We start from the raw sequence: 144,179 nt of genomic DNA, 5'->3' as shown, positions 1-144,179 counted from the left end.
ATGAAGATTGATATTTCTCAAAATATCTTAAAATTACGTGTATAAAATTTAAAGTCATATTTTATATAATTTAATATAAAATTAACAAACTCACGCTCCTTTACTTAACATCCGGAGCACACCAAGACTGAAAATTCTATGCTGGACCTGTCCCCGGCCCCACTCGTGGACCAGGCCAATAGAAGGGTGCCACGTCACATGTGGCAGAAGTGTGCAAATTAAATTTAATTGGGACACGGACCGGGAAATTCACAATTTTAGTTAGATAATGCTAAATGAGAATTGACTACTCAATCTAGATTTTTGGTACTTAACTACTAAGTAAAAAATTGAAAGAGAAAAAATCACATAAATTTAAATCTAAGAATTAGGTGGTAGAATTTAAAAAGAGAGAAATAATTAATTTTTAAAAAAAAATTAAAGGATAGAAAGGAATAGAATGGAGAAGGACTGGCGAACCAACCTTGAAAAGCATGGTAAATGTAGTCCTTTGAGACACAAATGGTAGAGCTCCAAATCTTAAGGAGTCTTAGTGGTGGAATAAAAAGATACACTTAAAAATTAGAAATAAGAAAACTTGGTATAAGGCTGTAGCAATGAAGAAAACTTAAAAAATTATAAAGAAGCGAAAAAAACAGTAAAAAGAACTATCAGTGAACCAATGTCAAAAGCATATGAGAATCTATATAAATGATTTGACATAAAAGATGAGGAAAATGATGTATATAAATTAATTAAAACAGGAGAAAGAAAAATAAGAGATCTAAACCAAGTGAAATGCATAAAAAAAAACAAGGGATCTAAACTAAGTGAAATGCATAGAAGATGAAAATTAAAATGTATTAGTGAATGAATGAGCAATTAAGGAGAGATGGAATGAGTATTTCACAAAATTATTCAATGACGGTGGAGACACAATAGTTAGGTTGGGACATCTTAGTAACTCCGAAGAGAACATAATCTATACATTTTATTGATGCATAAGTTCAAAAGAAATAAGGTAAGCATTAAAAAAAATGAAAAATCATAAGGCGGTAGGATCGTATAATATACTAATAGAAGCATGGAAATGCATGTGAGAAGAAGACATCTCCTGGTTAACGAAATTATTTAACGTGATCCTTAAAAAAGAAAAAAAGATACCAGATGAGTGGAGGAAAAGTACTTTGGTTCTTATATATAAGAACAAATGAGATGCTTAAAAATTGTGAAAATTACAAAGGAATTAAGTTAATGAGTCATACCATGAAACTCTGGGAAAAAGTAATAGAGTATAGGTTCAGAAAAGAAACAGACGTTTCAAAAAATCAGTTTGGTTTCATGCCTAGTAGGTTAACAATGGAAGCTATCTACTGAGGCACCTAATGAAAAGATATCGGGATCATCAGAAGAACATGCATATAGTGTTTATATATCTAAAAAAGACCTATGATAGTGTCCTTAAAGAAGTATTATGCAGGGTTTTAGAGAAGAAATGAGTCCGAATAGCCTATATACAAGCCCTTAAAGACATGTATCATGGTGTAGAGACAAGGGTCAGAACATACGGAGGGAATACTGAACTATTTAAAATTACAATGGGACTATATTAAGATTCTACACTAACTCCATACTTATTTGCTTTAGTAATGGATGAACTTACTGAACACATTCAGACATAGGTGTCATGGTGTATACTATTTGCAGATGACATAGTGTTGGTGGATGAAACAAAAAAGAGAGTGAACACTAAGCTTAAGCTGCGGAGAAACAATTTAGAATATGAGGGATTTAAATTAAGTAGAAGGAAAACAAAATATATGGGATGTAAATTTAGTAAGAATGAAAAAGTAGATGATGTTATAATAAAATTGGAAGACTAAATCATACAAAGAAAAGACCATTTTCGATTTTTGGGATCAGTGATTCAAAAAGATGGAGAAATTTAGGAGGATGTCACACATAGAATTAAGGTAGGTTAGCTAAAATGGAGAAATGCATCGAGGGGTATTATGTGATGGTAAAATCTCATTAAAACTGAAAGAAAAATTTTATAAGATAGCTATAAGACCAGTTTTGTTGTATGACTCAGAATGTTGAGCAGTAAAATATCAGGATGAGCAAAAGACGAGCGTAGCGAAGATGAGGATGCTAAGATGGATGCATGATTATACAAGAAAAGATAAAATTAAAAATAAGGTTATTCATGATAAGGTAGAAGTAGTGACAATCGAGGAGAAGATGAGAGATTAGATTAAGATGATTTGGTCATGTAAGAAGAAGATCAAGAAACGCTTATGTGAGGAGAGTTGATGAAATGAAACAATTAGTTAAAAAAAAGAGATAGAGGCAGACTCAAGAAGACTTTGAGAGAGATATTAAAATTTAATATGAAGTGTATGGATCTAAATGAAGATATGACAAAAGATAGAAATGCATGAAAATCTAGAATTCATGTAGCCGACCCTACATAGTGGGATAAAAATTGGATATGTTGTTGTTGTTGTTAATGCTACTTGCACAATTGTTTAGAGAATTGATTTAACAACTTTACTTCAATTACAATTTTATCCTCTCTTCAATTGCAAATCTACCCCCAATTTGCCATCTACTTTCACATGATGATTCTTTCTCATACTATTTTCTCTCTCTCTCTCTCTCTCTCTCACACACACACACACACACACTTTCTTCTTCCTTCCTTCTCTTTTTTTTTTTCATTCTTGTTCTCACCGCCAACATAGTCACTTCCGTTGTTGTTCGCCATCAACGTAACCACCCCCATCACTATTCGTTTCCATCGTCGTTGAAGCTGCTATTCGCCGCTGCTGTTCCAACCACCATCGACGCCTCCATCTCTCTTCCCCCCTCTTTCTCTTCTCGTTCTCGAAGCTATTCTGCTCCGATGCAGTCGTCGTTCCCCGTTGACACCTCCATCTCCTTCTTTATCTTTCTCTTTTCTCATTCTCACTACCATTCCTCCTTTCCTATAGTCATTCGCCATCATTTCCTGCCATTGAGCAGTTAGAAAGATGCATGTTTATTTTTTATTATATTATACTTAATATTTTAAAGTTTTGACAAAAAAATACTTATTTTTAACCTATCATAAATCATAAAAACACTTAACAGATTGTATGGATTGAATATTTTATTTATAATTTTTAAAAATTTAAACTAACACATATATAAATGTATAATATATTTATTGAAACTAGATTTATATATAATTTCAGGTTAAATATATATATATTTTAAACAAAAGTATATACTAATAGTTTGATACAACTTTTCATATAATTTTTGACTTTTTATTTTAAGTAATATAAATAAATAATAATATAAAAATATATAATTATTTATATATAAGATAATTATAAAATACATAAAATTTTATATTTTGTATGAATGATAAAGAGAAAAAATATAATTATATTGTGAAGAATGTAAGATAATGATAAAACTACAAAATAATTTTTTAAAAATAACAAGCCAAATTAAGCTCTTAAAAGTTTTAACACTTTGCAAGTTAAATTTTTATAAAAGTTATAAAGCCCAATCTGCTCCCAAATAGTGAACTTGTTGTCTTTCTTTACTACTATTTACGGTGGCGGAGCCAAGAAAATTTTTTAGTCCGAACTAAAAATTAGATTTACTAAATTATTGAAATATTTATTTGAAAATATACTAATTTATTAAAAAAATTATCATGAATTTTAACATACTTACCTAAATTATTTACTAACTAATATCATGTAACAATAAAAATTTAAATGAACAATAACAAATAAAGGTACTAACCTTTTCAGGAAGCATCTCAAAACAAAAGAATTCCACTTTCTATCAGTAGCCCAATGAATAATGAACCAAACATCGTTCTTAAAACACTTGACATAGATAAACATAATAATTATATGTATGATAAAATTTAATAATGTTAATGTAAAATAAAATAAAAGAAGAAGTGCATACCTAAAATTGTAGATGACGCTCTTTTAAATTGACAAAATCTTCAAGGATAGAATCTGTAGTAAAAGTTTCAACAATCTCTATTTCAATATACACAACCAAATTATTTGCAAGAAAGTCATCCTCTATCTTGTTTCGAAGCCTTGTTTTCACAATTTTCATTGTTGAGAATGCACGCTCACTGCTTGCTGTTGAAACTGGAAGTGTTAAGACAAGACGAATTAGCTTATCAACCAAATGATAGGAATTTGTCTTTCCTGTCTTTGCTAATCCTTTACACAATTCGGAAATTGAAGACAAATTTTGTAGCTTTGTATGCCTTGGAATGTCTTTATGGAAATGCTTCAATTGACAATTCAAATTAATTCTTTATTTCTCAAAAAAATCAAGAAGATAGTACTTCTCTGCAAGACTACAAATATCATCAACATTAAATGCTTTGTAATCATCATTCGGATCTAATGAAGAGCTAAGTGACAAAAGTTCCATTGTTTGCTCATTAAACTTGCTATCTAACTCTTGTAATTGGAAGTCAATGGTTGAATTGAAGATATCAAAATGATAATTATGCTCAATAGTTATTTGATTATGTTATCGACAACCACGACCTTCAATATATTGAGCATCAAAATCTGGAACATCTATTTCATGAAGCCTAGAGAAATCAACAACATTTTCAAGCATTTTTTTCCAACCATCATCTCACAATTCTTGAATAAGTTCCTTTGTACTTGAAACCAACTGCATAGCATTCAAAATATCTTGAGACTTTTGTTGTAATGCTTGACAAAGAATTTCAGTTGTGCCCATGATCTTCTTCATCAAATGTAAATTAAAAGTAACTCAAAAGAAGTTATCATCTTATAAGCTGCAGTAGCATCTCCTCTTTGAGAGTAATTTGAGCCTTCACTACAAATTTTTTCAAGCACTAAACAAGATTCATTATATCATCGTAGAAGAATGCATATAGAATAAAAACCATCTAGTATCACTAGCTTGCTTTAGTGTGCCTACTTGGTTAGAACCTCTACCAGTTTCAAGCTCACCAATAGCTTGCAAGTGTTCAAATTCAAATATTTGGGCATCTTGAAATTGATCATGACGCTTAGAAGAAACAGTGATAGTATTAATAATAAAATTCAAATTTTGAAAGAATTGATAAATAAAATGAACTTCCTTAGAGGCAGCAACCAAGGCTAATTGTAACTGATGAGCAAAACAATGCACATAATAAGCACAAGGACATTCATTACGAAATAATGCTTGCAATCCATTCCATTCACCACGCATGTTACTAGCACCATCATATCCTTGGCCACGGATATTTTGAATATCAAGGCAATGATGAGAGAGTATTTCACTAATAGCATCTTTAAGTGTCATAGATGATGTGTCTCAAACATGATAAAGATAAAAAAATCTCTCTTTTATGAAACCATCTTTGTTAACAAATCTCAAGACAAGAGGCATTTGTTCCCTTTTGGACTCATCACGTGCTTCATCAACAATAATACAAAACTTAGAGTCCCCAATATCTTTTTGAATTTGATTTCGCACTTTGTTTGCTAGAACATGTAAAATCTCCTTTTGAATTTGAGGTGAAGTATACTTAGCTGTCAATGGAGCATTTTTTAGAACAATATCTTCAACTTTTTCATTGTAAGATGTGAAAAGTTTAATCATTTCAAGAAAATTACCATTATTTCTTGAATCAATAGTTTCATCATGCCCTCTAAAAGCACATCCTTGAAAATCAAGCCAACGAGCAACATCAATGGAAGTCTTAGCACGCAACCTATTTTTTTTAATTTGTTGGGAGCTTTGTGCACACATAACTTTATCAATATGGCAAGACTGGTTCATTAAGTCTGCACATGATTTTACTGCACTAGTATGTTGTGAACAAGGATCATCTCCCATGTGACTTAAAAAAGCACAATCCTTTCCATTATGAACTCTCTTCCAACTATTAAAACATTTGATTGTGAATGCATCCCAACCATGTTGCCCACCCGAGTTTGTAGTGCAAAGATAACATGGTAAACAAAAAGCAGCATCTATATGAGGTGAATACTCATGCCATGAAGAAAATTCTTTGAACCAAGAAGATTGAAAACGTCAAGGATGCTTTTCCTTTGAAAATGGATAACTAGATTTAGAGAGATAAGGTTGATATGGCCTAGCTATTAAATAAGCTCTTCGTATTTCATCAACTTCATTAGCTAAATATTCCCACATTGGCTTACGCTTTCCTGGATCATGTTCAAAAGTTTTATTGTTGACCAAAATAATGTCATCAGTATGTTCAATTCTACGACACTTGGAAGGAGGCTCGTTAGAAGGTTCATCATTTTTAGAAATTAATTTCTTAGAAACATCACTTTTAGAAGCTACTTTCTTCTTAAAGAACACATCTATGCTTTTCTGTTTATCCCTGCCCATTTTTTTCAACCTTCAACTGTTCAACAAATTTATTAGCATTAGAACAAATTAGATAAGAGCCATCCAACATGTAAATAATGCACAGTAGATTAAATTAAGAAGCCAACATTATTACTAGAATCTCTATAATTAATAACAAATCATAAGAAAATTAAATTCATAATTTCACAAACAACATACAAATACAACCTAGCTATAGAATCAATAAGATTTGTACTGGATTCTACTACTACCAATCACACAAGATAAAATTAATAATACTTTGAATTCTATAGCATATTATATTATATGGGATGTATGTAGTGTACCTTATGTTAGCAAAAGCCAAAAGGCAATTCGGTAAAGGAAAAAGGGATAGGAGTTGGAGGTAATAATAATATATCTAGTTTGACATAAAATTTTGCAATGATAATTGCTCCTATAAGCAATTTTTTTTTTTATTATTTTGTTAGACTGTTACATAATCAAAATCAATGGACCATCAAGGCAAAGGGCCAAAGGGCAAAGGCATTAAATAATAAGATCAATCTCATGTATTGGATCCATTGGATTAATAGACTTTTTAGAACTTGCAACATAAACATACAGAAATTCAACCATAATATGGGTGAGTCATTTTTTATAATCGATAAATAAAATACTTATTGTAAGAGAAAAAAACTAAAGGAAGTGATTGATACCTCGCTAGTCGCTAGTGAATACTGATAAGTGAATTAGTCATTAGTTTCTAGTGATCCTCATTCCTCAAGCAATAGCTTTTGTTTAAGGGAGAGATTGAACAACTGTTGTGTTGTGATTCTTATGAATGAATGAAATAGAGAAACTAGCACCTGAGAACTAGAAATGGACAAATAGGATTCGTGAAAGTGATGAAACAGAGAACTGAGAGAAGAGGGAAGACAAAAAGAAAAAAATTGAAGAGAAAGGGACGTTTTGCTTCTCCTTTTTTAATTTATATTAAATATTAATATATATTATACAACATATTATATATAAATTCCATATATATCTCAATGTTTGGGAGAAGAGATTTCCCCCCTAATTGATTTTCCCTATTTCTCCTTGCAGGTGCATCATTGCGCCTGCAATCTGCTAATCTTAGAGCCTCCCTTGTCTTCTCAAGTCTATTCAAACTTTTTTAATTTTCACTCTTTTTTTATTTATTTGTTATCTTTCACTTTATCTTTCTTTTTTCTCTATCACTCACTTTTTACATTTAGCTATAACGATAATATATATATATATATATGTGTGTGTGTGTGTACATATAAAAAGTTTGAATAGACTTGAGAATCACAACACAACAGTTGTAAAAAATTATAATTTTATTTTTATTTAATTTTTAAAATACATGATTTAAATTATTAAATTTATTAATTTTGACAGTTATATCTATCTAGATGGGGCCAAATTATAATTTTAGCCCTAGCCAAATTATAATTATCTATAATAATAGATATAAAAAATAAAAAAATAAAAAAGTCATCTGGGGCCAAGGCCCCAACTAGCCATAAGGTGGCTCCGCCACTGCTCGTGGTCATCGGCACCAGATTACCATTAGGTGGTGCTCAAGCAACCGTACCTACATCACATCCTACTACACATACAAATAGTTGGGGCGCATAAAGATTTTACGTGGTTCGGCTTATAGTTTTACCTACTCCATGGTAATATAGGGGATGCATTCTTTTATTCATTGGGGGATAACATTACAATGGAAAATTAAAGAGAGTCCTGGCCCTCAGCCGGATTGGGGGATGCTTCTGGTGACAGGCTCGGCCTTACGTCTAGTGCTGTCTCTTCTACTGGAGTCCATGACTGGTAAAACCAGAAAGTACCTCTTGAGGTGCATGGTGTTCCAAGTTTTACCCATGATCTCACCTTGTAGCGTTTATAGTACACACATGTTGGGTTCCAACATCTTGTAGATTCTATAGGGCCCTTCCCAATTTAGCCTGAGTTTCCCTTCTTCTTTGAGTGTGTTGGTGATGGCTGTCTTTCTAAGTACCAAATCTCCTTCTTCGAGTTTACGAGGGCGAACCCTTTGATTGTAATAATTCTCTCCTTTAATAACCTGCTAACTGCATGATTGCCTTTTCTCTTAATTCATCTAGTAGGTCTAGATTCTCTCTTATACAATCGAAATTATTCTCCTCCTTAAAAGCCATGACCCTTGGTGAGCTAAGAACCACTTCCACAGGGATAAGAGCGTTCATCCCATACACCAAGTTGAAAGGTGTTTTCCCAATAGGTACTCGACTAGTTGTGCGATATGCCCACACGATGCTAGAGAGTTCATCGGCCCATCTGCCTTTCACTTTCTCCAATATGGTCTTCAGCCCATGTAATATGATCTTGTTTCTTGCTTTGGCTTATTCATTTACCTATGGGTATGCCACAAACTCCATTCTCAAATTGATTCCCCATCGGTGACAAAAAGCTCTGAACGCGTCCGAGTTGAACTGTGTTCCATGATCTGTGTTGAGTATATGGCGCACACTGAAACGACAAATAATATTCTTCCATACCATCCCCTCCACTTTATTTTCAATTATGGTCGCCAAAGGTTCAGCTTCCACCCACTTCATGAAATAATCCGTAGCTATCAGTAAGAATTTCCTTTGAGCAGATGCCACCGGGAACGACCCTAGTATGTCCAAAACCCATTGTGAAAATGGAAGTGGTTGGAATACCAGTTGGATGAGGGCAGGGGGCCTCATCGTGAAGGGAGCATGTTTCTGGCACTTGTCACAAGTCCGAACCTTTCTAGTCTCATCTTACCTTAGTGTGGGATAAAATAAACCAGCTCACAAGATTTTCTAAGGCAACGCCCTTCCCCCGAGGTGTTCACCATAATCTCCCTCATGCACTTCTTCTAAGTCTTATTATGCTTTCCCGGGCCCCAAACATTTCAGTAGCGGCATAGAGTACCCCTTTTTGTACAGCTCTTGCTTGACTATTATGAAACGAGCCGTGTTGGTTTTTAATTTCCTTGCTTCTGTGGGGGTTTCCGAAAGCTCTTAACCAAGAAGATACTTCAATATCGGATTTCTCCAATCTTCGATCCCCGTAACGTAATGCACGACAGTGTCTTGCCCTTTTTCACTTATGCTGGGATGTTGGAGGACTTCCATGTGAATCAGGCGTCGAGAAGTGTCTCAAGCAGAGGCCAATTTTGATAGTGCGTCTGCGTTCTGATTGAGGAACCTTTTGATCTGAATTAGTTAAAAATGCCCAAACTTGTGAGCGAGTTCTTTCACCTTCTGGAGATAGAAGGCCAACACCGGCTCCCTCACTTCATAAGCTCTTTGGAACTATTATACCACCAGTTGAGAATCGTTGTGGGTTGTTAGGCTCTTTACTTCCAATTTCAGTGCCAATTTCATTCCGACTAACAAAGCCTCGTATTTTGTTACGTTGTTTGAACTGGGGAAGGTGAACCAGAGGGAGTACTCCAAGATCTCATTTTTCGAGGAAATCAACACCATCCCTACTCCACATTCTTTGGCATTTGATGCTCCATCGATAAACAACATCCACTATTACTGCAGGCTTCTTCAATTAGTGGCGAGTGAGTACATTCCACTATGAAGTCTGCTAATGCCTGCCCTTTATTGCCTTTTTAGGCTTGAAACTGATATCATACTCACTAAGTTCAATGGCCCATTTGGTTAGCCTCCCTGAGTATTTAAACTTTTGCAGGACCTGCCTTAATGATTGATTTGACAATACTATTATAGCATGTGCCTGAAAATAGGGTCTCAATTTCCTTGCCATTGTCTCCAATACCAGAGCTACCTTTTCAGCGTAGGGATATCGTGACTCTGCCCCTTACAACACTTTACTCACATAATAGAATGGCCTATTAGCTTGCTCCCCTTGCCTGATAAGGATTGCACTTATAACGTGATGCCTGATTCCCAAATATAGACACAACTTCTCTCTGATTTTTGGTTGAGTTAATAGTGCAATCTCCTTTTGGTACTCCTTCAATTCTTGAAAGGCTTTCTAACACTCGACAGTCCACTAAAAATTTCTACCCCCCTTTTAAGGCCTTGAAGAAGGGAAGATTGCTCTCAATAAACTTTAAGAGGAACCTGCCCAAGGCTGCGAGGCGACCTATCAACCTATGAACTTCCTTTATTAAGGAAGCATATTTCATATTGATTACCGCTTGCAGCTTTCCTGGGTTAGCTTCTATCCCCCTATGACTAATCATGTATCTTGAGAATTTTCTTGATTTCACCCCAATGGCGCACTTGTCGGGATTCAAGTGTATATTATTCTCCTTGAACATAGAAAAAACTTTTTCTAGCTGCTTGGCGTGTGACTCACCCTATTTGCTTTTTACTATCATGTCATACACGTAGGCCTCCATCACCTCTCTGAGCAAGTCTTTGAATACCTTGTTAACCATTCTCTGATACATGGCCCATGCGTTCTTTAAACCAAAAGGCATCACATGGTAGTAGTATGTCCCATTTTCTGTGATAAAGGTTATTTTTCAGCATCAGGCGGATACAGATTGATATGATGGTAGCCTGAGAATGCATCTAGAAAACTCAGCACTGTGTATCCGGAGGTATCATCAACCAACCTGTCTATTTTGGGGAGTGGGTAACAGTCTTTTGGGTAAGGCTCGTTAAGATTGGTGAAGTCGATGCATACCCATTGCAACTCCCCGTCTTCTAGGGCATTAAAATATATGCTAGGATTTTTTTTTTCTTTTTCTTTTCCATCATCAACAATAAATCCTCAACATAACCTATATATATGACACTCCCAAACATAGCGAATGAATGATACATTTAAAATATAAGTAGAAACAAGATCAGAACCTGCATGAAACCTCGAAAACATAACATGGGTTTATAAACATCGTTTACCCAACACATCCTTACAAGCATTTATTTAAAATCTAAATAATACGGCCAAATGAAATATATGGCCCTAGTTCCACATGGAACCCATAAAATTTCCGTTGCGATCAGGCCTCGATCACCTTTTTGCCCTTCCGGTTGCTTGCCTCGCCTGGAATGTGGAATATTCCAGGGACATAGTCTAATATTAGAAGATGAAATCTTCTAAATGAAGGTTAGATAAGCATGAATGAATGAATGATGCATGGACATTTATGAACAGATACCCTAGTATAACTTCCCTAGCCCACCAACCCGGCATGGAATCCTAGGCAGAATCCCGATCCTCTACAGGATAAGCCTAACATTGTTCCATCAATTGCCCTTGAGGAATTACGGCTACACTTTGAGAGCGACATCCCAACCCTATGCACGAGTTTCAATATGTCAATAATATCGTGCCATGTGAATATCATAACCTTTCATGCAATAGAATATGAACAAATATGACAGAGAGGATCATAACATACATAAATATCATGCGTAGAAAGGTATTCACGTCGCATATGGGTTATAGGGACAAAACCACTCACCTTTCTAAAAAATGGGGATACCTCGAAAAGCGTGTGACTTGCCTCATTTTTCGTGCCAACTTCGAAATTCGCACCAATTGTTTCACCTCAAATCCCAAGGCACCCTAGGCAAGATATTTATTTAAATCATCAATAAAAACTATCTTTTCTCATTTTTCTTGCCATTTTCTTTATTTTTCTCTAATTAATTTCACTAACAATCCAAAATAAATACCCACATCACTTTTTTTCCAAATCTTTTTTGACAGAAAATCCTAAAATAATTTTCCAAGAATATTAAAAAAAAATCTGAAATTAACAAGGCCCCATGCGCCAGCTCGTGATAGGGCGAGTGAGACTGGCGCTTGAACTTCACGCGCCAGTCATCTTCCCCGACGACGGCACATTGAAAAATTGAGATTTTTGCATCTCAACGAAGCCCAGACCAAGTTGATCACGATGGTACCTGAGATGGTTTGAAAGGAGGTCGAGAAGCCGGTCAACTTCAGGCTTGAAGACTCGGCTAGGCAGTTCGCCTAGGTTTCTTGCGAAGCCTCGGATCTCCTTCGTTTTTGCTTCGTTGCTTGCCAAATTCTCCAAAAATGTTCTCCAACCTATGGGCAAAAAAATCCCTCTATCCTTGCCTCTCAATTCATTTAAAAATGGCCTCGATTTTGAGCTTCAATTCTCTAAACTTTTCAGCCAACACATACTCTATTTATAGGCAAAGTTGAAACTCGAAATGGTCTTAGTCACCTCACCCATTGTCTTAAACGAGCCCTCACCTCCCTTGGACCTACCTAAAAGCATCCATCCGCGCCTGAAAAAGAAAGTTGTAGGCGTTGCTAAATCGACCAGCTTTCTTGGCCGAATTTCTCAAAAATTCGGCCACACCAGTGGCCATTGTCAGCTCATCATCACTCCTTGGCCCTCCCTGACCACCGCCCATGCGAACCCAGAGGATTTTGGCGACCCCTCGTGGCTTGGTCGGATTCCATGGCCAAGATTTTTATTTTTATTTTTTTTGCATTTTTGCCCCACTGCTTTGGTCTTTTCTATTTTGGCCCTCTTTCACAAAAGCTCCTCAACTTTTGAATATTTTCATTAGGTCCCTCAAGTCCTAATATTTCCATTTCTCCCTTGAAACTTTTGAAAAAAATGTCATTTTGACCCCCCTCGGGCAATTTTGGAAAATTACATTTAGGCCTAAATTTCAGTTTTGGCTTTAAACCTCTTGGTTTCTTCCCAAAATTTATGAAGGGTTGTCCCACTCGGTGAACCAAAGCTTCCCAAGGCTTCCATTACCTTCTTGGGAGTTTCCGACGACAATTCAGTTTTTCAGCCCGATCCATAGCTGTACCAAAAATGGTTTCTAATTCGATTTCTTTCAGTCTTAAAAATCATGCCTTGATTTGCTCGTTAAATGTGTTCCTATTTCCTTAGGCATTTGATCTGCTCGTTAACTTGCTAAGTGATCACTTAGGGGTAGTCTCCTAGTGTAATGGGAAACTAAACTAATCCAACCATGAGCACTACTTCTCCAGTAAAACTATATAAAAGGGAGGTTACCGTCTTCAATCAGTTGTGGGAAATATGCATCCTCTCAAAGCATTTCCAGTATAGCAAGTTGACAGAGCTTCTGCTATCCACCAGTATTCTCTCAATGGGGTGCTTGGCAATAATAACATCATGAAAGAGCATCACATCTCCTTGATCTTCGGGTGTGAAAATGATGGGATCCTCATTCTCCCGTTCTCTTGAACTTTTGCTATCGAATCCAGGTGTAGCACCTAGCATGGATATGTTTTCCTGGCAGAAAAAGAATCACTTGCCTAATTCTCTCCTCCCGAGATCACATGTATTATTTCCATAATAGGCTCATTATCATTTTCTCCTACCCTTGGCCCTACTTCCTCTCTCATCTGATTGTTTCTCTCTCCTTCCATTTGATAGGGCTGTTAGTTTTCCTTTCTCCTGGGAGCATCATTCTTAGGGCGAGAGCTCCTCGTGTTATCCCTTCTTGGCCCTTCTCTCTTCTCTCCTACCTTACTAATTCTTAGGCTTATCTAGTACAAATCTGTCCAACTTCCCTTCCCTAATCAACTGCTCAATCTAATTCTGGAGTTCTTGACACTGTTCTGTAGTGTGCCCTGGGGACTCGTGAAATTTGCAGAAAGCATCCATGTTCCTACCCATAGGCTGGTTGGAGTGAGGGGGAAAGTTAATGAGCTGTGTGTGCTCGATGGAGGAAAGGATAGTGGCTTTAGGTTCAAATGGGGGTAAAGCTTTGGAATTGCATCTTTGGGAGTTATTCTCTTCTCTGTATCTTTACTGCCTTGTCCGATCCAGCATCATTTAGCCTTCCTGTTCTTTTACATTCCCATGCGTCCAAAATTTTCATTTGGACAATAAACTATTTTGCCCAAGCAAATAATTCAATCCTAGAATCCGGCTTGAAAAAGGCTAGGGATATTTTTAGTGGGGTGTATAAAGTTTCGTTAAGCAGAGATGATGTCGCTAGTCCTACTGGGAGATCCCTTACTTCTAGTATCATAGCTCTGAATCGCTCGATATATTGCTTCAAGGATTCATTGGGCTTCTGTTACAGGCTCACTAGATACATAACACTCTTTTTCTTCAAGATGTAGGCGGAGAACGCTTCCAGGAATTCTTTCCTCAACTGCTCGAATAACTATATATGCCCTACTGGTAATTCAGTAAACCATTGTTGAGCTTGTCTTGTCAGGGATAATGGGAAAGCTTTGGACTTGGTGACCTCATTCCACCCATGTAACACGGCCACTACGACGAAGTGTTGTAGGTGTTTCTTTGGGTTCTCCCTCCCCAAATATATCGAAAGTTGTGGCAGCTTAAACCCTGGTTGCACTAGTTGCCTTTGGAGTTCTTTTGACAGAAGAAACCCTTTCGTGGGCGCTTCCTTTGGCACCATCGTTACTTGTTTCTGCTCCAGCACCTCTTCTATGAGGCGCTTAATATTATATGCTCTAAGTGTTTCTTGTTCCGCTTCGTTCTTATGAGAAGGTGGGATGTAAAGAGCTCTTGAAGGGGTGTTTTCTACTGTCTCTTCATACATAAGGGCTTTCCCCGCCCTCTTGTCATAGTCCATTCTCTGGTTTTCCATTTGTGGGACTTGGTTATTAGGCCTTGGAGTCCCAATCCCTACCCCTCGTTGTGCAGTCCTCGAAGGGTTGTCTTGAGATCTCTAGTGTTCTCCCCCCGCGCCTGTTTGTCCCATGTGGGGAATGTGGATGTCTGGCATCAATTCATGCAGAAAAGTGGTAATCCCCTATAGTCTTCTCATGTTTTTTTCATTATTCATCCCGAGCTCATCATTATGGTGTTTCATCTCCTCAAAATTCTTCTGCAACTGTTCATAATCTAATAGTGGGATTGTGGGTGGAGCTATCCCAAAGGGTTTTGGAGGTATTGAAGTCGCCACGGGGTTCCTTTTAGGAATCGAGGATTGTCTTAGGGAGTGTTGTTCCTGATTTGCGAGTATTGCGGACCTACCTCCCTTGCCTTACCCCTTGTCTCCCCAATCCAATGGCATGTACCTTTGCTTGTTCCGAAGGTTCCATGCCTCCCAGTCCGACAGTCATGTTGCCTTCGCGAATGGGAATGCTCCATGAGTACACCTCGTTGTTTGGGTGATCTTCCAAAAGTCCAGGCATTGTGGGGTGCACCTCGCTAGAGTCCCCTGTGGTTGTTGTCCTAATACGAGTGCTCATTCGGGTGGGGGAAGGTGGGTTCTCCAAACTAGAGGACCTTGTCCCTCTTGGCATCTTGTGTTAAGATTGACTTTTAGTCGGTTTCCCACAGACAACGCCAAATTATTGTTGTCAAAAATAAAATAATTAAATTTTATGATGTAGGACCCACTTGAGCTCAGTGTCTAGTGGAATAAGATTGATGTAAGAAAAGTTAGCACAAGGTAGTTCACCACAAGGAGGTTTGCTAGAAAGATCTCGCCTCAAGGACTTTGCCTTAAGAATTTCGCGTCAAAGATTTTGCTGCAAGGATCTTCACCTTAAGAATCTTCGTCTTAAGGATCTTCACCTTAAAGATCTCACTGCAAGGATCTTGCCTCAAAGACTTTGCCTTAAGAATCTCACCTCAAGGATTTGGGGACAAGGATCTTCGCCTTAAGAATCTCACTGCAAGGACTTTGCCTTAAGAATCTTGTCTCAAGGATTTTTCCTTAAGGATCTCGCCGCAAGGATATTGCATGCCCTGTTGATACTCAAAAATGGGTTAGAAGGCTCACGGGAATCTTCGCCCACTATGACCCTCCGATGTCTAAGTCAGTACCAAATTAATATAATTATTTGAGAAAATAGTAAAAACGTAGTCCATGTGTCGAAGTTTTATCGAATTCGGAAGTCCATTTCATTATCCTGCAACTGGGTATTTATAGGGCACGATTCTCAAGGATGCTTGGTGTTGATAAGTGTCGCTTGTTGAATAGGAGTCTTGGTTTTGCTAAAATGAGGCTTTTACCGTGAGGTCCACGACTCTGTGGCAAGCCCTTGCTATGAGGTAACCTTCGGCAATGCACTCACCGCGAGGTTCATTGCGGCAAAGCTATTGCTGCAAGGCTTTTTGCTCGAGGCCACTTGCCGCGAGGCTTTTTTCCTGCGGATTAGAGCACACTTCCACGAGCCTTGATGTTTTATTTACTTTAAAAATCCTCATTTTTCTCCCTCCCAATTTTCATGGCACAACAATAATCATAATTAATAATTTATTTACTTTTTTTATCATAATAAAATTTATACCCATTTCATATTTTTTTTTAATTATATCTGTCAGATAAGGGTGTGACCGAATCAATCAAATTACTTAGAGGAACTTGATGTGATTTAATTGAGGGAAGGGGGGAAATGAAGGGTTTAATTGGAATGGGGTTTTAAATCTATTACTTGCTAGGCAACGTTAGTCTCGGAAAACATAAACGATTCGATATTTTCATTTTTTTTTGTTTTTCAATGTGTTCGATTTGACCATCTTTTCGATTGAGTTAGTTGGGTTTTAAAAAAAAAATTGATCTATTCAATATGAATAATTTGATTAATTTTGCCCCTTCCCCCCAATTAAATCATGTCAAATCTCTCTAACTAATTTGATCAATTCGGTTACACTCTTATCTGAAAATACAATTAAAAAAAATATAAAATGAGTATAAATTTTATTACGATTAAAAAAGTAAATAAATTATTAATTATGATTACATCTATAATTATTAAAATAATTGTAATTCTAACTCAATAGGAGTAATAATTTATTTAAATAATAATTTATAATAATATTTAAAAAATATAAAAATATTTATATATGTGTGTGGGGGGAGGGGAGGGGGGGTTGTGGCCTGTAGTGGGGAAGGGGGTGGGGTGTTTCTAGCCCTGTAAGAAGAGTTACGAGGGAATTGGGTGATGGTGGAGCTCGCATCGTACAATATAAGGTCATCGGACGCAGGTAACATATCAGTTCTCATCTTGTTTAATGCAACTAAGTGTCATTTCTAAGGATGCTAAGAGTTAGGTCACTCAAATCTTGTGGATGGCTTTCGAGGGTACTCGGTCAAGCATGGAAACCTCATCGACAATAAGGTTCATTTTGGCATAACTCTTCTAGTGACAAAACCTTATTACCAATGGAGTTGTTGTCGAGAAGAATATGAAATAAAAAAGGAGAGAAAGAAAGGAAGTGAGAAAAAAGAGTACATCATTGCCTTCGAGCCGTTATTTATCAAGAACAAAAGAGAAATATGAGAAAGGAGAAAGACTTTTAAATTAAAAGGGTAGATTTGTTATTTTTGAATATTTAACTAGGGTTAAAGAGCGACTGGGAAAAGAATTTACAACATGGTATTAAACTTCAAGTATACTCTTCTGTTTTATCAAACATTATCAGTGCTACTTGCATTTATCTTAAATAGGGTACCTAACTATTTTTCTATTTTATTTTCGTTGTATATAAATAAATTAGATAATAAAAAATTAAAAAAGAGTAGGCCCTTTTGTTATGAAAAAAAATTGACATTTGATCTCTGATATGAAAAAATAAAAGTCTAAATTTGATAATAAGAAAATATCTAAAAATAATAATAAAAGAACTGAATTTCATAAAAGACTTAAAAATAATAAAAAAGACCTAAAAATATTCAAAAAAAAAAATGATGGGATTAATGGTTGTCACTTCTTATATAAGACATCATTTAACAATTTGTGAACAAAATTTATGGATTCAATGAAATTTTTGTTGTTTTTCATTTGAATTCTTGTTATCACAGTTTTCATTAGATCTTTTTATGAAATTTGGTCCTTTTTTGAATATTTTTAGATCTTTTTATAAAATATAGGTTTTTTTTAATACTTTAGGTTTTTTTATGAAATTTTAAGTATTTTAATGAAATTTAAGTCTTTTTTATGAAATTTTTATATCGTTTTATGAAATATAAGTATTTTATTGAAAATTTTTAGGTTTTTTATGAAATTTTTAGGAGTTTTTAATGAACTTTTATGAATTTTTTTTATCTATTTTTAGGAAATGTAACTTTTTTGAATATTTTTAGGTCTCTTTTATGAAATTTGTGGTCTTTTATTAAATTTGATTTTTTTTAGGACCAAATATCAAATTTTTTAACTATTGAGAGACCAAATAACATATTTATACATTAAATTTAATTTGATGTGTTCCGCTGAGGTAATATTTTTTTGTGACGTGATATCCTATGTAACGTGGATAGCGGTTCCATTTACTCTCAGACACAATGAGGACTTAAAAAAATAATTTTTAATAATTAAAATATCAAATCTTAACGTTTTGCACGTTAATGAACAAATACCATATTTTTTTTAATTATTGAACGGTTGTCATATGTATTAAGCCATGTATGTATGTGTATCCGTATGTGTATACATATATATGTATGTATATTTATATTGTGTATATATGTATTTATTTACAAATATACATACCTGTATAAATATATAAAGATGTTTTGAAGAAAGAAAAACAATTTATTATATAACTTTGGCATAAATAAGAAAATAATTTAGGAATTTTGAATTGATAAGTTATTTTACATCGATTTTCATTATAAGAATACTTTTCTATCTTTTCAGTCAACCAAATATCAAAAAATAAAAAAATATTATAAAAAAAACACTTAACACCAAAGCATAAAGTGTTAATGTTGATTTGGGTAGTTTTCTCTAAAAATAGTTTTATTATTTGCTTGTACTTTTAGTTCATGGCAAATTCTAAATTCCTTCTTCTTCGTCAATGTCTTTGTTATGTGTAAAATAACCTTCTTAATGCAATGCCTTAACAAGCTCTTTAACTCTTTGTGATTTGTACGCCACACACTTAATTCATAGTATAAAGTTAAAATTGTAAAAAGATGCAATAGAAGTTTAGAGTTAAAAAAATTAGAAAATATGTTCCACAACCCATTAAAACTTTGATACTCTCAAAATATTCAAGTTATTACAAAGCGATTCAACAATTTACATATTGGAAAAAGAAAAAAAATAATATTTTATGTAAATTTATTCAAATAGACAACAAGTTTTGAAAGTAAAGATTATTCTTTTCTTTTTATTCACTTAGGGTGTCCGAACTTCATCCAATTAATCCTTAAGGATGAATGACCTTTCCCACTGATGCACCATTGGATAAATTTAGATGCGAATATAATCTATATACAATTAGAACTGGACATTCGATCTAGTTTATGCAAGACTTGTCTTCAACTTTATTGTTGTCTTCCAACTAAATATTGTTTTCAACAATAATTCTGCCCTTTCAGTTATCGCACTAATTCAAATTCCGATATTTCACGTGAAACTTTAAATTGCACTAATTCAAATTCCGATATTTAATGCAAACTTCAAATCTTTTACGGCACCTTGCTCCATGGGGCAAGATTAATCGTCTTATTGTCCATGGTCGAGGATCTCTTCTTGGGGTGGATCTCTTCTTGGGGGTGCAACAGCATTTGCAGCACCTTGCTCATGGTGGGCCTAGCGTCTCTATCTTCCTCCCCGCATTGCACAGCCACTTTGATGAGATTTTCCATCTTGGCCGCATCGTACCCGCCACTTTTACCCGCGTCCACTACCCCTTCAATCCAACTCGCTTCTTCCTGCATCTTCTTCCTCACCCAATCCACCAAGCTTCCTCCTCCTTCCTCATTGCCATTCACGGAGGCTCCTCCTCCAGGGCTCCTTCCCGTTACCATCTCCAACACAACGATTCCGTAGCTGTAGACGTCGACTTTGGAGGTGATGGGCAGGTTGAAAGCCCATTCAGGCGCCATGTAGCCTCTTGTTCCCCTTATCTTGGAGAAGCTGATTGAACGGCAGCCTCCGCCCCTGTAAAGCAGTTTGGACAGCCCGAAATCGGCTACTTTCGCCTCATAATTTGTGTCCAACAGTATGTTTTGGGGCTTCACATCGCAGTGTAAAACCCACTCCAAGCACGCCTCATGTAGATAAGCCAACCCTTTTGCCATTCCCACTGCAATGTTGAACCTCTTCTCCCAATCAAGCGTGTTGGATTGCAGATTCTCTGCCAAGGAACCATGCTCCATGAACTCGGATACCAAAATCCTGTGTTTTCCTTGGGAACAATATCCCCATATCTCTATCAGGTTCATGTGGTTTAATCTTCCGATGGTGTTTATCTCGGCTAGAAACTCGGCTTCTGCTTCGTTCGATTTGTCCAGCCGCTTAATGGCTGCGACCCGATGATCGGGCAATACGCCTCTGTAAACGACGCCATGGCCGCCTCTTCCAATTTCTTCGCTGAACCCTCGCGTTGCCTTCTTCATTTCAGCGTATGTGAATTTCTTGAATGCAGTTGCGGCCAGAAAATAGCCTTCCATGGCTGGATCAGGCTGCTTCCTGGTCTTCCAGAACAAGAAAGAAACCACCGAAAACGAACAAAGCATCTCGACGAGTCCAATTGCAGCCGCCACCCAAACCAAAAACTTAAAGAAATTGTTCCCACTTCTGGTTCTATAAACTCTATCCAATCGTCTTATGTTGTTCCCCGTGCAATTCAACTTGGTCTCTTTAACGGGCATGCTTAAAGGCAAGACATCACTTTCCCGAGAAACATTTAGTTTGACATAGAGTGTTCCTCGTAAATTAGGGGATTGTTTCCCATTAAGCAACTGAGACTTGGCATAGCAGTTGTAATAGCCACTACTTTCATCAAACTTGAACAAGAACCCTTCGCATATTGATGACTCAGAGCATTTCACCTTACAATCCTCTAAGGTAGAGTTCTGAAAGACGGAATATTCATAGCCATAAAACTCTGTATAACTCACCGATGCGAAAATGGTCGTCTTGTGGTCGTCATCTTCGGAAAAACTGTGTTCTAGTTCACATCCATTAGACCAGTCGCTGATATTCTTCATCTTATAGCCTGGCACGCAAGAGCATCTTCTAGCAGAATCATAAGCGTAGCTGCAAATACTGTTGGATCCGCATAGCCCGTGAACCCGGCAAGGATCCGATTGGCTTTGCCACGTAACAGTCCAATTTCCAGTCCTGAAATCTAAGCTATACAATCGGAGGCTGCCATCAACGTCAAGGGTCAATCTTCTTTGCGGCCCCAAACCAAAATCGGCCGATGAGAATTGCAAGTTATCGGACGATATGAAGTGGCCGGCAGAATCAAGCACTGCGATTTTGCTGCTGTTGTAAGTTGTTCTTCCAGCGTCCCAAATCATTAGCCACGGATCGGGCCAGTAGATGCTGGACACTTCAGGGCCGTTGTAGAGAAGGGTGAGAACATTATTATTGTCGAAGAAGAGCTTATAAAAACCGGATGAATGGTTGGTTTGGCTTCTTGAGGAGACGAGGTTTGTGAATCTGGTGAACAGTTGGTTGGGAAGGAGAGTGTTTGTGGGTGAATCGAAGCTTTGCCAAAGTATGTGACTATCCGAAGTTGTGAGAACGAGATTTCCGGTGTTGTGAAGGGTTAACTGCACCACGGAGGCGGAGGCGGTGGCGGTGGACCAGATGGGGCTTTGTCCGGCGTCCGTCAAGACCAGATTGCCGAGCTTCAGTAGAGAAAGCTTTGAGCGTTTACCATTGACGGGCTGGTCTCGGTTGGCCATCCAAACCACCGTCGGACCAGATGATGATCTGGCGAACCATATGGCCAAACTAAAAGCGTTATCTCCGACAGGGTGAAACCCAGCAGCGAAAACACCGTTCGGGGAAATCAAGGTGTCGTTCGGACACTCCACGGAAAGAGATGAACCTCCACTCAACGTGCTCGGCGTCGACGGCCTTGAGGAAGATGGTGCCGCCAAAAATGGAAAGATTAGGAAGAAGGAAATCAAGAAATCCATGCCTAAAATTCCAAGAAAAGGGTCGCGAGGGAGGTTTCAGTAATCAGACATTTTTTAGCAGAAGACTCTGTCTGGTCGTAAAAAGGGATAACGACATGGGAAATTCTATTTGCAGCCATGATTTTACTCTCTACAGCCACCTTTGAATATATCTAAAATACTCTTATTTAAAAATTTATTTGTCCCTCCTTATTAGACCAACTTTCTTCCTCAATAAATCGCTTGTCTTGTCAGTCACCATACGCGACTGCCTATTCAAATCGAAAACGATGCAACCCGTCGAATGCGATAGGACAAAGATAAAAAACGAATAGAAATACAATCATAGAAGAAGAATGGCAATAAATATAAACACATACACAGACACACGTATACATATACACATATATACATACAGACACATATATACAGCCGAAGTTACACAGACACAGATATAGACACTTCTGAATGCATAAACAAACATACACAGATATTTATATATATATACAGACACAGACAGCGGCCATACCCACCGGCAGCAACCATATCCGTCGACGGGAGCCATGAAGGCCGCCCCCGAACCTTTGGGTTCGGGGCCATGAAGGCCGCTCGAATTCTCCTCTTTTACACTTCACGACCTTCCATGTCTTCTATATCAATTTATATATATATATATGCATATACATATTAATATTATATATCGAGGGGGAGATAATATATTATATTATACAATAAATGGCGTTTCGTCAAAACGCGAGCTATGCTATCAATCTCCATGTTTTATTTTTTATTATATAAGCAAAGTCTTAGTGTTTTTTTTTTTTAAATAAGAATTTTGAAAGACTATATTAACAAGACTATATTATCTTACTAAGACTTAACTGATTTTGAAAGACTATATTATCTTACTTAAAAAATAACAAATATTAACTATATTAACAAGATTTAACTGATTTATAAAACAAATTTATGACTTATTTTATTTAAAAATTTATCTAAAAAAATTAAAATTTAACCAAACATTATCTAATAATTTTTTATTCAAAATATTTTAATTTTTTCATACGTGCATGAGAAGAGCTTTGAAGGGTCTCTATCTGGTCTCCACAATTAATTGTTGTTAATTAGGCTAATGATGTTAATCTTCATTTTCCATAGAGTTGAAATTGTGAGGACACTATGAGAAGAGACTTCTTTGACTCGTTCTTGTAAATTTGAGTTCTTAATTTCCTTAATTAATTATTAATTTGGTTTTGTGATTGTCACATATATATATATATATTTATATGGTTGTGGCCAGGTGCATGTTAGCATCAGTGAAATAATGGGCATGGTCGGAGGCTACTAGCGTCTCCGAACCCAGGAGTTGGGAAATGTTGGCCGCGTCGGATAGTCACATTGAAACCCTTCAACGTAAACCCAAAATCCAAATTCATTATTTGGACAATCCGCTGAGACGAGATAATTTCGACGACAAATAAACAACAAGCGACAGAGAGAAGGCAACGAATGTGTGGGTTGCGACAGCCACGTTGAAACCCTTCAAGATAAACCCAAAATCCAAGTTCATTATTATTTGGACAATTCGCTAAGACGAGATAATTTCAGCCACAAACAAATAACAGGCGACAGAGAGAAGGCGACGGATGTGTGGGTTGTGACTGTGCGTAAGGTATGAAATATGTGAGTGAGGGTAATTTTGGAATATAAGTGACTATGAAAAGTAATAAAGATGGTTGCAAAGAGTAATTATATATATTTTTTAATTATGGCTACGAAGAGAAAATATGGCTGCGAATAAAATTTCCCTAATGCTATTTGGCCCTGTTTTTGATGGTAGACTCTGATCATGGGAAGTTTCGGCCGACGATGGTCGTTGGAGGCGTCGGTGGCGACGGTTACATATATACATATATTTATATATATTTGCATATTCTTTTTTTTTCTTTTGTAATTATTTTAATTTATATTATAAATATTAATATTTAATTATAAATTTGTATTGAATTGGTGGTATTTGAATATTGTGAAGGTTAAAATTAAATTGAATTGGATGAAATTTAAATGTTAATAAATTCAATTGGTTTGTATTTGTTTTGTGAATATTTGAATTGAAATTATTAAGTTTATTTAAGAATTGAATGCTATGTAGTTACTGTTTATTTTATTTAAATTTAAATATTTATTAATGTGTATATATATTTTAAAATTATCTCAATATCAAATTTAAATTTATATTTATTAATGTGTATGAAGTTAAATTTAAATTTATTTAATATAAATTTATTTTAAATTTATATTAATCTGAAAATTAAGAGTAAAAACGATTTTTTTGTAAATGATTTAATAATATATAGTAAATAAACACTTAATATATTATACATTTTATTAAAGAGAAAATTCTTTACTCGTACAAAAAAAAAGTAACTTAACATGGCTCAATTCATATTCATATTCACATCCACCCATTGGATTCATCTTTTTTTTTTTTTTCATTTTTAAAAATAATTTCCTAATTCTCTTACTTTAAATCAAGGAAAAGATATTTTTAATTAATTTTTTTGTTCATTTACCAAAACACAAGAAGTATTTGTAAGGAGTATTTTTTTCATTTACTCTACCATCAAGGTGGGGAATGAGTTGGTAGGTCCATTGTTTACAAAAAGTGTCTTTCATCTTATATCTTTTATGATTTAACAATACTCATTATGTATATATATAATTTATGGATCTTAGTACTAAATAAAATTTTTAAAAGAATAAAAATTTTAATTAAGAGAAATGCATAATTTGTTTGATAAATTAAAGTAAAACTAAACTCAAATGAACAAATTTTTGAACAATTAGTATTTCTCGTGGTGTTTCTCCATTTGGTTAAAAAAAATTAAAAAGGTACAACTCAATCTCTATGCATCACATGAAATTATTTGATTATTTTTTAAATTTTATTTAATATAAATTTAAAATATATATAAACATTAATAAATATCTAAATTCAAATAAAATTAACAATAACTACTTACCATTCAATTCTTAACTAAACTTAATAATTTTAATTTAAAAATTCACAAAACAAATACAAACTAATTTAATTTATTAACATTTAAATTTCATCCAATTCAATTTAATTTTAACCTTCACAATATTCAAATACCACCAATTCAATACAAATTCATAATTAAATATCAACATTTACAATATAAATTAAAATAAAAATAAAAGAGAATATGTAAATATATATAAATATATGTATATATGTAACCACCGCCGCCACCAACACCTCCGACGACCACTGCCGACCGAAGCTTCTCACGATCAGAGCCTACCATAAGAAACACCAAGTCAAGAGAGTTAACATATAAAAAAAATAGGATAAATTTAACGGTTAGATTTTAGTAGATCTGAGTTTTAATTTTTGACCAAACTTAAAAATACACTGCCAACCACTGCCGGCTAGCTACCGTAGCTGGCGGTTTCCGCGCGATCAGAGATAACCACCCGATACCCAAGGGCCCATCAACCAACATACCAAAAAACTAGCAAGATCCAACGGTTGAAACTCTATAGATCTAAACTTAAAGTTTCGGCCAAACCCCAAACCAATTTAAACACACTGCCAGTCGCCACTGGCCACCGTGGCCGGTCATTTTTGGTGATCTAAGGCAACCACCCAACACTTTTATGCCCATTGACCAACATACCCAAAAATCAACAAGATCCAATTGCCAAATCTCCATAGATTTAAGCTTAAACTTTTGGCCAAACCTAACACTGACGTATACCTTTGCTGAAAATCATTGCTAATAAAACTAAAGACATACCTCATTGTAGATTGGACTAGCATCGAGCCAAGGGATGTTGGAGACACAGTCACAGGGGGTTGGAGAGAGAGAGATGGCCGAAAGAAGCCCATGGGAGGTTGGAGGCTTGGTCAGATGTGCAGGAGAAAGAGAGAGAGAGAGAGAGAGAGAGAGATGGCCTTAACGAGAGGGATGAAGGAACAAGCCTCTTCAAAGAGGAGCATGGGAGAGTGAGAGAAAGAGAAGGCTATAATGAGAGGAAAATGAGTTAGGTAGAGAATATGTGTAATACCCGGTATTACATGGTATTAGAAAATAAATAATTTCTTGTGATTTTGAAAGGACCCCGGGTGGTCCGGGAAGCCCAAAAGTCGATTTTAAGAAATTAATTAATTAAAATTATCGAATTGGCAGCAGGGAGTGTCTCGGGACTTGGATGTCTAGGGAAGAGGGCAAGAGATTGGTGAGCGTCTCGAGATGAGGATAATGACGCTGGAATCAGTTCGATCTGGAATAATTTTTTAAATAAATTCTATATAAGCTCTAATGGGTGTTAGTATCGAATGGTCGTTGGGGACCTCCAAGAAGCTGAGGGGATCTTAGGGGTGGTTTGGCTTTGCAAGTGGGGCAACCCTGAAGCATTTTCAGGTGGAGTAGAAGTCCCGTGCAGGTGCAGGGACGAAATCGGCCTTATCGAATAAAAGTCAAATATTAATTATTGAAAAATCAAAATTTTGTGTGATTTTGTGATAATTAATTAAGGCTTGGAGGGTCAATTGTAATTAATAAATTCCTTAAGTGGGATTAAAGATATTGGGAAGTGAAATAATTGAGTAATTAGGGCATTAAAAGTGTAAATTATATATATATATATATATATATAGGAATGTGGTGCGTGCATTTGGTCCAAATTTCAAATTTTGAAATCAAAATTAGAGGGAGGGAGAGCAGAGCTCGAGAGAGCTTGGACTGAGGCATTGCGAGAGATAGATGGAGAGAGGTCGTGAGGGAGAGATGGTCGGCCTGAAGCGGCAGTGTCTCTGGCCGGTTGCAGCGGCGTCGATGGAGTTAGCAGCGGGCGGAGCTGGGCGGCTAGGGCGTTACAAAGGCCATAGAAGCCGGTTGCAGTGGTTAGCGAAACAGCCGTGGTGGCCACGGTGTCCAGCGGTGGCGGGCGTAACCAGTGAAGGTGGAGGTTGCATCGGAGGCAGGTGTCAGCTATGGCAGTGCGCAGGGGTTGCGCGCGGTGCTGCTTGCAACGGTGGCTCGCGGTGGCAGCCATCCAATGGAAGCGTGACTGGCGATGGCGACGCAGGAAGCAACGGTGGTCGGTGGGCCAAGTAGCGGCGGTGGCTGGCTGGTTGGGTGCGGTTGCAAGCGAGTCGAACACTCAAAGAAGAAGAAGGAATAGTGACTGCGCGGGAAACAGGGGAAGAAATGGAGAAGAAGAAAGAAAAAAAAAAAGAAATAAAGAAATAAAAAAAGAAAAAATATGGAAAATAAGGAAAAATTTCAAAAAATTCCATAAAAGTTCTGAAAATTATTTCGAGGTTCGTGGAGCATATTGGAAGCTCGAGAATGGGATCTTGGGCATGAGATGGCAGTTAATGAGGCAACGTTGGCGTAGGTGATAGACTGATTTTTCTTTCCAGATTGGATGAGGTAATTAATTATTTCTTTTTAAATTATTTGCTTATGTGAGACGTTGTAGAGTAATTATTTGTTGGATTAAACCTTAGGTCGGGGTTGTTTGGAAATTATTGACAGCTGGTGTATACTGTTGTTGGTGTTATTTGGAGATAGTGTTGATGGGTGATTTTGCAGTGTAAGCAAAAGCGAAGGCATTGGTTAATGTTTGATATTGTGGGGTTTTGTCTATTTGCCTCTAGGTTCAACCGGGAAGGCAATGATCATAGAGGAACTTGAGGTTCAGGCTGGAGTTCGTGCCGAGGAAGAGAAGAGGGTTCGAGCCAGGTAAGGGATGGCCCCATGTGGAGGTGGCCTTGCAAGTTGGTAAATGTGTTTGATAGTGTTTTTATGTTGCATTTGCATGTAATGGTTAACACTCGCATGATGGGAGATCCAGTGGACCAATGACCATATGAAGGACTAGTGTTGTAGGGGCTGATTGGTTGATGTAATACCCCATGTTTAGATAAGATTGCCACATAATTTTAATAAGTTTAGAACACTAAAAAATTGATTTTATAATTTCAGGTACCGAATCAACTGCAGGGAATGTCTCGAAGTGAAATTGTCTAAAGAAAATTACATGGTCTCGACGAGCGTTTCAAGATAGAATTTATGGTATCGAAAGAAATCAGATCGGGAACAGTTTTCAGTACAACTAAAATATAGCTGTTATTTAGGCTGTAAAACCAAATCGTTGAAGGAGACTCCCGAAAAATCAACAGAACCCTAAGGGGGCTTCGGTTTTGCGTAATGAGCAACCCTTTAATGGTTTTGGGATGAATCGACAGCCCGGTAAGGACATTGGGGCAAAATCATCTATATCGAGTAAAATTTAAGTTATTAATTATGGATTTTCGGTATTAAAATGCAAGTTTAATCGGTGTTTGAGGGCATGGTTGCAATAAGAAAATTACCCAAGTAATATTATGATAAAATTGGGTTTTAATATATAATTTCTCTTGATTTAAAGTATAATATATAAATATATATATATATATGTATTTATATGTATGTGTGGCTGTGGGCGTGGATGGCCAAGCCTCTGTGAAGCTGCAATGGCCAATATTGGAAGCTAGATTTGAGGAAGAGAAAAGATTTGAGAAGGAAGCATTAAATGTGATCTGTGTGCGCGTATATGAGGCCATGCCTCTGCAAAAAATTCATGGTCGAGATTCACGCAAATTGGAAGTAAATGACAGCGAGATTTGTGGATTCTTTCTAATATGCGTGGCAGGCAAGCACGCAACAGTGTATATATATATATATATATATATTGGAGAGCAAGCCGTGGCTGCCTATAAATAGGCAAGAGGATCGGTCGATTGAGGAGCACCAAGCAAGGGAGATCGAGAGAAAGCAAGAGAGAGAGAGAGAGAGAGCTGGAAGGAAGATGGGTCGCGGCCATGGCAGCCGCGGCAGTGAGCTGGGTGACGCAGGGCAGCAGCGGGGAGGCCGGTTGTGAAGGCTCACGGTGGCGCGAGGAAGCTCGAGGAGTCGTGCAGTGGCAGCTGATCGGGGCGAGGGCGGCCATGGTAGCCATGGCCGCAACCAGTTGCAGCAAGGCTGCAACCAGCCGCGGCTATCATCGGTCGCAAATGGCTGCCAGCCGCAACGCAGCGGCCGCAGTAGCGGTCGGGGAGGTCAGCGAGGGTGATCGCAGCGGCCGGTGGGAGCGAGGGAGGGCCGGCGGAGCTCGGCCGTGCGCGCGCATGGCTGGTGCGCAAGATGTAGGGGAAGAAGAAAGAAGAAGAAGAAGAAGAAGAGGAGAAGAAGAAGAAGAGAAGAAAAAGAGAAGAAGAAGAAGAAAGAAGGAAAAGAAGGAAGAAGAAGAAGAAGTTGCAGGCGTAGGAGGCGAGGAGGAGGAAGAAGAAGAAGGGAAGAGAGAAAAGAAAAAAAGAAAAAAAATAGAAAAAAAAAAGAAAGAAAAGTAAGAAAAAGAAAAGAAAATTGGGAAAAATGCCAGAAAGTCCTAGAAAAATCCTGAAAATTAGGAAATGAAGATGTAATGATATACCAGAGATTTTGGTGAGAAAAATAGCCCGGGAACGCGTTTCAAGGATAAGGCACGCATACCGAGGAAATCCGAGATGCTAAGTTAAGGTGAGTAAAATTCCTTAGAAAATTCCAGAAATTCAAGAATATTATTTTATGAATTATCTTAGTGAAATATTTGAGAAAATATTTTAGAAATATTTAATATGGATTTATTGAGGAGAAATAGGAAGAAATAGAGAGAAAATTATAGAAAATGCCAGAAATTATGGAAAAATAGTTTTTAACGTTTATTTAAATAATTATGCTGATTAGGATACTCTGAGGCTGAAGTTGAAGAGACTCGTGCAAATTTTGAGGTTGGCACGCAAATCGAGGCAAATCACGAATATCGAGGTAGCCCGATAAGCTTGAAAAGGTAAGTGGTACTTCCTCGAAAATGTTTTCATCATATTGACATGCCCTGATATGTATCCATCACGTAGACTGCATACATGACTATGAAATGCATAAATACACGTTGATATCATTGATCACTCGCATTTGAGGCCGTAGGGTGTACGAACTGGCACCGCTACTTTACCAAGGGTGCACCCATACACCTCGGCTTCGAAAGAGGAGGCCACTAAAATGGTAGGTAGCATGAGGGGTGCAGTTGACACCTACGAGGTAAGACATTGCATACACATATGACATAACATTATGTACCTTTACTTAGATGATTCATCATCTAACTTGGGTTTTGCCCCTAGAATATTCAAACGTTCCAGGTGGAGATTGTAGCAGATTCAAGGATAAATGAGGCATGAAACAGCACTTAGCAGAGTGCATGAAGAATAAAATGTATGTAGCTCATGTATTCTGAATGTTTTGAGAAATGTTAAAGATATAAGATTTGATTTATGATCAACGTTAAGATATCAGGTTTCGATCTTTGCTTTCGCATTTGATGTATATAGTGATTCTCTTACGAGAAAAATGATTGGGAATTCTGGACGGATTCGAGGTATGAGGTGGTTTAGCTTTAGCATTTGAAAAAAAAAAAAATTTATTGTCCCGGAATTGTCCCAATTTATAACGCGCCCGAGAAAATGGGGCGTTACAGTTGATATCAGAGCTTAAGATTATTGAAAGCCCTAAGTGACTCAGGTATAGTTGATAACAGAGTTAAATCCTATTTGAATATTAGGGAATATCAATTTGGAGACTTAAGGGTATCCGGTATTGATGGAACCAGTTAATAGGATCCCCAAGAGGAAGCTTAGAGGAAAGAGACTAAGAGTTCGTAAGACGAAATCCCTATTTAAGAGATTCAGGGGTTGTCGGTTGAAGGCTTAGAGGTTACTGGATTTCAGTGTTGAGTAGTGGAAGTGCATGTCTAGGCAAGTTCTGGCTAAGGAAAGACTTGGTATTTAAGTGTGTCCATTTGTGACCCACCTCTCTTTCCTGGGAACTTACCTGATGCACTATTCACGTATAGACACTATTCCAGTATATGATTATTATTCTTGGTGAATAGTAAAAGCCTGATGGAAGCTAATACAATGATCTAACTATTGAAGTTAGGAATTGATGATATAATTCGAGTGGAAGGTTGACTCGGTAATCATGATTATGGATCCGAGAGATTTAGAGACTGTTGATTTGAGGTCATTAGTCAAAATCATTGCGAGAAATGATAGGATAGCTGGTAGTTATCAAAAAAATGATTAAGTCATAAATGATTAGTCTGATATGACATAGCCTAGATGTTGAGTTAGGATCGAATGATAAGTATTTCGAGGACCATTTAGTATCTCGGAAATAAGATGAGTAGATCAGGGATCCAACGAATTGGGTCAAGTAAGAGGTCGAAGATGGCCAAGTGATGGCATATGAGTTAAGTCAATTGATGAGGTGACAGTGGTACAATCGATGTGACTCACAAAGACGGGATAAGAACCCTAGCAGCTTGACGACACTACGGGTTCGGTGTTCGCAGTGACAGATCTGGATCTAAGGACCCACGTGCAGATGGTTGATGGATGGCTTGTGATAAGGTACGGGAAGCCCGTCGATCGAAGCATCGTAGCAAACTGCCTGGGAGACGATTAGATGCTAAAGATCTGGGACAGCCCAGTAGGGTTTGTACCTTGTAAGGGTCTAAGTCCCAATGGTCTAGGAGCGAGGTGTACCATTAGCTGTGATTGATCGAGGCCGGAGGATCAACCCAAAATGAAATGGATTGAATATGGACTGAATGTCCTATTTAAAAAAAAAAATTTGTATCAAGGTTTGCGGTCATTTTGGGGGTGAGTGACATGACGAACAATGCGAGGCTCGAGGAGTAGAATACCTAAGTATCTAGTCTAACAATGGGGTCATGAATGGTCTTGCATCGATAGTCAGCGGGATCTAAAGATCAGAATGCGAGAGTCAGTGGATTCTCGGTAAATGAGATTTCAGGTAATGGAGCAAGGCTAGTCAAAAACTTTGACGATGAGTAGTGAGATGGCAGCCTCGATTCAAGGTAGAGTTCGGGTATCGAAAAAAGAAAGAGTTACTGGTAGGTCGTATCTACCCTAAAGGAGAATGATAAAGAGACCTAGTCAATGGAGGTTGTAACTACGGTTTAGTATGCGAAATAGACCTGCAAAATTAGGTAAAATTGTCGGTAGTCAACTCGATGAAGAAAACTTGGAAGATTGAGAGCCATAATTGTAGGAAATAGAATTCACGGAAGATGATTGGAACCAGATATCATGGTCTGATTCGAGATTTTCGGAGACAAATCGGTTTGAGACTCTTGAGGAATTTCTTGGAAAAAAAAAATACCATGAGGTATTCTCAGAAGATTTAATAGGATTATTTCTTAATTACCAATAAATAGCTTGAGGTTATTAGATGCTTAGTTATAAGTAGCTTGAATGAGGATGTAAATTATTGAGCTTTGAAAAAGATGATAATTAAGAGTCGAAATCTTTACCCCAAATTTGATGAATTATTAACAGTTGCAAGAGGCTGGGGTAATTGCGATTGATGTGCCACCGAGGGATGAGACATTCCGAAAATTAGAAATGGAATCATGATTTGATGATTTGACCAAAGTACCATTTGCATTGAAGTCACGTGGTAATCATGTCTATCGAGGATATATTGGTGTACTCCTCAGATAGGGAGACACATGAGAAACATTGAGGATAATGTTCGGGAACGTCGCGATAGATGTTGAGACTGAGACTTGCTTGCTAGGTCGTGAGCCAATCAAGAAAGAAATGATGAGAGCATGAGGCTCCATGTCGGGAACGTGAAATCAAGATCGAGGATTGAAAGTTCCGAAAAGTCAGATATCCCAGTAGGTTTCGAGAGACGAACCAAATGTTTTGAGGTTGGTTCAAGCAAAGGTCAGTAACTTGAGTAAGTAACTCCAAAAAGGATCGAGCATGATTAAAATGAGTTGACATAAAACGTTATTACTAGAAGAGTAATTTGAGGATTAAATGATTAATTTGAGGATATAAAATGTTATTTGAGGATCACTTCGAAAAGTTCGAGGAGTTATTTAAGTTATGGGTATATGGATAAATAGGTATTAGTTTGGCAACCAAGTAACAAAGGAACAAGCGATGCAAGGATATTAGTGTTGCTAGACTTGGAAGACAACGTTAAATTTCGGTTAAAGTTTTGGAGACAGATAGAATCTATTAATAAAGATTTCTTGAGAAAATAGTACATGATTAGAAGATGATTGTGGTCAGTTGGCAAAAACTTGAGATTATATCGGGAGATGAATACCTACAAGAATGAGTAAACAATAGAAATCTCGAATAGATTAGCACAAGTAAAGATTAAGCAGTGACTAAGTTTGAGATGACCTAAGGTAAGGCATAGCTAGTTTCAAGGATATGTGATGACGTATATTTTTGATGTTTTTGGATCTAAGGTACGTGAAATAGTTTGATGACCAAAAAAAAAAATAAATAAATAAAATTTGAGGATCGATTCAATAAAAGTCAAGATGTATCGAGATCAGGGACTGTTGTGCTAAGGTTGGAGGATTATCAAAGCATGATTGATTAGAATTGACGTTGAAAAAAATCGATAATCGAGAAGTGACAAGAATAAGGATATCGACTAGATGACTCAGTAAAAAGCAAATTGAAAATTGAGGATGTGGATATGAGAGCCGTGGGTTCATTATAATGATGTAGGTTGGATGGGAATTTAGGTTAAGGCTCATGGCCCAAGAACCGAGTTATGCAGTTGTGATTTGAAAGGTATGCATGACAAGTGTACTTGTCTAGGAATTGATAAGTGTGGTTAGCCCAAGAGTTCTAATTTTGAGGTTTAAAATGTGGCAAATTTCGAGGACAAAATTTTTGTAAGGAGGGGAGAATGTAATACCCCATGTTTAGATAAGATTGCCATATAATTTTAATAAGTTTAGAACACTGAAAATTTGATTTTATAATTTCAGGTACCGAATCAACTGCAGGGAATGCCTCGAAGTGAAATTGTCTAAAGAAAATTACATGGTCTCGACGAGCGTTTCAAGATAGAATTTATGGTATCGAAAAAAATCAGATCGGGAACAATTTTCGGTACAACTAAAATATAGCTGCTATTTAGGCTATAAAACCAAATCGTTGAAGGAGACTCTCGAAAAATCAACGGAACCCTAGGGGGGTTTCGGTTTTGCGTAATGAGCAACCCTTTAATGGTTTTGGGATGAATCGACAGCCCGGTAAGGACATTGGGGTAAAATCATCTATATCGAGTAAAATTTAAGTTATTAATTGTGGATTTTCGGTATTAAAATGCAAGTTTAATCGGTGTTTGAGGGCATGGTTGCAATAAGAAAATTACCCAAGTAATATTATGATAAAGTTGGGTTTTAATATGTAATTTCTCTTGATTTAAAGTATAATATATAATTATATATATATGTATTTATATGTATGTGTGGCTGTGGGCGTGGATAGCCAAGCCCGGTATTACATGGTATTGGAAAATAAATAATTTCCTGTGATTTTGAAAGGACCTCGGGTGGTCCAGGAAGCCTAAAAGTTGGTTTTAAGAAATTAATTAATTAAAATTGTCGAATTGGCGACAGGGAGTGCCTCGGGACTTGGATGTCCAGGGAAGAGGACAAGAGATTGGTGAGCATCTCGAGATGAGGATAATGACGCTGGAATTAGTCCGATCGGGAATAATTTTTGGAATAAATTCTGTATAATCCCTAATGGGTGTCAGTACTGAATGGTCGTTGGGGACCTCCAGGAAGCTGAGCGGACCCTAGGGGTGGTCGGCTTTGCAAGTGGGGCAACCCTAAAGCATTTTCAGGTAGAGTAGAAGTCCCGTGTAGGCGCAGGGACGAAATCGGCCTTATCGAATAAAAGTCGAATATTAATTATTGAAAAATCAAAATTTTGTGTGATTTTGTGATAATTAATTAAGGCTTGGAGGGCCAAGTGCAATTAATAAATTCCTTAAGTGGGATTAAGGATATTAGGAAGTGAAATAATTGAGTAATTGGGGGATTAAAAGTGTAAATTATATATATATATATAGGAATGTGGTGCGTGCATTCGGTCCAAATTTCAAATTTTGAAATCAAAATTAGAGAGAGGGAAAGTAGAGCTCAGGAGAGCTTGGACAGAGGCATTACGAGAGATAGATAGAGAAAGGTTATGAGGGAGAGATGGCCGGCCTGAAGCGGTGGCGTCTCTGGCCGGTTGCAACGGCATCGATGAAGGCAGCAGCAGGCGGAGCTAGGCGGCTAGGGCATTGTAGAGGCCATGGAAGCCGGTTGCAGTGGTTAGCGAAGCAGTTGTAGTGGCGGGCGTAACCGGCGAAGGCGGAGGTTGCAGTGGAGGTAGGTGTCGGCTATGGCAGTGCGCAGGGGTTGCGCGTGGTGCTGCTTGCAGCGGCGGCTTGCGGTGGCAGCCATCCAGTGGAAGTGTGACTGGCGATGGTGGCACAGGAAGCAACGACGGTCGGTGGGCCAAGCAGCGGTGATGGTTGGCTAGTCTAGTGCGGTTGTAGGCGAGCCAAACGCGCGAAGAAGAAGAAGGAATAGTGGTCGCGTGGGAAGCAGGGGAAGAAATGGAGAAGAAGAAAGAAAATAAAAGAAAAAAAAAGAAAAGAAGGAAAAATATGGAAAATAAGGAAAAATAGGAGAAAAATTCCAAAAAATTTCAGAAAAGTTCTAAAAATTATTTCGAGACTCGTGGAGCATATTGAAAGCTCGAGAATGGGATCTTGGGCATGAGATGGCTGTCAATGAGGCAACGTTGGCATAGGTGATTGACCGATTTTTCCTTCCAGATTGGATGAGGTAATTAATTATTTCTTTTTGAATTATTTGCTTATGTGAGACATTGTAGAGTAATTATTTGTTGGATTAAACCTTGGGTCGGGGTTGTTTGGAAATTATTGACGGCTGGTGTATGCCGTGGTTGGTGTTATCTGGAGATAGTGTTGATGGGTGATTTTGCGGTGTAAGCAAAAGTGAAGGCGTTGGTTAATGTTTGATATTGTGAGGTTTTTTCTGTTTGCCTCTAGGTTCGACCGGGAAGGCAATGATCCTAGAGGAACTTGAGGTTTAGGTTGGAGTTCGTGCTGAGGCAGAGAAGAGGGTTCGAGCCAGGTAAGGGATGACCCCATGTGGAGGTAGCCTTACAAGTTGGTAAATTTGTTTGATAGTGTTTTTATGTTTCATTTGCATGTAGTGGTTAATACTCGCGTGATGTGAGATCTAGTGGAACAATGGCCATATGGAGGACTAGTGTTGTGGGGGCTGATTGGTTGATGCCTCAAACCTTGGTGGGTTGTGAGGATGTGTGGGCCTAGCCTCATTTGCATGCATTTGGCATACATAAACATGGTTATGTTTATATTTACATGCATTGCACCCTTACTGAGTCTTTATGATTTATGAGTTTTTACCTCATGTTGTATATGATGCAAGACTAAATGCAAGCAGTGATGGCGCCGGGAGACTATTGTGGCAACTAGCATCGTTGCCCGAGATGTGTGGATGTGTATTCTCCTGTATTTTCTTATATGTTTTCATGTCCTTGAATGTAAGCATTATTGAGCACCAGAGGTATCTAGTTGTTGTAATCATAATGGTGTGATAGAGGATATGCGTCTGCGTGATGTATATGTGGCTTTAAATGTTGAAGCCAAGTTCGGACTGAGTAAAGATTAGCGAGGTATGTTCTCATAAATCCCCAATACTCAGGGAAGTGTTTGTTATGCTAGCTTTGTGTCTGGGTCACCTTTGGCTTGCTATGAGGCGAGCTGAAGAGAGGTGAAGTTCACTCGGGTTTCGGGTCTCGGTTTGCTGAGTTTTTTTGTTTGAGTTGAGATTGATTCCTGAGTGAAGCGAAGGGAAGGATGAAGCCTAGTTCCCACCTAGGGCGTTCCTATCGAAACATAGTCCAATCCTTCAATTGTGGTTCGTCGGGTGAGTAATCCAATCAATTATTTACCAGTGACGCCCGTAAGTGGGAACGAGTCGTTACAATATGAGAGAGAGAGAGAAAAAAGAATTTAAAATTTGAAATTTCGGCTACCCTCTCTTCGTAGAAAATATCGCCATACTTTAGAGGTAATTTCACGATATCTCTGGGGTGCCACTTCGGGGGCTACTATGGTTGGCTAAATAGCATTATCCCGTAATCAGATACTATTTAGCAGAAGACTCCATACGTAGAGAGGAATTCATAATTAACTTAAAATAGATGCATAAAATTGATTTTATCTTTTTAATAGGAAAACAATATTTTTATCTAAAATAAATAAATTAATTAGATTCTATAATCACTTTTATGTAAGATACTTAAAATACCCTTAATGAGATTTTAAAATAAAAAGTTTATATTGCTCTTAATTTTATTTACGAAAATACTCTTTATCTCTTTCACATTACGTCTCTTCCAACATTCATGCTCAAACTTGACCATTCTTCCTACATTCAAATTTGTTAGGATTTATGATTCAAAATGTATTATCATCTTATTTGTTATGTGCATTCTGTTTGCATTTTGATATATGCATTTGGGTTTTATCTTACTTACATTTAATTGAAGTTTAAATGTATATATGATCTGTTGATTATTTTGTGGGCCAATAGCCATTGGACCAAGATCTGTTTTATGATTCAAACCCATTTTTCATGTGGCCCATGCATGTTTTCTCTAGCCCAGTTCCTTACTTGCCACAACAAAAAAATTGATTTTTTGCGACGACATTTTTAAAATTTAGCGGCACTTTTAAAAAATCGTCGCAAAATTTATTAAAACATTTAATTTTGCGGCGGTTTTCAAAAAATCGCTGCTAAATTTATAAAATAATTAAATAATTTAAAATAAAATTGAATTTAACGACGGTTTCTGAAAATTGTCGCTAAATTAAAAAATAATTAAATAATTCAAAATAAAAATTAAATTAACATTTGCAGCGATTTTCAGAAATCGCCACAAAATTAATTTAAATTTTGAATTTCGCAACAATTTTTAGATATTGCTGCTAAATTAAAAAATAATTAAATAACTAAAAATAAAAATTAAGTTAACATTTGCGACGGTTTCTTTTCAGAAACCATCGCAAAATTAATTTAATTTTTGAATTTCGCGGCGGTTTTTAGAAACCGTTGCTAAATTTAAAAATAATTAAATAATTAAAAATAAAAATTAAGTTAACATTTGCCATGGTTCTGAGAAATCATCGCAAAATTAATTAAAATTTTGAATTTAGCGGCAGTTTCTGAAGATCGTCGCTAAATTAAAAATAATTAAATAATTCAAAATAACAATAAAAATAAAAATAAAATTTTTAATTACTTTTAATAAAAGGAAAAGTAATTAAAAATTAAATTTTAATTCATTAAATTTTAAGTTTTAATTAAGAAAATAATTCCTTAAAATAATTAAAGGAAATATAAAATAATTCCTTAATTTTACTTAAGAAAATAATTAAAAATTAAAATAATAAAAGGAAATATAAAATTTGAAAAAGAAATTTAAAATTTAATTTAAATTAATCGTAAAATTAATTAAAAATTTTAATTTAAAAAATTAAAATAAAAAGTAATTTAACAAAATTTTAATATATAAAATTTTAATAATTTTAAAAAATATATAAAATCTTTTTTATTTTTTAATCAATTAATTTATTTTTAATTTATTCCTTTATTCTTTTAAAAAATAATAAATTAATTAGTGTTTTTTAATTTATATTAAAAAATATAAAATATAATTTTAAAAAATAGTTGTTGGATTTGTATATAATTTATATAGACAGATATATATCAAGACGGCTTGGCAGATCATATGGTTACACGCGCACACGCGAATGGGCAAGGTCCAGTGTTCGAATCCTGGGAGGGGAAGATGGAAATTTAATTTCCAGCATGCGGCCACGTGGCGCGCGGATATGCAGCCACGTGGCGCACGGCGCGAGCGAGGGTGCAGGTCGGTGCGTGAACTTGCGCAGGCGCTGGTTGCTGGGTGCGGGCGTGCGCGACCCTTAGGAGAAATTTAATTTTTAATTTCTTTTAATTTTAGTAGCGGTTCTAAGAACCGTCGCTAAAATTAAAAATTTTAATTTTAACGGTTGTTGAAAAATCGCCGCTAATCACTAATTTTGCGGCGGTTTGAAAATCGCCGCAAAAAATGTGATTTGCGGTGGTTATTCCAGCGGTTACCAAAAACCACAGCTAAATGCTCCGCGACGACTGATTTAGCGAGGGTTTTGAAAACCGTCGCTAAATTACATAGCGACGATTTTTAACCGTAGCTAAATGCTATGCGACGACTGATTCAGCGGCGATTTTCAAAATCGCCACTAAATTACATAGCGACAGTTAAAAATCACCGCTAAATGCAAAAAGAACTGCCACTAAATGCCTTTTCTTTTGTAGTATGCAATTATATACGAGCAGCTTCATGCCCTAGCTAGATCAGATCACTCACTCTCTCATTTTCTGAATCCCTAGTTCGGTGCACATGAAGTGAGACTCTCTCTCGCTTGTAAATCCTTCTCTTCTTTGATTGACTTCGGCTTGTGGTAAGATCACTTGGTAAGGCTGTATTGCTTTAATCTTTGTTGTTGAATTGCCTGACGCATGAGAGATTGGATGTAACTGATAGAACAGATTCTTGACACGATCTTGAGATCGGTAGAACAAATCCTATACTTGTTCTTGTATTTTTCTTTTCTATTTTCAGTTCATGTATTTGCAATACATCTTGTTCTTGTTGTCATCTTGTAATCTGATTGTAATCAAAAGCTATTAGTGGATTGATTAGAGGCAGAGCCTCTATCGTGAGTAGAATCTTTTAATTCGAACACGTAAAGCTTTGTGTTCTTGTGTTTCTATTTTACTATGCTTGTTCTTGGCTGGTTTGGCCGATTGAATAGGGTTGCAATATATCAACAAGTGGTATTAGAGCCCTAGGGATTCAAGATCTGGGTCGAACCATCTCAGATCCAGAAAGGTAAACACGAAGATTTTTTTCAGATCTTCGATTGGGTAAAAAATTTCGCATTTGCCCTAATTTCGCGATATATTTTGTTTTGCCCTAATTTCATAATCATTATTGTTTTTTAGTAATTGTGTATGTATGATTCTGATTTGCATAAATTCCTTGTCTCGAGTTATTTAAAGCATGCTCAAATTTGCTTGATTCCTGTATCTTTTCGTTCCCTAACTCTTTCTAAAGTTCTTGATTTTGTTTATCATCTAATAAGTTTTTCATTCTATTTTGACCTAATATTGTATTGACTTCTTGTTTCTGTTTTTAAATCCAAAATTATTTTTTTCTTTAAAATCAGTGTTTAAAATTTGATTTGTCTAAAAGGTTTAGAGTGTGTCTGATAAGACTGCTTATCTTATTCGATTCTTGATTAACCTATTTTTGGCCTGCTCATACACTTTTTCTATATGGCTCCATCTAAATTGGAAGTAGATAAATTTGATGGCCATGGTGATTTTAGCATGTGGCAGAAAAAGATGAAGGCAGTGCTTGTCCAACATCGGTGTGCGAAGACTCTGTTGGAAACAAAGAAGGAGAAGGATAATCAACTCTCCATGATCGCCCAAGAAAGGCAGGACATGGATGAGATGATTTTTTCCTTGATCATCCTCAACCTAGCAGACAATGTCCTGCTCTAGGTAAATGAAGAAGAATCAATTGCAAAGGTATGGTCTAAGTTGGAGTCCTTATATATGACTAAGTCTCTAACTAATAAAATATTTTTGAAAGAACAGTTGTTTGGATTTAAAATGAACCCTGCAAAAATCCTAGAGGAAAATATAGATGAATTTAAAGTGATTACAATAGAATTGGCCAATGCTGATGAGTTTTTTTTTTATTATGAGAATCAAGCTATTATTTTGTTAAACTCTTTGCCAGAAGCTTATAAAGATCTTAAAACAGCAATTAAATATGGTAGATCTTCTTTGACCTTAGAAGATGTGCTGTCAGCTCTTAGATCTAAGGATCTTGAGGTTAAGAGGGACAACAGGTCAAGTTGTATAGAGGGACTGCAGGTTAGCGGTCAAGCGGATAGAAATACCACTAGGGATAAACCTATGATTGGAGGGTCAAGAAAAGGATCCTCAACAACCAAGACTTGCTGGTATTGTAAAAAAAAAGGGTCACTTAAGGAAAGAGTGTTTCAAAAGGAAGAAAAATCTCAAGAAAAATAAGTATAAAGAAGAATCAACCAACCTGCTTGATGGTTATGAGAGTATAAGAGGATTATAGGCTTGGAGTCCAGGCATGAAAAGGCTAGGGCACATTGGTCATATCTGTTAGAGTTATGCATCTTAAGTATGAATGGATTTGTTTAGGTTTGTAACCTAGAGGGCGAAATGAATCATGTTTTATAGTATGGGGTAGAGGTTCCCATAGATGCCTGTGTTATGATTCCCATGGGTTGTAAGTTACTTCATCTGTCTCTTTATTGGGAGTTGTTCTGAGTTCCTGGTTTCTGTTTAGGACTTATTTTTAAATTCTGATGAAGGTCCAGATGTTGATGTGTGCCTGGTCTTGTAATATTTGATGGCCTTGTAGAGTTAGACGTACCTGAACAAACTCATAGTGTAGAGTTTGAAATGGAAATGTGTCATCCTTAAGGTGGAACCTTAGGAAATTTCTATGTCTAATGGAAGGCTGAGTGTTAGCCCTGATGTCCTGTTTATAGGAGTCTTGATAGAAGATCATGTTGCTCGTTGCTTAATGTGCTCCTGTTATAGCTGGGAGAGTTTGCAGAGGTCTCTGGTCAAGTCCACTATTAATCCATTCTTGAATCAAGGTGGAATTTGTTAGGATTTATGATTCAAAATGTATTATCATTTTATTTGTTATGTGCATTCTATTTACATTTTGATATATGCATTTGGGTTTCATCTTACTTACATTTAATTAAAGTTTAAATGTATATATGATTTGTTGATTATTTTGTGGGCCAATAGCCATTGGGCTGAGTCAAGCCCATTTTTCATGTGACCCATGCATGTTTGCCCCAGCCTAGCTCATTGCCTGCTGCTATATAAGGGTTGCTTTATGCCCTAGCTGAATCAGATCGCTCGCTCTCTGATTTTCTGAAACCCTAGTTCGGCGCACATGAAGTGAGACTCTCTCTCGCTTGTAAATCATTCTGTTCTTCGATTGACTTCAGTTTCTGGTAAGATCACTTGGTGAGATTGTATTGCTTTAGTCTCTCTTGTTGAATCGCCTGAGGCGTGAGAGATTGGATGTAACTGATAGATCAGATTCTTGACACGATCTTGAGATTGGTAGAACAAATCCTATACTTGTTCTTGTATTTTTCTTTTTTGTTTTCAGTTCATGTATTTGCAATACGTCTTGTTCTTGTTGTCATTTTGTAATCCGGTTGTAATCGAAAGCTATTAGTGGATTAACTAGAGGCGAAGCCTCTACCGTGAGTAGGATCTTTTGATCCGAACACGTAGAGCTTTGTGCTCTTGTGTTTCTATTTTACTGCGTTTGCTCTTGGTTGGTTTGGTTGATTGAACAGGGTTGCAATATATCAACAAAATTTTTATTTGTTGGGTCATTCAAACTTCTTCATCAATCGCAATTAGGACCTCATTGAAGTTGCATTCATTAAGTTTATTTCTCACCAACAAGCATTCTCAATCAATCTGAATGTATTGATTATGATTGTGTTGTTTTTCAATTATTTTTATTTTTGTGTTCACATTACTTATTAAACTGTGTAAAATGATTGTGGTTATGACTAAAAGACATATTTTGATTAGATATCATTTTAGATTTGACTGATTTGCGTGGAAAAAAAATCTTGAAATTGCACATCATAATCGGGTTTAGTGGGGCCACAAAACCCGATCAGGTTTTTGATAGGGTTTAAATTTTTTTTATTATGTAAATCTAAATTTATATATACTTATATGTATGGTTTTATTTAATAATACTTATCTAAATAATTTGATATATTAGTCAATATATGATTGTTAGTAAAATAATTTAAATTTGATGTTATCATATTACGTAACAAAAATAATTTTGACTTTTTAAAAAATTAAATTAAAAATAGAGCACTTAAAAGCTAGCATTTGTGTCTAAATGTATTATGTTATAATCCTCCAAAGTTTTTCATAAGATTCTTAAAATCTTTGAGTGTAATTTAAAAAAAAAAATTCATAAACTACATATTTAGTTAAAATTAGAAGATGATATTAATAATAAGTTTATTGTTTTATAAGTCAAAAATAATGAATTTAAATTTTACAACTCGTCTCTTGAGAAAAAGAAAATAAAATACAATTTTTAAAAAGTAAATAAGCCTTTTATACTTACTAATAGTTAAGACCGGGTTTAATTGGGGAATTTAATCCGGTATGAGTTATTTGTAACGCCCCACTTTTCAATTAAACAATGAAGCAATATGATTTTCATTCTATGCTAATAACCACCTCAGTAGTTATTGGAAACCCTTAATCAATGGAAGCGTTGGATCGAACCTGAGTATGCTAAATAGCTAGGATTTTCACAAGTTTAAATAAAAGTTCGTCATGCACCCACATATCAAAAAGTTATAGCAGCTTCACAAATACATAAATTTTGCGATACAACTGCGGAACCACACACAAACACCATACATCCTTAAGTATCTTAACTGCTATTTACATTACAATATTGGGATTACACAGGTACACAAATAAATCCACCTGATATGCTTAACATACCTAGAATGTTGAATGTTTCAGGGGTATGAAACACTCGAATTAGATAATTACATCTAAGTGAGTGGTACAAGGAAGGAAACTATGCATACAAGAGCAATATACAGTTATGCCAAGAAATACGCAGAAATAAGTACGAAATCTTCCAAGATCATGTCAATATAAACCTTCCATGTGGTGGCAAGGTCAAGGGGTTGCAATCACCCTCGCAGTCATCATGGTAGCTCACCTCAAGAGCATGAGATCCCCTGTGATATCTTGCAATCATCATGGTAGCTCACTGCAAGAGCATGAGATCCCCCCGTGATGTCTCGACAACCAACCACAGATACAAACACCGAGATACGTATAAAATAGGTAAGATATGCTCAAAAGCAATAAAACATGAGATGTAAGCCATCAACCATGACATGTTGTATGACAAAGCAGAAGGAATATGATATGCAAGCCACAAGCCACGCACGTAAGCTGTTATTATCAAACCCAATGCAACAAAGTAGAAAAGATATGCTCGAAACAAAGGGAACATAAGATGTAAACAACAAACCATCCACAAATGAAACCAAGAGTGATCATGGGAAGGCAAGAAGCACGCACAAGAACCACTCACCTTGACTAATTACCTTTGGAAGCACGGCTTACAACAAGCGAGAATGGATTTTCTCGCAGTTTTCTTACTACTTGGCACGAACTTCGAGAAAGACCCAAAAACTCCGTCAAGGCTCATTCTCCCTCGTTTCTCCCCCGATTTTCTCCCTTCTTTTTGGCAGTGTTTCCTCTCTCAAACTCCCTTTCTTTTTCTCTTTGCTTGGTGCCCAAAATGAATAACCCCAAAGCCCTTATTTATAGGAAACTTCGGCGAACCAAATCACGCCATGTGTCACGTCATCATGGGACTTCAAATCCTATCTCCTAAGTGGCTAATGAATGCTTGCCACATGTCCTTAGGGACAAGGTTTGGAGACTTTTACAAACTTAGAGGCTAAGTAAGCTTTTCTTGGCCAATCATGCGATGCCACCTCAAGGGGTCATTATGAGCTATCATGTGACCTTATCTTATCTTCCAAGTGGCCAATGGTTGATTGCCATGTGTCCTTGAGGATAAGGTTTGGAGACTTTTGGAGGCTAAGCAAAAGACTTGGAGAAGACTTAGAGCAAAGACTTGGACTTAAACTTCAAAACGATCTAAAGCTCTATTTTATTTGAGTTTCAAATCTAAGATATTTTGAAGAGATATTTTAAGGTTTCAACAAACAACACTTTTGCCTGAACTTTTCACATAACTGCACTTAGATCCTTTGCAACTTAGTCCCTGGCCCATTTTTATTACACTTTTTGGTCCCCGAAAAATGGATAAATTACGTTAATACCCCAAAATTTTTAGATAAATTATACTTTTACCCGAACTTCAGTATTTACGATTTTTCCACTGGCTCAGAAACTGAACATTTGTCTCAAAGCTTCTATAATCCCTTGAAATGATCTAGTTCCTCATGTATTAGAACCTAACAATCTTAGGTATTACCTCATCTTTTGATTTTAAAAATTTGGGGTATTACATTATTGACTTGCGTGCGTGTGTGTGTATGTCCCATTGCACCCATGGTGATGGTGAGATTAATTTCTTCTTTTGAATCTTGTAGCAATGGATGTGCATCATTAGTCATCGTGTGGAACGGGGAATGGAATGATAATAAATACGTATGGGGTAATAAGATGTGTTTGGGAGACTACAAGAATATGACTTTTACTAAATTGGTTAAGACTATTTACACAGTGACGGGAATTGATAAAACAATGTACGACATCAACATTCATTTTTGTAATGGAACCCTCAAGCAATCTTTTAACTAGTAAGTCCTTATCAAGGACGACCATGGTGTCAGGTTTATTATGTTCGATAAAAGCAAATATAAAGTGATGCATGTTGATACGATTTGCAAACGTACATAGTCATCCGTGAAATCAATTGCCTTCATATAGTGGTGGTAATTAGGACCTAGGTATTGCCATTCCACTTACATCCGCACGTAGTCCATTGTGAAACAATGATTTTGGTATATCTGGTATAGTTGGTTTGTCAAATGACGCTGTATACACAGATGATGGCGATAATGAAACAGATGGTAATCACACAAATGATGGTGATAATGAACCGGATGATAATTGTGATGATAGTGATGGTGATGATGAAGAGGAGCCAATCTGGAGTACCCAGAAGTAAGATTTTTATGTTCACAATTTGAGGACAACCCTTTACAAGGGAACTGGATCATTCTTGGTGTAGAAAATTATGCAATTGAGGTAACGTAATCCAAAGTGTTGACTAATTACTAAGGTGATATATTTTACCAGGGCGCACTATTTAAAAGTAAACACAAATTGATTTTGACCTTTGAACACTATTGTGTTGATGTGAAGCTGGACTATCGAATCAGACGTTCGTGCACAGTTTGATTTGAGGCTGGTTGCAATGACATAAATTGAAAGTTTCTGCTTGTTGGAAGATGTAGATCCGGTTGTTGATTTTGGCATGTGGTGAAGTTTATGCCGGGTCACACATGTACTCTAGACGTATACGATTCACATTTTCAAAGTATGAATGCTATTGACATCAGAAGTTCGTTCTCAGAAAGAGTGGCGAGTGGTGAATATACACCTAGAATGCTAATGGGGAAGTTGTTGGAGTAGCATGGCATGTAGATAATGCACATTAAAGCTTGGAGGTCATTACAACATGCAAAGAGACACGCTTATGACAATATGGATGAGTCATTTCAGCAGCTACCCTCATATTTTCACATGTTAAAAGAAACAAATCTTAGCAGTATCACGGCAATAGAGACAGATGAAAACAATCATTTCTCATATTCATTTTTTGCACTCGGGGCTTCATTTCAGGGTTTTCGGACTTACATAAAATCAGTTGTTGCCGTTGATGCCACCCATTTGAAAGGTGAACACAAATGGGTGATTTTCATTACTACTTGCAAAGATAGGGAGAAAATGATTTATCCTATCGCTTTTGGATTCGGAGATGGTGAGTCTGACAGGTCATGAATTTGGTTTTTGATGAAATTGAGAGAGGCTATAGGCGTGCAGGATGATTTGGTCATCGTATTTGATCATCACCAAAGCATTGCAAACACGATGAGCCGTGTCTTTTGTTCCATCCCAATTGTGTTTTGTTTCTTCCACCTTAAGCAAAACCCAAAGAGACAGCGTAGACAACGAAAGGATGTGATGGATGCATTCTATCGTGCAACATACAACTACACCCCAGTAGAATGTGATACAAACTTGGTAGAAATTTAGTCGATGCATCCTCAAACACATCTGACATTGGTGGAAGAAAAATTGGAAAAGTGGTCACGTGCATATTGTCAGAGAAGAAGATATTCTATGATCAAATAACTAGGGGAGAACACAGCTCATTACCTCATTTTAAATAATCTTATCTTAACCAAAACATTGTCATTAGATTCTTTCTCAAGTAAATAGATACTACCATCAACTGTTGCTAATATCATCACCTGAATAGCTCAATCACATATCGTTTTTAACCTTAACAAATATCCTAGTTTGCATTCACCATTTGTCCAATGCTTACAAGATATGATGTGTTTTTCATAGAATTTTCTATTGTAGCTCTTCACAAGCGATCACACATATCCTAAAAGGGTCGGTACCATTCCATAAATTTATTCTATAATCATCTCTTTATTCACAAGATCTTTGGTAAAATTTCAGAAAATTGTAAGAATTCTCTATTCTACTTCTATTTCTTTGAACAACTGGGGATATTTCTTCTTAATTGTATCCTCAAGCTCCCATGTGTCTTCCTCTTTTGTGTGATTTCTTCACTGAATCTTTACCAAAGCAATCACTTTATTCCTTAAAACTTGGTCACGACAATTCAAGATTCATTCTGGTGACTCCGGATAGGTTAAATTATCTCTCAGTTCAATCATTTCCATGCGAATTTCATGGGTCGGATCGGGTATATATTTTTGCAATTGGGACACATGGAAGACATCATGAATGTTGGATAAGTTGGCTGGAAGCTCTAAACAGTAAGCCAGAGGCCTAACTCATTCTATAATTGGGTAGGGTCCTATGTATCGTGGCTTCAATTTTCCTTTCTTCTCTCATCGTGTCGCCAAGTGTTGAGGTGATACCTTAATGTACACATGATCCCCAACTTCAAATTTCAAATCCTATCTCCTTCCATCTGCTTACCATTTTTGTCGGCTTTGGGTAACTCGAATCCTTTCTTAGATTAGTCAAATCTTTTCCATGGTTTGATGCACAAGCTCAGGTCCCAATATTTTCCTTTCTCCCACCTCAGTCCAATAGATAGGTGATCGACATTTTCTTTCATATAGAGCCTCATAAGGTGTCATCCCAATACTGTCGTGGTGACTATTATTATATGCAAATTCTACCATCAATAGGTGTTCTTCCCAACTGCCTTCAAAATCCAGAGTGAAAGACCTCAACATATCTTCAAGCGTCTGTATGGTCCTTTCGGATTCCCCGTCGATTTGTGGATGATAGGTCGTACTAAGATTTAATAGTGTTCCCATGCATTCTTGTATTCTTCCCTAAAATCTCGAGGTGAACCTCGAATCTCGATCAAAGACTATGCTTATTGGTGCGCCATGAAGCCTAATTATTTCTCCAATTTACTGCTCTATAAATTTTCATACTGGCCTGTCCATTCGTGTAGGCAAGAAATGTGCTAACTTTGTTAATCTATCCATATTGACGCAAATCGCATTGTTGCTTTTTGACTTTTTGGGAACCTTGTCACAAAATCTATAGTGATGTGTTCCCATTTCCATTCAGGGATATTTAGGGGTTTCATTAACTTTGCTGGTTTCTAATTCTCGATCCTAACCCTTTAACATGTATCGCATTACCTTTCTTGCCAAACTAGACTTCATTCTTGGCCACTAATTGATCTCTCGAAGATCTCTATACATCTTTGTGGCTCCTAGGTGTCCTGTATACCGAGCCCTATGGGCCTCTTCTAGAATCCTTTACCTCAATTCCTGAAGATTAGGCACATATATCCTCTCTCGAAACCTGAGAATTCCATCCCACATCTCAAAGTCAGGATTCTTGGGCTAGCCAAGCTCATCTACCAACCACATATACCTCATGTATCTTAGCTGAACTATCATGCCAACAATAACGATGGACTATCTTTTTGGCACTACACTCATCGTCAGTTGTCTAAAAGCATCTAACAGATTCCACTCACAAGCCATCAACCCGGCTATAACATTAGGCACATTCCTACTCAAAGCGTTAACAACCACATTGGCACACCCCTGGTGATACTGAATGGTGTAATCGTAGTTTTTAAGAAATTCCATCCACCGTTGTTACCTAAGGTTTAACCCTATTTGCAAGAACACATACTTCAGGCTCTTATGGTCTTTGAATACTTCAAATGTCTCATCGTATAGGTAGTGCCTCCATAGCTTTAGAGCATATGTCACAGCTACCAGCTCCAAGTCATGCGTCGGGTAATTCATTTTGTGTCTTTTCAACTGATGTGACCCATAGGCAATCACTTGACCACGTTACATTAACACATAACCTAGTCTTCTTTTCGAGGCATCAGTATACACAACATACCCTCTAGACTCACCTGTCATAGCTAGGAAAGTGTTGAGGTCAGTCTAGCATTACGTTCTTGAAAGTTTTTCTCACATTCAACAGTCCACTCTAATCTAACTCTCTTTTATATAACCCTTGTCAGGGGTGCAACTATCATTGAAAATCCCTCCACGAACCTTCGGTAATAGCTAGCCAACCCTAGAAAACTTCACACCTTAGTTACATTAGTAAGTTGTTTCCAGCCTTGAACAGCCTCAATTTTGGCTAAATCCACCTTAATTCTATTAACCAATATTACATGCCCCAAAAATGTTACTTGAGACAGCCAAAACTCACATTTCAAAAACTTGACATATAACTGGTGTTTCCTAAGAGTCTCCAACACTATCCTCAAATGTTCCTCATGCTCATCTTTACTCGAGGAATACACCAATGTGTCATCAATAAATCCAATCACAAATTTCTCTAGATAGGGTCGAAATGCCCTGTTCATGAGATCCATAAATGCGGTTGGTGCATTGGTAAGCCTAAACGACTTCATTAATTATTCATAATGTCCATACCGACATCAAAATGTCATTTTCGATACATCGTTGGGTTTAATTCCCATTTAATAGTATCTAGATCTCAAATCAATTTTTGTGAACACCCTTACTTCTTGCAATTGATCAAACAATTCATCAATTCGTGGGAGTGGGTATTTATTTTTCACCGTCACCTTATTCAACTGACAATAGTCGATACACATTCTCAAAGTCCCTTTTTTCTTCTTTACGAATAATACTGGTGTGCCCCATTGTGACACACTTGGTCTAATGAACCCTTTGTCAGTCAGCTTCTGTAATTGATTCTTTAAGTCTCCTAACTGTACTGGTTGTAACACCCCCTCTCCTAAAACTAATCGAGAAGAGGTGCTACTGGGGATAATAAAATAAACTGGCTAATAAACTGAAATCCGATGCCATAACTGAACATCTCAATCAACTGGAATAAAAGCTCTGAGTCAATACAGACTGGAAACCATAAGCTCTGTCTAAGGGACAATCTTTCAACTGAAATATAAAATAGATCTAAACTGAGGAAATACTATAAAACTCCAAAATTATCTTCATGCCCTTGCATATAATCACAAAATAAATGCTTTTTAAATGCTATTTAAATACTATTATCTCAATTAAAAATCACCAGTTTGCCATCTTGGCAAATTCTTTAACTCCAAAATTAAAAAGAAATAAATGCTATCATTTTCCTTCAAAATCTCTAAATTGCCACATTAAATAATTAATTGGAAAAATTGCTTAATCAAATACTTCAACAATTAATTAAATAATTCTTGAATAAATACTGGGCCCTCTAACGGGTCGTTACAATTTCTCCCATCCTTAAAAGAATTTGGTCCTCCAAATTCGTACATGGTTACTCAAACAATGAGGGGTAAAGACTCCTCATGTCTTCTTCTTATTCTCACGTCGCCTCTTCTAACGAGTGTCACTTCCATTGCACTTTTCATGAGAGGAATTGATCGATTCCTCAAAATTTTTTCTTTTCGCTCTAGAATACTGGTAGGCATCTCTTCATAAGACACATCTTCTCTAACTTCAAGAGTCTGAAAATCAATCACAAGCTGAGGATCTGGAACATACTTCCTCAACATCGAAACATGAAACACGTTATGCACATGGAACAACTGAGGTGGCAAAGCTAACTCATATGCCAAAGTCCTTATCCATCTCAAAATCTCAAACGGACCAATGTAACGGGGACTAAGCTTCCCTTTTACGCCAAATCTTTGCACACCTTTAATAGGCATGACTCTCAACCAAACATGGTCGCCTACCTCAAACTTGAGGTCTCATCGTCTCTTATCTATATAGCTTTTTTGTTTGTCTTGGGTTGTTTTCATTCTAACTTTGATCACTCGGATCTTTTCTGATGTCTACTCAATAATTTCAAGACATAATAAAACCCTATTACCAATCTCTTCCCAACATATGCAATCAACATAGTCGCCCATACAAAGCCTCATAGGGTGACATTCCAATATTTGAGTGGAAACTATTATTGTAGACAAATTCTACCAAAGGTGGATACTCATCCCAATTACCTTGGAAATCTAGAAAATAAGCTCTCAACATGTTCTCGAGAGTCCTAATAGTTCTCTCTGACTGGCTATTTGTCTGCAGATAAAATACTGTATAAACTTCAACTAAGATCCAATGCCTCATGCAAAGCTCCCCAAAAATGAGAACTAAAATTAGGATCTTGATATGATACAATGCTGGATGGAACACCGTGTCACTTCACGATCTCCTCAATATAAATACTTGCAAATCTATTCAATGGATAACTCTTCTTGATAGGCAGAAAATGGGATGATTTAGTCAAATGATCAACAATCACCCATATAGCATCATAGCCTCTAGTCATCCTGGGTAAAACCATCACAAACTCCATGGCAAAATTATCCCACTTCCACTTTGGAATAGGTAATGGAAATAATAAACTTGTGGGTTTCTGATGTTCTGCTTTAACCTGTTGGCATACTGAACACTGTGAAATATATTTGGTTATATCTTTCTTCATACCACTCCACCAATACCATCACTTAAGGTCGTGGTACATCTTTGCAACACCTGGATGAATAGTGTAACAACTCTTGCGTGCTTCATTCAAAATCTCTTGCTTAAGATTTCCATCATTGAGTATACAAATACATCTCTGAAATAAGAGTATATCATCACTCCGTAGAGTATATCCCAAAGGAGAAAATTTCTCAATGTCTGCCATAATCTGAGCCAACTTCTCGTCTTTTGATTGTTGGTCCTTGATTAAATCAAATAACTTGGGTTGTATTCTCATATAAGCACAACTCACAAACTAATCTTTCCTTTGGGGATGAAATAGTTAAAGCACTTAATTTCTCTAATAACTTCCATTCTTAAACCATCATCATAGCTATAGAAGCTCCTCGTCGACTCAAAGCATCGGCTACTACATTAGCCTTTTCTGGATGGTATAGAATCTCATAGTCAAAGTCCTTAAATAACTCGACCCAATGTCTTTACCTCATGTTCAATTCTTTTAGGGATAGAAGATAATGTAAACTCTTATGATCTGTATAAATCTCAATCTTCTCACCATATAAATAGTGTTGTCATATCTTCAATGCAAATATTACTGCTGCCAACTCCAAATCATGAGTAGGGTAGTTCACCTTGTGTTTCTTCAATTGTCTTGAGGCATAAGCATTAACTCAACCTTATTGCATCAATACGCAACCCAAACCTGAATGGGAAGCATTATTATAGATGGAAAATTTCTCTCCACTTCTTGGTATAGCTAAGACTGGTATGGTGGTCAACTTCTGCTTTAATTCTTGGAAAGTACGTTCACACGCGTCATTCCATTCCAACTTCTCTCATTTCCTTGTTAATTTAGTCATAGGGGAAGATAAATGAACAAATCCCTCAATGAATCACCTATAATATCCTGCAAGACCTAGAAAACTATGTATCTCTGTCACTGTCGTCGGCCTTGGCCAATCCATAACTGCTTTAGTCTTATATGGATCCACTGAAATATCATCTCCAGACACCACATGACCTAAAAATCCAATCTGAGTGAGCCAACTCACACTTGCTGAACTTGGCGTACAATTTCTCTTCTCTGAGCCTCTATAGTACCAAAGTAAGATGCTCTGTAAGCTCCTCTACATTAGGTGAGTAATTAGAACTCGATTCATTCAATCCATGAAAATAGCTGGAGCATTCGTTAACCCAAATGGCATCACCACAAACTCATAGTGTCCATAGCGAGTCTTGAAAGTAGTCGTTTTGAAAATCATCATCTCTAACTCGCACCTGGTGGTATTCTAATCTCAAATCTATCTTTGATAACACTTTAACTTCTCGCAACTGGTCTAATAAGTCATCCACTCGAGGTAAAGGACACTTATTCTTCACTGTCACCTGATTCAGCTGGCAATAATCTATGCGTAACCCTAAAGATCCATCTTTCTTCCTCACAAACTATTCTGGTGCGCCTTATAAGGATGAACTGGGTTGGATAAAACCCTTTTTCTATTAATTCTTCTAACTGGGTCATCAACTCTTTTAGCTCATTAGGTGCCATTCGATATGGAGCCTTAGAGATAGGCTGTGTACCAGGTAATAACTCAATAGTAAACTCTACTCCTTTATGGGGAGGTAATCTTGGTAATTCATCAAGGAAAACATATGAGAAATCTCGTACTACTGGCACCTCAAACAACTTCCTCTTGCTTCGCTCATTTAAGATAACAAAAGCTAGGTAAGGTTCATATCCATCACGCATCAGCTTCTCTACTTTCATCACTAGGATCATAGGAATCATAGCCATAGGCTTGACTCCTCTATATATCTGAACCGGCTGTCAAGGTAGATCAAAGTCAATAATTTTCTATCGATGGTCAACTCTTGCATTATACCGTGACAATCAATCCATGCCAAGGATCAAATCAAAATTCTTAACATCAAGAATTTCTAAGTCTTCCAAATAACTTCTTATCATGTACCTTGATCTCACAATTCTCAAACATTTCTCTTGATAGCATATGCTTACTGAACTACCGTGGCATAATCCACACTTTGAGCTCCTCCAAAAGCATGGCAAATATCAACACACAATCCTCTCTGAAATTTAGCATCCTTCTTAGCTTTAGTGGACACCAACTTTGAGGCCAATCTAGTCAAAACTGTAAACTCTACCTCACCTTAGGCCACTGTCTTGGTACCTTACACCAACTCATCAAACTCAAAAACAAACTTTCTGGTCCTCGACCCATGCTAGATAATAAGAATCATTGAATATTTGCTGAAACTCAACCCATGTGGGTTCTTAATTACCAAACCCTTGGCGGGCGATCTTCCACCATCTCTTGGCATCGCCTCTAAACAAGAATGTGCTAAGTCGCACTCGACGATCGTCCGTACAATCGATAGCATCCAATTCTCAACTGCTGCTGCATTTGTGCCTCCATGAAATGCTGATGGTCGGAAGGCGATGAAATCCTTTAATAGCTAACTCCCTGTATCTGCCTCCACAACTAGAGCTGTTGGAGTGATTGGCTTATTGCCACTACTACCTCCTACTTCTTGGGGAACTAGTGATTCCCTTATCAATCCTACTAACATACCTCGCATCTCAACTATTCACTGCCATAAATCTCGACTAGACTTTCCTGGTGAGCCTAGTGTGGACACTAGAACCTCGTCCAGCATAGAAGCAGCCTGACTGCAAGTACGGGGTCGTCCACCTCTATTACTCATCTTTCTGCATCACCACTTAGGGTTAGAATACTGCTAATTAGGCCAACATGTCTAACTGACGAACACAAGTCCTAACTCTACCCAACATCCTATGTGTGTACTGGAGACTCCTCAAAACACCGCTATGATACCAATACTGTAACACCCCATCTCCTAGAACTAATCGAGAAGAGGTGCTACTGGGGATAATAAAATAAACTAGCTGATAAACTGAAATCCGATGCCATAACTGAACATCTCAATCAATTGGAATAAAAGCTCTGAGTCAATACAGACTGGAAACCATAAACTCTGTCTAAGGGACAATCTTTCAATTGAAATATAAAATAGATCTAAACTGAGGAAATACTATAAAACTCCAAAATTATCTTCATGCCCTTGCATTTAATCCACAAAATAAATGCCTTTTAAATGCTATTTAAATACTATTATCTCAATTAAAAATCACCAGTTTGCCACCTTGGCAAATTCTTTAACTCCAAAATTAAAAAGAAATAAATGCTATTCTTTTCCTTCAAAATCTCTAAATTGCCACATTAAATAATTAATTGGCAAAATTGCTTAATCAAATACTTCAACAATTAATTAAATCATTCTTAAATAAATACTGGGCCCTCTAACAGGTCGTTACACTGGTGCCATTCGGTATGGCAGTATTGATATGGGTCAGGTTTCAGGTATAAATTCAATAGAAAATTCAATCTCTCTGGGTGGTGGTAATCTGGGTAGACCTTTCGGAAACACATCTCCAAATTCTTATACTATCTTTACCTCTTCGACCCTTAGCGTTTCCTTTTCCACCAATCGAGTACTAGCTAAGTACCCATATGCTCCTTTGTTCATCAATCTCATTGCTTTATGTGTCGAAATTATCTTCCTCTTCTCGGGGTCACCCTATCCCTGAAACCTAACTAGTTTTTCTTTGGCATTCTTGAAAGTCACCATTTTCTTCAAACAATCTACATTGGCACCAAACCTAGACAAAAAATCAATCCCTATGATGACATCGAAATCATTCACGTCTAAAAACATCAAATTAGCTTGGAATTTGCTGTCACCTATGTTAACCTTGCAATTCTTAATTTGTCTCGTGGTTTTGATAATCTTTCCCATAGGAGTGGAGATAATCATTAAAAACCCTAAGGATTTAATTTCTATTTCCATTCCCCTAACCAATGCATGTAATATGAAAGAATGTGTAGATCCAATATCTATTAATGCATATACAGGGGTTTCTAGTATGAGAAATGTACCTTGAATGACTGTAGGATTTGCCCCTGCACATTCTTTTGTCAAGTTAAAAACTCATCCCTGGCGGGTTCCAAGAGCTTCCTATTTCTTTTCAAATGGTCCAACTTTCTGCCTCTTCGGACACTCTCATGCAATATGCCCAGGTTGCTCGCAATTAAATCATAAGATTTTTTCCCAGGTTCCTTGCAGGAGATGCTTCTCTCTTTTTGGAGCAATCTCTTCCCAGACTTCCTTCCTCTCCACATACGAAACAATTAATAATCCTTAGCAAACATTATCTCCCCGGGTGGTTCTTCTTACATTAAAGCATCAACGATTACCTTGAAAGTTCTTATTCCCTGTTCTATGCTCCGAACTTCCTTTCATTTCTTTTGACTTCATCAATCCCACTCGTAGCATATTTCTTTTTGTAGTGAGGGCTCAATTTAAGGCTTCCTCATACATATCAATGGCCCAAGTGCTCAGAACCTGTTGTAATTCCACCTGCAACCCAGACAAGAACTTATGCACCGTTTGCCATTCATCTGTCTCATACATGGGCACATACTTAATAAGTTGGGTGAACTTTGTATCGTACTAAGTTATCGTCATCTTGCTCATTTACTTCAACTTCATGAATTCCTAGCTCTTTTCCTCTCTCCAACTTTGAGGAAAATACTTGGCATTAGAAGCTTCTTTAAACATTTCCCATAATACAGTCTGAGCCTAACTTGACTTCAAATCTTGTCATGAATTAGATAACCGCGACCCTTGTCCCAAATTGGACCGCTGTAGGGCTCACTCTATGGTTTATCGCCATCTTCCTGCTTCTTCTTCTAACATGAATATGGCACAATTCACTTTCTCCATGTCGCTACATTCCATGTGCTGGAGTAGCTTCTCAGTTCGCTCTAGCCAATATTCGGTTACACTGGGGTCATCATTTCCCTTACCTTTAAACACGGGTGGTCTTTGTCTTTGGTATTGCTCAACACATTTGTTGTCTGTCTAGTTAGCTCTTCCCTAGTCATATACGTCAAGAGATTCTCCAAGACTCTTTTCATCTTATTCAGTCATCCCTCTGTTAGGTTTCAAATGCTATGGCATACACCAAGAGGGGGGTGAATTGGTATATAAAAATCATTTTTCCTTAAAAAAAATTCATTTGATAAAAGGAAAATGTCATCTATGAAGACCACAACTTCGTTAAACCTCAAGACCTTGAAATGGCACGATGAGGTATCAATTGTATAAAGACAATCTCGTCTTGACAATGAAGAACACAAGATTGAAAAATATGAAATATTTTTCAATGAAAAGTTAAATATATGAATCAAGTGAGGAATATAGAGATGCTTGAAAAGATAAATAAACAAATAACACAAACAAGAGATAGGCACAAGGATTTATAGTGGTTCTTCTTAACCCAAGCCTAATCCACTATCTGAGCTCCTCACTAAGGATTTTGCAAACAATTCACTTAAACCTCCTATCATTTCGGATAGTCCCTCTAGCACTAAGCTTGGAAATAAAACCTCTTGTTTTCAAGCAAGCCCTCTAGCAATACAGGCTAGGAAAAACAAGAAAGATACAAAAGAGAGTTTCTAAGAGTATACACTCTTAGTTACAATGTCTCTCAATAAAGATACAAGGCTTGAATCAAATGAAACAGATTTAGTACAAAGCCTTTTGAGAGAAAAGTTGAAGCACAAATGCAAATCGAGAAGTATGAAATAATCCTTAAACTCACTTTACTTCATTCCCATCCATTAGCCTTCTCAAGTTCATCCATGACTTCTATTTATAAGCATTCCAAGAGCCTTGCCCAAAACTAGCCATTATACTTTCTAAGAAATAGACTTAGTCGACAAATAAAAATGATTAGTCGATAGAATTAGGCAAAATAACAAGCTTGGTCAACAGACAAAATAGGTTCGTCGACCAAGTTATAAAAACAATAGGATACTTAGTCAACTAAGACAAAAATAGGCATGGCATTTAGTCGACCAAGACTATCCTTCTATCGACGGACTTAAAGAGTTAGTCGACCAAGTCATAATATATGCACTATTAGTCGATCAATCTTATAGCTTACTCGACCAAGACAAAATCATGCATACTGTTGGTCGACCGAGCCTATAACTTAGTCCACCAAGTCAAGCTTTCAATATTAATTTTACAATATTGAGCATACTGTTAGTTGACCAATGAAGACAGATGCTACAAAAATGCTTTTAACTTTATTTTTCAATATTTTAAGATTTAAAGCATTATTTTTTTTTTCAATCTCCTAAATCATAAACAATACATATATATATTGAAAAATACTATGACCACAAACATTTGAGATTGCTTAAAGCATCATTTAATTTGGAGGATTAAGATAATAAACATTATCAAAATATAATAGTTTTCATCATCAAAACTATATCAAAGGCAAAACATCACCCTCATTAACCATGGATTCACGGGCTTGCCCGTTGTTCCCTACATGATTGTTGTCATTGTGATTGCAGCAATGTTCATTATTATCACTACCATCATCACCTCTTCTATTAGGAATGCTAGAAACCACATTTCCTCATTGCCTAGTAGCGACCATCTGTAAGAGAAACAAGACGAAATCACATTCCAAGGAGAAAATTTTGTTCAAAAGGAATTTTTTATTTCAACCTCAAACCACCGTTCAAATATAGTACATGACCTCAAAACGTTATTAGGAAGATTCTTCTCTAATACATACATTAAAACAACTAGAAAAATGGGGGGGGGGGGGGTTCATTCTCTAGTTATTTCTTGTTTATTTCTTCTCTCGGGGACTAGGTGACTTCCAGATCCAAGCATTACTCCAAACCAAGTCATCTTTAGATTCCACTACTAGTCTGTTATAGGGCTCAACCGAATCATCTTCTTCATCTAAACTTATCGCAATGATCTCAACATTGTTCTTTATTTCTCCAGTGTCCAAATCCTCTTCTTTATCGGGATTCGCCTCTTCTTTTATAGCTTCCTCAACTAACTATGTGACATGGTAGCGAAGTTGTTCAAAAAAGAAGTAGAATGACTCATAGTCGACTAATTGTTGGATCCATTCTGCAAGAGCCCTCTAATCTCCCTTGAGATGGTTTATTAGGAAATTAACCTAGACATCCATCAGGTTGGGCTGTAGGTAACTACTTGGGAGTATGTCCTCCTCAATACTTTCAAGCACATTAAGATATCCAAACAAAATCAGCAACAACTGGTCCCCTCGCTTCTAACCATTGCGTGCAGTGCGTCACTCAAAATTGATCGAGATAGTTATCTGCCATTCTGTTATTTCAATAATTCCATCGATCAGTATCCGTAACAAAAATTTTCTAAAGCTCAAAATCATAAACCCCTTATCAATGTTCCCTAAGTCTCCAAATATGTTTTTAACTCTGATACAAATTGTAATGACTTGCTCTTCCTTGGTGTGCTGTTATTCTTGGGATTTTTTTTTCCATAATTTCCTCAATATAAAATCCCCATATATAAACACATACAACATTCCATATGATAAGCTAAGGAATGGTAACTTAAAAATTTGCGGAAGCTAAAATCAAAACCTGAAGGATATCATAATTTCAAACAAACACAATCGTACACTATTGTTTTGAACAACCAATAAATTACAATATTCGATAAGGGAAATAACACATAACACTGGGCTTCAAACATGAATTGAAATTAAATTACACTTCGACCATTTTTTTTTCCTTCTTACTGCTCGATTCACCTGGAATGTGAAATATTTCAAGGACAACAGTCCAAATTAGAAGATGAATTTTCGAAGTGAGGATTAACATAAATTTCATGAATGAATCCTGCATGAACATGAATAAGCCAACACCTTCTTGTAGCTTTCACCATCATTCTAGCCCAAGTGTGGAACCCTAGGTAGTCATCCCAATAATTCTCACTCTGGGAAAAATCCGTCCCCAATGCCGGATGATTAGCGGTCAATTTTGTAAAAATTTTATTATAATTTCACCCTTATTTTGATCTTAAAATGGTTTAAATTGAATATTATTATGCATTTTGTGATTTTGTGCGTGTTTAAAACTATTAATATAAAAATATATATAAAATATAAAAAAATAAATATAATATATAATAATATAAAAATATGGAAAGCCTAGGCCCAAGCCCAACACAAGGAAGGCCCAAGCCCAAAACAAGAAAGGCCCAGGCCTAAGCCCAACACAAGGAAGGCCCAAGCCCAAAACAAGAAAGGCCCAGCCCTAAGCCCAACACAAGGAAGGTCCAAGCCCAAAACATGGAAGCCCTAAGCCCAACACATGGAAGGCCCAAGCCCAAAAATATGAAAAGCCCAAGTCTCACAAATTGATGACATCATTGCTTACATCATGGTTGGAATGACATCATTGCTTACATCATGGGTTGGAATGATATCATCGCTTACATCAAGTCATAAAGTTTTAAGAACTACACTTTTGCCCGGACTTTTTAAGTAATTAGATATTTTATTTATCTTTGTATTTTTAAATTAGTTATTTTGTTTTTCTTTAGATATTTTGTATTATTAAATTATATAATTGAGTGGTCTCTATTGCATCTTTTACCCTATAAATAGAGCACTTGGGGTGCATTTGTAACAATTCAATTTTCTTATAATGAAAGTATAGTTGTGTTCTTATGATTTCTCTATCATATTTTTTCACTTTAGTTTCTATATAGTTTCGTTCTTAGAATTTCTCTCTCAAATCTTCAACTTTTGTTTCCATATAATTGTATTATGTTATTCATATTGTCTTTTTATTATATACCGCCTATATGGTCGGTTTAATATTGTCTTTAAATATTGTCTTTTAATTATATACCGCCTATATGGTCGGTTAAAAAATTGTCTTTCAATTATATACCGCCTATATGGTCAGTTAAAAAATTATCTTTTAAAAACTGTCATTTAATTTTTGTCATTTAAATTCCTGCCAATATATTTTCAAATGAAGATGAGTAGCTAAATCCAATCTTGGGTTAAGGCAATGACAGTGTCCAACGCCAATGATTTCCAAAGAAAGCTACGCTTCAAATGTGTAATATTAATCTGATTTAATTCGAGTAGTGTGCGTATGTTGTATCTTTGAGTTTGGATTGGAGCATAAGCCTAACTTAGAATTTTCATGCCACGTATGGAGATTACTAGACCTGGAAATGTTTTCACACCCAAACCCAAATGATTAATCTGTATCTATAAAATCTGTTTGTGGAATATAATTCAATTTATGGTAATTACTTAACCTAGAATTTTCATGCTACGTATGGAGATTACTTAAACAAGAATTATCCTTATCTTGAACTAAAATTACTGATAGATATGAAAAAGTTAAATCAGATGAATATTACTGATTTGTTTCTTTTAAATCGGGAAGTAATTGGTTTTGGCACTAAAATTGTCTTGACACAAGCTGCTTAAATTCAGTATTAGTTTAGTGTTAATTCTTACTTTTAAATCATCTTAATCACCTCCTAAAATCAAATATTCTATGATTTTTACTTTCAATCATAAATAATCTCCCTGTGAACCGACTCGAACTCATCGAAATATAAATTTAAAATTGTACTACATGCACACTCGCACACTGGCGAGTATAATCGCCCTACACTTGCTTTAATAAAAGGATTAACGTTTGATGAATTTGGTTGTAGTTTTGATAAATAAAGGTGTAGGGTAGCGTAGCAGTCACCGGAGACTCCTACGGCTTAATTTCCGATAATTCTTACTTTAGGGAAATGAGGCTATGCTACTAGGGCAACATCCCATCCCACCGAGATCAACATGGATGACACAATTATCGATATGCAAATAATATCATGCTTAATGCAATATTACCATTACAGAGGCAATATAAAATAAATATGCATATGCGTAACAAAATACACATAAATCCCATAAACGAGCAAATCCCTCATAAATTCCTTACTCATTTAGGCAAACATATTACGTATAATTTTTTGAAAAAAAACCACTCACCTTGATTTAGGTTCTCAGGCTTTCTCAGTATGCATGCCAAGATAATTTTCTAGCCAAATTTTTCATAAAATTAATAAAACTTGATTTCCTAATTTTTTAGATTTTTTTCCCTTTTTCTCTATTTATTCCTATTTTTCTCTTTTTTCTTACCTTCTCACGCACCAGCAACCACTCGCCCAACACGTGCTCTAATCGTCTTCTCCAACTGCTTAATTGCTGCTGGCCACCTAGTTTTGCTCTAAACTCTTCGATTTCTTCTCCTACCATGCCTTATTTCTTCCCTCGAACACACTGGGACCACTTTTGGCTTGGAAATCCGGCTAAAAACACCCCAAATCAGTCGTTAAACTCTCAGCTCCACTAACCTTCGTGACTTTCCGTCAAGCTTCAAAACCACCTCAAATCAATACTGAAGCTCCCCAAACTCTCCAAAAATGATCCCTAACACTTCTAGAACAAAAGCCCCTTATCCAAGCCTCTTAATTTCTTTCGAAATCCTCTAATTTTTCAAGAAAATATTGATGAAACCCTCGGCCTATTTCCCTATTATTTATAACCTCTCTGATTAACTTTTCGACCAATCACAATCGTGCCTTGTACCAGAAAGCCAAGGTCTAGGCCATGATGGCCTAGGACACCCTCAAATGGTGGTGATTTGACCTCCACTACTGGTGGCCAGTGCGGCCGTTAACCTATTTGCAGGTTTCACATTGCCTTCGTAGATTTGCCCTTATTCTTTTAATTTCTTTCACTTTGGCCCTTTTTCCTCAAGTCCTCAAGTTCACAAAATTTGCACTTACTCCCCACAACTTTGAAAATTACACTTTCCCTCCTAAATTTCAAATAATTTCACTTACGCCCCAAAATAATTATACTTGAGTTCTCAAGAAATTTTTGAGTATTAAAATGAGCATTGTCGAGTCTCTTAATAAATGCATGATGAAAGCACGTCGGTTGCCTATAAGAAGTGCACATGAATTTCTAAGACATATGCTTCAAAAATGGTTTAGTGATAAGCGTGCTACTGCTGATAGACTTGAAACTAATGTTACCTCTGTTGTGGCACATATCAACTTTTCCCATGAAAAAATATTAGATTGAGGATGTCGCGTAGTTCTTGTAATACACAGGAACAAGTACCTGGTAAAACATGCCAAGGAAGACGATGGGATAGTTGACATTACTGCAAGGACATGCAATTGTCGTAAGTGGGACCTTGATCAATTGTAGTGCCTTCATGCAGTTGTTGTTAGTAGGTATCATGGTTTGACTTTGCTTTGTTTATTACGTTCATTATTAAATATGATATATTAAGACTCTATCTTTCTTTGTCGTACGTGACAGTTTAATGTGCGTGTATTACCATAAATTTTACCATCAATATTACATCACAGACTGGGTTAGACGTGCATATACACCTCCCATCAATCCTCTCCCTAACAAGTCTACTTGGGTTATTCATGTGTTTGTCAGAGGTCTAGTTGTACTCCCACCTATACAAAAAAGACAACCAAGTAGACCAAGAGAGGGTCGGATTCCTTCCGTTGGGAAAGCGCATCAAAGGAAAAAATATGGAAAATGTGATGCACAAGGACACAACAGTCTTAGTTTCCTTAATGAATGGATTTCCTTCATCGGAGAGTCGAGCACAGCCTCTACTCGGGGAATCCAGGGCCGTTGCAAGGGCAAGTCGAAAATATAGCATTTGCATAGAGACTTGACACACTTATCGTCGATGCCCTGTATGGTTGTGCATTCCAGGTGATGATAATATTAGAAACAATGTAGACAATCAATAGACATGAAGTCATTCACATATGGTATAATGTCATCACTTATGTTATTAATAGTTGTTAGATCTTTTGAACAATAATTTGATTTGTTACTCGCTTTTACAGTCTTAATAGATTTCTTACTGACCATATGATCTTTCGTGTTTTAGTAATGCTCAAAAATCACTGCCACGATAGAAAGAAGATGACCAAAAGGATTCTGACATAGCATCAATCAAATATATTTTTGTCGACTTTCAGAAATGAATGTTATTTTTTACATTATTATTTAAATTGAGATTTATTCATATTTTAGCAACTGTAATATTTCAGTTTCCTTTACCTAAACTTGTAACTGATTGAATGGTTGTGTGGTAGTATATTGTTGGAAACAAGGGAGACTGCTGAATGTTTTTTAAAATTTTAATTAAGTAAAAGTAAAGAAAGAGAATAAAGAAAGATAACCCAAAAAGATGATTTATTCTGTGCCTAAAACAAATTAACAAAGAAGTGGTTTAAATTTAGTTTCGGATTTTTTCGGCCTGTAAACTCAGTCAAAAATACAATTAATGACTTTGTTTTGCTTATTACATAATCAAACTTCTTAAAATAAAGAGATAAAAGACTTTCATTTCCTTCTTCTCTAAGTAACGGCTATAAAATTCAAAATCTGATAGAAAATACTCAACTGAGTTTTAGACTTTACTCAACTAATATGGATCTTTACTCGATTGAATATACTATGTAATCGATTATATGAAAGGCTCACTCAAGTAGAAAAGATTGATACTCAATTAGAAAATTTGCTTACTCAATCATTTTGTTTGAAAAGACAGAAAGATGTATAACATACACAGTAAGAGATTATGATATTGATTATAAAGTATTTTTACTCCATTAAACTAATACACGTAATAGACTAATTTAAAAATGACATGAGCATTACTCGATTGGATTTAAAGCATATTCGATTGGATTTTTCACAAAAACTTTATTTGATTAACACAAAGAGGATACTCGATTGGCTCTCACAAGCTATATGAGATACTTGATTAGTATAAAATTATCAAACTTAAGGGTTTTGAAATTCATCAATAAACAAAATTTATATTTTCTTATTTATTTAATTTTTTTCAAAAACTATTTTCCTATTAATCTTTCCTCGACGAAGTCCCATTCGATACTCTTTCCTCGTCTTCAGCGCCTTAGGTGGAGATTCCTCATAGCCTAGTGAAGTGATGGACATTTATTTATTTTTTTTGTACTTTTCTTTTCTTTCTTTCTTTTTTCCATGTAGATTTTCTTTTTCCCAATGGAATGAAAACATTTATTTTTTATCTGCTATGTTTATTTTTTTTACTACATAATGTATTAGTATTTTATAGACTAAAATTTAATTATGGAACACAACTTGTAAAAATGCTTATCATTGAATTTTAAGCCATTTAACTCATAAACGTATACTTATATAACACATACACAAACATATTTATCATCTTGTTACAATGGAAGTGGTTTTGTGGGCCACTAAACTCGATGATACAATTTATTTCAATTTTTAATTTTTTTTGTAGGATTGTAACTCAATCAATATGCATAGTTGAAGAAGTAGTACTATTCAATATGAAAAACAAAAATCAATTTCGGTTAATACTCTTCAATATTTTATTTGAAACACAAAAATGAATTTTTTTAATTTAAAATTTATGATCTCTTTAAATAGTAATAACTAAAACTAATCCGTTCTTAAATACAAAATTCGATTATAACCACATACTTTCCAGGATATGTTTCTTCCTTCTTTGGAGTTTACACATTTAGATAATTAAAATTTTAGAAAATTTGGGCAAAATCTCCCCTATTTTCGGCCATTGAACCTGCATTAGAGATCCACCACCACACAACCACTTCTCTCTTACCCTCAACAACAGCACAAACCACATCATATATCTAAAATCATCAACTAAGAAAACCATATACAAAATATACATCATTTGAACTAGATGGAAAATCCTAATCACACAACAAACATATATCTGTTTATGCCTAAGGATGTAATACTATCCTACTATAGTGCTATGTCTATTGAAAAATATTCCAATCTACCTACGGAGGGTACAGACATCTGGAGTCGATTGTATCTACCAATGATCCTCTATATGCCTAAGGATGTCCTCGACATATTTTATAATGAAGCACCTGCAACTAGCCCTGTATTAGACAAAATACTTAATTGTCATTTCAACTAAGAACATAACCATATTTTAAATTCAATTGTGTAACATCCCGCCTCGCCAGGCGTGTCACTATAAGGGTATTCCCTAGAATCTTTTTTTTTTTCAAGTTCATCACGCGCGGTGATTTCAAGAACAATCTTCACATGCAGATAACAAATCCCGAGAACCCCAGTCTTGCTCGTTTAACTAACAAGATCAATAATCTTAACAACTAAACGAGACATATTATAACATAGCGGATATATTAATATCAAAATATCGTGGCCTACCATGAGTTCCATACAAGCTGTTTCTACACCGAACTACATATTACAAACTACCAAATGATAACATCATTATCTTACAACTGTTCATACATAAACCGAATTACATACTAAAGCCTCCAGAAGACACAATGACTATTAAACTAAACACCATTGGCCCTCAATTGGCCACGTCCTTGCCTCGTAGCAGTCCCTAGCTGGAACATTGAATGTTCCAGGGGCATAACCCAGGTTAGATGATAAAATATCCAAGTGATGGCATGAAACAGTTTACTGAATGCATGAAAGACACACGAGCATGGCATATACAGACAACAACGACATGCAACACGTCTAACTTGAGAAATCTCCTTGACATACTCAACCTCCCGTGGAAAATCCATTCCACACACCGTTGGGGTTGACCTTACCGCGATGTACTTAATCCTTTAGTGCCCTACTGTGTCACTCGTTCACCTGGATTAACCTTGTCCCATTCTCAAAAAGACCCCATCCTATTCCCCAAGGACATAACAACGACACAAAAACCAATGCCCCGATGATATGAAAATCACACGCCATGCACCGACTCTTTTATAAGTAAAAACAGTTGATGCAATATACCACATGTTCAATATGCATACGATGCCACAAGTAAATAAGTAAAACGCTAACACGATATAACCCAAATTTCGGAGGGTATAACCACTAACCAGAACTTGTTTAAACACATGCAACCTAAGCTTGGAAGGGTAAAATCGCTCACCTGAACTCATTACACACACACCAAATCATTTTCAAGACAAAAGATAAGACTGGAATCGAACCACTCACCTAAATTCGGTAAAAGTTGATTTTCGCCTCATCCCTCGTGCACTACCTCGATTTACGTGTCAAATCTCAAACACTTGCACTTATACTTCACCTCAAGCCACAATATTCCCTAAACACCATATTTAATTAAGGAAGCATTAAAATATATTTTTCTCAATTTTTTCATAATTTCCTCTATTTTCTCCCAATTTTTACCTTGATAATTCCAAAATAATTATCTCTTCAACCATTTTTCCAAATATTCCAACACAATAAATCATAAAATAATTAAATAAAAATACTAGAAGAAAAATACCAAATTGCCCCTATCACACGTTCCTGGCACGTGTCTGTGCGTGAAAGCTGGCGCGTGCAACCACACGCCACCGTCTTCTCCAACTTTTCGGCCAACGACGACGGCTCCGATGGCCGATCTGAAGGTACCCCCTTGAAGCCCATTCAAATTCGATCACTTTGCCACCGATTGCAGGCCGAAACACCATCGAAAAATGCCCCAAATGGGTAGTTACAAGCGGCGAAGGCAGTCCAATTCAAGCTTTCCGACCAAGCTCAAACCGCCACCAAAACTACTCCAAACGATGCCAAATGCTCTAGAATCCTTCTTCTTGTTTCTAGAATCAAAATCTCCTTAACCATTCTCTCAAAATCTCACCAAAATGAGATCGATTTGCTAACTAATTTTTGAAACCCTCGGCCCGCATTTTATAGCAATTTTCGGCCACCTCCAGGCTAAGGCTTGGCCCCCAAGCTAGCCCACGCTGTATAGGACCTCCCCCAGCTCTCCCTCGATCGTCCCATCGCCAGAAACGGCGGCCACATGCGGTTGATTGCGGCGGTCGATTGTGTTCACACTTGACTTTTGTTTTATTTCATTTTCACCCCCTACTTTCTTCATTTGACATTTCTGCCCTTTCCCTAACACCCTTGACTAATCCAAGTATACTACTATAGCCCACAAGTTTTTTACTTCTCATTTCATCATCGAAATTTCCAAAAAAGCCACCATTTAGACCTCCCTCGGGCAAATTTAGAAAATTACACTTAGGCCCAGTTGCCCATTTTAACCCTAAATCTCTTTATTTCAACCCGAATTAGCGCAAGGATTGTTCTACATGTAAAATATTGGTCCTCAAGACACTCTATTGACTCTTCGAATATCTCCTACATCGATCCAGTTTTCTCAACCCAGTCGATAGCTGTACCGAAAACTATTCCCGATCCCACTTCTTTTGACACCTAAAACCATAACTCGTATTACTTGTCGATACCATTACATTTTTCTTGGCTATCTAAGTTCTGGGGTACTCCCTCTGGTTAATTCGGTTTCTTAAAATTGTGATAGTGTATCCTAATGCCTCATTCTTTCAATAATTCCATTTATGCCCCTCATAAAATTCTATTTTTTGCCTCAAACAATTCCTGGGTATTACAAATTGACTATATTTTAGTTAATTTACCCATCCTTTTACTGAGGCACATTCTGAGAATTAGTACTCTCCATATCCCATTCTCTATCTAGAGTTGCGGTTGTAGTTATATGCTTGTAATATGCACTACTCTTTAGTAGAATGGGTAGAAGGCTCACCAGTGGTTTTACAGATTCTTCCCTGATCCCTCGGTTCTCTTCACTCTTGGCGTTGGAGTCATATATGACAACTTTTCTATCTTTCAAGTAAATCTTTATGAGAAACTAGTTATAATTCTGGTAATTACATGAGAGCAACACTTGCATTTATTTCAATACGTTAGTTGTACATAAATTATCAATAAAGTAAAATTAAATAAGACTTGCATAGTTGACTGTTCACCAAGGCAGATTCTTGTCAGTACGCCCGTTGACGAAACCGGCCCAATGTTCCAAGATAGTCACCATAGAAGGCATACAAACCCTTTCGTTGTCCCCCCATATCTTTTTTCCCAAAATTCTACTATAGATGCTTGCAAAATCAAATAGAAACATTAATCACAAACTAAATTATGATGTAACAAAAAAAAAGAGTAATTTAAGATATATGCAGCACTTATAAATAGTCCAGTCGACATGATAGCGTAGTTTGTGTTGTATAGAGGACGAGACTATATACGCCTTAAGCTACACATATAACTATCAATGTGATGTCCCTCCAATCATTCTCTTTCGTCCTCTATGCATCGCAAGTCAGCTAGGGATAAATGTAGAGGGTAACTAGTGTCACAACTACAATAACAAAGAATTAGAATTTATTGTTAATGTAAATAGAAAAATGGTATTTGTTATTGACCTAATATCTTCTTTGGAGGCTATGAACTCAGTGTAGCCTTAGGGGGGTAAGATTATCATCCCTCCCTTCCTCAAGCACTAATGGCACTATCTCTATGTCTGGCGTTGGTTCCAAGTCTAGCCCCTCCATCGAGAAATCCATCTTTCTTTTCTTCGGTCGGGTTGAATCAGTATAAGGTAGACAACGAAACTGCAATGGCAATCTGTGTTGCATAAGTCACCTCCTAACCACTTCTTCCTCCTACAACTGTACAAAAACTAATTATTACAAAATAGTATTTCAAAATGGTATGTAAAACTTATAAAAGTAAATTTAGAACTTACTCTAGATGTAGGATCTATCTGATCACCACCTCGATGCTACTCATCGCCATCATCGTTGTGATCTGGGTCACTATGATCTAGGGACTCGTCAATATGCGAGATGCGTAGATGAGTATACATTGCCCCTCTCCAATGCTGCTTACCCCTTTCTCCAGTGCGGCCAACCCCTTCTCTAGTAGCTGCAACTGTGTCCCCATTTGACCCATTTCCTAGTCAAACCATGTTCTCATCTGACTCGTTTCCCCATCCATCCTCCGTAATATCTCAAGCATTAGAGTAAGCATCTCAATGATTTGCAAAAGGCAAACAAAAGAATTAAAAATTAAAAACAATTACAAAAAAGTATAAATTAAAACTATTATTATAATAATAATTTTTCCCAATTTCATATTGTCAGTGGTGTGGACTGTCAGGGAGTCCTCTCTCCTGCCTAACTTTTGACCTCACTTCTTTATGTACAGCCTCTTCCTCATCCTGTTGCGATCCCTTCTCATATCCATGTACCCTACTTGCCTCTTCCTTATCCCTACCAATCTTCTCCTGCTCGTCATCTCCTCTACCCCCAAATTTGTAGACATCAACTCCAACTAAGTGCTGAGAGCTAAAGGACCTCAAAATTTTCATTTCCAACTCAGCATCGGTGGGCTCGAGCATCAGACTCAATCCTTGTGACTCCAAAATTGTATTATTTAAATAGATGTTATATAAAAAATTAAATAAAATTTAAGTTAGGTTACACACTTACATCATTCGTAAGGTAGTTGTAATAATTTTTTATTTGTGGCCTTTTCTTAGATATCCATTTTCAGCACTTGAGAGTGACTTGGTCAGATATTCTGATGAACCATTTTTTCTGAATCCAAGGGAATGCTTCAATCAATCACCACTGTAAAAAGAAAAACAAATTTATAATAAAAAATAAAAAATAAAAAATAAAAAAACGTTTAGTTAGTATACACAAATCATATAAACTAATATAATGTAATATAATACGGAGTGAAACATATTACTGATTGAACTTGAAATTCCCATGCAAAACTATAAATGTTGACTTTCTTTCAAATCGCACCAGTTAGCTTCCCATCACTCGTGGCTAGCCAAATGTAATGTTGACTTTTACTATAAACGTACATCCCCCAAGGGAACGCCTCAAATGCATGTAAATCTTTGACCAGAGTCCAAAGGTAATCATCTACCTGTACGCGCTCATCCTAACCCAACAATAACATGTTGACAACAAATATGTAAACTAGTTTAAGGACATCCTTTGAAACTAGGTTATGTATTGTACTAAGTTGTAACTTCATGTCGTCTCCAGACACCCCTTTTTTATGCGATGGAAATAGTCGCTCACGTAAACTATCAGGTTGAAAAGACCTCGCTTCTAGACTTTCCATATCAATCGCCTCAAATCGAAGTCCACTAACAAGTATGAACTCCTATTTCCCATACCTATATGGCATGCCACCAAATTCAAACCACATTTCATCGTTGCGGGCACCCAAAAATGTCACCTCCCTAACTAAAACATGAGAAATCAATTATGGTGCAGTCAAATGGAGGGATAGAGGGATCTCCAAAAATTGTCCTATTAGACCCTGCACGAATCTATCCAATAACTTATATCGCTCTAGAGCATGATGAATTGCATCAAGGTGTTTGATTCCACAATGCGTAGTGACCCGCATTCTAGGCGGTATTACCCTATTTGCATGAACATAAGTAATTTGTCTACTCTGTTAGTCAGCCATCTATAGAAAAAAGAAAAAATAATTCATGTTGGGATTCAATTCAGATTCCATAATATCACTTAAGATTGTTAAAGAAACACTGTGTAACAGTGTGTGTATACACTCTGCATAGTGGGATGCAAAGGACGAGGCCTGAACGTCGAGTTTCATCCTCGAAGATCGGGCTTTGTGGCCCCACGAAACCTAATGTTGAGTTTTGTGGGGTGACGAAGCCCCACATCACCCGACGTTGAGCTTTGTCAGTCGAGGTCAGGCTTTCCCCGATCATAGGGCCCCCACTACTAGCGAGAATGCCTCGACAAAGCCTAACATTGGGCTTTATCATCGACAATAAAGGCTTCGTCAGTCGGCGACCATGTCCATTTTAACCCACCAGTGCCAGAGTTCATCACAAATCTACACCAAAATCACACAACAAAATCTAACCTTGTTCAGCAATGATGAGTTTGACGTCAGTGGTAACGGTGGTGGTCATAGTGGCAATAACGAAAGCAGTCGCGACGGCAGCTACGACAGTAATGGCGGATGTTAGGCAATGGTAGTAAGAGACATAACCAAGTTAGGTGAGTTTGTGAATGGTTTGTGAGGTTGGGTGAGGGTATTTTGGTATTTGCATGGTCTTGTGGGTTTAAACTGTGTAAGGATATTTTGGTATTTAATTATTTTTATTTCTTTTTCATTTTTTAAATAAAATGATGATCAAATCTAGTTGTTGTGCCCCAATAATCAGAAACGAGAAGTCTAAGCATTGCGAGGAAGTTTCCTTCGGAAGCTGCTAGGGAAGTTTCCTTCAGAAGACCCCTTCAGAAGCCCCTTTCAGAAGTTGCGGGGAAGTTTCCTTCGGAAGCTGTTGGGGAAGTTTCCTTCAGAATATCCCTTCGGAAGCTGCGGGGGAAGGACCTTTGGAAGCTGCTGGGGAAGCCACCTTCAGAAGCCGCTGTGGAAGGACCTTCAGAAGCTGCTGGGGAAGCCACCTTTGGAAGCTATTGGGAAAGGACCCTTCGAAAGCTGCTAGGGAAGTTTCCTTCGGAAGCACCCTTCGGAAGGGTTCCTTCAGAAGAAACCCTTTGGAAAGGCCACGTGTACTCCCTACTCGATCTCTATAAAATGCCAGGTTCAAACCTCAGAAAGGGATCTAGACATCGGTATTTCTCTCCCACTTTCCTTCCGAAATTTAGTCTTCTTTTCCATTCCTCGATATTATTTTTCTTCCGTTACTGACTTGAGCATCAAAGGGTCTTCACAGGAGGAAAATCCCGCGAGCCTTCTAATCCTTGTTTGTTCACTACAGTTCCTTCGGAAGCATCACTCTAGTTCCTTCGGAAGCCTCATTCTAAAGGGAGTCTACAGAAGTAGTCTTCGGAAGCATCACTCCAGATCCTTCGGAAACATCACTCCTATTCCTTCAGAAGCCTCATTCGGAAAGGAGTCTTCTGAAGCATCCTTCAGAAGCCCACACAATAATTAAAAGGAAGCAGTACAAGCATTGCGGGGAGGTTTCCTTCGAAAGCTGCTGGGGAAGGACCCTTTGGAAGCCTATCGCGAGCCACCATTTGGAAGGAACCCTTCGAAAGCCCCCCTTAGTTTTGCAGCCAAATCTTCGATCGAGTCCAGAGGCCGATGGCATCCACGTGCATCCCACTCCTAAAAATTCTAATTGTTGTATTTTGGCAACAACACTAGTAAAGTGGGTAAACCGTGCAATTAGTTTGTTTGAGATGTTAAAAATATTGTTTTTTTCAAAAAAGTTGTTAAAAATGAATTTTGTATTTAAGGGGTGGTTAGTTTTTACAATTTCTACCTGTATGTATCTACGATAATCTTTTTTTTTTTTTTTTAATTCACCTAAGATGTCAGAGTTTCTCCCGACTAATTCCTAAGGACGAGTGACCGTCTTCCCTAATGCACGTCTGGCTAAATTCAAATGCAGACACAATGTATACATACTAAGAGATGGACATTTTATACAGTCCACGTAGGACTTGCCATCTAGCGTTACTGCTGCCTTCCAACAATAAATCTGTTATCAAGTCGTCGTATTACTTCAAACCCCAATACTCCATGTGAAACTCCAAATGCTTTGCCACTTTGGCTTCCATGGGTAAGTTCTCCTTAACTATGCATGGCCTAGATTTGAAGCTCCATTTATTATGGCTATCTAGCGTCTACTATTATTTCTTTTATAAACCTTATATTATACTGTTGTATTTCAGTTAAATTTTTAATTTTTTTTATTCTGATTCAAAAAAAAAATTATGTAAATAATATACTTGGACCCTTAACTTATGCTCTGTAAACAGTTCTTTTATTTTAATTTATCTTATAGCACCTACTAAACTTTTGATCATGTCATAATTGAGTCATTCTTTAAAAATTCTGCATAAATGCATATATATATATATATATGCACGTGTGAACCAAGATTAACCATTAGTTATAATAATGCCAATGCTATTAATTAGTTACAACTAAGGTGTTAGTTGTTAATGAAGGATCATGAACGAGGATACAAAAGCATGCAACGGAAGCGTTTTAATCAAAAATGTTCCTCGTATTGATTAGAATCTAGGAGACTTACTTTTTCGGCGGATTACCGGACGGAATGGAGCAATAGGAGCAGGATGAGTGGGAGCTTCTTCGTGTGGTGGAGACGACGGCTGTCCTGCAATTCTTCGGCTCCTTCGCATCAGAACTTGGAGGCTCTCTTTCGATCTTTCGAAGTATGACTCGAACTCGCGGCCTCTCTTTCGGTGAAGAAGAGTAAAAGAACCTTGGATGAAAAACAATCAAAGAGAGATATATATAGGGAGAACCCTAGGGTTAAAACCCTAGTGGGCCAAACCCTAATGGGCCAAGTCCATTTAATTAATTTTCTAATTGGGTTAGCCCAATTAATTAATTAAACTAATGAACTATTATTTTATTCTAGCCCAATTAATTATGGACCATCCTGAATAAAATAATTCTCTCTCAATGTAATTCACCCAACAAGCCAAATGTATTAAAAAATACATGAGTTACATCGAGCTACCCCGGGGACCAAAAGACAAATTATTCACGGCTACTAAAATGACCAAAATATCCCTGCTACCTAGTAGCTATATTTTGTCATTCTAAGTGTTCCAACTATCACCATATGGTAACACTGACCCCACGAATAATTTTGCATATGCCATGTCTTTGACCTACTAGTGTAATGACGAAAATACCCCTCTGCGTAACACCTATCATTTAGAAAGGAATAATGTACTAACACCTCTCTAAATGATTTCTACCATCCTTAGATCACTAGTCCAATAATCCGTGACTACTCGAATGTACTTGCTTATCACTGGGAGCTACCCAGAAGCACACACTCTTAAGTCACGTTCCCAGGGCCCTGGATTATTTGATTATTCTTGGACAATCACAAGGGGGTGAATCACAGAAACTATCTTGTATTAGTCTGTCTTAGCTAATTAGAAACCATACTCCCAACTCAAAAGGATATTGATCTTTGATAGACCTCACCTACAATGAATCTAAGAATATAGCTCTAGGTTCACTAGACCACCAACTAATATTCAAGTATTAGAGTACTCGTCCACGTAGTAGCAGTGATAGACTAGCTCCATGATAATTAGTACTTTGTCATTAGCTTTTATCACAGGTCCACTCTACGCATTCCAAATGCGCTTGTACAATTAGAGTAAACGGACTGTTTACTGGCTAAGGCATGCCATCCTCCATTAGGATCTATTACACAATGATCTTATCATGATAGAATGCCCAGTTCTATTAAAAGATCAAGAGTAATATTTTTCTTGCTTATTAAGTACCCATGATTCATGCCTAACTGTGAAGAACGACCCATCACATGAATCACTTACTTAATAGCATGGACACTTTTCCAACAATTAAATGCAAATAATATATGTGCCATGAACTGAATAAAAGAAACATCATTACCATAAATTAAACAAAACATGTCTTTAGGGCATACATTTCCAACAGTTAATGCATAAGTTATTTATAGTTTTGTTTTGTGAAGTCATTTACTTAGCCTTAGTCTAACTGTCATTATATATGTGTATAAATATTTCAATGTTTCCTTGATGTATGATCAACTTATTAACACAATAAAAAGTTTCATTTTCCAAATCTCCTTCTAATTTCATTATGGTATCAGAACAGATTGGGGATTAGACTTTAGTTTTCTTCAATTTTATTCTGGTTGTAGCATAGCCTCCTGGGGATAATCTTTCTCTATGAAACCAGTATTACTAGGAAGAAGCAATTCTCCAGGAAGGTTCTCCCGGGCCAGTTCTCCCAAAAGATTGTAATAATTTCTCCTAGGACTAGTCTCTTCTAGGAATATTTCAAATCCTTCTAACTGAGCCAAGCTCTTGGGTGTTAGTGATGTATGCCCTAATGTTGGGTTTTAATGACATCTAGTATGTAATAGATGAATTCATAATTAATCAAAAATAAATGGGCACGATCGTTTTTAACCCATTCCTTTAAAAAAAGTTTTTAGTCCCTCAAACAAACTAATTACACTATAGCAACTCCAAACAAACTAATTACGCTCTATAGCCACTTTTGTCAAGAAAGATATCTAAACTGGTAAAGTGCCTATAAGGAGCAATTAATTGTTTGAGAAGCTAAAAATGTTTTTTTTTTTTTTTTTTTAGAGAAAGGGTTAAAAACAAATTCCCTATTTGAATTATGGTTAGTTTTTGTAGTTTCCAATGTATAATATTATATTCTTGTAATTAATAAAATAGTCATTTCTTCTTTCATTGTTCTCCAAATGCGTATGATTGAGTCCCTAGATTTCCTAATGATCATATTCTTAACTTGTTAAGAATATGTGATGATAATCTACAACATAGGATTTCTTAAAAGTTTTCTTAGTTCTTACATTTATTAAATGGAGACTATGATGAATCGATTATGGACTACCACATGGGCTACTACTTTTGATTAGTATGAGATACTAATGATAAAGGATAGTGAGTCACATGCTATACTGCATGAGATGCAACTAATTAAACATGTGGGTGGATGTTAGTTAAGGATTTACTGAATGTGACACTTGTGACAAATCATATGGTTGAGAGGATTAATGATGTGCTGTTGCGTTGCGATTGTGTATCTGATCCTTGAAGTAAAGGTGACAAAGTTGTCTTGTGCACTAGTGTCAGAGATTTTTCGTTGAGCGAAACCATTTAGTTTGAGAGGTGGGAATGCTCTATGTGTAGTCTATTTACCAATGGGATCCATTAACCTTCGTTATTGGCCTGAACATTCTATGTTGTCACAGTTGGTTATAGTTGGGAAACCAATGGCTAAGATGCGCATAATTGAAAAGAGTTTTTGATGTCAAGAGGAGTTTTGATATGTCATCTCGACCACACCATATTGGATTTTAGCATAGCTATCGAGTCATGTTTGTTTAATCAATTCATTGCTTTGACTCGGTTAAGATGTTAGTTAGTGGAAGGATTATATTACACAGTAATCGAGAACCTTAATAGGTTCATTAAAGTATTAACTTCATTGCCATTAGGATTGCCCTCATATTATGCTAGAAGTCACTTAGGACCATTTAGGGTGCTATGAGAAAATGGAGAGTTTCTCATAGTAGACTAAAATGTCCAATTGGTGTTAAAGAGTTTCGCATGTCCTGATTGCTACATGGCGGTGAACGTAGAAAGTCATATACATACTAGGTAATGCATTGGATTAGTGATTCCATGCTATTGTGTGTTCTCAATTATCATTAAGAGTTAATGATGATGATGGATGTGTTGTTAATAGTTAACAAATAGATCAATGAACTATTAAAAGTTAATAGAGCGAGACCGTTAAGAGTTAGTGGAAAGGCCATTAAGAGTTAATGGCAGGCTTTGATGCAATTTGGTAAAACTTTGAAATAAGGGTATGAAATGGTCGATAGTTGTTCTTGGAATGGTTGACGGTTTTAGAACTGTCAACAGTTCGTCTCAAACGGTCGATAGTTTCATCGAGTGGGATTTGATCTCGCATGCTTTTCTTCTATTATTTCAATTAGTAAAGCATTAAATGCTCTACCAAAGCCATTATGCATCTTAGAGATGCAAATACAAAGAGAGAGAGAGAGAGAGAGAGAGAGAAGAGAAATTGAAAAAGAAAAGGAAAAGAGAAGAGAGGCAAGCATATGAGATATGCCTCTGCCATTGTTTCCCTCTCCTTCGTCCGTTTCTTTGAGAGAAAACTAGACGAACGCCCAACCATTGTTCATCTTCTTCCTTCTACTCCATCGCTCTCCTTTCTCTTGTTCCTTATTTTTGTTGGTCCTAAGGACATGAGACTACTGGGTCATCCAAAGAGAATCTAGTTTAACTCGTATTTACCTTCATTCTCACTTGCCTAGCACATAGGTGAGACGAAGGATTTTGGTATAGCCTAGGTATAGACCGACTTAGTCCCCTATGCATGTGGCGGTTGGCTTGGTCAGTGAAGGAAGTAGGTACCGAAGCATATCAACTTAGCAAAAGTTGTTCACTACCTAAGGAGTTCGGGTCTAGGTGCATCACAAACACAACCAACAACAACATCTCAACATAGTGAGGTAATCGCTACTTCATTCTCTTTTTCATAAGTTTATTTTGCATATGGTTTTCTATACCTAATCTTGCAAGGGTTTATTTTGTATCATTTTCATTGTGTGTATGTGTTTTTGAAAAAGTTTTGAAAACTATAATAACACCCTTGCATGATACACTAAGCATTGGTGCATTACTTTCGGTGGTATTAAAGCCTCGGCTCAATATATTCAGCCTATGCAATGTATTTTTGTGATGTATTGCATGTTTCGCACATGGAATTGCTTGTTTTTTCGTGTGATTTATAGATGCCATGCACCACTTTTCCAAAATTATCGATTATTTCTGGTGTGTTCTCTATAAAAACAGTCGATTGTTTTTTAAATGGGTTAATAGTTTGGGAGACCCAGAAAAGAGGTCGACTTCGACTAGAAATTGTCGACCAACCCTGGAAAATACACTAAAAACAGTAGACTATTTTCTAAGGGCAATCGACCAATTGATGACAGTGGGAGAATAGTAGACAATTTTGAGAAATAGTTGACTGCTTTTCAGATTCTACCTAAAACCTTGGCACCGGTTGTGATGTATGGTGGATGTCCGAATACGATGAGATTGCATTGTGTGATAGAACCAAAATATGTAACATTAGATGTTATTGGTCCAAAAAGTAGCATACAATAGATAAATACGAATTTATTTTATTTTAATGCACCATTGTTTAATGTGATTGAGTGGATGATCATGGACTAGATTCAATGTGATTGAATGTATGGATGAATGAATGAATGGATGTTACAAGTATTTAATTCGATTAAATATGTAACTTATTCTTTCATTTGGTATGTAAGAGACATAAGTCTCCCTTTTCTTTTTCATTTAGTAGATTTAAATTGTATTTGACATGTTAGTGTATTACCTACAACAATTACTTAAATACAACATGCCTAAAGATAAAGTCCTTAGGTTTACTCTGTATAAAAAGGAATTGAGGTGTGACTTCAATTGTAAAGTCCTTGATACACCTAAGAGTACAACCTTAAAATTATCCCTGGTCAAAAATGTTATCGAGATAAGACATCAATGACACAAAGAGATCGGTGTGTGCTATGTTGTTACCTTTGGGAAAGGTAATTGTAACATCCTGAAATTGGGGAATTAAATAAATGATTATTAATTTGATCGGGAACAATTAATAATTGTTAAATATTTTTGGGTTTAAAAGAAATATTAATTATTAATTATTGTGTTTGTGGTGATTATTGAATATTGGTGGGTTCAAAGGAAATATTGATTTAATTTTTATTTCAGTGATTATTGAGTATTTATTGTTTAAAGAAAATAATTATTTGTCTTGGAGTTTAATGGAAATATTAAAGTATTTGGAGATTAAAGAAAATGTTTATTGATGTTATTTTGAGAAAATAATTAGGTTAATTGGGAGTATTTATGAAAATAGGAAAATAAATTAAATTAATGAAATTTCTAGAATTTTGGGGGTGTAAGTGTAATAAGTGGAAAATTGGATGCGGGGTGTATGTGATAATTTTTGAAAGTTTCTGTTGAGTTCTAACCTAGTCAAGAGAGGGGGTGAATTGACACCTTTTAAAAACTTTAATGCAAAACTTATGCACGTATATATATATGAGAAAACAAATTTAATACAAACCAAAATTGTAGTTGAGAGTACGGGAGCACTTAAATACTAGATGGATAATATGATATCTGCCGGCTGTGCTAGTATGTGCTTAGATCCAATATACTCTTCAAATTACAACTTGGTGAAAACATGTGATTTGAATGCACACAATAGCAAGACTTTAAATAAAGAATGATCAGTTAAAGCAAAACAGAATATAATAACCAACAAGAATGTAGGCCTTAGGATTTGGCCACTTTAGATAGCACAAGACCAAAAACAAACAAGTATAATCAACCAAGAATAAGTAAAGAGTGAAGAGAAGAAGAACACAACGATGTATAGTGGTTCGGCCCTTATGGCTTACATCCACTACCTAAGGATTTCTTTCCTTAGGATTTTCAACCAAATCCACTATATGAAACTTTTGTTACAACCACCAAAGCCTTCACTTGGCTTCACCACCACCAAACTATCTCTGGAGTCTCACACTTACTAGTTTGGATTTTGTACGCTCTTTACAAGATACAAGAATAGTAGAGATTTAGAAATAGGGTTCTCTCAAAAATAATACAATGACGTGTAGAGAACTCTCTTAGTTTTCTCTCAAGAAGATAGAGGAAAAGAAAGACTTAGAGAGAATGAAAATCTTGGCCAATGATGTAGAAAATAATAGGGCTTCCAAAGTTGTTCCAAAGCCTTCAAGAGATCCTTTTATATAGTGTTAGAGTAAGCTTTCCTTGATCAATCTCAACCCTCCAGGTGTCAAGTCTTCAAGCCAATCTTAGCCCTTCATATTGAATTCTTGATTTACCTTCCATAATCAGCTAACTTGATTGATCTTCAAGACCTTTGACTTTTGTTGATCTCCAATCATCTTTGAATGAGAAAATCAATTCCAGTAATGCATGGCTAATTTTAAGGATTAAAATATCATCACAATGCTTCATAATTCTTGCAAAATCGTCCATAAATCAGAAATGATCAATTATGACTTCTAGATGATCTTCAAACACCTTTGATTGAGCAATTGACCCTTTAGCTTCCATAACAAGAATAGCTTATTTGAAATTTGAATTTAAATCTCCATGAGGTGAAAATGCAGCCAAATATTCTCAAATAATGAAGCAAATTTGTCCAACAATGAATATATCAATTATAACTTCAAAAGCCCTTAATTGATCAAGTTTCCATACTAAAAATGTGGACAAGTAGAGAATCAATTTGTGTAGCTGAATATATGCAAGATATCCTTAGAATATTCTCCCATAATGAAGATTGTTAATTGGCCATAATGAGTAGGATACTTGATTCCCTGATTTGAGTCTCCATATCCTTTTAATGAGAGAGAATCAGCAATAAAGGAAAGTAATATCAATTAAGGTTTAATTTTCAAACCTTAATTTCCTCCATTAATGTTGAACAATAATGCTGAATCTTTAACTTTTCCATTTGAATGTAATTCAAAAAATTCTTCCATATTTAACTGAGTAGAGAAGCTTTTAGGAACCTTTAAATTTACTCCTTGATTCTCTTACCATATCTAGACCAAGGAGATGATGTAACCTAGTGAGTGTGCTCCACGTGGCTGTCATGTCATCGAAATGCCACATTAACAATGCCATGTCGCCAAGTTACATATATGGCAACTCCATATAGTGGACTACAACTCCATATAGTGGACTACTCCAATCTCCTTAAAAACTTCCATATAGATCTTTTGAACTTCCTAACAAGGATTGCATATATATATCTTCTAGACTTTCCATTCCAAGAAGAACTTTCCATACATAGCTCAAATACTCAAATTTCTAGAAAGCTCTCTAAAAACTTGTTTCCATATATAATGAAATCTTTATATCAATATAAGAAGTTTCCATATATAACCTATGTCATGAAATCACTAGAGAATAGCTTTTAAAGCCTTATGAAGGCTTCATGCTTTGTTAGTACATAAAATATAAATGAAAATTCACATTCACACATGCCAATCATCAATCATCAAAATCTACACTCAACAGTTTCTGGGTGCTGGTGTAAAAGTTGGAAAATGGCTGAGAGTCACTTTAAAATTATTTTGGTGCACATTAATGTTGAAGGAGAAGACAGCGCAGTTGGCACACGAGTGCACGGACGAAGGTGGGGACGCAAGTTCGAGGCTTGGAGGCGGTCGCGGGCTCGGGGAAGAAAATTGCTGATTTTTTAGCAAACCTAGCCCCCAAAACGACGTCATTTTGGGGCTGGGCAGTGGTGCATGCGGGGCTGCCACGTGGCTCACTTACAGCCACATATTTTGCTATTTTAATCTCTGATTTCAGCAAGCTTCGGGATTCAATTTAAACAATTCCAGTGAGCAACTTGGAGGAGAAGAAGATGGTACGCCGAGGTTAAAAATAGAAGGAAATTGGGGAGAAAAGCAAGATTAAGCAAGGTTTAAGTGTGATTTAATTTACCAGGTATGTAGAGAAGCTAGTAATAAATATTTTGTGCGGTTAGAATTTCGTTTAGAGGCCAATTTTATTAATTTTGGTAAATTATTGCGATATTGCAGTTTGTATAATTTTTACCGCTTTGGTACAGAACAAGCCTAAGGATATCTTCGTTAAGGCAAGTTCTTTATTCCCTCTACGACGTTCCTTTTGTTGTCAATTTATTTACCCTCCCTTCGTCTGTTTCGGCCCATTTATTAATTATGGAATTTTGAGTTGTTTGATTTAAATTTAATTTATTAAGCTGGCTTCGAGGATTTTACTAGCGTAATTTAATTTAAAATAAATATGAGACTTATTGGGATTTTATTTATGGTGAGCCTACGTCAGATTTTAGACGGCTAAATTATTTATATTACACGGTTAGATTTAATTAATGCGATCTACAGTTTTATTAATCGCTATTAAACGTTTTACTTCGCAGTGGAAGTGCAAGAAAGGCAAGAAACGGCCGTGTAAAGGCAAGTTCCTAACCCTCTCCTCATGATCTTTAATTCCCATGAAAGACCCCGTGATTTCTCGTATTTTATCCTCTCACTTACTCTAAATCGGCGCCTAGCACTATTTATTGAGTTATTATTCATTTGTTATAATTTAAATTAAATTCAAGACTTCTAGAACTTTATTTATTGTGAGCCTACGGGAGTTTGTACCACCCCCATTCCTTTTGGAATGATGCCGAACCCAGCTTGGGAACTAGGTTCCTAGATGTGCGAGTTTATTTATGATTTTCTCAGGTTTATTTACGATTCGATTAGAGCTATCGAGTAGTGGGGCAGGGATCGACTGTTTTGGTGACGTGGAGTAGACTGTTGGACAGCCCTGAGGTGGTCTGTCGGGTGGAGACTCCTAGCCACTGACCGGTGTCGGACACTACTGATTAGCTCTGCCATTATGTGGTTGATTACATGACTCATTATGTTATATTATTGTTCATGATTTGATATGCACATGGGTATGGGATGCATCTTGGGATATTCATTTATTGAGTACACTTGGACACAAACATACTAGCTTGGTTAGGTTGCATCCAGCACGGGCATATGCATTGTGTGTGGTTTACTATGTGGACGGAGCATGGCCTGATGCCTGGATGTATGGACACCAGTGTATCACGTTGATGCTCACTACGCCATTGCATTTTATGTGCATTGCATAGTTACTGGTAGTTATCAGTTCTCGGATGGGAGGACCATTCCGAGGGAGCCTATGGCTCGGGTGTCGGGAGTACCGACACGGACACACGAGTGACGGGAGCACCGACCCAAGACAGCGCGCACAGGTTTGTGGAGATATTTGTTGCCTTTCAGGGTACCAGCAGGTTGGTATGAAACTTAGGTGCCGTGTGTCTTATGTGGGCCGCAATGACCGGTATGTGCTTTTATTATGCTATACTATTATGTTGTAGTGTCTCATGGCTTGCGTGTACTTAGGGGTTGGTGTTCTGGGGAAAGTTTACTGGTTTTGTGTAGCCTTCAGCCTTTCTTTCCTTATGCTTGCTAAGTCTCTAGACTCACTTTGCTTTCCATCATTCCAGGTAGTGGCAGCGTGGGCCATGGGCAAGGGAGTCAGCTTTTAGCAGTAGAGTCGGTATGGTGTATAGGCAGTCCCGTCAATCCCTGTCAACTCTGATGGTTGAGTAGGATTTACTCTATTATTTTTACTGTGCCACGTCATTCCTCAAGTCCCGTGTATGTCGACACAGGAGTTAGTATTCATTTATTGATTTCGTGACCGTTGGGCTAGCAAGGTACCCGTAGTACATGCATGTGTTTAGCTTCACTTCCGCTATTCTGATTTTTGAGTATGCATGCCAGGGTAGTTCCGGTCTTGTGTCTCATTCTTTTCCTTTCCGTAGGAGCTCCCGTTCGGGTAGTCCGGGTGGTTGGGATATTCGGGCGGGGGTGCTTACATTTTTGGTATCAGAGCGTAGTTTGAGTCAATTTTAAGGGACGAGTTCCTATACACCAAGATTGTCGGGTAGAGTTAAGGAGGTCTAGGTAAATTGAATAGGTTCAAGTTGCGAGAGACTGTGTCCCAATTTATGTTCGTGCAGGGGTGATAAGTGCATGTTAGGATGGGACCGTGAGGTGGTATGAATGAGATTTATTTAGGACTTATGCCTGCCCCTAGGTGTTTGGGTAAGAGGTTAGTTTAACCTTAAAATAATTGCCTGATATTTTGTGTTGTATGCAGATTTGAGTATTCCCAATTGAACCTGGAGGCCTAGATCCCAGTGTACCCCTACCCAATTCGAATAACCTCCCGGCATTGGAGCATTTATGGTGTCGGTGGGAACAGGAGTTTGCTTCTGGATGGGGAGGCAAGCAAGATGAAGAGGAATACCTAGTAAGTTATATGTATCGACTTGACGAGTTGTTTCAAGAGTCGATTCACGAGATCTTTTGGGGATTGTTAGAGAAACAAGTCATGTTCCCCCATGAGCACATGAATGATGTGTGGAGGCAGCTGACTGAAGTAATGATGAATGATGTGGGCCTTCGTTCCCATTATAATACTTTTTCCAGGGCTGTGAGGCAATAAGCTGCCATTTGGGAACCTTGCCAAGGACTGATACAGGATGTGCCCAAGATTGGAGCACTACCTGATACCTAATTAGTCCGAGCCACCGTGAGGGTACTGTCATAGCCACCAGAAGGACTTGTTGGACCCAGCTCCAGCGTAGTTAGTAATGAGGACTTAGCTTACTTGGTAGAGAAAGCTACCGCGGTTGCTGACTGCTACGCTACCCTGCACATTTATTTTTCAAAACAACAACCAAATTTATCAAACATTAATCCTCTTGTTAAAGCAGGTATAGGGCGATTATACTCGCCAGTGTGCGAGTGTGCGTGTAGTACAATTTTAAATTTATAATTCGGTGAGTCTGAGTCGGTTCACAGGGAGATTATTTTGTATGAAAACAGAAATCACTGAATATTTGATTTTAAGAGGTGATTAAGATAATCTAAAGGAAATGATTAAAACTAAATTAACAATGAGTTTAAGTAGCTTGGGTCAAGACAATTTCAGTGTCAAAACCAATTAATTCCCAACTTAATAGAAAAGATCAATAATATTCATTTGAATTAAGTTTTGCAGATCTATGAGTAATTTTAGTTCAAGATAATGATAATTCTTGTTTAAGCAATCTCCATGCATGGCATGGAAATTCTAAGTTAAGCAATTATCATAAATTGAATTATATCCCACAGATAGAATTTATAGGTACAGATTAATCATTTGGGCTTGGGTATGAAAACATTTCCAGGTCTAGCAATCTCCATATGTGGCATGGAAACTCTAAGTTAGGCTTATGCTCCAATCCAAACTAAAAGATACACTATACGCACATTGCTCAAATTAAATCAGATTAATATTACACAATTGAAGCGCAGCTTTCTTTGGGAATCATTGGCGTTGGACACTGTCCTTGCCTTAACCCAAGATCGGATTTAGCTACTCATCTTCATTTTTAAAATAAATTGACAGAAATTTAAATGATGGGAATTAAAAGACAGTATTTAAAAGACTATTTTTTAACCAACCATATAGGCAGTATATAATGAAAAGACAAGAATTGAAAGACTATTTTTTAACCGACCATATAGGCGATATATAATGAAAAGACAAGAATTGAAAGACTATTTTTTAACCGACCATATAGGCGGTATATAATGAAAAGACAAGAATTGAAAGACTATTTTTTAACCGACCATATAGGCGGTATATAATGAAAAGACAAGAATTGAAAGACTATTTTTTAACCGACCATATAGGCAGTATATAATGAAAAGACAATATTTAAAGACAATAGTCAATCGACCATATAGGCGGTATATAATAAAAAGATAATATGAATAACATAATACAACTATATGGAAACAAAGGTTGAAGATTTAAGAGAGAAATTCTAAGAACGAAATCATATTGAAACTAAAGTGAAAATTTTGAGAGAGAAATCTCAAGAACACAACTATACTTTCATTATAGGAAAATTGAATGGTTACAAATGCACCCCAAGTGCTCTATTTATAGGGTAAAAGATGCAATAGAGACCACTCAATTATATAATTTAATAATACAAAATATCTAAAGAAAAATAAAATAACTAATTTAAAAATACAAAGATAAATAAAATATCTAACACATGATGTAAGCGATGATGTCATTCCAACTCATGATGTAAGCAATGATGTCACTCCAACTCATGATGTAAACGATGATGTCATCAATTTGTGGGACTTGGGCTTTTCATATTTTTGGGCTTGGGCCTTCCTTGTGTTGGGCTTGGGCCTTCCTTGTTTTGGGCTTAGGCTTGGGCCTTCCTTGTGTTGGGCTTGGGCTTGGGCCTTCCTTGTGTTGGGCTTGGGCCTGGGCTTTCCATATTTATATTATTATATATATTATATTATTATATATATTATATTTATTTTTTTATATTTTATATATTTTTATATTAATATTTTTAAACATGCACAAAATTACAAAATGCATAATAATATTCAATTTAAACCATTTTAAGATCAAAATAAGGGTGAAATTATAATAAAATTTTTACAAAATTGATCACTAATCACACCCCCCAACTTAAACATTGCTAGTCCCATAGCAATTAGACTTTACACTGGCCAGTATTTATTCACAATAATCGCATGAATATAAAAATTTTAAATTCGAAACCGAAATACATAGAACAGAAAAGCTATCTGTCATACAGTCGAATATTCTAAATCAGATTTTGGTCAAAGGTCATACAATCTTAGGAACGACAATTAGGATGACCATCATTCTACCTTACTCCCTCGAAGTTTTGACTTCAAACCTTACTATGAATTTTCTCTCCAATAAAAAAAATGATTCCTCTAGTGTACACACAAAGGGATGCACCGTTTTAAGAGTAAATGTAAAACAAGTTCAAACTCGGTGTCATCCCAAATACAAAGAACGTATTTTCATGAAAGAATAGGGAATTTGACATAGCTTCATGACTGGAATAATGCCATAGATAAATAACTTCTGAATTTAAATAGAATTCCCTACTCTGAACTCGAATCCTGAGATCACATGATTTATAGCATCAAGAGGGACCAGACCGGGCTGTAATGGCGCTATGAGGTTAATACGGGTTGTCAAAGAAAAGGGTAAAGTGTGCAAAGGGTGTGTTGGGATTTTTTTTTTTTTTTTGACACTAATATCAAATTAGACATATTTTTTTCTTCAGCATTTATTTTGAAACACTCATGCTGAAAAGCTAAGAGAACTTCCTTTTCTTCTTTTTTTTTTTAATTTTTTTTTTGTTTCTTTTTAATATGAAGTACCGAGATAGACTGATTCCTAAAAACACACCAAGTTGGACAAACTTCATATGGTTCTAAGTTAGACGAGGGTAATGAAAGGAATTATGCTGAGAACAGCTCAAATGGGCTAGCAAGGGGGTTAATGTAAAGAAAGAAAAAAGGTTAATAGGCCCAAATTGAAAGAAATTGATCCCCTATCATACTTCTACAAAACGATGTTACTCAGTCAACTAATTCAGAGTTTGAAACCAGCCAAATTCATCCGCTATCATACTAGACATTCAAAGCAAATTGATGTTTTGAAACTATTGAAAATATGAGATCAACAATAAAGCGCATTTAGAATAAGTGTTATTTCACTCAGAATTAATGATTATTAGGCTCAAACACTCACTCGGGTAATAGTCTCCACTTCTGTTGAGGGATCATGCAGTGTGCTAATTAACTAATTACCATTGCCTTTGACTTTATGACCGATAACCAATTTCTAATTATTGAACACCCGATGCATGCAAATCACTTATTCTAATCCCATATATCTACGGTTTCAAATAAGAAATTAATGCATTCATGATTCATACTGCAAATTCAACTGGCTATCAGTTTATAACTCCAAAGCTTTAGGGATAGCATTATTTAAAGCACGCATAATTTTTTTAATTTTTAATAGGAGTAGATAAAAGTAAATAATTCACATAAAACTACAAGCATGCAGTTACAAATTCACAGTTAAACATGGACTAGATAGTTCATAAATATACCTTACTCCCTCCAACTTGAATTGCAGTAATAAAATAGGGTTTGTTAGGAATACTTGTAACTCCACGAGTCTGTAAGTTTACTGTGAACTGCTAAATCTTCAACAAACAAGTGAGAATACCCTACATATATTTTTTATATTTTTTTCTTTTTCACATCAAAATAAGAAAAATTCATGCAAGTCATATAATAAAGAGATGCGTCTCAAGAGTACAAAAAGTACTCCTTACTCAGCCATCTTATCATAGACTCGTCTAATAACATTCCACAATTTTTTAAACAAAACATAAAATAAATCCATGCAAGTCAAAATAAAGAGATGCGTCTCAAGAGTACAGAAAATTACTCCTTACTCAGTCATCTTATCATAGACTTGCCCTCCTTAGAGGGATAAATCTAAATTAATCGGACCCCTTTGACGCTTGCTTCCAATTGCCTTAGACCAGTCTATCCGAGGCTCATAAGGATCATGCTATGGAACATAAGTATGTAATTTCTCTAGTAGCTCCTCAATGGTAGATGCGGAAATGAGAATATTTCTTGCAGAAAGAGAAATGAACTTTTGCTCCACAGCCTGATCAAGAAAAGAGAGCAACCCATCAAAAAAATGGTTAATATTTAAAAGTCCAATGGGTTTAGTATGGAGATTGCTTTTAGCCCAGGAGATTATACAAAAGATTTCTTCAAGTGTACCAAAACCTCCCGGCAAAGCAATGAAGGCGTCTGACTGATAAATCTTACAAACCATGCGCTCAGACATAGAAGTCGTTCTTATAAGTTGACCTCGTGTATACCCAGAAATCTGTGGATCAACTAAAGGGATTGGCATAACACCTACCACATATGATTGCCCAAGATGTGCAGCCTGTGAAACACATCCATTCAATCCACGACTTTCCCCTCCATAGACCAAATTAATTTTTCTCTCTCCCAATTTTATGCCAAGTTCGCTTGCTGCAAGTGTGTAACAAATATCGCTCCCAAGTTGAGAGCCACATAGTACACAAATGGTATTGATTCGACGAACTAGTTGGCCTTCCATTTATCTTAGTTCTTTATGTACGCCCTGAAAGTAGAACTGGTTAAAGAAGTTTGGCTATCAAAAGTAACTACATAGAAATTCGACAATAAATAAACACAAACAAAAATCATGCGTATATACAAGTAGTTGTGATTGTGGCTCACATCTTCCTCTGGTTTTACGTCCAGAAACGGCTTAAACACCTTCTATGAAGCGGGGATAGGCTTCCCATCCAATTTTCTTATAGATTGGCAAACAGGGTCAATTATAGTCAGATTCCCAAGACTATAGCATTGGTGGTCACTTCTAAACTGGATCCATAAAGCAAGAATTTCTCGTTGCACTATTCCACACGGATGCGTCTCAAGAGTCAATCGGATATCATCCAAAGACTCCTTACTCAGCCCATCCTTTATGAAACAAATTTTATCATCTCGATTTATGGAAGTAAACCCCACAGATTTGCATCGTGTGTTACAAGTCCATCGAGCACATTTGTGACAACCATTTAATCTTTTCGCTCTTCTTTTTTTCGAAAAACTACTATTTCCCAATCCTGGAAAATGCTTAAAACTAGGTGAGGTTTCGCCAAGAAATCGAACTTTTGCTTCAATTAACCAGCGAATATCCTCAGGGATATTTTTATACATCAACATCCGAAGTCTTTCACACCTAATGGCATAAATATTTTTTAAATCATTTTATGGGAGAGATGGATAGTACTTGCGAATTTTCAAGAGCTGAAGATTCATTTTTTTTAAAACAGAACTATAGTAAAAGAAAAGTAAAACAAAATAATGAACCTTACAAAAGGAACGAGAGTACCTGATTGGAGAACAACACAAATGAGAGAAGACTGAGCTCAAAGAAGTGTGGCTTGCCTCATGCAAATACGGGGTCTCTTATAGGGCTGTGGAAGTCACCATTCCAACAACTACACTTGGCTCGAGACGTGCCACAAGTGCAGGGTCACGTCTGGCGTCTCCTTTTTCAACGTTCGGCATTTCTTTTCAACGTTTCGCGTCTCCTTTTTCTTTATAGGGCAGTGTGTCGTTTCCTTTATAGGGCAGTGTGATTGCTCTGCCCAAAAAAATAAATAAATAGTTGTCATCGGCGTTGAGTTTGTCTCCTTCTTATATCGTTATATATATATATATTAAGAAAATAAAGTTTTTATTTTATTATATATTTTTTAATAATTTTTTTTTAATAATTTTTTTTTTTTTTCAAGGGGCCTCATAAAATCAAAATCACATATACCACACAAAACAACAATTCCCACCTTACCCCCCAACTTGAATTGCGTATTGTCCTCAATCGACAATAATAGAAAAGATAGAGGATAGACATACTTGGCGGTCATCGATGCATGAATATGTGATGTTTTCTTCACCCTGAATAGCTACAGGGGTTGTTATTAATGTCCTGGACCTAAAGACATCCATTTAACCTAAATGGAAAGGTGGTCTTTTAACGTCAGATTCCCAGACGATATGAAACCTCTTTTACTCATTTAATGGTGGATCCCCTAAATCCACACTTTCTTCGTCTTCCTCATAACTATACTGATAAGGTTTCAACCTATGACCATTGACCTTAAGGCATTGCCCTGACTCTTGATTTTCAATTTCGAAAGCCCCATATTCCGAGATGGACTTGATTATGAAGGGGCCAACCCATCTTGATTTTAATTTTCCTGGGAATAAATGCAATCGAGAATCATACAAAAGTACCTGTTGCCCGACATGAAAGCTTTTCCTAATGATGCGTCGGTCATGCAACTCTTTCATGCGAAGCTTAGCCAGTCGTGCATTTTCAAATGCATCGTTTCTTATTTCATCAAGCTCATTTAATTGGAGCTTCCTAGAGAAGCCTGCTTCGATCAAACTTTTGTTGATTCTTTGAATTGCCCAATATGCTCTATGTTCAATTTCCACGGGTAGATGACAAGGTTTACCATACACTAATCTATATGGAGACATTCCCAAGATCGTTTTATATGCAGTCCTATATGCCCAAAGAGCGTCTACTAATCTCAAAGACTAATCTTTGCGATTGGTGGCAACGGTCTTTTCTAGGATATGTTTAATCTCCCTATTAGCTAGCTCAGCCTGACCACTGGTTTGGGGATGGTACGGCGTGGAAATCTTGTGCAACACACCATATTTTTTCATGAGACCTGCCACGACCTTGTTACAAAAATGGGAACCCCCATCACTAATGATCGCTCGTGGCATCCCAAACCGACTGAAAATGTTTTCCCTTAAAAATTTCACCACAATCCTATGGTCATTGCTCCTTGTCGGGATTACCTCAACCCATTTGGACACATAGTCAACAGCAAGTAAGATATACTCATGCCCAAACGAACTAACAAATGGACCCATAAAGTCTATACCCCAGCAGTCAAAGACTTCTAACACCTGGATTGGTTGTAATGGCATCATGTTTCTCTTGGATAGACTGCCTAGTTTTTAACATCGATCACAACTTGAACAAAATCTGTACACATCCTTAAATAATGTTGGCCAATAAAATCCACTTTGTAGAATTTTTGCAACTGTTTTCTTGATGGAAAAATGGCCTCCACAAGCAAGAGTGTGACAAAAATTTATGACACTTTGTTGTTCATGATTAGGGATGCATCTGCGAATGATTTGGTCAGGACAATATTTGAACAGATACGGGTCATCCCAGAAAAATGTTACCACCTTCCTAAAAAAATTTTGTTTATCTAGTTTGGACCAATAATCTGGGATCTGTCTAGCGACTAGATAATTTGCTATATCAGCGTACCATGGAAAGGTGAGTGGTTCAGTTTGAGTTTTTGTTTGAAACAATTGTTCGTCAGGAAAGGAATCTTGGATTGGGTTTTCAAATTGATTAAGATTTTGGCATGGTAGACGAGACAAGTGATCGGCTACCACATTTTCTACCCCTTTTTTGTCTCTGATCTCGATATGGAATTCTTGTAACAATAAGATCCATCTAAGGAGACGGGGTTTTGCATCCTGCTTTGTTAATAAATATTTAAGAGCAGCATGGTCAGTAAAAACAATCACCAGTGACCCCACGAGGTAAGACCAGAATTTGTCTAGGGCGTAGACAACTGCTAGCAACTCTTTCTCTGTCGTGGTGTAGTTCTTTTGAGCTTCATTAAGAGTTTTTCTAGCGTAATATATCACATAAGGTTTCTTGTCTTTCCTTTGCCCTAACACGGCTTCTATCGCGTAATCACTGGCGTCACACATCAGCTCAAATGGTAGGGACCAATCAGGGGACTGAATGATAGGTGCAGAAACAAGTGAGTTTTTTAATTTCTCATAAGCAGCTTGACACTTACTGGTCCACTCAAAGGGCATGTCTAGGACTAAAAGGCGACATAAAGGTTTGGCTATGGCACTGAATGAAGCAATAAAGTGCCTATAAAAACCAGCATGGCCAAGAAAAGACCTAACATCCCTCACATTCTTTGGGGCGGGTAATTTTTGAATTAATTCAACCTTAAACTGATCGACCTCAATACCCTTAGAAGAAACAATGTGTCCTAAGACACTTCCTTGAGTGACCATGAAGTGGCACTTCTCCCAATTTAGCACTAAATTCGTTTCTTTGCACCTCTCTAAGACTCTTTCTAAATTTTTCAGACAACTATTAAAGCTGTCTCCATACACTGAGAAGTCATCCATGAAAACTTCCACCACATTCTCTACCAATTCACTAAAAATGCTCATCACGCATCTTTGAAATGTTGCAGGGGCATTGCATAGACCGAATGGCATTCGTCTGTAAGCAAATGTCCCGAATGGACAAGTGAATGTGGTCTTCTCCTGATCCTCTAACGCGATTTCAATTTGATTATACCCAGAGTACCCATCCAAGAAGCAGTAGAAGGCATGTCCCGCTATTCTCTCTAAGACCTGATCTAGAAATGGAAGCGGAAAATGATCCTTCCTTGTCACAGAGTTGAGCTTCCTATAATCAATGCACATACGCCATCTAGTCTGGATGCGCGTAGGGATGAGCTCATTGTTCTCATTTGCTATCACAGTGACTCCTGACTTCTTAGGTACAACTTGAGTCGGACTGAGCCATTTGGAATCTGAGATGGGGTAGATGATACCTGTATCTAACAGTTTAAGAACCTCTCCCCGGACAACTTCTTTCATGTTCGGGTTCAAACGCCTTTGTATTTGCCTTACAGGTTTCGCATTTTCCTCTAAGAATATCCTATGGGTGCAGGTGAAGGGGTTAATGCCATGTAGGTCAGAGATAGACCATCCTATAGCTTTTTTGTGCATTCTGAGGAGATCTAGTAATGCTTCCTCTTGATGCAATTCTAGGCTTGATGAAATCACTACTAGCAAAGACTCATTTTCACCTAAGAATGAGTACTTAAGGTGATTCGGTAATGGTTTTCTCTCAAGTTGGGGTGGGCGAACCAAAGATGGTGTGGTTTCATTCCCAGGTAATTTCAATGGCTCTAGGCCAAGCATCAGTTGTGTGATCACCCTGGCTGACTCAACGTCAGGCTCTATCTTTTTCGAAGTTTGCTTCTCTAATTTATAAATAACCTGCTCATAAAGAGCCTCCTCAAAGTATTCTTCACTTAAGGTCTGGATTAAATCAACTTCCTCCAATTCCATTTCGTCATTTGGTTGCTTAGTTACCTTGAAAACATTCATCTCCACCGTCATATTCCCAAATGATAGTTTCATGATCCCATTCCTACAATTGATGATTGCATTCGAAGTAGCAAGGAATGGTCTCCCTAGGATAACAGGAATAGGTGACTGAGGACCCTGGTGGGGCTGGGTATCTAAGACAATAAAGTTCACTGGGAAATAGAATTTGTCCACTTGGATTAGGACATCCTCCACAATCCCATGAGGAACTTTTACTGATCGGTCAGCCAATTGAAGAGTGACCCTAGTGGGCTTGAGTTCTGCTAACCCTAGTTGCTGATAGACACTGAAAGGCAATAGATTGACACTAGCCCCTAGGTCAAGAAGTGCTTGGTCGACTTTTTGGCTTCTAATTATGAAAGCAATGGTAGGACATCCTGGGTCCTTGTACTTTGGAGGGGTCTTAAATTGAAGGATAGCACTTACTTGTTCCGTCAAGAATGCTTTTTCCCACACATTGATTTTTCTTTTGACTGTACAGAGATCCTTCAAAAACTTAGCATACGAAGGTGTTTGCTTAATTGCATCCAATAAAGGAATGTTTATCCTTACTTGTTTGAATACTTCGTATATGTCTGCATTTGTTTTATCTCTTTTTGATTGGGTTAATTTTTGAGGAAAGGGTGGTCGAGGTTCAAATTTGGATCTCTCTTCAACACTCTTCCCCTTTTCCTTTTGCTTTCTCTCTTGCTCTCTTTCTTCCTTCTTAGCTTTCTTTTTACCCTCTTTACTTCCTTCATTAACTTCCTCATCATTCATTTCATCATGCCCTTGGTCTTTTTTACTAGTGGTAGGCCACATTGTCCTAGGGTCCTTAGGTTTCTCAATTACTTTCCCACTCCTAAGGACAGTGACAGACTGGACTTCTTCATGATTCTCACTAGATGACCCTTCGGCTCTATGGGCTTGACCTACGGGGTTCGGACTTGGTTGTGAGGGAATCTTCCCTGGTTCTCTAACACTCAAGGTCTGAGTCAACTTAGTTAGCTGACTTCTCATGTCTTCTAGAGCCCTATTTGTTTGTTCTTGAAAATTGGCTACTTAGGTATTAGTTCCTATTTGACCTTGCATGAATTGTTGTAGGGTGTCCTCTAGAGATCTCTTATGAGGAGGTTGATATGCACTAGATGACCCTTGGTTTGGTTGGTAAGACTATGGCTGTGAGAGGAATGGTGCATGGGGTTGGGCAGCAGAATCATTTCTCTATGAAAAATTAGGGTGATTACAGGAGTTGGGGTGGTATGTATTGGAATTAGGATTGTACCCTAAGTAGTTCCCACTCTGATTCTGATTCTGATAAGGCCTACCCTCTGTCTGACGTGGTTGTGCTCCAGATCCTTGGCCATAGAGGACCTCTTTAAAAGCAGGAATGGTAGGACAATCTTCTGTCATATGGCCATTCGTCTCACAAACCACGCAAAGGACTTCCACCTCATGGACGGCCTTGGTTTTTTTAACTCTAATTCTTCCATCTTCTTTGTTAATGCTGTTAACCGGGCATTGATGTTATCACTTTCACTTATTTGAAATTTTCCTCGAGGTTGTGGACCGACATGCTCTCTTGAGTCTTCCAAAGACAATGGACTTACCTCCCAATTCCTAGTATTCTCAGCTAAAGTGTCGAAAAAGTGAAAAGCTTCTTCAGGTGTCTTCTCGTAAAATTCACCATTGCACATGGTCGACACTAACATCTTAAGGTTGGGGGTTAAGGCATCATGAAAAAAACTAACCACCCGCCACTGCTCAAAAGCATGATGTGGGCAAGTAAGAAGTAGATCTTTGAAACGATCCCAAGCTTGAGCAAATGACTCGGTGGGTTTACAAGCAAAGTTCATCATTTGTCTTTGAAGGGATGCTGTCCTATTGGCCGGAAAGTATTTCTTTAAAAATTTAGTTTGCATTTCTCTCCATGTTCCTATTGATCTAGACTCCAATGTGTTTAACCACATTTTAGCTTTGTCTTTTAATGAAAATGGGAACAATTTTAGCCTCACAGTATCCTCATTGACATTCTGATCGACACAAGTGCCGCAGACCTCTTCAAATTCTCTCATGTGAGTGTACGGATTTTCCGAATCCATACCGTGAAAAGTAGGTAACATCTGAATGGTACCCAGTTTAAAGTTGAATCTATGATGGTTAACTGGAAGTACAATGCAAGATGGAGTAGTTTGGCTCGGAGGGTGCAAATAGTCCCTGAGAGGTCGAAGCATTTCAGCTCCCAAGGGATCTTGATCAACATGATCACCCCCTTGAGCAGACATGTTATCATTTTGTTGAGACATTAGAGATTGTGAATGGACTTCTTGTTCTAGCACTCTACTTGATCTAAGTCTCATACACTGTTTAGTAACTAAAAGTTACCTAACAAGTTTTTTTTTTTTTTTAAGTATATAGATTTTTTTCTTTATCTTTAAAATATTTTTTTTTTTGTTTTTTTTAAAAGTAGTAAAACAACAAAAATAACACACTAAGTTACCAATTAATCTCCCCGACAACGGCGCCAAAAACTGACTGCTACGCTACCCTGCACATTTATTTATCAAAATAACAACCAAATTTATCAAACATTAATCCTCTTGTTAAAGCAGGTATAGGGCAATTATACTCGCCAGTGTGCGAGTGTGCGTGTAGTACAATTTTAAATTTATAATTCGGTGAGTCTGAGTCGGTTCACAGGGAGATTATTTTGTATGAAAACAGAAATCACTGAATATTTGATTTTAAGAGGTGATTAAGATAATCTAAAGGAAATGATTAAAACTAAATTAACAATGAGTTTAAGTAGCTTGGGTCAAGACAATTTCAGTGTCAAAACAAATTAATTCCCAACTTAATAGAAAAGATCAATAATATTCATCTGAATTAAGTTTTGCAGATCTATGAGTAATTTTAGTTCAAGATAATGATAATTCTTGTTTAAGCAATCTCCATACATGGCATGGAAATTCTAAGTTAAGCAATTATCATAAATTGAATTATATCCCACAGATAGAATTTATAGGTACAGATTAATCATTTGGGCTTGGGTATGAAAACATTTCCAGGTCTAGCAATCTCCATACGTGGCATGGAAACTCTAAGTTAGGCTTATGCTCCAATCCAAACTCAAAGATACACTATACGCACACTGCTCAAATTAAATCAGATTAATATTACACAATTGAAGCGCAGCTTTCTTTGGGAATCATTAACGTTGGACACTGTCCTTGCCTTAACCCAAGATCGGATTTAGCTACTCATCTTCATTTTTAAAATAAATTGATAGGAATTTAAATGATGGGAATTAAAAGACAGTATTTAAAAGACTATTTTTTAACCGACCATATAGGCGGTTTATAATGAAAAAATAAGAATTGAAAGACTATTTTTTAACCGACCATATAGGCGGTATATAATGAAAAGACAAGAATTGAAAGACTATTTTTTAACCGACCATATAGGCGGTATATAATGAAAAGACAAGAATTGAAAGACTATTTTTTAACCGACCATATAGGTGGTATATAATGAAAAGACAATATTTAAAGACAATAGTCAACCGACCATATAGGCGGTATATAATAAAAAGATAATATGAATAAAATAATACAACTATATGGAAACAAAGGTTGAAGATTTAAGAGAGAAATTCTAAGAACGAAATCATATTGAAACTAAAGTGAAAATTTTGAGAGAGAAATCTCAAGAACACAACTATACTTTCATTATAGGAAAATTGAATGGTTATAAATGCACCCCAAGTGCTCTATTTATAGGGTAAAAGATGCAATTGAAACCACTCAATTATATAATTTAATAATACAAAATATCTAAAGAAAAATAAAATAACTAATTTAAAAATACAAAGATAAATAAAATATCTAACACATGATATAAGCGATGATGTCATTCCAACTCATGATGTAAGCAATGATGTCACTCCAACCCATGATGTAAGCGATGATGTCATCAATTTGTGAGACTTGGGCTTTTCATATTTTTGGGCTTGGGCCTTCCTTGTGTTGGGCTTGGGCCTTCCTTGTTTTGGGCTTGGGCTTGGGCCTTCCTTGTGTTGGGCTTGGGCCTTCCTTGTTTTGGGCTTAGGCTTGGGCCTTCCTTGTGTTGGGCTTGGGCTTGGGCCTTCCTTGTGTTGGGCTTGGGCCTGGGCTTTCCATATTTATATTATTATATATATTATATTATTATATATATTATATTTATTTTTTTATATTTTATATATTTTTATATTAATATTTTTAAACATGCACAAAATTACAAAATGCATAATAATATTCAATTTAAACCATTTTAAGATCAAAATAAGGGTGAAATTATAATAAAATTTTTACAAAATTGATCACTAATCAGTTGCCAGGGGTAATGAAGGGAGTTCTAGTTAGTATGGTTAGTAGGGGGCTATAATGCAAATGTAGGGTTGTAAATTATGAGTTTGGTAAGGATGGGAATTATGTGGGAAACACCAGGTATAATGTTTGAAGGTATCATGTAAAGAGATATATTTAGTAACTTATGAGCCTTAGGATCCTTAGGAATCAAGTAGTTATTGCTATTAGCAAAAAGTGTCCAAATGACCTAATGTGATGAATAGTATGACTTGGAAAGTCACAGGTTTGACCTACGATGGACATTTGGTTGCGGATAGTTTTCGTTATGACCGAGTAAATCGGACACCTGATTTGTGGTGGATTTGTTGGGTCCCTAACATTGTCTAATAGTGATGCGGATTAGAGATGACATGTACCTCGTCTAAGGGAAGTGAATTAAGGGAACTTTTAAAGCTGTATTTAGGGCGCACATTGTGCATGATAAGGGTGTATATGGCTGGATTCCTTCCCCGGTTGTGAGTGAGCAAGGGATACTCTGGACTTTCTTGGAGATTTATCAAGGAGGTTGCGTTAGTAAGGAATTGACCCTGTAATTGAATCGAGCAGCCTTGAGGCATAGATGTCTTTTCTCCCGAGCAGATGATTTGTCGGATTAACTCTGGGGTGTTTTCTAATGATTGCTTATCATACTTGTACAACCGCTATGAGTTTGTGGCCATGCCATTTGGGCTAACCGATGCCTTCGCAGTATTTATGGATTGGTCGGGACCGATGACAGAGATATAGGTCTGGAGCTTCCTTGGTCTCGCCAAGCATTGTCGACGCTCTACAAAAGGCTTGCGTCAATTTCATGAGAGATGAGGTCGTGGTATAATGTGAGTTGGAGGTCCATGATTGGATTTTGCCAGGAATGGTACGAGAAGGTCCCACATGATGGGAATGTGCTAGAGGAGTCCGATGGTAAATGGTAGATCCGCAGGTACCGAGATGTGTGTTTGGTGTAAATGTATTTATGATGAGTTTGGGGTCAAGCTTATCCTAAGAGAGATCTGTGATGGGAATTCACTGAAGGACTATTACAGAATTGTGGACTTAGAGTTTACAGCGGTTATGCCGCTTAGAGATTTGGTATCACTATCTAGATAGGGTATAGGGGTTTAGTTCTCATAGATGGAGCGAAGTACAGGCGACGTCGCGGTTGGCGTGACAAAGGACTAAGGCTGTGAGATTTTGTAATAAATATGTTAAAGTAAATGTGGTAGTAGACATTTTGGGGCCGCCGTAGAACATCGGTGATAAAGTGAATTAGAAATAAGGAACCCAGATTGTTGTGGCAGGAGATACCCAGGTGTATGGCCAAGATCGAAGTTAGTTGTATGTCTAAGTAACTATTGGGTTCTGCTGTAAAGATAGTGATTGCTATGAGTAAGCGCGGTACTAATCACAGACCACATGCCCTAGGGTCGGTTGTTGACCGAGTGAGGAGATAAGACTCCTCTGGGTGCTGGTCAAGTGGTACATTGACGGAAACATGAGATGGCCTGTTATGCCAGCTAGAAGAATGCTTTTTCTTTTAGAGAGACCTATGAGATACCTTGGGGATTTGAATAGTTGTTGATATGGTGAGGTGCTTTCAGTCTAGCAGGCTACAGAGTAGATAACACCGGTTTTAAAGATCAAGTTCCAGCTACCGTATAAAGTTTTGAGGAGGTCAGGGTTAGTATTTAGCGATCGAAAGAAGGTATGGCATATTAGCTATTTGGAGTTAAGATCAGCAGCAAAGATAAGATTGAGGATTGGTGGTCACCGAAGAAGTCATAGTAGAAACCCACAATTAGATGTGTCGATTCCTTTAGGAGAGGAGATCTGGTGACATTCTAGATCTCAAGATGTATTGAGTGGAGAACGTTTATTCCTTGATAGTCCTGATTAAATGACTACCCATATTTATTAACGGGACCTCGAGTGTATGCGGCAAAATATGGGAGAAAGTATTGTCGAGAAAATGTTGTACACCTGGTTAAGAATCAGTTGGCAAAAGTCAAAATAAAGGATATTGCTATTGAATTCTTGATTGAGTATGTCGTCTCATTTCTGAGTTCTTATGCCTCGTGGGTAAGTGGCAGGTCCTAGTCATATTACCGGATATTAGCCTCTCGATATGCAAGAGGGTGACTCTACTCCTGTCATTACCAACTGTATCTGAAATTCGCTGCTTTTGCATTGAGCTTTGTGCTGCAGATCCGCTTATCATTGAGATTGAATATCTCTGAATTTTGAGCTCTCTTTTAGGTTGATATGGGGTTGTGATAGTATCAAAAAGGAAATGCGATGGGAATGCAAGATAGCTTTGGGGAATGGTTGGATTATGATATTGTAATAGAGGAACCTTGATGATGTTTCTTAGGCTAGTTAAGATATTAGTGATTATAACGTGGTCCAATTGAGGTGATGGATTGGAGAGATGTGCTAGTGTATTAAATCTAGTAGTACGTAGACTCAGACTTGTGGGAATACTGGAAAATGATGATATGGAATGTCCCAGAGGTGTTGTTGAGTAATATCATGAGAATTGCGACCGTATCTTGAGGAGATGGATTGAGCGCGAATTTCGAGGACGAAATTTCATTAAGAAGGGAAGAATTGTAACATCCCGAAATTGGGGGATTAAATAAATGATTATTAATTTGGTCGGGAACAACTAATAATTGTTAAATATTTTTGGGTTTAAAAGAATTATTAATTATAGTGTTTGTAGTGATTATTGAATATTGGTGGGTTCAAAGGAAATATTGATTTAATTTTTATTTCAGTGATTATTGAGTATGTATTGTTTAAAGAAAATAATTATTTGTCTTGGAGTTTAACGGAAATATTAAAGTATTTAGAGATTAAAGAAAATGTTTATTGATGTTATTTTGAGAAAATAATTAGATAATTGGGAGTATTTATGAAAATAGGAAAATAAATTAAATTAGTGAAATTTCTGTAATTTGGGGGGTGTAAGTGTAATAAGTGGAAAATTGGATGTGGGGTGTGTGATAATTTTCGAAAGTTTCTGGGTGCTGGTGTAAAAGTTGGAAAATGGCTGAGAGTCACTTTAAAACTATTTTGGTGCACATTAAAGTTGAAGGAGCAGTCAGCGCAGCTGGCACTCGGGCGCACGTCCGAAGGCGAGGACATGAGTTCGAGGCTTGGAGGCGGCCGCGCGATGGGGGAAAAAATTTGCTGATTTTTCAGCAAACCCAGCCCCCAAAACGACGTCGTTTTAGGGCTCTGCAGTGGTGCATGCGGGGCTGCCACGCGGCTCACTTACGGCCGCATATTTTGCTAGTTTAATCTCCAATTTCAGCAAGCTTCGGAATTCAATTTAAACAATTCCAGTGAGCAACTTGGAGGAGAAGAAGATGGCGCGCCGAGGCTGAAAATGGAGGAAAATTGGGGGAGAAAAGCAAGATTAATCAAGGTTTAATTGTGATTTAATTTTTCAGGTATGCAGAGAAGGTAGTAATAAATATTTTGTGCGGTTGGAATTTCGTTTAGAGGCTAATTTTATTAATTTTGGCAAATTATTGCGATATTGCAGTTTGTATAATTTTTACCGCTTTGGTACAGAACAAGCCTAAGTATATCTTCGTTAAGGCAAGTTCTTTATTCCCTCTACGACGTTCCTTTCGTTGTCAATTTATTTACCCTCCCTTCGTCTTCGGCCCGTTTATTAATTATGGAATTTTGAATTGTTTGATTTAAATTTAATTTATTAAGCTGGCTTCGAGGATTTTACTAGCATGATTTAATTTAAAATAAATATGAGACTTTTTGGGATTTTATTTATGGTGAGCCTACGTCGGATTTTAGATGGCTAAATTATTTATATTACACGGTTAGATTTAATTAATGCGATCTACGGTTTTATTAATCGCTATTAAACGTTTTACTTCGCAGCGGGAGTGCAAAAAAGGCAAGAAACGACCGTTTAAAGGCAAGTTCCTAACCCTCTTCTCATAATCTTTAATTCCCGTGAAAGACTCTGTGATTTCTCGTATTTTATCCTCTCTCTTACTCTAAATCGGCGCCTAGCACTATTTATTGAGTTATTGTTCATTTGTTATAATTTAAATTAAATTCGAGACTTCTAGAACTTTATTTATTGTGAGCCTACGGGGGTTTGTACCGCCCCCATTTATTTCGGAATGATGCTGAACCCAACTTGGGAACTAGATTTCTAGATGTGCGGGTTTATTTATGATTTTCTCAGGTTTATTTACGATTCGGTTAGAGCTATCGAGTAGTGGGTAGGGATCGACTGTTTTGGTGACGTGGAGTAAACTGTTGGACGGCCCTAAGGTGGTCCGTCGGGTGGACACTCCTAGCCACTGACCGTTGACCAGTGCCGGACACTACTGATTAGCTTTGCCATTATGTGGTTGATTACATGACTCGTTATGTTATATTATTGTTCATGATTTGATATGCACATGGGTACGGGATGCATCTTGGGATATTCATTTATTGAGTACGCTTGGACACAGATATACTAGCTTGGTTAGGTTGCATCCAGCACGGGCATATGCATTGCGTGTGGTTTACTATGTGGGCGGAGCATGGCCTGATGCCTGGATGTATGGGCGCTAGTGTATCACGTTGATGCTCACTATGCCATTTCATTTTATGTGCATTGCATAATTACTGGTAGTTATCAGTTCTCGGACGGGAGGACCGTTCTGAGGGAGCCTATAGCTCGGGTGTCGGGAGTGCCGACACGGACACACGGGTGATGGGAGCACCAACCTGGGACAGCGTGCACAGGTTTGTGGAGATATTTGTTTCTTTTTAGGGTAGCGGCAGGTTGGTATGGAACTTGGGTGCTGTGTGTCTTATGTGGGCCCCAAGGACCGGTATGTGCTTTTATTATGCTATACTATTGTGTTGTAGCGTCTCATGGCTTGCGTGTACTTGGGGGTTGGTGTTCTGGGGGAAGTTTACTGGTTTTGTGTAGCCTTCAGCCTTTCTTTCCTTATGCTTGCTAAGTCTCTTGACTCACTTTGATTTCCATCATTCCAGGTAGTGGCAGCGTGGGCCATGGGCAAGGGAGTCAGCTTTTAGCAGCAAAGTCGGTATAATGTACAGGCAGTCCCATCAATCCCTGTTAACTCTGATGGTTGAGTAGGATTTACTCTCTTATTTTTACTGTACCACGTCATTCCTCGAGTCCCGTGTATGTCGGCACAGGAGTCTGTATTCATTTATTGATTTTGTGACCGTTGGGCTAGCGGGGTACCCGTAGTGCATGCATGTGTTTAGCTTCACTTCCGCTATTCTGATTTTTGAGTATGCATGCCAGGGTAGTTCCGATCTTGTGTCTCATTCTTTTCCCTTCCGTAGGCTCTCCCGTTCGGGTAGTCCGGGTGGTTGGGATATTCAGGCGGGGGTGCTTACAGTAATAGTTGATCTTACAAACTATGGGTACTTAAGATAGTACACAAGTGCTTGTTGGTGAATACATGTTCATTGAACAGTGACTCTACCAAAAGGATTCCTTATGGATCTTACAATAGGATCTGAGGAAACCTCTAGTGGCAGTTGTGCAATTGATCCTTTGACTTGAGGTCACCACTGTTTCTTGCATGTGGATTTGTATACTTTCATACTGTTATGGAAGCATATCAATAAGGGGTGTGAGTGCAACAATGATTGGGTATGCCATGAGGCTTGCAAAGGCTGTGAGTGGTCAAGATAGAATTCATCAACCCCAATTAATGGGAGATATGTCTCATGGGCCCTTTGGTGAAAGATGACTTGAAGTCTATGGCCATAGTTGGATATTAATCTAAAGGAAGTCATTCTTTCAAGAGACCAAAGAAATATTATAATTAAGCACTGAATGGGGATTGACAATCAACGTCCCTACTTCATTGAAACACTTTAAACTGATGAAGGGATTGAATTGCATGAGAAGACCATCATTAAAAGGCAATGATCATAAATTGATCCTTCTACCAAATGGGGGTCATGATTAGTTGGTAGACTTTGCTCATGGTCTATGGATTTATTCGATAAAGTCATGGCCAACATATGTAGAAGCCTAATACGTCACACATAATAAGGGTTTGAAATTATAAAGTAATTGCAAGCTCGATTAGGATCGAGGAATCCTAATGAAGAGATAGAGTTCTTAAATATTAATAGTTAATATTTTATAACTTATAATAAATTAGTCTTTTAATTAAGTTTGTCATAATTCACTTGAAATCCTAGTTGAACTAGGCTACCCAAATTAAGGGCTTGGGTCTTGGTAGATTGTTAATTAATTAAGTTATGGGCATATTTATGAAAATGACATAAGGACATTGGGTGAGTGAAGGAGATTAATGGGTTGTTTTAAAGTGTTTAAAACTAAGGCCCAAATGGGTTGTTTAAAAGTGTTTAAAACATAAAGCCCAAAAGGAGATTGAAAAGAAAGACCCAATACTATGTTTTAAAGTGTTTAAAACATGGGATTAAAATACCATGCGGCCCAAACCTCAATTAGGGTTTTGTGCCTAAGTGTTGTTGCCAAAAATATAACAACCAAAATTTATAATGTGAGAACACTGGAGTAGTGAAAGAGCGAGGCGAACATCTAGAAAGTGTCTGCTTATGGAAATGCACATCAAGTAGCTCCGGTTTCCAATTATCTTGTTAGAGTCTCAAATAAGCCCTCAGGTCCATATTCGATAGGGAATTAATCCTTCCGAGAGTATCATCTTGTGTGTTATAGGCATAACTTTCTCTACGAAAAAGAAACCGTTTATAGTGCTCTTTATCAAATGTCGGGGATAAACATGGACACAATGAGCATGAAGACTATGGTCCTTGGGCTAATTCGGATAGGCTTAAGAGAAATTCCCCCCGATTGACTAAATGGCCTAGGTAGTCCTCCTGGAAAACGTGAGCCTTGTGGCAAGTTGCTAGAGCAGGTTCTTAGCCTTTAGGTCAGGGGCGGATCTATGTGTGAGCTGCCCTGGGCTGAAGCCCAGGGCAACCCACAACCAAAATAAAATTTGTAGAGTAAATTTTTTAATTATTTAGTATTAGCCCAGCCCAAAATCAGCCCAACCCACCTTAATTTTTTCCAGCCCACCCACTTGCCTGCAAGCCACGCCTCGCTCGACCTCTCTTCTCCTTCCTCTCTCGACCTCGCTCTCGCTCACGGCTCACCCTCGCTGCCTCTCGCTCTCTACCTCCTCTTCTCTTGTTCGTCCGCTCGTGCTTGCCCTCGCTCTCTGCCTCTCTCTTGCTCTCGCTCGCCCTCGCTCTCCGCCTCCTTTGATGTAGCTCGCCCTCGCTCTCTGCCTCTTTTGCTCTCGCTACCTTTCTCTTGCTCTCGCTCGCCCTCGCTCTTCGCCTCTCTTGCTGTCGCTCGCCCTTGCTGCCTCTCACCCTTGCTCTCTACCTCTTTTTCTCTCGCTCGCTCTCCGGCTCTCGCTGCATTTCTCTCGCTCTCACGCTCGCTCTCGCTCGCCCTCATTGCCTTTTGCCCTCGCTCTCTGCCTGATTGCCTCTCTCTTGCTTTCGCTAGCCCTTACCCTCACCCCCACGCTAGCTCGGCCAGTCGGCTTCACCCTCTTGCTCGCTGCCCTGCCTCTGATTCAGGTCTTCGTTTTACCCCCCCTCCCAAGCCTCCAAATTTGCTTCATTCGAGCCCAGCTGCCCAGGTATGTTTTCTATTCTTTCAGTTGTTTGATTCTCTCGATTGATAGCTAAATGTAGATAGTTTTTTTATTTTCTGCCCCATTTTTTTCTTGTTTTTGCTTGATTTGTTGTTGAAATCACTGCCTTTTTTCAAGTTTTAAGTATGTAATTTTTTGCTAATTTTGTGTCTGCTTACCTATTTGACTATTACATTTAGTTAGGATCTTAGAAATTGGCTTGGCTGGAAATCTATAATTTGTTATTGGAAGCCTAAAATTTGTTATTGTGAATCTGTTATTGAATATTTGAATCAACCATATTTTTGCCTTCTCTTGTTTAAAGTCTAGAAATACAATTGTTGTATTAGACTTTCATTTGCCTCAAATTTTGAATTAAATATTTTAATTGTTAGATTATTAAATTGTGTTATTTTTTGTTTGTGTATCCTTAGAATTTAGAATGAAACAATAAAAAAGGAAAAATATTATTATCTTTTTTCAGAAAAAGAGATGATCACACTAATAAAAATATTTCAATTCATAGTGAGCAAAATCAATTTAACATAAGTTTAATGAATTTTTTGTTTTAAAACCTCGTCGAATACAAGTTTAATGTTGTACTGACTTTTTGATTATATAAAAATTTTATTACATTAATTTTTTAAATTTTAGCCCCCCAACCTAAATTCCTGGATCCGCCCCTGCTTTAGGTTGCCTACCCAAACAAGATTCCAGGTTGTTAGAGGATGCCTCCTGATGTTGTTCATTATTTGGGATTCAGCATGATGTTTTCGAGAGGAATTACACCCAATTAAAGATTAAGAGAAAGTATAATACTTGGGGCTTCTACATAAAGCTTAATTCTTAAGAGAGCTTGGGGGCAACCATGTGGCTTAGCCACGAGGGCCCACATGGGATTACATGCATGTTGGTTGCAATGTACGAGTAAGGTGGTGATTGAGTGTTTTTAAAAAGTTCTGGGTCTAAGTATAATTTCAAAAACTAGGAGTTAGATTTACTATAAAATTAACTTATGCGCATACATTTGTGAGGATGCTTTTGTAGGTTAGGCGGTTACGCATGCACGCATAAGGAAGCTGGTTGCTGGTTCAAACCAAGGTGGAGGCAGCATTGGGAATAATTTTTCAAAGCTAACACGTGGCATGCAAGAATGTACGAGCAGACGATCGCGCGTAGGCATATGAGTAGCATGTGGCGGAGAAAAGGAGACTGCCAAGAGAAAACCATGTGGCTGAGAGAAATATGCTACCCAAGATAAGTATGCGGCCTAGTTGCCGAGATAAGTGCATTGCTGAGAGAACCATGTGGCTGTTGGGAGAATCATGTGGCTGAGAAAGATGTGGCAGTTGCCGAGAGAATCATGCGGCCGACAGAAAATCATGTTGCTGAGAGGATCAGACAGTCGAGGGAAAACCATGTTGCTGAGAAAAAGCCATGTAGCCAAGAGGATCAGGCTGCTAAAAGGTCGAGAGAAATACATTACCCGAGAGAAATATGAGTGTCGAGAAATATGCGGCCTGGTTGTAGAGAGAAGTGAGTTCCCAAGAGAACCATGTGGCTACCGAGAGAAATGCTTTTCCCATATAATCATACGGCCGAGAGAGATGCGACAGTTTCCGAGAGAATCAAGTGGCCGAGAGAAAATCATGTTATCAAGAGGATCAGACAACCGAGAGAAAACAATGTGGCTGAGAGAAATATGGTACCCGAGAGAAATATGAGTGCCGAGAGACATGACATCACTGAGAGATCCATGCTGCCCTAGAGAAAACCATGTTGCTGAGAGAACAATCCGGAAAGAATACAATATGTTCTCTCGGCTGAGTGCGCAAAAAGAACCTTGTAGAAATGATCTCGCGAGAAGAACTGTTCTGAGAAGAAAATCCCAATTCTTCGGAATCGTGCTAAAAATCTTTTATGCTCATTTTACTATGCTATTTATAAGGGAATGTGCCGCTTTTCCTTATACAATTTTGCCTTTTAAACCATGACTTATTAACATTATCAATTAAAAACATTATTCCTTTGATATTTATTCATAATTTATCTTTGAAAAAAATACGCCCACTTGGATTTATTTATTAAAAATATTCTTGGGTGGACGCTTGAAAATTCTATGATAAACAATAGCCCCCACTCTTTGCTTTGACTTTTAAGTCGAAGGGAAGAGTATATCATTCTCGTGCGTCCACCTGGCTTGGCAGACAAGCCAATTTTTTGAGGATTCATGGCTTTGTGTTAACGTAGAAATGAGATCCCTTACTAAAAGGGGGGATTGATAGTGAAAACACGAGAAGCCTAGTTAGTCCATGTTCCTAATGGTGGATAAGACCAACAATAATGCCTATGTGCTAGTCAGGCTTTTTATTAGTGATTAAACAAAAATTTGGTTCAATGGAATATGGATTCCAATACAATAACAGTCTAACTGTTATATTGGAATTGCCACAACAACAATGAGAGGAAAAAATGAGCAATGGAGAGAGGACTTAAGGGCTCTAGAAGAGGAAAAGAAAACCAAGCTAAGGCCAAGAGAGAATCGCACACAAATGCAACCGAATAGCTCTGCTCATCTTCTTCATTCCTTTATATATGCACACCCATAAAATCCTAGATGCTCAACTCAGCCTGTAATGAATAAACATCATGGAGAGAGAGTGAGGGAACTAGGAAGAGACCACTAGGACGCGTGCCATCCTCCCCAATCGTCCTACCATAGCCTTGAATCCATTATAGAAAAGATAAATCAGATGTGCGAATCGTAATCCCCTGCAACAAAAACAATCAACAGTTCTAAGTAATTGTCGACTGATTGGCTCAACCCATCGATCGACTCTGGCCCTTGATTCAGTCGACAGCCTCCATGGCCCGTCGACCATTTTTCACCTTTCATCCAAGTTTTGAGAAATTACAATTAAACTGCTATTAACTCTTAATTACCATTTTCATCATCTCATGATAAAATTGAGGGCCCCATTAAGTCTTAGCAGCATGCCTGTCAACTCTTGACAATTGCTTCTTATTAATTTAATCTTTTCAACCTAATCTATTAACTGTTAATAGTGACATCATTAACTCCTAATGACGATTTCAACTTTAATTGTTTAATCAACCACCACACCTAGATATGCGTTTGGCCTTCTAGGTTTACTACTAAGTAACAATCAGGATACCTCAAACTCTTTGACGCCAACCAAATATTTTGATCTATAATAAGAATCTCTATATCTCCTCGATGTACCCCGAAAGATTAAGTGACAACTAGCATTATTTCAAGGCAATGCTACTAGTAATGAAGTTTTATTTCAAAAAGAACCTATTTGGGCTTACGATTTCCGTGTATTATAATCCCTTTATCAAATAACATCCAAATCAAGTGAGAGTCATGGAGTGATCAAACTCATTAACTCAATAGCTATGCCAAGATCAATGTGGTGTGATTGAGATGACACATACAAACTCCTCCTGATATTGAAAACACTTTTCAATAAAGTGTACCCTGGCTAGGGGTTTCTTCAATCAGAACCACCACTGATCGTGTAGAATGTCCACCTCATGCTACAGGTCAACGGATCCCATTAGCAATCACCTACCTTCATATGCCATTGCACACAAACCACACAATGTATCTCCTACCTAATAACTAGATGGTTCTTAACAACAGCAAATTCCTAACACGACATATAAGACAATTGTGTTGCCTTCAGTCTAAGGACTAATAACACAATCGAAGCCTATGATAAATCATAAATCCTCTCATCCATGTGATCTATCATGTGTCACATTCAGCAAATGTTCCACTAACATCTACCTACATGTTTACTATATCCATCTTATGCATTATGGCATGCGACTCACTATTTTTTATCATTAGTATCTCATATTAATCAAGGTAGTAACTTGTGTGTCAATCCATAAGTGATTAATCATAACCCACTTCTGAGAAATCTAAGAACTGGGAATACTATTAAGAAATCCTCAATCCAAAAAGTCTTTGTCACATATTCTTAACACTTAAGAATAAGACTTGGAAATCTAAGGGCTCATTCATATGAATTGCTTAGAGAATTATGAATGAAGATATGTCCTCAAAATATGAAAGAATATTTTATTATATTTACAAGTATTACATCATTAGTCCCTTAATTACAATTGCTAGATACCTGTAACACCCGAGATTTTTGTTTATTTCTCAGTTCAAATATGTAATATCCAAGATCTTTCAATTGTGATATATACCAGGGATATTTAAGTTCAAATACATGATTAAATGAGACATTTTCAAGGGGTTACAAAAGTCCTAAGACAAAAACTTAGTTTTTGAAGTAGTGGCAAAATTGTAATTACTAAGTCCGGGTAAAAGTGAAATTCTTGAAAAAAAAACTCGGGCACGAGTGTAATATTGGTAAACTAGCCAAAATATCAACCAAAAATATCAAGGATTAGCCAATCAACATCCTCCAAGTGTCCTTGTGAGGTGGAAGCATCCTATTGCGTGTTTGAGGATAAGATCAGCGATGACGTGGCACAAATCTATTGGCCCGGATTTCAATTAAAGTCTTAAATTCTACTTTGGATCCCAAAGCTTATTTAAATGTAGCTTAAGACACATGTCAAGATTTGATTTGGGAATTATGGTAAGCTTTCATTGGTCTCACATGGGAGTAATGATTATAGGACACTTGGCACAATTTGGAGGAAAACACATGGAAGTAATGATTATAGGGACACATGGCATTATTTGAATGGAAGCACATGGATAAGTCTTCTCCAAGCCTTTACTTAACCTCCAAGTTTGGAACACATGTCACCATTTAGGTGGTAACACATGGAAGCAATGATGAATCCCTAATAATTAAGGTGACACATGGCAGGGTATGATTTGATGGATAATTCTATAAATAGTCTTGAAACCTAACTTCCCAAGCCATTTCAAAATTTGTGAGCCTAATCCATGCCACTTTGAGAGCACTTTTAGAGAGAAATAAGGTCTTGATTGTGAGGAGGAATTTCTGTACAAAGAAGGAGAGGAAGTCGGTGGAAAACAAAGGAGAAAATAAAAGAGAGGCAAAGGCTTAACGGAAAGCGGACAGCTGCAAAGATCTACTGTAATAGTCTGATAATCAGAGAGCTAAATCTGATTTCTTTCCATAATCATGTAGAGGACTTAAATAGGATTCCGTAGGTTCAAATGGAAGTCGATTCGGAGTTAAAATAAGAGAGATGGCAAAAATATGAAAGGGTGTCGAATCTGCCCCCAAGGCGTGAAAATAGGCGCCACCTCTTCTTGGGGCGCGTGAGGGTGCGTGAATGCTTCTCTTCCCACGAAAGTTTCCAGTTCACCTCTTATTTTAATGTTCTACAACTTTATGTAAGAAAACTTTAAGTTTGGATTATGAAAACCCATGATTTCTGCAAAGAAACAAACCCATTAAGGTGTGAAGGCTTTAAACCTTAGAGAAATCTTTACCAACCAAGTTGAGATAAGTACATTATGAACTATTTATGATGTTTAAGCATGCCCATAAATTATGTTATGTGGTCCCTCATGTTACGTTATGTTCACGCAAGTTTCGAGACCGGAGCTCGGTAGCGCTACGCACGAGGGTTCTTACCCCTACAAGTTGGTGGAACCTCTCATGTCTCCATATGATATGTTATGTTATGTCATGACTTGTTTAAATACATATGATGGTTCTTTTGTACTTGCTGAGACTCGCATGAATCTCATCCCATATTTCCCCCCCCCCCTCAAGTGATAGCAAATAAGGAGATTGGAGAACGGACGTGAAACGTGATGGCTTCTTAAAAAGGAATTTTAATAAATCTCAAATTTGTCTTTCTTTACTTTATCGTAGCAAGTTTTCAAAGTTAAAATCTAGATGTTATAAGAAAGCTTGTTTAAACGACTATTTTTTTGTGGTTTATGTTATGTTTTATGTCTTGACAAATTCAGATATCCGTATCATTTCTTTATGAATGAAAAACCCAGCTTCCGTTGACTCTAAATTCTAATTTTGTAATCAATTGAAGCCATGAGACTATAAGGGTGTTTATTTTTGGAATTTTCATCTAAGATTCTCAAGCAAAGTTTTAAACTTCTTATATTCCTAATATTTGAAAGATATATATATGTACCTATACCTCTTATTCTTCAAAAATATAAGAGTTATTTTTATCACATAAATATGCTTATGTGTATATATATCAAAAGAAATATAAAGAAATATGATCGCCTGCCCTACGCTTTTATGTTCATGCAAGTTAAGGGTGTCACAATTGTAACATCCAAAATTTTGGAGATAAATAATAACTATTAATTCCAATGTTTAGAGTGATTGGTGACTCATGGAATACTTGTGAGTTAAAGAAATTTAAATTAGGATATTAAATTTATTGTATTTTTAAATGGGGAAGTGATCGGAAGTTTATAGAATTCCTAGAACTTAGATTATTAAGTGATTAAGGTAAATCAAATACTATAAAAATTAATATGTATACATATATAAAATAAAATAATTAAATAATTAACTAAAAGAAAAGATCGCAAATGGGTGCAAATTGCTGTGCGTGATGTGTTCCCAATATGGATAAGTACACTATATACATATATATAATAATATCACATATTATATCAATGGCATAATACATATATATATATATATATATTAATATAGCTTTATCTCCTCACCAATTTCAATTCAATTTTGGGCCAAGCAATTACTCTCCAATTTTAATGTAATTCTAGCTATAAACATGGAAGCTCATATTAGCATTGGAATGTGTATAATGATAGAATGGATATGTTTGTAGAAAACTCAAAAGTTAAGGAAATAAAATGGTGAAACAATAGGGAAGGCATAAGCGTCTGTCGAGTCAATTAAAGGAGGAAAATTGAGGGAACAAAAATTTGGAAGAGAAGATTGAAGAAGGAGAACAGCGAGGAGCAACGAAGAGGTGGGAGGAAATCTGATTTAATTCGTGGTAAAGATCATCAGGTACGTAGATAAAATTAGTGTAAGTCTTTTATGTTTAGATTATAAGTTTTACACGGTCAAATTATATGTTTTATACGGTTAGATTTGATTAATATAGGCTGTAGACTTATTATTTTATGTTAAACGTTTTACTTCGCAACGGGAGTGTGTAAAAGTCAAGAATCAATTGTTTTCAGGCAAGCTCCTAACCCTCTCCTCATGTTCTTCATTTCCTACGAGAGCTTTCACTATTTTTCATATTTTAAACCCTCCCTCACCTTGACTCGGTTCCACGCATCAATAACAATAATCCGCGCGATAACCACTTAATGACTTTTATTTTATTAATGGGTTTATTGTTAATGGAATGAGCTAATCAATGGCGTCATGACGTCTTTCATTTCAACTGTCACGGAGCTTCGTATCGCTCCGCTTTCCTTGGGAATGATGCCATACCCGTTGGGCTAGGTTCTTAGAAAAATTGTTTATGGTTTAATGGGGTTTTATTAATAATTTATTATGTATGTTAAGATGGCTTTATGTGAATGAAAAGTAATGAGAATGGTATTACGATGTTATGCGATTATGTACATGAAGGGTTATAAGTTATGGAGAAATGTATGTAAAGTTAAGCCGGGAAGATATAAAGTTAATAGTGTCAGTAAGTGTGTCTAAGGGTATGGGTACAAAGCCACTGACTGTCGTCCGTGGGTCCTGGCAGTTGATGGCTGGATATATGGGTGCCAGTCATCGGTTGTTACGATAAGCGCTAGACGGCCAGAAAAGCTGGTACTCTAGATTCCCGCCTTGGTTTGTGCATTTCATGATGTGTGTGCTACAAGGGGCTGGGTTGCATTCACGTGGGGACATGCTTTGTGTGTGATAGGATGTATGAGCATTTGCATGACTTGGTTGGTCTAAGAGCCAATTTGGGCATCCTAGGTGAGCATATGCATTTAGAGCATGCTGCATGTGTGTATTCCTATGTGAGGCGTAGTAGCTCCTGATGCTTGGTTTATGGGGGCCTTGTCATCACGTTTATGCTACAAAGGCCATTGCATTTCCTATGTGTTGCATTGTATCGTTTTATTGTTATTGTTATTGTTATTCTGGACGGGAGTACCGTGCCAGGTGTCGGGAGTACCGACTCATGTGAGCTTCGGCTCAGCTTAGATATTAGCTCGGGGTTGGCCCGAGGGAAGACCAAGATCGCGGAAGTATATGATTATGTGATGTATGACATGAAGAACACATGAGAGTATGATGGGTATCAGGAAGAGCATGTAACAAATATCAGGAAAAGGAAAATGTTGAATGTTAGGAAAAGCCGACCATGTCAGGAAAAGGCTGGTCTATGAGAATGATGATATGGTAGCCTATGTTAGGCTATAACAGGTTTGTATGCGAGACCTGGGTGCCAATGTGTGACTTATGTGAGCCCCTGATTCCTTATGTGCTGTTAACTTTATGTTATGCATGTAAAAGTAAGGCATGTATAGATCATGACATAGTGTGGTTGCATTGACATGAATTGCATGGGATGTCATGGGAAGAGTCTTATCCTTAAACCTATAGCCTTCCTTTCATGAGCTTGCTGAGTCTCGCGACTTATGTTTGCTTTCCATCATTCTAGGTAAGAATCGCCCGAGATAGCAGGTACGTTCATCTGGGTTTGGGTCCAGACTGTCGTGTCATGATAACAAGTGCAGAGCTCTCTCGAAACTAGATCCTCGGTGTCGTTGTACTTCTGTTAAGGTTAATGTTTACGTTTTTTTTTTAGATTATCGTATGTTATGTAAGCCTAGGTGGGCCCAAGTGGTGACTGGTTATGTAAAAACGATTATGAGATGTTAAATAAAAGAAATATTTCGATTTTAATAAGGGTTGTATATGAGTAAAATAAGGGTCATGTTATTGTTCGATATCATTTTAGTAATGACCCTCTTACGGATCCTCTATGCTAGCGGGGGCTCCAGGAGGTGGGTCGTTATAACAATACCATCTAAGTCTAGCAATATTAGGGCACTAACACTAACAATCTCCTATTTGCACTAATGCTAACTTATAGCTTACAGGCATCTATTCTAGAGTCGTCTAGCATCTAATACCCATCCTTTCCAGGTGACAATCAAGGTGAGCCTGTGACAGTGCTTTGGTCAATGGGTCTATCACACTCTCCAATGACGCGATTTTCTACAACTACACGTCCTTGTGTGCCATGATCTCTTGGATCAAATAGAATCGCCGCTCAATGTGTTTGGATTTTTGGTGATACCTAGGCTCCCTTACCTATGTAATAGAACCACTCACTACAAAAAAATTAATTTTTACCGGTGGCTTTTTTTCGACGATTTTTTTAACATTTTGAAAAACCGCCGCAAAATACTATTTTAGCGGCGGTTTTTTTAACATTTTGTGGCGGTTTTGGTTTTGAAAAACCATCGCAAAATTCATTAAAACATTCAATTTTGCGGCGATTTTCAAAAAATCGCTGCTAAATTTAAAAAATAATTAAAAAATTAAAAAAAAATTGAATTTAGCAACAGTTTTTGAGAAATCGCCGCTAAATTAAAAAATAATTAAATAATTTAAAATTAAATTAATATTTGCAGCGGTTTTGAAAACCGTCGCAAAATTCATCAAAAAATTTAATTTAGCGATGGTTTGAAAAATCGTCGCTAAATTAAAAAAAATAATTAAATAATTTAAAATTAAAATTAAATTAACATTTGCTTAAATATTAAATAATTTATAATTAAAAATAAATAATTTAAAATTAAAATTAAATTGAATTAAATTAACAAAAAGAAATATAAAATATTAAAAAAAATTAAAATTTAATTTAAATTAATTACAAAATATTTATATATATAAAATAGGATAGTCTTGAAAAAACAATTTCCTCTCAAAACTTGCATTAATGGTTTGCAATTAATACTTATTGTATTAATAATTTATATTTTGTAATTTATATTAATAATTTAAAATTTTCAATTGCTTTGAAATAATAAGTAGTAATAAAATTTTCCCCCAAAACTTGCATTAATGATTTGCGTTTAGTACTTATTGCATTAATAATTTACATTTTGTAATTTGCATCTTTATATATATAAAAGTAGGATATTCTTGAAAAAAGAAATTTCCCTCCAAAACTTGCATTAATGATTTACAATTAATACTGATTGCATTAATAATTTAAATCTTTCAATTGTTTTGAAATAATAAATAGTAATAAAATTTTTCCCCAAAACTTGCATTAATGATTTGCGTTTAATACTTATTACATTAATAATTTACATTTTGTAATTTGCATTAATAATTTAAATCTGTTAATTATTTTGAAATAATAAGTACTAATTATTGTAAAATTAATAATAAATTTTAAATACACGAGTTTTTCAATGCTAATTGTTTTGTATTAAATTTGCATGAATTTTATGAGAAATATTAATAGACAACTTAAACTATTAATTAAGTCATAAAAAATTATCTATTTATTTAAAATATTATTTTTATATATTTATTTTATCTATATTTATATAATATTAAAATATGATAGTCAAATAAAGTATTTTGCCAAGTGTCAATCAATGGTGAATTTTTTTCCTCAAAAATTTGCATTAAATCAAAGGTAGTGATTAATTAATTATTAATTACTTTAATAATTATATTATAGTCTTGAAAATGTGATGTCTTAAAAAATTCATAAAAAATTATTTAAGATTGTCAAATACTAGGGTTTTTCAATGCTAATTAATATTTAAGGTATCACATTTTTAAGACTATGGAAGAAATCAAAATTCATTTTTTTAAAATTTTGTTATTATTGAAAAAAATTATTCTTACTCATATTTAAGAATTTTAATTTATATTTATAATTATAATATAATAAATAGAAAATAACGAACGTCTTTAAATAGAAATATTATAGATTTTATAATATTTATTTATAAATAAATATAATATAATAAAAAAATTATAAATATATTGAATTAAAAATGTTCTTCATTAGCATATTGAATAGTGAATAATTAAGTAAACTTAAATTTTTTCAACATGATTAAAGATTAAAAAAATTATAATTATGAATTTTGTTAAAATTATTTAAAATAATAAATTTATTTTTTTTATTTTTAAATTAAACTCTCCCATATATCACCCAAGTTCACCACTAGTTAACTAAAAATTTAATTTAAAAAAATAAAAATAAAAATAAATTTAACAAAATTTTAATAATTTTAAAATATATATAATTTTTTTTATTTTTAATAAATTAATTTGGTTAATTTAATTCAATTAATTTATTTTTAATTTATTCCTTTACTCTTCTAAAAAATAATAAATTAATTAATGTTTTTCTTTCTATATTAAAAAATATAAAATATAATTCTGGAAAGTAGTGGTATATAATTTATATATGCGATTTTATAACAAGGGAGTTTGGCAGATTAGACGGTTACATGCACGCACGTGCACAGGGGAGGTTGTGGGTTCGAAACTGGCTGGGTGGGCACAGGCGGGTGGGCGGGTTTCCAAAACCGTCACTAAAATTAAAAATTTTAATTTTTTTTAATTTTTGCAGCGGTTTCTAAAATCGCCGGAAAAAATATGATTTGCAGCGATTATTCCAGCCATTGGTCAAAATCGCCACTAAATGCCAGTTTTTTTGTAGTGATTATTGCCATAATATAGGGATATTGGCAACTCAATGGATGAAACCACTTGAAGTTCAGTGAGGAACTCTTTTACAGCATTGCATGCCGCAACATATTCGGCTTCCATAGTGGAGTCCATAGTTATTTCTTGCTTGGAACTCTTCTAACTGATTACCCCTCTATTGTAGACAAATACAAACCCATATGTAGACTTTCTATCATCCATATCAGATTAAAATCTGAATTAGTGAACCCATCAACACAAAGATCACCCTTTTCATATATTAGCAATAAATCCTTAGTCCTTCTCAAGTACTTAAGGATACACTTTACTACTATCTAGTGTTCCACACTTGGATTGGACTAATATCTACTCATAACACTCACAGTATATGTGATATCAGGTCTTGTACATAGCATAACATACATAAGACTCCCTATAACTGAGTCATAAAGGATCTTTTCCATTCTCTCTCTCTCTCTCTCTCTCTCTCTCTCTCTCTTCGAATATCTTAGGAGGCATCCCCTTCTTAGATTCTCCATGCTAAACCTGTTTAGCATATTTTCTATGTACAAACTCTGGGAAAGACCTATTAATCTCCTTGATCTATCTTTATAAACGCGAATTCCAAAGATTTATGTCACATCTCCTAGATCTTTCATAGAGAATCTATTGGATAACCAAAGTTTAATTGACATCAATATGTCAATATCGTTCCCCATTAAAAGGATGTCATCCACATACAAGATTAGGGAGGATTGGGCACTCCCATTAACTTTCGTGTACATACAAGGTTCATCCGAATTTCTAATGAAACCAAACTCTTTGATATCACTATCAAAACAAAATGTTCCAAGATCTTGAGGCTTGCTTGAGACCATAAATAGATTTCTTAAGTTTGCACACTTGATTAGCATTGAAAGACTCAAAACCATGTAATTGTTCCATGAATATATCTTCCTCAAGATAATCATTCAAGAACGTTGTTTTGACATCCATTTTTCATATCTCATAATCATAATGTGAGGCTATGGCTAGCATCATTCTAATGGACTTAAGCATCATGACCGGTGAAAACATCTACTCATAGTTAATACCATGTTTTTTACAATATCCTTTCGCCACCAGCTATGCTTTGAAGGTCTGCACCTTCCCATTAGGACCAAACTTTCTCTTATAAATCCATTTGCACCCTATAGGAACTATTCCTTCAGGTGGATCTACTAAAGTCCAGACTTGATTGGAAAACATGAATTCCACTTCAGACTGCATAGCCTCTTTCCATTTCTTAGAGTCAATGTACGACATCGTCTCTTCGTAGTTAATAGGATCAACATCTTAACCACTATCTCAATATAGGAACGCTTCTCGTATCCCCTCCATTACAAATCCATATTGCTCTAAAGGACTAGATACTCTACTAGATCTACGAGCCTCACATGGAATGACAATACTTGGACTTACTGATTCTGGATTAGTTTCTTCATTGGGCTCGACTTGTGGCTTAGAAAACACCTCTTCTAACTCTACTTTCTTTCCAATGATGCCTTCCAGAAGAAACTCTTTCTCCAAAAATGTGGCATCCCTACTGACCAACACTTTTTGGTCACTAGGAAAGTAAAAGTAGTATCCTTTGCAATGCTCAGGCTACCCCACAAATCTTCCTTTGCTTGAATGAGATTATAACTTATTTGTCGTGAGTTTCTTCACATAGGCAGGATAGCCCAATATCCTAACATGCTTAAGATTGGGTTGCCTTCTAGTCCATATCTCATATGGAGTACTCTCAACAGATTTACTTAGTGCCTATTATGGAGAGATAAATTATGGTGCATAAAGTATAACCCCACAGTGATAATAGTAGATCAACAAAGGTGATCATTGATCGTACCATGTCAAGCTCGGCATCTCAGACTGGGAGATTATATTGTGGGTTATCTGTAACAAATTTTGTATTCATCTTGAGAAAACTTTTCGTTTATGTCTTCAATTTCTAAACTGTATGTTTTGAAAAACATAATGCCTGTAAAATTAGATTTTGTTTTCGCTGCGTATGATCAGATCATAATTTTCTAACAAAAAAAGGCAGTGAAAACTTGGTGGCTGATCACTTATCAAGATTAGATGGTGAGTATGTGGAAAGCATGGCTAAACACTTTTTGCATGATGAATTCCCTAATGAAAAATTATGCTTCGTACAAGATAATGATGAACCTTGGTATGTTGATTTTGCTAATTTTCTTGTATGTCATGAGTTACCCCCTAACATTTCATTTCCTCAAAATAAGAAATTTCTATTAGATGTGAGGTGTTATCTTTGGGAGGAACCATATCTATACAAGATTTGTCACTACAACAAAACAATCTTTTCGCTACGACTTTTTTTTCTACGTATAAAATTTCATAGCAAAATGTTAATATTTTGCTACGAAACTATTAAATTGTAGGAGTTAAAATTTTTTCCACCAAATATAACTTTTAGCTAATAAAAATTTTAACAACGCTATAAATTTTGTAGCTAAAAGTTAATATTTTGTTACGTAATTATTAAATTGTAGACAATTTCAATGAGCTAATTTTTTTACCACCAAATATAATTTTTCAATACCAAAGTTTTATCTACGATCCTAAATTACATAGCTAAAAAATAAGATTTTGCTACAAAATTATTAAATTGTAGTTAAATGATAAGTTTGATTTTTTTAAATTAAAAATAATAAAATTTAAAAAAATATAAAAAAATGAGCGGGGAACATTTAGTGGGGAAAAAATTTTTGGTGGGAAAAATTTTTCACTAAAATTTTGTTTTTACTAAAAAAAATATAAAAACATAAGTTTAATTTTCGTTGAAAAAACATAAGTTTACTGAAATTTAATTGAGAAAGGGACGGTTTAATTTTGTTTTCACTCAAATTTAAAAAGTTCAATTTTCACTCAACTTTTGGTGGCAACCTCCGTCTCATGCAAAATTGGGTTCCCTCTCGTGCAAAATCGTCTCTAGAAGGCAAAGAAACCCAGTTTCCCGTCAAATCCAAAATCCCTAGAGCTTCAATCCAAGCAACAATTTTGTACGTAAACCCACTCTAGAGAGCTTGAATCCCAGCAAAGAACAACCTTCAACCCCACCAAATCCAAAACCTTCAATCCTAGCGAATCTATTTCTTCCCTCAAAGACAAAACCCACGACGCAATCTGTTCAATGAAGATAAAACCCATGCCTTCAACCCAAAGCCTTAAATCCCAGTGAAGACAAACCCACAACGTGATAATCTGCTAGTTTGAAGACCTCTGGTACGTCAATCTATTCAACAAAGAGCCAACCCTTCATCCCCGCCAAATCCAAAACCTTATTGCAGGGACATCAATCTGGTACGTTAATCTATTTCTTTCCTTAAATTGGTTTTGCCCTTATTACTTGGATTCATTGGTTATGTTTTAATTGTACAAGCACACCATATGTTTGATAAAATGCCTAATAAGTGATCTGACCACTCTTATACATTATGTGTGCTCAAGAGTTTAGTTAATTTGATACTCTGTGTGTAACATACATATTCCATCAAATCAGTGTTCGTATTACATTTTACTGATGATTGATTTTTATATGTTATTTATTGGAAATCTAAACACTTTATTGTTATTTGTTTGACTTAAGACGTTTGATTCTGAACTGCTACACAAAGAAAATTAACAAAATAATTAATTATGTTGTTCTAACTATATATTATCGAAAGGCTAATGTACATGGAAACTAGGATGATTTAATCAACTTAGCCTGTTAAGTTAGAATTGAGGATGAGTTTTGAGAGAGACATGAAAATAGGAGGAATAACAAAGGTTAGACGGAAAACTTGTTATTCATTTTGTTAAAGTCGATGGCCTTTGATTAATTACTATGGTTTGGTTACTATAACAAATTTTAGCTTTCTCTATGTTGTGTTTGATAATAGTGTTCTGATCATTCTTGTACACGCTGTTTATTTTCCTGGTTGTACAGCATAGTGGTCTACCTAGTTCCATTGCCCTTAAAAAATAAAAGACTATAGAATAACTTAAAAATTGCATTTTACCATAAAAGAAAAATTTACATAATCAGTAGAAAAAATGTTACTTGTTGCATCCGCCTCGTCGAGCTACCCCAAAAGCATATATTATGGACTGAAATCAGAGTCCGTAAGCGAATTCTATACCCGTTTCTTCGAAGACGCACAATCAAACTTTTTCAAATACGCTAATGTTGTTTCAACTTCATTTGTAGCCCAACCTTCATCACATTGTTAATAAAGCATGTGTGAAAATAATTATAAATTAAACAATAGTTATATATTGATTGCATAAATACTTTATGTTTGATAACGTAGGATCTGAAAATTGGAATAGCATAAATAGACTAAAATATATTGAAACAATAAAGCCCATCTGTATTCATTTAAACAAGTTGACATATAAAATACCATTAGATTTATCTAGCATAACAAAAGGTTCTAAATAAGTGGAAAACCATAATTTATGTTTGATGATATTGTTTTATACTTAATTTTTCTTTTATTCTTTATGTGATTCAGAAAGTGTCCAAAGTCATGGATAAAAGATGGATGTCTGTCGGAAAATGGTCTGAGGTCTATGTGCATGGAGTTCAGTCTTTTATGAAATTTGTTAGAGATAATATGGGTCAAGATTGTGAAATCCGATATCCTTGTGAAAATTGTTTAAACTTAGAAAAAAGAAACCAAAAAGAATTACTTAGACATCTCCTAGAGCGACATATAGACAAAGATTATATTCAGTGGATCTATCATGGGGAACGCTCTGAGTATAAAATTCCTGATAATGTTCATGATGATGATAGGGATATAGAAGAAAATGATGAAATGACATATGAGGAAGATGATGAAATGGAAGATATCCTAGCTGACTTAGGAAATTTTAAGAAAAACAATCTTAGAAGTGATGTTGATGGTAATTTTATTAATGGAGGCCTTGAAAACTTTGAGCAAATATTAAATGAATCTCAGCAAGAATTATATCCAGGTTTTTCTAAAGTATCAAAACTCTCTTTCATTATTATGATTCTCCATTCGAAGGTATTCAATAAATGGAGCAAGAAATTAGTAGACATGTTGTTAGCATATTTGAAAAGCATATTTCCTGACGGTGAGGTGCTTCCAAATTCTAAATATGAAGCAAACAAAGTCTTACAAGACTTAGGATTAGGATATGTTCTTATTCATGCATGTAAGTATGATTGTGCACTATTTTGGAAAGAGTTTGAAAATCGACAAGAATGCCCAGTTTGTGGTACCTCTAGATGGAAGCTTAATGATGCTAAAGGAAAAAAGATACCACATAAGATACTGTGATACTTTCTATTGAAACCAAGGCTCCAATGATTACTTATGTTAAGCAAGACAACTATAGATATGAGGTGGCACAAGAATAATTGGATAGATGATAAGAATTTGTTGAGACATCCGTCTGACTCAAAAGCCTGGAAAGAATTGGATAAGCAGTATCCATGGTTTGTTGAGGATCCTCGCAATGTTAGATTAGGCTTAGCAACTGATGGTTTCAATCCTTATTCCATATTGGATAGATGGTTTCAATCCTTATTCCATATAACTTACCTCCTTGGAAATGCATGAAATAGTCATTTTTTATGAGTTCCTTACTTATTCCTGGACCTCAAGCCCCTGGAAAGGACATTAATGTCTATATGCAACTATTGATAGATGAATTAAAAGAGTTGTGGGCCAATGGTGTATTAACGTATGATGCTGCTTCTAGAAAAAATTTTCAAATGCATGCTGCTTTGTTATGGACCATTAATGACTTCCCTGCATATGAAAATTTGTCAAGATGGAGCACCAAGGGTTACTTAGCCTGCCCTGTTTGTAACAAGCATACATATTCTCAAAAATTGAGAAGCAAAATATGTTATATGGGTCATCACTGATACTTGCCACGTGACCACTGTTAGAGGAAAAGTAGGAAATTTGATGGCAAGCAGAATATGGAATGGCACATAAGGATTTGTCTAGTGAAGATGTGCTACATCAACTAGAATCAATCAATGTCACACTAGGAAAGCATCCAACTAATAAAAAAAGGAAGCATAATCCTGAAGAATTGAATTGGACTAAAAGAAGTATTTTTTTCTAGCTTCCTTACTAGAAAAATTTGAAGTTAAGGCATAACCTTGATGTGATGCATGTTGAAAAGAATATATGTGAAAATATTTTGGGGACTTTGTTTAACATTGAAGGGAAAACAAAAGATACATTGAAGGCAAGACAAGATTTGGAGGACATGAAAATTAGAAAAGAATTACACTTGCAAAAGAGAGATGATGGATCATATATAGTACCACCAACTTGTTATATGCTGTCAAAGGAAGAAAAACAGAAATTTTGTGAATTTTTGAAGTCAATTAAATTTCCAGACAACTATGCTTCTAACATTTCTCGATGTGCTAATGTGAGTGATGGTAAGATATCTGGTTTGAAAAGTCATGATTGTCATGTTCTATTGCAATGTTTGCTACCTTGTGGAATACATGGATGTTTGAGAAAGGATGTGTCTAATGTATTGTTTGAACTAGGAGATTTCTTTAAAAGAATCTGTTGTAAGACATTGAAGATAGATAAACTAGAGACCATGCAGCAACAGATTACATTGATACTTTACAAGCTTGAAATGATTTTTCCTCTGGCCTTTTTTAACATAATGGTACATTTGGCAATTCACCTCCCAAATGAAGCCATCCTCGGAGGACCAATTCAATATCGATGGATGTTCCCAATTGAAAGGCGATGTCATTTTCCTTACAATTGTTTGTTGAAAAGCCTTTTTTTGGGAAAAATCTATTTAAAAAAGAAAATATGCTCCCCATATATTTGTTATATTTTTTTACCCAATTATGTAGTAGTAACAATTTTCTTATTTCAACATTTATATATTTTCATGTTCTTGGGGACTCTAAATAGTTATGAAAGAAATAGAGCATGTCCTAAAGGTTCTATTGCAGAAGCTTACATTGTGAATGAATGCTTGACATTTTGTTCAATGTATTTGCAAGGAATTGAGACTCAATTTAATCAGGAAGAAAGAAATTTTGATGTGGCTGAGAATGGTGGGTTGCCTATTTTCTCACAAAGATTTAGGCAAATTAGAGGAGAAATATATGGCGGTCTAACTGAGAAAGAGCTCAATTTAGCTCACTGGTATGTGTTGAACAATTGTGGGGAAGCAAAATCATATATCGAGTAAGTATACTATTGTATGTGTTTAATTTGGTTAATGTTACCTCTAAACTAACAAGTCTTGCAATTAGAATGCACAACAGGAAGCTTGAGCAAGAAAATGCAGTAAATCTTGATAAAAGCCAAAAAGAACATTTCCCTTCATGGTTTAGACAATAGGTAATTAATTAATTATTTTGTTATGAGTACATTCATAAGAGTATTGAATATTTAAATATTTATTACTACTAAATATTTATTCTCTATTACAGATAACACACTTATACAACATTAAAGCACCTGAAGCAACTGAGGCATTATATTCATTGGCATGTGGACCTCAAGTTGTTATGAAATATACTGGTTGTATAATAAATGGGGTTAGGTTTCACGTTCAAGAGCATGATAGTCGCCTTAGAAGTCAAAATACTAGGGTAGTTGTTGAAGGAAACCATGGAGATGATGTCCTTAGCTTCTATGGAGTTCTCAAAGATATCATTCAAATAGATTACATCAAAGAAAAGCATGTCATCCTCTTTAAGTGTGATTGGTTTGATGTTAGTAATAAAAGGTCATGTATACAGAAAGATAGTAACATAACAAGCATCAATGTCACAAAAAAATGGTATCAACATGATCCTTTTGTGCTAACATCTCAAGTGAACAAAGTTTTCTACATCAATGACATGAAGTTAGGGGAAAATTGGAAAATTGTGCAGCGATTTAGACACAGACATGTATATGACATACTTGAGAATGAAAACATAGATGCTGAAGAAGATAATGCCAATGATGAGGTGCAACAAGATGGAGAATCATTAGGGGTGTTGTAATTTCAATTGAAGATCATGGAACGACACCATTGCTTAGAGATGACGTCAATCCAAGTGTAGTAGAAGCTAGTGGTGTCCACAACTTGGGAGGCAACATGCAAATGGAGCAAGAAACTGATGATTTCATTTTGGATGATGATGATGAAGATAACACAGCCAGCTATTGTAGTGACAATAAGGAGTTTGAGCCTATTAATGAATATAGTGACCTTGAACTTTGATTTGTACTTTTAGTTTAATATTCTATATGAAATTTTCTTTTCTTCTAATTTTATGTAATGCCTTTTTCAATAGTAATTTATTTTAGAGAATTACATAAATGTGTATTGAGAGCTTCAATAGTTTTATTTATATTAAAGTTGAACTCTTTATTTACTTTAGATTCTCATTAATTATTTTATTTTGTATGTTTTTGTCAGGTTTTGTACACAAGATCAACTTCTCAAGTTTTGTTATTAGTTGCAAGAGTAACAGGTGATTTCTTTCTATTGCTTGATAATTTCTACCAATTGGCTTTGGCAACCCAGAAATTGCAACTTACACAGGTTTAATTTATGTTTTATCACCTTTTTATATGTAGATAGATGGATAGTTAACTTGATTAACTTGTAAACATACTCACTCTGTTAAAACCTTTGGAGTTTCCTTGTATATTAAGGGCTCTTTGGACTTTTATTAATTTAAAATATTGGCAGAATGTGTTAACTTGTTGAAGCAAAAAAATAGTATGAGCTTAAATATTTAGGATTTTACTTGTTATTTTGTAAACATTTAAGATTTTACTATAAATATTTCATGCTAAAGGTAATTCTTATGGTTTTATAGGTTTAGTTAATCATGGCATCTGCATTATGTCATGGTAAGTCCAAAAAGTCTACTTCTAGTGAAGTTACATCTTCAAGCCCTAAACCTCAAGGGATATCTAGATTGTCAAATTCGTCAAGGTCAACTGCGACATTTATCCCTCCACTGAGCCTAAACAAAGTCATTCCATCAACTAAAGATACATCACATAAATCATCCAAATTTGTCCTTTCTTAGAGGTTGTCTAATCCAATTCTTACTAGAGTTGGCCCTATTGGCAATCGAGTTGTCCCATCTTGTAATGGTAATCCAAATGAATCATCACAACTACCCCGTACTACAAAGTCACCATCTCCATTCAATATTCCACTCAACATTGGAAAGCAAAAAGTGATTAAGAAATCTAGTGACATACCTCAAATGATACATAGACCACCTCTTTCAAGGACTTCAATTAGGCCACCTCAAGCTATTAATACCTCAAATGACTCATCTCCTCAAGAGCCATGTGGACCGTCCCTTACTTCAATGACAGATGGTCCTTAACCTGGTAGCACTCCATTGACTCCATCAGACAATACTGGAATTTCTAAAACATTAAGTTGTGGTTGTAATATGGTACTTATTTTTCTTTATATCTACTTAAATAGTGATGTCTATTGTAGGTTCCACTTCTAATGCAACTAGTACAGGCCGAGGTCCAACAGAAGGCAAAGGCTTAAGAAAGATTAACAAAATAATTAAGAAAAATATGCCTATACATATTTCCATGGATAAAGGACAACCAGTTGATAGGATTGAATCTACAAAGTTATCAAGTGAGCTTGGTATTATAGCTCGAGACTTTTTACCCATGCCAACAAAGTGGAAGGATCTTAAAAACAATCATGATCATTTAACTTCTGCATATAACCAGCTTGATGTAAGTAAACTTGTACTCAATTATTTTTTTATCCATAACGATCACCATTTTGTTTTGTTTTTTTTTTTAAAATTTTAATTTAGGTTATTTCAATTATGTGTGTAATAACTTAAATTATTTTACTTTTTTTTTCTAGATGAGGTTGGACATTATTGATATAGGAGAAGAAGATGTAAGAAAAAAAGTGGAAGATATATTGAAGAATCGAAGTAGGGATCAAAGATATCATCTTCACAAGCATTTTCAAAAATTTAAGACATTAGAATAAGCAAAACAAAACAAACCCACTAGGCTTACCCAAGAGAATTGGGATGATCTTTGTGCATATTGGTCAAGCCCTAAGGTTCAGGTGTGTATCGCCTTAATGTTCAAACTCAAATTCTCCACTTATCTTTTGGTATTTCATATGATTTTGTTCATGTACAGGAAAGATGTGCGAAGAATAAGGAGAATAAGAAAAAAAGAATTACATCTCAAAACCAAGGTTGGTTCATGAGCCTTTGTCACTCTTCAAAATGAAATTGTAAGAATTAATTTTATTATTCAATATATATCCTTTGTACAACAAACTTTTTCTTATTGATATAAAAAAACGTAGAGTTTGAACGAGCTTGATGGTGAGGAATGTGATCGAATAACATTTTATAAACGCACTTACTATAGTGAAGGGAAAGGATGGACAAGTCCAGTAACATAAGCAAATTGTGTAAGTTACTTCTTTGGATAACAATTTTACATTCTAATTTCGATAATTGATTACATAAGTTTTGAGGTTTCAGCATTCTAATTCTTATACTTTTGCATAATGAAATGCAAGAACTTCTTACTCAATCAGTTGTTGATGGTACTTCATTAAGTCCATTTGAAATTTGTGACATGGTCCTTGGCACAAAGTCTGGATACATCAAGGGACTCAAATATGGACCAAAACCAACAAGAACAACAAACTCAAATACACAAAAAATGTTGGAATTGGAAGAGGACCTTAGACAATCTAAAGCAAAACGGGACCAATTGAAGGAACAATTGAACACTATTATAGCAAAGTTAGAGCAACATGATCTCCTTTTTAAGAGGTTACTTGGATCTGATTTTGACTCTACCGAATAATTTCTCATAGTAAGTGATTTGAATGCTATCTTATTCCTTTTCCTTTTCTTCACACTGTTAATTCTTCAATTGTGTATTGTATATGTTGGAATTAGTGGTGTTGTGAATATTGGTAGTTGAGATAAATAATGTAAAACAGCAGGAGCACAAAAGATGTTTAATCCTGAAATCTTGGTTGAGATAAATAATGTAAAGTGATTTGATGGTGTATTGTATTCTTTTATTTACCCATTCTTTTAATTGTTTAATCCTAAAATTTTGAATAAATTAGTTTTAGTTTGGTTGGATTAAAATCTTCCATTTGGACTGAGTTATTTACTTAGTTGGTTAATAATTCTATTGTTGTGGAGTTGGGGATTGAAACTTGAATTATTTGGTGGTAGTTGAGATGTTGGATGAGTGTGATTAGGTGTCTTTAGTTGTGTTGTGGATGTGGTGTCCCTTTACAGGTTGGCTAAGTCCAATTTACAGGGGAGAGTGCTGAAATTTTTGTAAACCTTTAGGTAATATAAAAGATATCTAGGTTTAGGACTTCTAAACTTAGGGTGTTATTCATTTTTGGAATTTCTAAACACGGATTGTGTTTTTGCTTTCTTCTTCTTTTTTGTTTTTTTGTTTTATCTCCTTTTTTAGGCTACTTAACCATACTGAACTTCAAACTCTCCATAGCCTAAAATGTTGGTTCAAGTAATAACATAGATGAAGTTATTTTTAGCTTTTACTTTTGATCTACAACTCTAAAATATTCTGGACTAAAATTTTTCAAGTTTCCTACTTTGGGATCTTAATTCTATTAGAATTACTAGAGTAATCCTCTCAGTATGTATGCACGACCCTTTCTTTTTCCATCGAAGAGTTGAGTTCAAAAATCATTTTATTTATTTCTTCTTTTAATTTGTGTTAATTTTTGTTTTCCAGATTCTTGCCTTGCATAAGTAGTAGAGGAAGAAAGCATAAGCAGCAAAAGAAGAAAACAAGAAAGACGCTTCGAGATACATTTTCATAGTGTCAAATTTTTAACTACTTTCATTTTAGAATTTAATGTTATTATCAATGTTACACGTATTGGTTTTATGTACTAGCCACATTCAAAACAGTTGAAGATTGTGGTCGACATTAATTTTATTTTATGTGATTAACTGAAAAATTTTGAAGTTATGTATTGTGTTTTAAATTTCATGTTAATTGTAAGGGTTGATGTAGGTTTAGAGAAAAATATTATTCCCCAAAAATGGGATTTTAATTTTTATTTTTGGCTACGAAATTGAATTTAGTGATATCATAGTGGTTTGTTAGTTGTATATAGAATTAACTATGAAAATTTAACTTTTGATTACAAAAATATTGGTAGAGAAAATTAATTTGCTACAAAAATTGGTATGTAAAAATTACTTTGCTACGAAAATTGGTATATGAAAATCAATTTGCTATGAAAATTGGTACGATTAGCTACGATTTGTTGTAGTTAAAAATAAGTGTTTTCTCTACAATTTGACATTCGTAGAAAAAGCTATGTTATTTGCTACGAAAATTAACATCATCAACTACGAAAATCAGCATCATCACCTACGAAAATCGGTATAATTAGCTATGATATATGTCGTAGTATAAAACCAATGATTTCTCTACATTTACCGAACTGTAGCGAAAAGTATATTATTCTCTACAAAACAGTAAATTGTAGCTAAATACTATTAATTACGAGGCTTTGGCTATGATTCATGCTACGAATAAAATTTCGTAGTTTATTGGTTTTTGCTAGGAAAATTAGATTTTTAACTACGAAAAATTTCGTAGAGAAAACCAAAATTTGTTGTATTGGTGGAGATGGCATGGTGAGAAGATGCATACCACAAGAAGAAATTCGTAGCATCCTTTGTTTTGTCACGACAAAGAAATGGGTGGACATCATAGACCTTCTAAAACTGCAGCAAAGGTTCTGCAAAGTGGCTTTTATTGGCCCACCCTATTCAATGATGCTTATGCCTATGTAAGTGCTTGTGATTGATGCCAACAAACAAGTAATATCTCAAGGAAAAATGAGATGACCCTAAATAATATTCTTATTTGTGATATTTTTTATATTTGGGGCATTGATTTCATAGGTCCTTTTCCAAAATCTTTCAATAATGAGTATATGCTTGTTGTCATTGATTATGTGAGTAAATGGGTGAAAGCTAGTGCATGTCCCACTAATCATGCAAAGGTTGTCATTAAATTATTAAAGAAAAATATTTTCACTAGATTTGGTACTCCTAGAGCTTTCATTAATGATAGAGGTACACACTTTTGCATAAAAAAATTGAAAATTTATTGGCTAAATATGGTGTTACCCATAAGATAGCTACCCTTATCATCACCAAACTAGTGAACAAGTGGAAATTTCAACTAAGGAATTGAAAAATATTTTGAAAAAGGCTGTGAGCTTGTTAAGAAAGGATTCATCCTTAAAATTAGATGATGCACTTTGGGCTTACAGGATAGCTCTCAAAACACCTATTGGAATGTCTCCTTATCGATTAGTTTTTTGTAAGACTTGTCACCTTCCTATCGAATTAGAGCATAAAGAATATTGGGCTATCAAATTGCTTAACTTTGATTTGCAAGCAACAAGTGAATAACGAAATATGATATTAAATGAGCTTGAAGAATGGCACCATTGAGCTTATGAAAATTCTAGACTTTATAAAGAAAGAACCAAGGCATGGCATGATGCGCACATTAAAAATGAGTTCAAAGTTGGAGAAAATGTTCTTCTCTATAATTCTAGATTGAAGCTTTTTCTTGGCAAGCTAGGGTCAAGATGGAGCGGTCTATACAGAGTGACTCAAGTTTTCCCTTATCCTGCAATTGAAGTCTCTCATGAAACTAAGAAAACTTTCAAAGTTAATGGGGAACAATTGAAGCCTTATATCGATGGTAGACATACATCTTTCTCCAAATCCAACATTCACTTGAAGGATTCTTGAGAAAGACAACCTAGTCAAGCTAATGAGTATAAAGAAGCACTTGATGGGAGGCAATCCATTCGAAATATTATAATTTTTTATTTTATTTTTTAAATTTTTTAAAAATATTTTTGGATTATTTTCTTATTTCATTTTTTTTCTAGGACTTGTTGAATCTAGAAATATGGCCCCTCCTCATCCAATAGAATTCGCTTAGCAATTTTAAAATATTTCAAGAAGGCCTACATCATTGAAGTATTGCTTTTCTTTTCCTCTTTTCTTATTTTTAAACATTGGGGACAATGTTTAATTTAAGTGTGAAGGTGGAAAATTCAATAATTCTTATTTTTTTATTGCTTGAAAAAAAAGGAATATATAATATGCACGAATAATGATTTTCTTTAGAAAAATGTTTTATTTTCATGTTTAAACCGATTTCATGTTTTCTATATTAACTTTGGTTCAATGCGTAGTTAATTCAAGATTGAAAATTGTTCTATTTGATTATTGATTCTAGGTTTAGCAATGTTAAGGAAAATTGAATTGATTATGCTGAATTATTATTATTGTTGAAATATATGTTTCTTGACAAAACTAATGAGATTCTATGATTATGCATGGTTGATTACGTGAGAATAATATTGTGATTATTTCTCAAAACTAAACCTAAACAGAGTTGAAGTAAAAATGGATGATGAAAAAAGGAAAAAAAAAATGTTATTGCTATTTATCTACTCCTATGTTTTGGGTTACTTAGTAGTAACTTGGGTTTGATAGTATGCTCCCGCATTAGTTTTCACGTCAAACGGTAGTTCAAAAATATGAGTATGCTTAGCAAGAAGAAAACAAAAATCCCTATTACTCCTTATGTTTGTAGTAGTGGAGAGAAGTGATTACAAGAAAACTATTACATGATTTAAGTATGTTAATTGCAAGGTTTCATGAATCAATTTTGAAGCATGGATGGAAGCAAAAGTGATGGGTTTTGCATGATTAAATCTTTCAATTAATGTTGTTGGGTTTAAAACTGATATGATAATATGGATGGTAACCAATTTTGTGATTAATTATGTGTTGATATGTTATTGGATTTCTTGATTTTGGCCTAATGTGAAAATGAAATGTTTACTTTTTAGTTTCTTCTTTGTTTTGCTTAAAGACAAACAAAAGGTTAAGTGTAAGGGTATTTGATATGACTTAATTATATATATATTTTTATCTTAATCTTGTATTATTTTTCCTACTTAAAATATGTGTTTATATATATTTTACATAATCATAATCTCTTTTTGTAGTAACCTACTAAAGGATATTAATTCAAAAATTTAAGTGTACAAAAATAGATATTATAATATTAATTTTAAAATTAATATTATAATAAAATCTAAAGAATTAATAATCAATTGCTGTACATATTTATAATATTATAAGAGATGATTTTGGAGGACAATTGCAATTCTACGATCAATTGGAAATTTGGAGCCTAGGGTGGCTTGCCATGCATGCTCTATATAATATAGAATAATAATATTATAAGAGATTGGATTGAATTGACTGAGGAGGAGCGGCCGAATATAATTGGAAGTCTAATTGAAGGCCAATTAAAGGAGATTTGGAAGGCTAGGGCATGCATGCTTCGTTTATATTTAATAATATAAAAGCAAGTCCAATGGGAGAATGGGGAGAAGCAGTGCGGGGGAATTGAAGGAGATTAGAGGCAGAACAGAATTGAAGGAAAATTGGAGACGGAGATTGAAGCAGAAGCAGAGAAGGCAGCAGCAAGCCGCAAGGCGTAGCCTTCTTGCACATAATAGCAACCAAGGGACGCGACCCAGATTCGTTGCAACCCAGATTTGTTCTAGATCTAGGCGGGCCGTTCTTTCACTCCATTCAACTTTCAGTTTTTATTTTTATTTTAATAATATCTGACTAAATTATTTTAATTAGGGTTTTAATGGATTTTAATTATGCGATTATGTTATTATGTTATTATTTGTTTAATTTGATTCAAAACTCGATTATTATTTGCATAAGTAATTTATAGTGTTGTGTTTAATGTTTTAAAATATTGGCCACATTTTAATGATTTAATGATTTATGCATGACTGACTAAAATATTGTTATAAATTAGTTCTATAGGCAATATAAATCACATGTTTGACTATGATATTGAGAGATGATTAACTCATGTGTATAAATCGAGGAAGCTTGGTGAGTCAAATCCCCCTTCTGAGATTAGAGGTTTCTAAAGAACTTAATGTCTATTTATTTTTTTGACATTTGCTCAAAAATTTGATGGTGAAATTGAATTAATAAAATACTAATATAACTTCAAAAAACTTATAATTAATTGAGGGAAATCCACCATCACATGCAATTAATTCTAAAATATTGTAAAAGTATTTTTGGTTTTGAATCGAGTTGAATAGATAATTCCATAGTCTAGATTAAATGAAAGGTAAACCCTAATTGCATTTATTAATTAGTTTTCCATGTAGTCTTCTTTTTATTTATTCAATTAATTAATTAATTAATTCAACTTAGGCTAAATTAAAATTGTTTTGGTATTGTAATCTAGTTTTTATGAGATCGACATTCGTTTCATCACTATATGTATATTTGACTAGAGTACACTTGCTTTAATTAATTGTGCATAAATCGCACGTCACTAACCACTTCTTTAGAAATTGAAGCTGAGTTACAAAATCGTGATCAAATGATAAAGGAGACGCGGAATCACATTTACATAGCTCAAAATCGAATGAAGCAAATTTACGATTCTAAACATTCGAAGCAGGAATTTGCAATTAGCGACTATGTCTACCTTAAATTACTCCCACACAAGAAGCAGTTTGTCGCTATCTAGCGCAACTTGAAGTTTGCCGCCAAATATTATGGGCCATTCAAAATGGTTAAGAAATTTGTGTTTTGATTTATGGAGAAATTAATTTTGAAAAATCTATTTTCAATAAATTTGGTTTATTGATGATTTTTAAAATATTTTTCTATAAATAATTTTAATTGGAAAACTTCATGCTCATTTACTTTTTTGTATTTCAAAGATGTCAAAATATATGGTCATATATCAATCGAGCATAATATTAGGCTTTTGAGAAAAATATTTTTTGAAATTCAACTAAGTATAAAAAGCCCTTTACAAAATTAATTAAGTATTGCTTAGCATTGCTTTCATGTTAATCGATTATTAAAGTGATTCAATCGATTATTACAAGTTCCAACTAAAGTTTGTGTTACACAAAATCTATATCTCTTAAAGTTATAATCGAGTATGCCACTTTATATAATTAAGTATAAATCCTTCAAGCACTCGAGTATGCTTTGCAAATTAATCAACTATCTCTATAGCATTGATATCTGAGCATATATTGAATCAAAGTAAAGCCTATATTTCAACCAACTAATGTACTTGAATTAATCGAATATCTATATTTGTTAGTCAAATGCTTTACACATCTCTTGTTTTTCATTTTAAAAATCAGTCGAGTAATACTTTGTGTGCTTTTCAAATCAGTTGATTATATGTTTTTTGAGAAAATCTTTCAATCGATTATTAAGGATATCTTAATCGAGTAACTTAAGCATGCTCTCTGTTTTTCTAAAATTAATCAAGTAAAGCCTATTGTCAATCGAATATATGAATTTCTAAATGTCGAGTATCCTTTTGGGTTAGTAGAGTAAGACTTTGACTGAATCTAACTAAGTTTTTGTGCTTTAAAATTAATCGAGTATAAACTTTTTGTATTCGGCTATACATTTCTGTTAGTTGAGTAAGTCTGGCCTGGTAGTTGAGTAATTAATGCTTAATATTTATGGCTTATGAGTTGATCAAGTAATGTTTGGTCATACTCAAGTAAGCTCTTCATTTAATCGATTACCTAATTTATTCAATCGATTGGAGTATCTCATTAGTCGAGTATCTCTTTAACCCAGTCGAGTAACTTTCATCTGAATTTGAAAATTATAACTGTTAAGCGCATTCAATGCTTAATAGTTTTTACTTTTCATATCAATTAATTCATTTTAGACAACATAGGCATTCTTGAATTATTAAGCAAATGTTGTTTAATGTTGTTAGAGTCAAAAAAGGACAGTTGTGAGACAAATGGAACATTTAATTTGAATTTTGTCATGTCAACTAACATTCAATGCAAGAAATCTATAAATAGAAAAAAAAGTTACTTAAAGAATATGACCTAATCTATTCACAAGTACATACAACTTCAAAAGGGCTTCAAGAATTCTTCCTTTACCTTAATCTTGCTTTTCACGTGCTTCTATAAAAATTCTTTTTGTGAGAAATTCTTAGAGAGTGTGCTTTATTGTAAAATCTTGTAACTCTCTTGTCAAGAGAAGAGCATCTATGCTCACTGTCTTATTCATCCTTCTCTTGAGATTATCTTTTCACAATCATTTGTGAACTTGTAAAAGGTTACGCTTTAGCATTTAAAAGGTAATGGTTGTGGCTTAGCCTATTTGAAAAACCAAGTTGCAAAGGTTATACCTTATCCTGTTAAAAGGTTGTGGTTGTGGATGAGCCCATTAAAAAATCCAAGTGTAAATATTAATGGTTGACCCTGTAAAAACTTCAAAGAAATATAATATATACACCATGGGTGTGATTGCAAAATCCTTGGTTGGGGATCAAGGTAGTGGATTAAGTAGTTAAGGCTGAACCACTCTATATTGTGTGTACTGCTTTCTTTATTTCATTTACAGCACTTTTAGTTTGATTTCTTTTATTCAAGCCTATTTTTCAAAAAGGGTTAAAAAGCTTAATTCACCCTCCATCTTAAGCTACCTATTCTATCAAAGATCATCGGGAAGGTTAGGGTTGTTTCCTATAAGTTGGATTTACTTTCTGAGTCAAAAATCCACAATGTCTTTCATGTTTTGTTATTCAAGAAATGCATAAAACTAGCAGATCTTCTGGCTACCGAACTGTCGCCTGTTGACTTTGAAACTAGCAAAATACTTCATGCGGTGCAGCGCATAGATGGTTATAGAGTCCGTCATAACAAACCGAAAGTTCTCACAAACCGAAAGTTCTCGGGCAGTGGTCTGGGTTATGCAAAAATGCTTCTACTTGGCACAGTTTATCATGTTCAGATTGTTAGCAGTCTGGTTCTTGAGGACAAGAACACAGCTAAGGGGGTAGGAAATGTCAGGACTTGGATTGGCGAAGGACCAGTTCAATAGCTTGGATAACCATGGCAGATTATTCTAGTTTGGCTACTTGGTTGATTTCATTGTTTCCTTTATTTCATCATAGTTGTTTCCTTAATTTTTGCATTTTGTTCCAATCTTTATCTTGTGTGTTGTTTGAAATCCCCTGGTATAAATAGGGGTGGAGTCAAGAATAAAGGGATATCCAAGCCTAAACACAACACTGTCTCAGCATTGCTAGTCCCTGGAAATAGCTAACCAATTAGCTCTAATTCTCTTTACAGTCTCTAGACTAAGAAAGAGAACTGAGTTTTTCCCCTTTTATTGGAATTTTCATGACATGATTCCTCTAAGGCAACCCCTATCAATTTCTTTCCTTATTGCCATTTTTACAGGTTAGCCCCTCATCAATCCCTTCCCCACTCCCCTCTGTTAATTCCCTGTTTGTAAGGGGATAATAAGTTTATGCCTTAAAGGTGACTCATATGAGGGTCTATTTGGGGAAAATGGAGGCTTAAATGAACCATTGATTCGTTTGAACGTGAGTGCATTCAATGCCATCCTACGTAGAAAAGTGAGACCAAATGGTGAGAGCTTGGTAGAAACCTAGGTGGCATAAACAAACAAAAATCGAGTAAATGGGTGATTTGTCAAACTAGTTGTGCGAGGTAGAAAAATCCCTCGATGTGGCTAGAACTACTACATTGAAAGGGAACAATCATGCTTGGGTGCTGCCAAAGGGTATTGATGATTTGGAGGATGTTACATGAATGAGGTGTTTTCCCCTTTTCCTCATTTCTTTTTGTCTTATACTGTCTTTTTATTTCCAACTACCAACAATAAGTTTTATCATTTTGCTTCCATTTCCCTAGTTAATTTTCTTCTACTTTTTTCCTCTTTCTTCTTTTTGGTATTTTTTTTAAGTATGTGTCCCTTTTGCAAGATACAAACTTCAATTATGACGATTGCTAGTGACATCTCATAGCAACCCAAGAAAGAGATAGCATTTTTCTAATTTGCCTCCATATCTTATAAACAAAGCCAATTAATAATGCAAGGATTTGCACCCACCAAGAAAGAGTTGGATTCATTCTCACCCGTATAGGTTGTTGTTTCCTTGTTGGGTCACATGGGTCTAGTCGTTATTCTCATAAACTTGGACGACTTGCTCCTGCAACCTAGTCTTCATTTCTCCTCCCATTACCTTGGAGGTCTAAATTAAGAATTGCTCAGCATCGACCCCAAAAATGCCCCTTGGTGCCTAAGTTAGAAATAACTTGCTAGAAAGTAGAAAAGAAAGCATAATAGTAAAGCAAAAAGATACAACAAGGGGGATGGGGAAAAAGTCTCAACCTTTGATCCATAGGTCATTGACACTCTTCCATGTGTTGATTCCTTGCTTTCTTGTAGGTGGTTGGCCTATCGAAATAAGGAGCCCCATATCGTGTTAGTGCTAGGGAAATTCTTCTTTTAAAAGGGGATCTTAGTGGCACATGATAGTTATGATCCAAGATCGTCTTTTTTGCTATGTGCGACTATTTTTAGGAATATTCCAAGATCACAACACAACTCTTTTGGCAAACCTTATTGTTTGGTTTCTAAATCGACAGCCTATGCTTATCGCAAAAAATGGGGCAAGCTTGGCATGTATTGGATTGGTTGTTTGGTTTATTGAGGGTCAATTGAGGTCTTAGGAGTGAGCCACTAGGTGAAGGCCCATAGGTAGAGCTCCCCCCCCCCCCCCCCCCACCCGCGCCGCGCCTTCAATGGCAGGTTATGTATCAATGTTGTTACACATTTCGAGTTGAAATCTATAAGAAAAATGATACGAAGTTAAGACAAACCTACACACTAAAATGTTTAGATTGTCCACAAACCAATACTAAGAAATCTAAAATCAAAAGTCAACCAAAATAAAAATTCAAAAATCAACCAAAATAGGGTCATAGATTTTAGGAAATCCAACTATAACTATATTTCAAGAAATATAGCAAGGGTCAAGGGCAACACATAAAGGTAAGAATGGAAGCACTAATTTATGGAACTAAGAATCCCAATGTGTAACTACCCGAATATGGGTCTAAAATATTTCAGTATTTTGGGTATTAATCCCATGTGAGTGAAATGGGGAATATAAATTGAAATGGATGTTTTAGGGGTTGAAATATAAGAGAAGGACTAAGTGGGCATAAGTGGAATTGTTTGGGGGAAATTGTTTGGGGGGAAAATAGGAAAGAATGGGTGATATAAAAGGGACGCCTTAGAGAAAAAAAAAAAAACTAAGACCATTCTCTTCTCTTTTCTTTCTCTCTCATGTTTCTCTCTTCTCCCTCTTTCACTCCTAAGTTCTTTTTCTTCTACTTGAAGCTTCAAGGAAGGAATTGAAGGTTGGATCTAAGGGGCTTTGGTGGAGTCTTGGAGATCAAAGCTTGTGGTTCTTTCTCTTCTTCAAACTCACCCCTTAAATAAAAGGCAAGTTCTCACCTTCTTTTGGTTTCATGTGCAAGTTCATATGCAAGTTCCATTCCTATATCCCTCTCCAAAACTCCTTAATTTTTGTGTATCGAGGGATAAGAGTGAAAAACCCCATGATTTTTCAAGTGGGTTCTTGGTTGGTGTTGTATGTAAAATCTTTGCAAGATTTCTCCCAAATTCTTCATTGTATTGGTTGGAGTGGTTTTGAAACTTTAAATAGGTTTCTTTCCACCCTATATTTTGTTGCGAATGATGTGTTTGGGGTTGGGATGGAGTATGGTGGGATGTGGGATAATTTTGGGGTGTTCCCGATCGTTTCTGTGCGTTTCTGGTCTTATTAGTTGACTATTTTGGTAAATAGTCGACTAATTAGCGGGTTAGCCGACCCACAGAAGATCAGCTCTAGACCCAGTCGACTAATATTTTCAATAGTTGACTAATCTTCTCAATAGTTGACTAAAGGTTTTAGATAACTTTGCACAACTTGTACTATTTTGCGTATAACTTCCTATGGTTATATCTAATTCGAGATCTGCCTTTTTCGTTGAAAAATAGACTCGATAAGCTTCGTTCTAGTTTATTTTAACCCATTTGGATAAGTTTTGAGTGGTCTCCTTTTGGTTCCAAAATGTACCTAAACGTTCTTGGTCGATTCTTGTGCAATCGTTAGTGCGTTTGTGCATGCCGGTGGGCTTATGCTAGACCGTGGTTATCATGCTAGTGAAATTATTCCCGACCGTGGTTATCATGCCGGTGGATTTATGCCCGACCTTGATTATAATGCCGATGGGCTTATGCCTGATCGTGGTTATCATGCCGGTGGGCTTATGCTCGACCATGCACTACAAAAAAATTGGCATTTAGCGGCGATTTTTTTTGCATTTAGCGGCAATTTTTAACCACCGCTAAGTGATTTAGTGGCGGTTTTGACCAACCGTTGGAATAACCGCCGCTAATTACATTTTTTGCGATGGTTTTAAAACCGCCGCAAAATTAGTGATTTAGCGGTGATTTATAAAATATATAGCGACGGTTTTTCAACCGTCGTGAAAATTATAAAAAAATTAAAATTTTTAATTTTAGCAGCGATTTTTCAAACCGTCGCAAAAATAAAAAAAAATTATAATTTTTGCGGCGGTTTCTGAAACCGCCACAAAAATTAAAAAAAAAATAAAAATTTTAATTTCTCCCACCCGCCTACGCCCACCTGAGCCGCGCAGCCACGTGGCGATACTGGAAATTAAAATTTCAGCCTCCCCTTCCCCAGAGTTTCAAACCCGCAACCTCCACTGTGCACGTGTGTGCGCGCCACCGTCTGATCTGCCAAGCCCCCTTGTTATATAACCGTATATATAAATTATATACCAAAACAACCACTACTTTCCATAATTATATTTTATATTTTTTAATACAAATTAAAAAACATTAATTAATTTATTATTTTTTAAAAGAGTAAAGGAATAAATTAAAAATAAATCAATTGAATTAAATTAACTAAATTAATTGATTAAAAATAAAAAAAATATTTATTTTTTAAAATTATTAAAATTTTGTTAAATTTATTTTTATTTTAATTTTTTAAATTAAATTTTTAATTAACTAGTGGTGAACCCATGGTGATATATCGGAGAGTTTAATTTAAAAATAAAAAAATAAATTTATTATTTTAAATAATTTTAATAGAATTGATAATTATAATTTTTTTTTTTAATCTTTAATCATGTTAAAAAAATTTAAGTTTACTTAATTATTTACTATTTAATATACTAATGGAGAACACTTTTAATTCAATATACTATCATTCAATTAATGTATTAAAGAATAATTAACATATTAAATAGGTCACTTGAGAAAATACTTATAATTTTTTTTATTATATTATATTTATTTATAAATAAATATTTCCACTTAAAAACGTTTGTTATTTTCTATTTATTATATTATAATTATAAATATAAATTAAAACTCTTAAATATGAGTAAGAATAAGTTTTTTCAATAATAACAAAATTTTAAAAAAAATAATTTTGATTTCTTCCATAGTCTTAAAAATGTGATACCTTAAATATTAATTAGCATTGAAAAACCCTAGCGTTTGACAACCTTAAATATTTTTTTATGAATTTCTTAAGATATTAGATTTTCAAGACTATAATATAATTACTAAAATAATTAATAATTAATTAATCACTACATTTGATTTAATGCAAGTTTTTGAGGGGAAAAATTCACCATTGATTGACACTTGGCAAATGTAAATTATTAATGCAATATATACTAAATGCAAATCATTAATGCAAGTTTTGGAGGAAAATTTTATTACTACTTATTATTTCAAAGCAATTGAAAATTTTAAATTATTAAAGCGAATTACAAAATGTAAATTATTAATACAATAAGTATTAATTACAAATCATTAATGCAAGTTTTGGGTGGAAATTTCTTTTTTCAAAACTATCCTACTTTTATATATATAAATATGCAAATTACAAAATATAAATTATTAATGCAATAAGTGCTAAATGCAAATCATTAATACAAGTTTTGGGGGGAAATTTTATTACTACTTATTATTTCAAAGTAATTGAAAATTTTAAATTATTAATGCAAATTACAAAATGCAAATTATTAATGCAATAAGTATTAATTGTAAATCATAAATGCAAGTTTTGGAGGAAAATTTCTTTTTTCAAAACTATCCTACTTTTATATATATAAAGATACAAATTATAAAATGTAAATTATTAATGCAATAAGTACTAATTGCAAATCATTAATGCAAGTTTTGGGGAAAAATTTTATTGCTACTTATTATTTCAAAGCAATTGAAAATTTTAAATTATTAATACAAATTATTAATGTAATAAATATTAATTGTAAATCATTAATGCAAGTTTTGGACGAAAATTTCTTTTTTCAAGACTATCCTACTTTTATATATATAAAGATGCAAATTACAAAATGTAAATTATTAATGCAATAAATACTAAATGCAAATCATTAATGCAAGTTTTGGGGGAAAATTTTATTGCTACTTATTATTTCAAAGCAATTGAAAATTTTAAATTATTAATGCAAATTACAAAATGTAAATTATTAATACAATAAGTGTTAATTGCAAATCATTAATTAATACAAGTTTTGGGAGGAAATTTCTTTTTTGAAGAGTATCCTATTTTTATATATATAAAGATTTTACAATTAATTTAAATTAAATTTTCAATTTCTTTTTAAGATTTTATATTTCTTTTTATTAATTTAATTCAATTTAATTTTAATTTTGAATTATTTAATTATTTTTAAATTTAGCGGCGGTTAATAACCGTCGCTAAATTAAAATTTTTAATGAATTTTGCGGCGGTTTTGGGAAACCGCCTCAAATGTTAATTTAATTTTAATTATAAATTATTTAATTATTTTTTTAATTTAGCGGCGATTTTGAAAAACCGCCGCTAAATTAAAATTTTTAATGAATTTTGCGACGGTTTTTGGAAACCGCCGCAAATGTTAATTTAATTTTAATTATAAATTATTTAATTATTTTTTTAATTTAGCGGCGGTCGCTAAATTAAATTTTTTAATGAATTTTGGGGTAGTTTCTAAAAATCGTCGCAAATGTTAATTTAAATTTAATTATAAATTATTTAATTATTTTTTAAATTTAGCGGCGGTTTTTGAAAACTGCTGCTAAATTAAATCTTCCATGAATTTTGCGGCGGTTTTTCAAAATCGTCGCAAAATGTATTTTAATTTTAATTTTGATTTATTTAATTATGTTTTAATTTAGCGGCGGTTTCTCAGAAACCGCCGCTAAATTCAATTTTATTTTTTAATTATTTAATTATTTTCTAAAATTAGTGAGGGTTTTTTGAAAACCGCCGCAAAATTGAATGTTTTAATGAATTTTGCAACGGTTTTTAAAAATCGCCGCAAAATATTAAAAAAACCATCGCTAAAATAGTATTTTGCGGCGGTTAACAAACGGCCGCAAAATTTCATTTTTTGCGACGGTTTTAAAAAACAGCCGCAAAAAAATCGCCGCAAAAAATTAATTTTTTTGTAATGATGGTTGTTATGCCAACAGGCTAGTGCCCAACCGTGGGAGCTACGGCTCATAATGCCGCCTAGTATAAAGTAGGGCGCAGGTGGATACCATTCCATAATTGATAATGGTGTAAGCTTATTAATGAATGGCATAAAAGCATGATGTGAATGATCTAGTATATAAAGAGATTCCCTACTTTTGCATATGATACTATCTATTGTGTTTCCATCTTATGGAGGGATTATTCTCATACTTTTCTTGACTTATTTTACCTTATTATATCATGCCTCTATTTGTTCTTCTACTTGCTAAGTTTTGTAGCTCATGTTGTTTTCTTGCATCATTCCAGATTCAGGTAAAGATAAGGCTAAGGAGGGTAGTGAGCCTAGCCAAGCTTGAACGGGGATAGATATGTGTACAGAGTCACTGTAAGCCTATGGTCCTTGGGGGTTGTTTTGAGGGTGAAGGGTTAAAAGTGGTCATTGTTGTATTTTATTTTTGTGCCCTTCTCATTATTTTGTGATGTATGGGCTGATATGCCCTGTTAAATGAATGTTATAATGCTATGTGGTGATGCATATTTCTTTTGAAATCTTCTAAATGAAGTAGAGGTTTGGTGGTTGATGTTTGAATTTTATTCCTGTACCTTTTGCATGGCGACTCTCTCACGGACCTTCTGTGCTAGCAAAAGTTTCGGGAAGCGAGCTGTTATTCAATGAGTTTCAACTTTAAGCTCTAGATTATGTTATCGTCTTAGATTAACAAAAACTAAAAACTAAATTGAGTTCAAGTTTGAGCCCTAACTAAAAGTGTTGTCAAAATACCACAATTGAAATTTGTGATATGGAACTGGGTGACAACATCTGCATGTTAGTGTAGGTGCTCTAGACCCAATCAAATTGGGCATGTTGTACACTAACAATAGCAATCATATTTATTATTGAATAAGGAGTTATTCAATTTCACAAGAAGTTGTTCTATTAGTTTTTTGTTATTATTATAATGA

The 144,179-nt window shown here is 35.8% G+C and overlaps 1 protein-coding gene across 1 annotated transcript; it reads right to left on the bottom strand.

Moving 5' to 3' along the window:
• Positions 1-19,366: 19,366 nt before the first annotated feature.
• Positions 19,367-22,346, bottom strand: LOC127808874 (putative receptor protein kinase ZmPK1). Its single transcript, XM_052347564.1, has one exon. It carries the CDS (start codon positions 22,209-22,211, stop codon positions 19,743-19,745), a length of 2,469 nt encoding a protein of 822 aa, XP_052203524.1. The 5' UTR covers positions 22,212-22,346; the 3' UTR covers positions 19,367-19,742.
• Between the last annotated feature and the right edge of the window lie 121,833 nt (positions 22,347-144,179).

Source organism: Diospyros lotus, chromosome 8 (assembly GCF_014633365.1).
Source record: "Diospyros lotus cultivar Yz01 chromosome 8, ASM1463336v1, whole genome shotgun sequence".
Taxonomy (NCBI): Eukaryota; Viridiplantae; Streptophyta; class Magnoliopsida; order Ericales; family Ebenaceae; genus Diospyros; species Diospyros lotus.
This window is presented reverse-complemented; position numbering and strand designations above follow the sequence as displayed.

Coding starts and splice junctions, on each gene's coding strand:
- LOC127808874 (XM_052347564.1), bottom strand. CDS start 22,211: ATGGATTTCTTGATTTCCTTCTTCCTAATCTTTCCATTTTTGGCGGCA.